Genomic DNA, 122,400 nt, shown 5'->3' on the forward strand with positions numbered 1-122,400 from the left:
CATGAGAAAGCCTGAGAGGCCGCCTTGCTTTTCCTCCGCCTCTTTTTCCTCACTAAGTTGTTTGTTGAAACTAGAGGCGGGTGGGGGCGGGGAGGGCGTCGAGGGTGAGAGAGGAGGGGGTTGTGTTCCTGCTAATATCTGGCGTCTCTGGTCTCAGACTCCAGGGTTTCCTCCTGTGCCCCGTGAGTCATTTTTTTCCCAGCGACTGAGAATTGGGAAGTCCCTCCTTAGGTCTAACTTCAGTCTCTGTTGCTGCTCCTTTCTACTTGCCAACGCTTGTGAACTGCCTTCAAGGAATATGAAAAGTGAACCCTTTTACAGACCTTCAGAGAATTGCCAGCTTCCAGAATCTTAGAAGGGTGGAGCAGGAAGCACTTTTAGGAATTATCTGGTAACTTGATTCTAGTTTTAGGAAGGCAGCTGTCCTGTAGTGGTTAGACATGTGGGCTGAAGCGAGACTCTCTGCCCTCAAGTCGTGGTCATACTACTTCCCAGCTGGACAAATTGCTTGAACTATTTGTGCTCCGATTTGTTCACTTGTGAGAATCAGATTGTGACAGATACTTAATGGTAAAATTTGTACGAATTACATGAAAGAATATATTTACAGGGTTTAGGACAGCACCGGGCACGTGGTAAGACTGCGCCCCACCCCCAACTTTGCACCCGCGATAAAGCCTGTGGTTCAGGTGGTCCAGGGTCCTGCTCACCTTCACAGAGCTAATTATCAGAGAGCCTTGATGAGAACCCTTGTCTCTACATTCCCAAGCTGATGTTCTTTATTGGTCCTGCTGTTCACCCCACCTGTCTGGGCCCCTACCTCAGCACCCTGAACTTGACTCAGTTTTGAGGCTGCTGTGTGATCTTTGTTCTTTGGAAGAAGAACTCTCAAAAGCACGTGTTCTGCGTTAGGACACAGGATTCCTGGGACTTGGAAGTGGGTTGCATGTGAGGACATTGATCTGTCCACCTTGACCTATGGTTCTTTCTGCGCTCGTCTGAATCCCTCTGGACTTCACTTTGTTCCCTCCAAACCGTGGACTTGGGAGTAGGGAGGGGACAGCGTGTAGCCAGAGCAGCGGTACTGTCTACATGACTCTTACATTCCAGTGCTTGCACAGTGCCCACCTGCTCCCCCCATTTCCAACCAAATAGACAAGAAATATCTCATGAGTAATCATAAATGTCTAATTCTTTACTTTCCCGCCTAAGCTTTGGGGGGAGGGGGGAAAGGGGTGCAGATCTCTGGGTCTTTGCCCTTGCTGGCTGGGTGGGAGGCGGTCTGTGGCCTCCCCGTCCCTCTGACACCTTCAGTCCTCAACAAGGAAACACAGAGAACCAGCGTCACCTGGTGGCCACAGGTGCTTTCTTTAAGTTCACACGGGTGCTGACTAGGGTGACAGGATGTTGTTGGTCGTGCTAGAGGAAGGGAACATGGTCTCCCCTCAGCTGGACCCCTGAGCCCTGTTAACTAGAGTCTCTGTTCTGCTCTCATAACTCAGGATGACAAGAACAAGTCAGGGGGAAGTGAGGGAGGACTTCAGTTGATTTAGGTCTGACTGGTGTCACTGCTAGGGCAGCCGGAACCCCTCTCTGCCATTGCCTCAGCTAAGCTCAGTTCATGTCCACGGAGCAGGGGATCATCTCCCATGACCATTCTCTTCGGCTAGGGCAAGGGCCAGGGGGTTGGACTCACAGGAGTGTGGCTATCAAAGCTGGATTACAGGGTGCCTGGGTGGCTCAGTCGGTTGAGCTTCCGACCTCGGCTCAGGTCATGATCTCCCGGAATGTGAGTTCGAGCCCCGCGTCGGGCTCCGTGCTGACAGCTGAGAGCCTGGTGGCTGCTTCAGATTCTGTGTCTCCCTCTCTCTCCACCCCTCCCCCACGCATGCTCTGTCTCTCTCTGTCTCAAAAATAAATAAACATTAAAAAAAAAAAAGCTGGATTACAAAACTTTTCTGAGCTAAATAAACCTGTCTGCGGGGATTAGGGGACTGGGGGCGCCGATCCTGGCAGTAGTAGTTAGGGGCAGGAGCCATTTCTGGGAAGTTAAATGAAAAGACAGGTGGATCCTCTGAAACCAACTCACATGTTTTATGCCCGTAAACCCCTCAGCTGAAGGCTGTGTCCTAGGCCCTCTGCTTCCCAACCTTGCCGTGAGCTAGGTTACCCAAACCCTCAACTGTTAGGTTCCAGCTGCACACCGGTCCTGGCCTATTATTCCCCAAAGACCACATCTGAGCCCTAGAAGGATAGAATTCATTTATTAATAATTAATAATGCATCTTGGGCAGCCTCGAGCTGAAGCATCGATCAAGGGATGGAGAAGCCTGGTTTGGGGATGGGGGGAAGTTGTCTGTGAAAATGCCCACAGGCCTTCCTTTCGTCTGCTCCCCTACCAGCTGGCCACTTTAGCTCTGTTCTGGAGGAGACAGTGCTGGATCCTGGTGACTGGGGAACACAGTTCTAACGGAGCCTACGGAAACTCTGGGGCCCTCGTCTCAGGATGGAGCCGTAGGCTTGGCGGAACTGACGGTTCATGGCTGCATAGAGCACAGGGTTGATGCAACCGTTGAGCCAGGTGAGGTTGGCAGCGAGCATGTGGACAACCCGAGGAGCGCGGACCCTGGCATCCAGGATGTTGAGCAGCAAGAAGGGGATGTAGCTCAGAGCGAAGCAGAGGAACACAGCGAAACACATTCGGGTCACCTTCCCAAACTCTGATGGAGAGTCCTGAGTTCTTTGGGCTCTTTTGGTCGGCCTGCTCTTGGCAGGTGCTTCTGGATGGCTTTTCTCTGCCGCCTGCTGACCTGCCTCCCTGCTGGGATGGTCCTCCACCTCTGATGAGTCCCCTTCCAGGGTCTGGGTGGTGGCAGCACTGACCGGCTCAGACGAAATCCCCTCGCTGGGCCTTCCTGATGCCCGCCCGCTGTCCAGCTCCTGGAAACGACCAGGTGTGGCCTCATCTGTCCCAGCCACATGGTTGGAGTGGATACTTGACTGCTTATACTGATCCAGCGCCTGTGCTGCTCGCTTCACTTGCCGGTGGATGAGCCAGTAGAAGATGCCGACGCTGCTGAGCCCCAGCACAAAGTAGATGCCCATGAGGATGGTGGTGTAGGGCCGGCCTCGGATGCGGTCAAAGCTGCAGGTGCAGACTACAGGCACCAAGATGTAGATGCGCCAGAGAGGGGCGAAGCTGGCCACGCCTACCACCCAGGTACTCACCAGTGCCAGCACCATCCCCTTGGCACTGAAAACTCGGGGAAAGAGCTTAGGGTGGGCAATGAGGAGGTAGCGTGCCAGGGCAATAAGGCAGAGGGTCAGGATGGAGACGGAGTTGGATGCAAAGAGGAGGAGTCCAAAGACCCTGCAGAAGGTGGCGCCGGTGCGCCAGTGCAGGTGGAGGTAGGTGTCCACAGAGAAGGGCTGGAGAAGGGTGCAGTACAACAGATCGGCCACGGTGAGGTTGGCGATGAGCAGGTTGAAGCGGGTGCGGAGCTTGGGCTGGATGGCCAAGGCCAGCAGGGTGAGGACGTTGCCCACGGTGCCGGTGACAGCTACCACCACCCCCCAGCTAACTGCAACATAACGATAGCCCAGTACGGACTCATGGTAGCAGGAGAAGTTGGCTTCGGAGGCGTTCCACATGATGGAGGCTGAAGAGGAGAGTGCGAGGGAAAGAAGGAGTCAGTACCTCGCCTTGAACTTAGGTCTCTTGGACGGCTCTGGGGCCCCGGACACCTGAGCTTTTTCACAGGCTTGCCAGCCTCCTGAGCCATTCCCAGGTCTCTTCATCCCCAACCTTTCCTGAGATCCCCAATCCCCCTCCTTCGGGTCTCTCGGTCCTCTCCCATTCTCAAAGATTTCCCCCAAATTCTTCTCTAAATATCTTTCGGTGTCCACCCACTCCAAACTCCAGGCCTCTTCAATGTCCATCCAGATGTTCTCAGTAACCTCAGTGCCCTCTGACTTTTTAATCTTTTCTCTTTCCCCTAAGACCACCCAGGAATTCCCTACCTCTATTCAGGATGCTACTGGTCCCCTCTGCCCTTGTCTGCTACACACACGCAGGTCTCAGGTCTTTTGTTGTTTCGTTTTGTTTTTTTCATCACCCGGGAGATGAGGAGACAGAGAGAGTAAAAGTACACCCACCACAAAAGTGCTCACCTGAGTCTCCCAGCCTTCAATTCTCACTCCAGTGGAAGAAGTCCAACTCACTTGAGTAGTCTTTTCTGGTGGGCGGTCAGGCTCCAGGACATGGTCGTGTGTCTCCTATTAATAAACTAGACTGAACGGATAAGAAACTCCCCAGTTTCTCAACCTCAGCCACTTCCTCCCTTCTCTTCAGTCCTCATTTTGCTTCGGCTAGTGCAATCTGGGCTTCTCTGGTGAAAATCCCCTGCTACTTACATCAAAGCTGTTTCGCTCCTTGCTAAAGACGAAGGTGTTTCTCTCCCCTCTTTGCATAGCAGGACACCTACAAGCTCATGGCCAAGAATTGTCTGGACAGGGAGACAGGCCATCAGAAGGCCTGGGCCACTTCTCTAGGGGCCAAAGAGCAGACCAAGTTCCAGGAGCAATTCTGGACGCCCCGGAAGCCTTGGGTTTGTCAGGAAGGAGCACTGCCTTTCTTCTCTCCAGGACTCAGAGACGGTTCAAATCAGGGGGTCCCATGTGATACCCTAACACATCTGATAAAAGGAGCCAGGTGAAAAAAGGTGAGAAAAGAAGTATCCGGGATTCTGGCTTCATTCCCCACAGGAGCACAGGCCGCCGTTCAATCGTTCATTCATTCATCTGTTCACTCAACAAACACGTGCTGAGGGCCTACTATGCACAAGACTCCGAGATAGACTCTAGGGATACAAGAAGTTGTGACACATGGGCTTGCACATAGTCTAGCAAGGGACACAGATATATAGATATATAAATGCTTAATTGATTCTCTAAGATAGGGGTCAGCAAACTTTGGCTTATGGACCAAATCTGGGCTGCCATCAGTTTTGTTTTTGTTTTTAAACGTTCATTTATTTTTGAGACAGAGAGAGACAGCATGAGTGGGGGAGGGTCAGAGAGAGAGAGGGAGACACAGAATCCGAAACAGGCTCCAGGCTCTGAACTGTCAGCACAGAGCCCGACGTGGGGCTCGAACTCATGGACGATGAGATCATGACCTGAGCCGAAGTCGGACGTTTAACCGACTGAGCCACCTGGGCGCCCCTGTTTTTGTTTTTTTAAGTAAGCTCTATGCCCAGTGTGGGGCTTGAATTCATGACCCCTGAGATCAAGAGTGGCATGTTCTTCTGACTAAGCCAGCCTGGCGCCCCCACATCTGTTTTTTTTTTTTTTTTAATGTTTGTTTATTTACTTATTTTTTTATTTTATTAAAAAAATTTTCTTACATTTATTTATCTCTGGGAGACAGAGAACAAGTGGGGGAGGGGCAGAGACAGAAGGAGACACAGAAACCGAAGCAGGCTCCAGGCTCTGAGCTGTCAGCACAGAGCCCGACGCGGGACTCAAACTCACAAGCCGTGAGATCATGACCTGAGCCGAAGCCGGATGCTTAACTGACTGGGCCACCCAGGCTCCCCAGTTTACTTATTTTTGAGAGAGAGAGACAGAGAGAGCGCCAGCATGGGGAGAGGCAGAAAAAGAGGGAGAGAGAGAGAATCCCAAGCAGGCTCCCTGCTGTCCGTGCAGACAGGGCTCAATCCCATGGACTGTGAGATCATGACCTGAACCGAAATCAAGACTGACTTGAGCTACCCAGGCACGCTGCCCGCCCCACCACCATCTGTTTTTGTAGGGGCCATGAGCCAAGAATGTTTTTTTCCCCCACTTTCAAATGGTTCCATTTTAAATGGTTGTATAAGTACCTACATAATACCCTCCCTCAGTTTTGCCTCTTGGCCTGCACAACCTATAATATTTACTGTCTGGCCACTTAAGAAAAAGTTTACCAACCCTTACTCTAAAGGGTAGCAGCGACTTAAAGGAGCGAAATCGCCAAGGACAAGGTCAGGAAAGGGTTCACAGAGAGATAGCTGAGCTGGGTTTTGAATAATGAACAGTTTTTTGGAGGGAGGTAAGTAGAAGGACATTCGGGGGTGGGGCGCCTGGGTGGCTCAGTCGGTTGAGCGTCCGACTTCAGCTCAGGTCACGATCTTGCGGTCCGTGAGTTCGAGCCCCGCGTCAGGCTCTGGGCTGATGGCTCGGAGCCTGGAGCCTGTTTCCGATTCTGTGTCTCCCTCTCTCTCTGCCCCTCCCCCGTTCATGCTCTGTCTCTCTCTGTCTCAAAAATAAATAAACGTCAAAAAAAAATTAAAAAAAAAAAAGAAGGACATTCGGGGCAAAGGGAACAGGATGAATAGAGTCGCAGAGGTTTAGGTAGAGGTGAACAAATACTGGGAAGTAGGGAGCAACAGAGAAGATCCTGGACGAGTGAGCAGGACGGGGGTGGAGGAAGTCCTTGTGCATCGTGTGAGGAGCTGGGGTTGTATCCTGGAGGCCATAGGGAGGTTTGCACTCAAGAAGCTGTGAGTAAGGAGTGAAAGCGTGCAGGCCAGCAGTGAGAGAGACCAGTAAAGAGGCACCAGTTCAGACAAGAGCGAGGCAGAGCCTGAGCTGGGGCCAGGGCTAGCTTCAAAGACATGCCACATATGTGATCACACGGGGCCCTGCACTTACAAGAGGCTGGGGTTGGCTTAACACTCCACACTGTCTTAAGATCCATTTTGAACAAGAAGTCCTGCTTTTTCCTCTTGCACTGGGACCACGAGCTACGTAGCCAGTCCTGGTTAGGGCAGTGGCTGTGGGTATACAGAACAATGATCAGGATCCATGGGTCAGTAAGAGGTCAAATTAACCCGGTAAGAGGATTTATTTAGTGCTTTAGTGGATGAAGGGTTAGGAAGAGGGAAGACTAGGCTGATTCCCAGTTTTCCCAGTGGCTGGGGATGCTTTGCATCAGGAAGATAGGGAATAAATAGGCAGAGCAGCAGGCTTAGGGAACGGGGTGAATCATGAATTCAGTTTTATTTATTTATTTATTTATTTTTTTTTTCAACGTTTATTTATTTTTGGGACAGAGAGAGACAGAGCATGAACGGGGGAGGGGCAGACAGAGAGGGAGACACAGAATCGGAAACAGGCTCCAGGCTCTGAGCCATCAGCCCAGAGCCCGACGCGGGGCTCGAACTCATGGACCGCGAGATCGTGACCTGGCTGAAGTCGGACGCTTAACTGACTGCGCCACCCAGGCGCCCCATGAATTCAGTTTTAAACCAGGCTAGAGGTATGTATCTCAGCCCTCCTCACTCTAGTCTCTTCTAGCCTCCATCTCTATCCCCACGTGTGATCCAGCCCCTGCTTTTCTCCACCCTCTCTCTTATAGGACCACTCTTGCCTCTTGGACTTGGACTTCTGGATCTCCAGTCTCTGCTTTTTTTTTTTTTTTTTTTTTTTAAGCTAGATGGCCTGAAAAAACAAAACACAAAAACCTAACCATCCTAAACTTGTTGGATTCCATTTCTAAACCCACAGTGAACTCCCACCCCCAACTTCATAGCTGACAAACCCAGGAGGCCCCTATTTCCCTTTCCTTCTCTGTCTCTTTTTTTAATATTTTTAAGTCTGTTTACTTATTTATTTTTTAAAAATTTTTGTCCACTTATTTTGAGAGAGAGAGAGAGAGAGAGAGAGGGAATGAGCAGGGGAGGGGCAGAGGGAGAGAGAGAATCCCTAGCAGGATCCATGCACAGTGCCCAATGCAGGGCTCTATCTCACAGACCCTGAGATCATGACCAGAGCCGAAATCAAGAGTCAGATGCGTGCTTGGGGTGCCTGGGTGGCTCAACAGGTTAAGCATCTGACTTCAACTCAGGTCGACTTAGGCTCAGGTCATGATCTCACAGTTTGTGAGTTGGAGCCCCACATCCGGCTCTCTGCTGTCAGCACAGAGCCTGCTATGGCTCCTGTGCACCCGCCGCCCCCCACCCTATCCCTGCTGGTTCTCTAAATAAATAAATAAACTTAAAAATTTTTTTTAAAAGAGTTGGATGCTGAACTGACTGAGCCACCCAGGTGCCCCTATTTATTTATTTATTTATTTATTTATTTTGAGAAAGAGAGAGAGTGTGGGGGAAGGGCAGAGAGAGAGAGAGAGAGAGAGGGAATCCCAAGCCAGCTCCAAGGAAAGGAGAAATCGAGACCTGAGCTACAAGTGGGACACTTAACTGACGGAGCCCCTCCCTTTCCTTCCTCTTTAACAATCTTTATTTCACCTTCCCTCCCCCTTTCCTCTGAAAAACTGAAGTGGGTGAAGGGGGGAAGTGAGCAAAGGAGATGCAATTCAGGGGGACCCTTGGGAAGATGCTGGGCTCTGGTCTGGCCTTTCTTTCTTTCTTTCTTGCCACCCAGCAGGGCTAGAGGGAAGGGGTTACAGAGTCAGAACTGTTCTTGGGAGTGTGACTGAGCTGAATTCTGGAGATAATAAAGAACATCTTCCCCCACATCATGTGCCAGGCTGCTGAACAGAGTGCACGTCTCTGTCCCACAGACCTGTAGGGACCCAGAGGAGAAGGTGTTCTAGCATACCTGCATATCTGTAAATGGCATAGCCTCAGTTCTTTAGTCTTGGAACATGAAGTCTCAATGAACTTTTAAGAGACCCAAAGCTGTTCATTTTGCATATGGGGAAACTGAGGTCCAGAGAGGGGAAGGACTAACTCAAGGTCACTATATGGGGCCCAGCAGTGCCTAGAGCTCAGATGCCTAGTCCCTGTCCCAGCGTCTTGCCATGCCTTGCGTGTTCCTGGCGTGGGCTTCCCATCAGAGGCACAAAAGCCCGGATTCTTTCCTTTGAGGCTGGATCTAGACTTGTTTTCCAGAATCTCGAGACACATGTGCCACAGGAGCGTCTTAGCCTAGGGGAGACTCCGTTTCCATGTCGTTGGCGCCGCCTGGTGGTGGAGTCGTGGGGAATTCTCAACTGCCGCGGCTACAGTCCGGCTACAGTCTTGAGACCTGGACTGGAAATGATTCCCCAGGGCCGAAGTTTACATTAGATCTAGGCGGGAGTGGGGGTGAGTGATATTGGGAACTTCTGCTCGCCTTGCACAGGCTTTGGATCTTGCCTTCTCCCACCCCCGTCTTTCCGGACCCCTCCTTCAGGCCCCCTTTCCCGTGTACCCTTTACCCTTCACCATGCAGACAGATCTCCGGTTGAATAGCTCCCATATAGGCGGGCAAAGATTGAGAGTCTGAGTCTGGGGGACGGAGGGCAACGAATCCAGACTTTATTGTCGGGGAGAAGGAAAAGGGAAGACGTGGGTGGGGGGCCGGGGTTGCTACATTGTCAAGCAGAAAGAGTTGATGGGGACGGGAAGGCCAGTGGGGGCCCGTCCCTCTCCCGTGTCGGCTGCTAGAAGGGCTGACGATACGGAAACCACAGAGGGGTGGGGTGGGGGGAGGGAGGTCACGCCCCCGCCCGAGTTGTGCAGTGGAGGTGTCTGGTGGGAGGGACAGCCATGAGGTCTAGGAGCTGGGACGGGGAAGGCTACAGACTCAGCGAATCCTGCGGAAAGGGGAGGGGCGGGGGCGAGGCTTCTATTGCTTTTTGCTCACAGTTTTGCGGAAGGCGAGGCGGGGGTGGGCTCGGACTGGACACCCCTTGCCCCCCTCGGTACCCCTTGGGCGATGGGTGCTGGTGAAAAGAATGGAATCCAGACTGGGGAGGAAGAAGGTGAGGGAAGGGTCTGTAGGGGCATCTACTTGGTCCCACCCAAGTGCCAGAGATGCCCCCAAGTGCTGCCCCCTAAGATGGGCCCAGCTAGACCTGGGGCTGGGGCATGGTGCGGGGCGGGCACAGTGAGGCTGCAGGCGGTAAAACCAAAGTGCTTCTGAGGGACCCAGGATCCCGCCTGCTCCCCTCCCCCTGCGGAGGATGGGGGTGTTCACGGAAGCGCTTCAGTTTGGGGGCAGGGGCCGGAGTCCCAGAGTCCGCTTATTGCCAAGAAAAATCCATTTCTGCCCCCCGGACTCCGACCATGGCTTGTGAACCCCGTTTTGTGCTAGGTTTGGGGGGGAAGGGCTGAATGGACATGGCTTTTGGGAGGGGGGGTGTCTCCAAGGGGGCTCGGGGGTGAGACGGCCCCCCCTTTTCTAGGGGAGAGGGAAGGGCAGGGGGCGGGGTTCCCTGAGATCTGGGGTGTTCCCCCCCTTCTGAAGCCCCCCTCCCCCGCTACCCCTCCCCTTTCCTGGAACCCCGTACCTCGGGGTGGGGGGGAAGGAGAGAGAGAGATCATTCAGGGAGTGCCGGGAGTAGGGGCAGGCTTGGAGCCCGGAGGCCTGGGTCCCGGCTGGAGGTGGGGGGGGAGGTGTTGAATGGGAGGGGGTTCGGGGTTCAGGTCAGTAGGGGGAGAAGAGGATGGGTCCGTGCGCAGTTCGGATGGGCCCGGGTGCCGGGTGGAGCAGGGGGTGGGTGATCGGCGGTCCCTGGAGAAGAGGTGCGGCTGGGGCCGGGCGCAGGGACAGCGGGGAGCCTGCTGCCGCTGCCATCACCGCAGCCACCGCTAGGGGGCTGGGTAGCAGGCCTCCCGCCAGGGACTTGGGCAGCTCCTTGGAGAAAGTCAGAGTGCCCTGCAGCGGGGAGAGGGGCGGGGAAAGAGAGACCGAGGAGTCATTCTGCGGCCCGCAAACCCCACCCCTCCCCGTACCGGCCCGCGTCCCCTTCTCCTCCCAGCTCCGGTCCCCCAATTGCCGAATTCTCCAGCGCCCAGGCCTCACCGCCAGCTCCCCCGCGCCTCTAGGTTTCTTGTGACGGCTCAGCAGCGGGTTGGGCTTCCCGGCCACGCCGTCTCGGTGCCGCCGGCTGGAAATGTGCTGCGGGGTGGGGGTGGGGGTGGGGGTGGGGGTGGGTAGGGAGGGGCAGTGGGTAAGGGGCTGTGAGCCACCCGTAAAGGAGTAACCGACGAGCCGGTAGGCACACCCAAAACACCTGGCCCCGCCCCTTCTGTGGTCCCAAGGAAAGGACCTGAGAGAAGCGCCCTCACCCAAGCTCCCTGTTTGTGAGTAGAGCTCCCTAGAATTCCCAGGAAAGACCTTGGACCCACCTGTTTCAGTTGGACCTCCGAGTTGACCTTGACATTGCAGATCTCACAGTGGAAGGTTCGGTCCTGGGCAGGGGCCTCTGGTTCCCCAGGAGTGGGGGGCCCCAGACGAGGGTAAGCTTTGATGGGGCCCAGCCCACTTCTGGCCTCCAGAATTGTCTTGTGCTTAGTACCTGGGGCCCACAGAGGGCAGAAGGTAAGGGGTGGAGGAAGACTTCTCCAGGCCTCCTCGGCAGCAAATACCCACCTTCCCAATTAAAATAGGGGGAAGCATCAAGTGTGGGGGTTTTCCAATCCCCTTGGGACACCCCCAAACACAGGGTAGGTCAGGGGAGAGTCACAGGTCGAGGAGTTAAGCAGAGGGGGGACTGAAGAAGTAAGTGGGAGATGATTAGGGAGGGAGATAGGCTGGTAAGTCTTGGAGGGGCCCGGATGTTGGAAGCCAGGGGCATTAGAGGTGGGGAGCAGGAGTGGGCTGAGGATAGGGGAATAAGGGTCGGGGTGGGAGAGTCCTTACCTTTGTTATGAGCCTCAAGCTGGGACAGGGAGTTCACTGCCACCTTGCACAGGGCACAGTAGAGCAGCCGCTTGGCCTTTTCCTCCTCTTCCTTGCTGCCTCCAGGCAGGGAAGCTGGGGCTGGAGTGCCCCCTTCGCCCTTGGTTGTACCCTGACCAGTCTCCGGAATGCTGGGAGGGGATGGGGAGCCAGGCTGTTTCTCTGGGGATCCTGGGGCTGGACCCAGTCCATTCTCCATGGAGACTGTTGTGGGGGGAGAAACATAGGGGTCACCTCAGATGGTTTTTGGAGGAGATTCTTTATGTGGAGGAAACCCACCCCCATTTCCTGGAGGGCAAGGGCCCAGGAGTCCCCACCCTGTGACAACATGCATGCTCTCATGCCCTGGGCCCGAGCCAGATGTGGTCTAGCTGCTGCAGGCTGGGTGTGAGGCTCCAGTGCCTGGCCCATTCTCAAGAAGCTGGGAATGGTTGAGGGGTCCAGCCGCAGTGGCTTCCCCTTCAGGTTGAAGCTGGCAGCCAGCCTAGCCCTGGGGAGAGGCATGGAACAAGGATTCACCCCTCAGTGCCTGCCAGCCAGCCTGGGCTTCCTGCCTGGCCAGCCCCTTCCCAGAGTCCTGCCCAGTCCCCAGGGAGGCATGCCAGAGAGCTCTAGGAGGGGGCAGAGGCAGCGTGAGGAGAGGTCGAGAGAGACAGTCGCAGACACGGCAAAAGGGAAACAGAAACAGCAGAACTGGAGAGGGAACAGGGATGCAGTCTGCTCTATAATTCATGGCTTGATTAAAGATGCACAGGCCCCAGGCCTCAGCGCTGGGTTCTGGCCTCTGTACAGGGGAAACTCTAGCACTCCCATTCTTGCTCCAGCAGCCGATCCAGTTTCCGGGTTGTGAGACCGCAGGCAGTGGGGGTGGGGCACTGGCAGAAAGGGACCTCCTGACCCCTGCACGTGTCCCTTTGCTTGTCCATCCTGTGATCTTTCCCTTTATTTCTCTTACTCGTTTGACATCTTTGACCTCCATTCCGATCCAGATAGCACACCCACGTCTCAAACTGGACAGGGCTTCGTGGTTTACAAAAGTAGGGCAGGTATCATTATCTCCTTAGAGATATCCTGTCGGAACTAACTAAATGAGGTAATATGCATAAAGCACCCAGAACATGAAATGTTATCTACCACCACCACTATCAGCGTCATCCCCATTTTGCAGAGATGTTGCCAAGTTAAAAAAAGGTGACCAGGCTAAGAGCAGCCAGAGCACAATTAGAACTCAGCTCACCTGCCTGCCCTATCTGTGCATCCCTGAGGGATGTATGTGTGTGTGTGTGTGTGCGCGCGCGCGTTGACAGTGGGATCCTGGTTCCCAAGCTGCTGATGTGGATGCCTGGTTCTCATTCTACTTGGGGTGGGGCCGAAAGGACAGGCAAGGATAAGGAGGAAATGGGGATGTTCAGTCTTTCTGGAGTTGATCATGACTGATATCTGATGTGGCAATCCCAGCATGAGGGGGGCTCATATCCTCCTGTCTTGATATTCCTTCCTTCCAATTTCTTGGCTGGGAGTAGGACTGAAGATGGCCACCAGCCATGAGGGAGAAAGTCTCAGAGTTGCTTTTTGTAAACCTGGGAAAGACCTCCAAGATCTTAAGGTCTCACTCCCAGGACGCAGACTGGGCCAGAGAGGTCAAAAGATCAACCAAGATCATCCGGGGTGTTGCTTGAGTGTCCTGAGCTCTCAGTCTCCCCAAGGGGAAGCCCAGTGGGCAGGCCCTCAGATATCCTGATTCCCTCCCTGTCCCTCTCCCCAAGATGAAGAGGCCTCTCCCTAGATTTGATGGTTCCCTTTTTCTTGAGGAAGTTTGCCAGGTGGCCTCACCCTAGCCCCTCTCTGAGTCACTGGGCGGTGGGGAGGACAGACAGTGGGGACTCTGTTGAGAGGAGCTGGGGCGGGAGTACGGGTGACAGGATGGAAATTTTGTATCACTGTGTTTGGCTCCAGGACTCACCTTGGGTAGGGGTGGGGGGGTGGGGGTTGAGGAAGAGAGAGATGAGAGCAGAGAATTCTGGGAAGCGGGCAAAGAACAGAGACGAGAGCAGCTGAATAATGTCGGGGTATTCAGACACACCTGGACGGGGGGCTACGCCATCCCCATTTGGGGGGGTGCTGCCTGGGGGAGCTGGGTCTCCAGGTTCCCGGACGCCAGGCTCCCTGCCTCGGGTCTTGGCAGCCTCGATGCCTTTGACTCTTCGGGCGTGGCGATTACCCTTGTAGTGTGCCTCAGCCTGGCTCTTTAGGGATGAAAGAAAAAAAGGGAATCTGAGATCACCTTTCATCCGACCATGCTCCCCACAGAGTTCCTTCAGGTCCTCGGGGTGGTCTCAGGAGGCTGCAGTGAATCTCTTACTATACCAGTGGGATGTAAAGCCATGCCGAGGAGCCCTGGTTTTTCCTGGGGCTCAGACTAGCTTCTCAACCTTGAGTCGCTGGGAACCTGGATCCTCACCTAGCCCAGACTCCACCCTACCACCACACCCAGGGCCTGGCTGCTGACTCAGGCTTCTCACCTAGTTCTGGGTGAGGGAGGGTTACCCCAACCTATAATAGAATTCTAAATGGGAGGGGACCAGCAATCCAGCCAGCTAGCAGTCTCTTGGCCCCCTGGCCTTCTATGCGTGTGTCGTGTCTCCCGGCCTCTGGATCCAGGCTGCACTGCTTCTACACTCAGGCTAAGAGTCCCAAGAGCCCTGAGGCCTGGGCCCTACCCTGACTACTCCCCCCTGGTTCTCATTTTTCCTGAAGCCTCTGTGGACACCCTGGAGGACCCTGGCCCCAAGCCCAGCTCTGGAGATAGAGACAGCAGCAGAGACAGCTGTCAAAACAGAGCCACTTGGTGGGGGAGGGAAGTGGAGGGCTGCCTACTATTGGCCCCCTGCCCCTCTAGTCCTCCACCCTCCACCAGGGAGTGGAGCCAGGGTTGGGAGAGGGGATGCCTGGGGTTGAGGTAACCGAGAGGCCTAAAGCTGGGTTGGTCCTGGTTCCACCCCCACCCCCACGTGCACCTCCTGCCTAGAACATACAGTTCTGGTGCCACAAGGTCACCCAGACAGGGATAGAGTAGAAATAAAAAGTATGGATAGGTAGGGAAAGAAAATTGATACCCCAGGGGTGAGGCAGTGGTGTGCGGAGCCTGGCAGCATGGTGGGTGTGTGTGCGCGCGCGCGTGTGGACTGGGTAGAGAAACAGAACGTGCTTTATTTCCCCCTACTCAGCAGAATGAGGCTCTGCTGTTTTTCTCCAAAAGCTCTCAGAACCTGCACCCCACAAAGTCTCCTCTAGACCCACACAGAAGTCCCGAGGGAGCCTCACAAGGAGGACAGGACAGCTGGGAGGCGGGATACCTAGGTTCTGCGTTTTGGGTGGCTTCTCTCCATGGAAAGTCCCCCACGGGAAAGGACAGACAGAGGAGGAAGCCAGGTTAGAGTGAAGTGGGTGGACCAGGGGAGGAGTTTAGCAGAGGCCCCGGAGGGCACAGGCTCTGCAGGGGAGTCAATGACCTAACTCAGCCCAGTGCCCAAGGACCAGTGGGCCAGAGGCCACTCTTGCACCCAGACATGATGGCCACCTGTGTTCTAGGAAATTCTGAGCCAGGGATGCCTCAGTCCCCAAGGGAGGGAAGGGTCAACCTGAGAGGACTGGCCGACTTCACGTTGAAATTACAGCCACCGCTTGTCCCTCTCAAATGCCTTCCATCCGCCCCTGCCCCTCCTACAGTGTCCCCATTCCCTGCTCTTCCCGATATCCCCTTTATCTCTGCCCCCTGCCCGAGCTCCTCTGCCCTCTGCTCTCCCGAGATCTCCAGGCTACTGCTGCCCCACCCATTTGGAGCAGCAAGGCTTCTTACCTGCGAATTGAAGCGGATCTGACAGACATTACAGGAAATGATGGGCCGCTTGGTCTTGAGCAAGGGTCCCCCAAAAGTGTGGGAGAGCACAGCCTTCTGCACAGGGTCCATCTGCGGAGGCAGGCTGGGGTGAGCCAGGAACCCCAGCACAAGCTTATGTCCATCATCCCCCACATTGGATGCAGCTGGGTTGAACCAAAGGGCTCAGAGCCTCGTCCCTACCCCTCAGTTTGCCTGAGGGTTCTGAGCCTCAGTCCCCTGATCCCCTCCAAGCCCAATCCTCACCCTACTAGAAGGACCTTGAGAGGCCAACTGGCCCAGTGCCCCCATCTGACAGAATAGAAGTGGTTGGCCCAAGGTCACACGACCAGTTAATAGCAAAACTGGTACTCGAACTTGGGCTGCTGTCTCAGTTCATCATACCATGAAGATCCAACTCTGCCTTTTTGATGTACAGCTCGGCCAACCCACCAAAGGCCCACTGATGGGAAGTCCCAAAGCACCCTAAATCCTATGGCCTTCAGCTGAGGCCTCTGAACTCTTTGGACCCACTCCGGGGCAAGATGTCTACCAAGCCAAGCTTTTGGTCCCAGGGGACAGACATTCCCAGCTTCCCATCTCTGGGCCCCAGGTTGCCCTAACATACTCCCTAGATCTCTTTAAGGCAGCAGGTCTAAAGGGAGTAAAAGAACTCAGGAGAGAGTACATGGCTGTAGTGAATAATGGGGGTTGGGGAGGGGGGCAGGACCTAAGAAGCTGGGCTGGCCTGAGGCAGTGGAGAGATCTTCTGAACTCTTCCTCCCTTGATCACAGGGCTTCTGGGGCAGAGCTGTGGGGCTGGGCGTGATTAGGAACAGTCTTGCCCCCACCCTGGGTCAGCAGATGTCTTTGCAGTCTCCTGCCAAGAGTTCACATGAGGAAGGGAGAGGATGGGAGTTTCTCTCTGAGGCCTTCAGCTATCAAGGGATGAAGCCAGGGGCCTAGAGGCATGAAAACTGCCTCCCTGCACAGTCCTCCTCCCTTCTGGCCCCCTAGGCAGCCAGGGAGAGGCGAGACTGGAATGCACCCGAGGCTGAAGAGGATTGGGTGATGGCTGGGACCTCTCATAAAAACAGAACGAAATTAGAACTGAAGCCTGGTCTTCCCGGTGGAAGGATCAAGTGAAAAATAGTTTCTGGGACCCGAGGGGTCCTTAGCTCCTCAGCTGCGGCCCTCCCCTATGCTCAGGTCTTCATGGTTCCCAGTAAGACACTGGTGAGAGACAGGCATGTGAAGCAGGGAGAAGAAGGTGGCTGGAATCTGGAAAGTCCACAGATCCTGGCTCTCCCCAGTAGTCTCACTGGCTGGTTGGAAGGGGGCTTTAGCACCCCTGTGACATGGGCTGCCTCATTTGGTAGATGTAGAGGCGGGAGCCATGATCAAGTTCAGATGACTCGTCTGGCTGACAAGTGTCCATCTCTTGGCCTGCCCTTGGCTGGAAGCAGCCCCTTTCAGTAGCTCACTTTTCACCTCCTGGAAGCCCAGGTCCTATTCAAAGAAAAGCCAAACAGGGGAAGAAGGGGTGTGACTGCGGGTGTCTGGGCAGGCTGTGATCAATCTGTGCATGGGTGGAGTGTGAAGGAGTGTCATGTGCTGTGTGCACATCATTTATGTATCAACATTTCTGTGTCGGGGGCTTTGCCGATGCCATGAATGGTCAGGTTGTGCAATCTTCAGCTGTGTGTTTATCTGTGTGAATGTATGATGTGTTTGGCAGAAATAAAGACAGACCAAGTTGGAGACAGGCTTTAATCAGAAAGGGGAGACAGATGCCTGCTCTCAGCTCCCAGTCTCCAGGTGTCAGTCCTCCCTATGCAGACACCCCTCTCCCCCTGCCCCAGGGTTCTCCTCAGCCCCTGGACTTCCTCATATGCTGGGTGGGGAATGGAATTCAGCCCAAACAGAAACCCAATCTAGGCCAGGAAACCTAAGTCGATGACAGCACTAGGGAGAGAGGAGTGGGATGGAGAGGGGACAGCAGAGGCCAGGGTTCTGTCTCTGCCCCACCCATCACCCCAGCCTGCTTCCCACAGTGCCCTGAGGACGACCTGTGGGCTGACCATGCCTACATACATCCCAGGAGAATGGTCCCTGCCCCACCTGGGTCCCTCTTCCAGAGTGAAAGCCTTTTCTCTTGCATACACTCCTCCTCAGGTTTAAGTCCATAAACACCAACCAGGGGTTGGGGAGTGGTGAGAAAGAGGGTATCAACCCAGTGTGCCATGGGTCCTTCCCACCCTCTCCTCCAGGAACTGAGGAGACACCAGGCTGAAGGTGAGGGCTCCTGGGCCCAATCCCTGTGCAGGTGGAACGTGAGCCACTGAAGTGCCGCTCCAGGCCAAGGTCAAGAGGCCCTGGTGACCTAGATGAGGGCTCTCTGGGGAGGGGTGGAGGCCAACATCTCCCACAGCCCATCCCACTCCAGAGCCCCTACCCTAGGATTTTGGCCTAGACACTGCCTGGAAAGGGCCACAAAACATTCCTCTCCCACCTGCCCTCCAACAGCAGACATGAAGGGGAATCGCTCCCTAAAGCTGGGGCAAAATGAATCAGGAAGGGCAAGGGGGAGGGAAGGGAGGAAACCAGATCAGGAACAGGAGAGGGGGCCATGATTATATTTCCTTCCATTGCCCTTTATCTGATGGAAACCGCTGCCCCATGTTTGACCATCCCACTTCCCCATCCTCCCCCCCACCCCCAAATAAAGGTGAAAAGAGAAGGAGGGTGCAATCTCGGGGATGGGAAGACCAGAGGGACAGGAAGGATTGAAATAGGAAAGAGAGTGAGCTAGGGGGTGTCTAAAGAGCAGGTGGAAGCTGGTGGGGGAGGGATGCTGGGAAAAGGAAAGATGCCGGGATGGGATAAGAAGGATCTAAGCGGCGTGGTAATTTGAGGGTACATGTAAGACCTGATGGGAAGTCTGAAGATTTGGGGGACTCCAAGGATCTGAGAAGCAGAGGTGGGGGTATCCAGTATGGTGGCAGTAGTCTGGGGGTGCCAGCTGGGATCCAGAGATTGGCAGGGACCGCGCCAGTTATGGGGGATGGGCCAAATAACCCGAGGACCGGGCGAAAGGAGAGGTAGCCCGCCCGCCAGGGGCGGGCGGGGATAGGGTGGGGGGGGCGCTGCGGCAGCGGCGGGAGCCAGGGAGAGAGGAGGGGCCGGGTGGCTTACCCTGCGGGACCCCGGGGGCCGCGACTCCATGGCCCGGGGTGGCGGACCCGGGCGGGGCACCCGAGCCTGGCCGGGCCGGGCAGGCCGGGGACGCGGCGCTCGTTGCCCGGGTGGCTCGGGGCTGTGCGGCCGGGCCGGCCCGAGAAGGGGAGGCGGTGCCGGCCGGGACCGGAGCCCGCCCCGGAGGCGGGGCCGAGGGCGGGCCGCGGACGGGGGCGGGGCTAGGGAGCCTGAGCAGGAGGAAGGGGGGCTAGGGTGAAAAGAGGAGAGGAGAGGGTGTCCGTATCCGGATACTCGTTCCAGGGTGGTAGACCTTGTCCTGGTGAGGGGCTGCTCGGTCCGGCGATCGGGCATTGACCAGGTGACCTCGGCTTCCTCCACTGAGGATCCTTGCTGGGTCCCTTGTCCCCACCAATCCTAATGGACGGCTCTATTTCTCTAGCTCGGACATTTCTCCTTTCTTCCATCCCTTCCACCCTGGCCCTCGCTCCCTTGTTGACAACCCCTTTTCCGAGCCCCCAGACTCGTGTTCCCTCTGCACACGGCCCCTGTGCCCTTTTTACATGTCACTTCCCTTACTAGGGATGGGAAATCGAGCCCAGGTACCTAGGTGTCAGGCACTGCTCTCTCAGTGATTCCTCTGAAAGGTGGAGCTGGGAGGCGCCCAGAGCAGAAGCGACCTCATACTGGGGACAACGTCCCTAACCTCTTCTTCCTATCTCCTCCCCTCGCCCGCCACCTGCTGGACAGCTAGGTTCCCAAAGAGCTTATGTTTCGTGCACTTGCTGCCCTCTGGCGGTCAAGTAGGAGCAGCACTGGGGGCCCAGGGGCAGGAGGGCAGAGCCGCTCCCTCCCCCAGACACCTCCTCATCTTCTCCGAATAGGTCTTAGGATTCCCGCTCTATCATCCATCTCTGGTTCTCACCCTCTCCCATTCCGTCTAGGACAGAGAGATGAGTGAAGCAGCGGACTGAGTGTAGAGAGAGGCTGTCTTTGGGAGACAATGAGAGACGTCCAAGGGCAGAGGAAAGCATAATACAGGGAAGGGTCTAAGGGGTAGGAACTGCCCCAGTAGGAGAGAGATCTGGAGGTATTGTATTAGTCCAGAATCCATTAGCCATGAATAATACCACCACCACCACCACCACCACCTAATGTTGACTGAGCCCTTGGAATGTGCCAGCCTCTGTACTGAGCTCTTTGCATGGATTATCTAATTTAATCTTCACAACCACTATTCAGAATAAGTACTATTATTATCTTCATTTTATAGACGAGGGAACTGAGGTTTAGAGAGGTTAAATAATTTGCCCAAGGTCATAAGCTAGTAAGTGGCTGAACTGGGATTTGAATTTAAACCTGGGCAGCCTGACTCCAAAGCCATGTACTTAACTGCTGCACAGTACTGCCAAAGGTCTGTCTGCAGCTTTTCTGCAGTCCTCACTCCCCTGCAGAATTTGACACTATTGATGCAGCCCGCCACACTCTCTCCCTTGGCTTCTCCAACTCTACAGGCACCAGGCTGCGTCCCTACCCCCCTCCAGTGGCTCCCCCACATCCTTTGCTGGAGCCTCCTCCTATTCCTACTACCTAATTCTGCTTATTCCAAAAGGCTGAGTCTTGGCCTTTCTCTCTCTGGTCCTCTCTTAAATAAAAATAATAGCAATGACATAATAATAATCATAGCCGCCAGCACCAGACATCCACTTTGTGCTAGCTATTCTGATTATGTAATACGATTCTCCCAACAGCCTTGTGAGTCGGTCCTATTACTATCTGGTAAAATTCGGGTTTAGAGTAGTGAAGCCATTTGCCTAAGGTCACACAGCCAGTGCTCTCGGAATGTCAATTCAAATCCTGCCAGTCCGATGCCAGAGCTGGTGCTGCTCAACACCCTGCCGCACTCTCCGAGCTTATCAGGGCTCATGGCTTTAAATAGCTAGTCCTCACTAGAGGCAGTCGAGCCATGAACCCTGGGGGAGTGAGAAACCCTGAACTACCCATGCGAATTGCCTGGCTTTGTGACCTTGGGCAAGTCACTTAACCTCTCTAGGTCTGTGTTTCCTCATCTATAAAATGGGGGAAATGATGAGAGACCTAAGGGCAAGCGTCAATGAGGTGTGTAGATGGGGGAAGTATTCCCAGCACCTTCTGCTCCAGTCGAACTGAATCAATTGGACCCCCTCAAGTGCTCTTTTCTAGCTCTTATTCATGCTATTTGCTTCAGTCTGGAATGTTCTCTAAGGCCCCTTTTAAAATCCTACTAATAATTCTTCAAAGCCCAAATCCTATGTCACCTGCTCCGCGTTGAATCCCTTTTTCCTCTGTTCTCCTTTTCCTGCTCAGCTCTGGTTGGTCCCTTAGGCACCACCTCATTCAGCAAGTCTTTCCTGACACCCCTTTGGACTCCCATACAAGCTAAATGCCTCTGACGCAGCTCTTTTCACCCTACAGGGTAACTGTTAACTTGTTATCTTTCCTACTAAACATGAGCTCCCCAGGAGCACAGGCTGAGTCCTGTGTCCCTGACACCTGGTACAGTGCCCAGCACATAGTAGGTGCTCAAAAAATTTTTTCGTTCACTTGAACCATCATTGGTTTCTCTGTCACAATATTTATAACTCTGCCTCTGTTTTGCGTTCTAGATTGCTGCATACATTTCTATATTTCTCCCCTGAATAGAAGCTCCTTCCAGACTGGACCGTATCAGCAGTGCCCGGGGGGCTCAGTCGGTTAAGCATCGGATTCTTGGTTTCAGCTCAGCTCACGATCTCGCGGGTTCGTGAATTTGAGCCCCGCATCGGGCTCTCCAGCTGTGAGCACAGAGCCCACTTGGGATCCTCTATTCCCCTCTGTCTCTGCCCCTCCTCTGCTTGTGCTCTCTCTCTCTCTCTCTCAAAAGTAAACATTAAAAAAAAAAAAACCCAAAAACCCACAAACTCTTAAAATTGAACTGTATTGTGTTTACCCTCACGTCTCCATTTTATCTAAAACAGTGCCTTGCTTATAGTCAGTACTCCATTTTCTCATCTGTAAAATGGATTAAACAATAGCTACCCTATAGGGTTGCTATAAAGACTAAGATATGAAGGATACTTTGTAAACTCCAGAGTGTAGTGCAGATGTTGGTTTGGATTCTTTGGGAGGAGTTTGGAGGAAGCAGCTGTGGTATAAAGAGAACTCCATTTGGAGTCAGATGCTACGGGTTCAAATCATACCTTAGGCACATACTATGTCAACGTAGATAAGTTACTAATCCCTCCCGAGCGAAACAGGAATAACAACGTCTCCTTTGTTGGGTTGAGGTGAAGACGAAATGAGATCAGGTACAGAAATATCTATGGCAGTGCCTGCTGCATGGTTGATACTCAGTACACGTTTGCAGCTGAATATGGTTTGATGGTGGGTTATTTGCGTGGACTAAAGCCGACTTCCCCTGAACCTTTAGCTCTAGCCCACTTTCTAGGACCCAAATTCCAACTGCCTGCTGGACGTTTTTGGCTCAATGTCCCACTGGTTCACCAACTCGCCATGTCCTAAAGTGAGCTTCACAGCTTCACCCCAGACCAGCTTCTTCCTCTAAACCCCTGCCTCTGTCGAGGTGACTTCTCCCTCCTAGCCACAGACGTTTGAATCTTGGAGTCAGCCTTGACTCATCCTCTCTCTTCTCCCCTACCCCCAAATATCAGTTGGTCACCATGGCCTGGGAATATTTCCTTGGAAACAAACCCCTTGCCCTTCCCCCTTCCTATATACTCACACTGCCACTACCACTGGCCCGGTGTGGCCTTCCAGGCTGCCCTTCAGGCCCACCTTGGTGGGACAGCCTCCTCCAGCCTCTGCTCCCTTTCATCCAGCTGTCCCAATCACCTTCCTCAAACACTGCTCTGACAAAGTCATTTTGCTGCTTAACAATGGATAATGGCTCCCTATTTCATACTGTGTTAAATCTAGACAACTTTGCCAGGCCTCTAAGCCCTACCCCACTGATCCTCCCCACCCAACTGTGGGTTCCAGAGAGCTAGAATTTACAAACAGGCAGGCTTGTGACCCTGCTTATCCCTTCCTTCTGGATTCGGCACCTGTCACCCCTCCCACCTCCCTGCAGTCACTATCACCCATCTGGGTCTCATTGCTTCTCTAGATGGTGGACTCAGTGAGATGATTCATATAAAACATGTAGCACAGGGTCTGGCTCAGCAAATAGGAGCTATTATTGTTATTGTTGCTAATAGTATACCAGATAGCCAACAACGCTTGTAACTGACTAGAGACTAGAAGTCCGGGGAGATGGGGTCCTAAGGAAAGATAAGGAAGTAGATAGGAGAAGCAGGGAGGGGTGAGTCAGAGTGAAGGAAGGAGCTGGGGTCTCAGGAGGGTAGGGTGGGCAGGCAGGCTGCTACTCACAGTGTTGTAGTTGCCGAAGAGGCCCAGGGTGGGGGCTGGCTCCAGTGGGAAGGGCAGGATCTGCTTGAGGTCCAGTGGGGGCTGCATGATGGGGGGCTGCCGAAGCAGAGGGAGGGGCCCTGCCCGGCTCAGGCTGCCTGAAGGGCAGAGAAAACATTACGTGGGGCAGGAAGATTGAAGCTTGGGAGCCCCACCCAAACCTGTCTGTCCCACTCCCCGGCTGGGGCCCCCACACTCAGAAGTGTGACCCCCATGCGCACACACACTTCCCCTGCTTGCTAGCTCCGGAGCAATGGAGCACGGTGCCCTGTGGGCCCAGGGGAGAGTGCAGACCAGCCCTTCCCTTCTGGGTGGTTTTCACTTCCCCCTTCTCCAGCCTCCCTCCCCCAAGACCTTTAGGCATTTTACAAACCCAGGAAGAGGACAGACCTTCTCTGCTGGATCAGCAGGACTCAGGGAGCCCCCCCCCCCCCCCCCCCCCGGCTCTGGCCACTCCCTTCTTCTGGTTTTGTTTTTCCCCAAGGAATCCCAAAGGCGAGGTCTCACGCCAGGGGGGACAGGGTCAGGTGGGTGATTCCTCCCACTGCCCAGAGGGGAATGTTGAGGTCTCGATTTGGAAGAGGGCCGCTGAGTCTCTCGGGCTGCCCAAAGAACTGTGATCTGTCCTGGCTGTTCTTAGTTAATTGTTGACATCTCTGGGGGTAGGTGATGAGTGAGTGGCGTTTGCCCTGGGAGGTGGACTGCCTGGGCCCATTCTCAGAGCCCCTTCTCCCAACCTTCCTGTCTCCCCCCCAACCCCCCTTGTCTCCCTGAGAGTGTTCAGCTCCAGCACCGCGGGAGGAACCGCCACCCGGGCCTCTGGAAGGGGAATGCCTGGGTCTGACCCCAAGGGGAAATGAAAGTCCAGGCCAGCCACTCCACTACCCACCCTCCCCTGAAACTTTTTCTCCTCCCCTCAGAGCCATGGGAAGAACCTTGCCAGGCTCCAGTGGGAGGAGGCCAAAGGCCCTGAGGACCCCTCTGGGCTTCCGCTAGCCCAGCTCCCTTCTGTGACCTCGCTGTCCACCAGTCAGGGAATCCTGGCTGCCCTTCCCTGCTCTAACAACCCCCTGCCAGCAACAGGGGTTCCCAGGAACAAAGGCAAAGCCAGGAGGCTGCAAGTTTGGCCCCGTCCTCCCTTGACCTTACTGGGGCAGAGGCTACCCCAGGATCCTTCCCTGCTCCCTCCACAGAGACTGCCCCTTTGCATACCTTCAGTTTCTGGTGCCTGCTGCCCCCAGGCAGTGGCCTGGCCCCGGCCCCCCAGGGGCCTGGGCCTGACAGCGTCCCCTTCCCTTGGTTCTGCCCCCTGCCCCCTCCCTTGCCAGCCCCCTCCCCCCCAAGTCCAGTCAGTAGAATCAGCCAATCAGAGTCCTGGAAAAGTGGGGCAGAGGGGAGGGCGGGGGAGCAGGGATTAGGGAATCGGAGGCGAGAGGGAGGGGGTGGGGAGGGCTCAGGCACAGCTGGGGGCAGGGAGCTGGTCCAGAAAGGTCTGGAGGGGTCTGGCTCTTCTGCCAGGGTGGGTGGCCAGGGTCCCTGAGGTCAAGCTTGGGCTCTAGAGGGCTAAGGGTTTGAAGGAAAGGGCAGGATGCTTGGCTTTGGCTCTTGGGCAGCTGGAGGTCTGTACACCCTGTGTCCATTCCCTCCTCTGCCATCTCAGAGTTAAGATGGGGTAGGGGGAGAGCAGAGAGAGAGAGAGAGAGAAGAGACAGACAAAAGTGAGTGAGAGAGAATGGGGAAAAAATGACAGAAGCCGGAGTAAGTGATTGAGAAAAGGGACAGAGATACTGAGAGAGAAAAGAATAGTGAACAATGGAGAGATGGAAGGCAGTGAAATGAGAGAGAAAAAAAGAGACTGCAGAAAAGCTGGACACAGGGCTAGACCCCAGGGTGGAAAGACTGACAGAGAGCAGAGAGCAAGGAAGGGAGCGAGAAGAGAGGGACAGATGGTCTGAGGGGCAGTTTGACCACCTCCCCTTCCTGGTCTGTCCCCTCAGGGCTCCTCCCCCCATGCACAACACCCCCCCTCCACCCCAAGCCTGGCACACCAGACCAGGGCAGCCTTAACGAGCCCCGGGCAGCATCAGGAATGGTGAGAGAAACCTGAGCGCTCCCAGAGTCCCCGGCACCCAGCACCCACCCCTAGCAGCTGGTTTGGGGCTGGCACTTGCCCCGCCCCAGAGCAGCCCAGCTCCTTGACCCTTTTCCCAGCTCTAGATTCTCTTAAGCCCCCATTCCCTCAAGCCCCCATCTCAGAAGAGACAGATGAGTTCTGGAAAAGAGAATAGAAGAAAATACGTATTGTGGAGCCGCTATGTGCCAGGTAATGAGTTCTGAGTATTATCACATTTAATCTCTGAGGCAGCTATGATTCTATGGGGGTAGCTGATACTATTTTTCCTGCTTGACGTGCGTGGAAACTGAGGCTCAGAGGAGTTAAAAACTTTGGCTCATGTCACATAGCCTGTAAGTATCAGAGCTGGGAGCTAAATCAAGATCTGCTGCAAATTCTTTCACTGCTACATAACCCCCGAGGACTCTAGTGTCACTCAGAAGGGATGGAGGTCCCAGCACAGACTTCCATCTTGTTCAAGGAGAGGAAGGTCCCTGCATCTTCCTGGGGTTGGAGGAAAACAAACAGCAGTGATTCAGTGCCCTATGGCCAGCAACTCCTCTCCTCCAGGACAAGAACCCAGGAGGGAAAGGGGTGGGGGGGAAGGGGGAGGGAGGATGGAGTGAGGCAAGGAAGCAAGGTGGGTAACTGGACATTCGTGTGTCTCCCCATTTTTGGGTCTACTGAGCTATGAGACGAGGAGAGGGGCAGATGGCAGCTCACGGGCCGAGTGGGCAGAAGCAGAGCTCTCTCGTTTCAGATGAGCCCAAGCCTCAGTCCCCTCTCCCTTTTTCTGACAATACTAATAGTTGCCACTTGTTTTTTTAACGTTTATTTTTGAGAGACAGAGAGAGACAGAGCGTGAGCGGGGGAGGGGCAGAGAGAGAGGGAGACACAGAATTCGAAGCAGGTTCCAGGCTCTGAGCTGTCAGCACAGAGCCCACGAACCGCCAGATTATGACCTGAGCCAAAGTCGGACGCTTACCCGACTGAGCCACCCGGGCGCTCCATAATAGTTGCCACTTTTTGAAGGCTCTTTACGTGCCAGTCACTGGACACACACCGTCTCCCTGAGGTTGTCTCCACTGCTCAGAAGCTGGGGAACTAGCTCCTTCGGCAAACGAGAACAATAGTACTGCCTCAAGGAGTTGTTGAGAGGATTGAATCTATGTAAATTGCTGGCATGCCACAAAGGGAGCTAAATAAATGTTTGTTAAATGAATGAGTCCTCCTCTTATCAATGAGGACAATCAGCTTTGAGAGGGGGAATTACTTGACCAAGGTCACACAGCTAGTGAGGGATGCGAACCTGTCTGTCTGGCTCCAGAGACAGGGTTTTCAAGCACTACACTTTTGTAGGTAGACTAGGGATGGGGTATTGGAGGGAAAGGCAGGTACATAGTAAGGTCTGGGGAAGCAGGAAATCCAGGGCTTCTGACATCTGACTAGGTGAGGTCTTCAGGCAGGTTTGGGAGGGTAGGAGATCGAACTGGAGTGCGTGCATGTGTGTGTGTGTGTGTGTGTGTGTGTGTACACATGCATGCACGTGTTCTTGCATGGCACACAAGTCAGGCAGGGCAGGGAGGAGCTGGGGCCTGGCTGGGGCAGGCCACTCCAGAGGGAAGCTCATTAGAGTAATTACCTCCAGCAGATAGAGCCCCACCCAGCTCTGTGGGGGAATTGCCAAATGCTTTATTAAAGACAGTTCCCAATGCACTTTAGAGGGGATGAACTCTCAGACCCTTGGATGGATGTCCATCTGTCTCTTTCTAGGTCCTACCTAGCCCTAGGCCCTTTGATCCCGCTCACACCGAGCCACAACCAAGCCACATCCAACTCCTGCCATCCCACTGAAGTCTGGTCTTTTTCTTCCTCCCTTTCCCAGAAATTTTGGCCAGGTCAGAGTCTCAGCCCCTTGGCTGTCTTAGGTCAGGTCTGGGGCCTCGAGCCCTTGTAGTAAAGAAGGGGAGTGTCTGCCTTGAGCTAGCTCAGGGAGGGGTCCTGTCTGGTAAGAACAGGAGCCAGGAGAGGTGTTAGGGTAGGGCTGTGGGTTAGTGCTGGTCTTGGAGGTTGGGCCAGGATGAGAGTGAGACGAGATATATGGTTGGCGTTAGGGGTGCAAGTTGTATTAGGGCCCTAACCCCAGGTGGTGAAAAGCCTGGATCAGCACTGGGTTAAGATGGGGGAATTAGACTCTGGAGCCAAGGGAGGAACTGGATTGGAGACTGGACCGGGATCTCATCTCTAATCCATCTCTTTTTCTCTTCAGGCCTTTTGGCCTCTTCTCCCTCCCCAGCAGTGCCTGAAACTGGGGAATGAGGGAAGAGCCTTGAACTCCTGCGTCTTGGGTTCTTGACCAAATCCCATGTTTCTGTTCCTTTCTGCCTTGATTTCCCTCATCTGGACAGGAGGCAGGTTGAGGGCTGGAAAGGCTTTGAAGTCAAAGATTAAAGGAACAAGGGGATGATTATGAACAACTACTTAAAACATCATCCTTAATAACCCCAGGGTGGATGTAGGCGGGGGCGGGGCCTAAAGGGAGGAGGTGGCCAGGAAGGGAAGAGAGGGAAGATCCCTGGGAAATCTTCCCAACCTGACAGGACAGGGCCTTCTTCGATGCCCCCTCTCCCCATGGGACCCAGTTGGAGAGGACAGTAAGAAAGGCCCAGAACAAGGAAGGGAGCCCAGAACCACCATCTGCTTAAACCTGGGCCCACAGTCTAGATCTTAAGCAGGTAGGCCGGGCCCCACCTGCTGGTCAGGGCCACCACGTACATGGACTCAATGGGCCTCAGTATTTGGAAGCTGAAAGCCTACAATGGCATGGCCCGGAGTGGGGGGGTGGGGGGAGGGGGGTGGGCAAGGCCTGAGCCCTGGCTGGCAGTTTCCTCCCTCTCTCCTTTCCTCACAGAGGGCTAACATGCGTGTGGGCCAGCAGGCTTCCCGCCCCTCTGTAGGTGGGCACAAGGAGGGAGTTAACTACAGTGTCCTGTCTCACATCGGGCAGATGTGGTGGGGGTCCAGTTGGCAGACCCAGGCATTTTTCCTGTGGTGGGGTCTTGGTCAGGCTTGAGCAGGTCTTGGAGGTCGTCTTTAGAGCCCACTGGCCAGGGGAAGTGTGGCTCACACTGGTTTATTCCGGAAAAGCACGATGCTCCCTCTGGGGCCCGTGCCCAGGGTGGAGCCTGCGTCCAGGGTGGGGCCAACATGCAGGGATTGCACACGTTGGAAGAATGTGGGGCCTGTGCTTTGGGGACCTGAGTCCCAGATGTGATGGTGAGGGTCACTTTAGGCTGGGGATAGTCTTCATAGTTGGGTGGGGAGTCTCTTCTTTGCTGGAGATACTCATGGGAAGGAGGCAGGCACCAGTCATTCACGCCTCTGTTCCCTCATTCACTGAATAGGTATAGTGGAGTGTTAGGTGGAGCGGGCAGACGTAACATGGTGAAGGAGTGAGGAGGTACAGGAGGAGGAGAGAAAGAGAGAGAGGAAGGAGGGCAGAAGGGGAGAAAGACCACTAGTGGGAAGTCAACAGGGATCAGACGAAAGAAGGGAAGCCAAAGAGCAAACTGCAGAGGGACCCAGCAGAGGCCGGGCAAGCCCTCCATTGGGAGGCAGGGAGACCACAGGTGTCTGGGCCCGGTTGTGGGGGGGCATCTCCCACCATAAACAGGGCCCAGGAACCGGCCCAACCAGGGCAGAGGTCAGAGGTCAGAGGACACAGCAGGCCGGCCTACTATTGTGGAGGCAGGGGCCTGGAGCCCCTGGAGCTGAGGAGGAGTCCAGACGCACAGCTAGTCCCTCTCCTCCCCCACCCAGGGGCTCCCTCGCGATGTAGGTCATGAGGATGGGGTGGCTGTGGCTGAAGGGTTGTCAGAGTCCCGCGGGGGCTCCCCTCCCCCATCCTTACTCTCTCCATTGCCCCTTGTCTCCTGGCGCCCCTGGCCCAAGGCAGGGGTGGGGGTGGGGGAAGAAGGAAGAAGAAGGAAGCTGGGAAGGAAGGGCCCAGGCAGCCAGAGCAAGGAGAGAGCGGGGCAGGTCCCGGCGTGTTGGGGCAGGATGGCTGCGGAGACAGGATCCGAGCCGCAGGGGCCCTGGGAAGGACAGTTTCCCACCCCTGCTTCTACCCAGCCCCCTTATCTCCAGCCCTCAGGTTCCCACCTCCCACCACACACACCTCGAAGCTACACCCACCATCTTCTCCCCGCCCGCCCCCCACTTCCTCCTTTCCCTCTTATCCTGGGCCCAGAAGGATGTCGGAGTGTCTGAGCTAAGGGTGGGGGAGGGAGAGTGTGTGCGGGGACGGGTCAGAACCTTTCCCTCAACTCCACTAGGCCAGGACCAGCCCTCTCCCCCAGCCTCTCGTAGACCGTCATATAATATTCATGAGCCTCATGAATACGCAATATCCTCATTATGGGGCGGGGGTCTCACTCGGCTCTGCTCTCTCCTTCACCACTCCCTAAATTACCCGGGGAGACGGCAGCGTGGGGAAGAGGGGAAGAGGGGACCCCCAGATGTGGAGCCAGATGAAGGGGGAGGGGGAGCCGGTCGCTGACGGGCGGCCGCAGTCACCGCGGTGCCGGGAGGTTGGGGGGGTGACCTACTGAGAGGGACCCAGGAGCCCGGAGCCCAGAGCCGCAGAGCCCACTCACCGAGGATCATGCTGGGGACCCAGGCGCCCGGGGTTCCGCGTCGCTCTGTCCCGGGGGCCGTTCTGGCCGGGCTGGGGGTACAGGGGGAGGAGTCGGGGGAGGAGCGGAGGCCGGCCCAGGCGGAGCGGGGGCGGAGCCCGCAGCAGGTGAAGACGGGAGGAGGGGGAACCCGGGCACCCTGGGCTCCATGAGGGGGCGTCTTGACGGTTCCTCGCCCCTTCCTCTCCTACTGGCTGCCCCTGGGTCTCCTGGATTTACCGTGTCACTGCAGCCAGGGCCGGGGGAACAAGACATCTACAAGACGGTGTGAGGTGACGGAGGAAGCTGGGAACTAAGATGCCTGGGTTCCTGGGAAGGGCTGAGTCTGAGGGCAGGAAGTCTGGTCGTGGGCTGATATAGGGTGGGGGATGCCTCAGTCCTCTGGGGAGGGATGGAGCCTGGGATGGGTGTGACACCTGGGTCCTCTCCGGAGTGACAGGCTGGGCAGGGTCGGGGTGGGGGGAGTGCAGAGAATGTTAAGGTCCTTTGTTTCTTTGACTTTGGAGCAGGATGCCTGGGGGCTGGGTTTCAGGGGTGAAATGTGGGGCTGAAGATGGGTCCCAGGTTGATCTCTGGCTGGGGTTCAAATGCCTAGGTCCTCAGGGAAGGTCTGCATGAAGAGAGTTGCAATCAATGCACTCAAAGAGGTGGAAAAAGAAGCTTGCCACTGAGATGATTTATTAGGGCAATCAGAAGATGATAGAGGATCCAGAATTGAGGCTCAACCCTGTAGAGAGGACCTGAATTGGGGTGGGGATGGGAGCACCCATCAGGCATCAGGGTCTGAACCCAGGGCATTCACCAAGGTGAGTGTGGATTGTAGAGGACTAGTGTGTGTGGTGAGGTGGAGGGGAGGATAGGGACGAATGTATGGGCTAGGGAGTGTCGGGGGGGAGTACAGGACACTGGATGTATTTTAAGGACCAACAGGGGACTCGATTAGAGGTGGGCAACTGGGACCCCAGCATGAGGCTGGAGTCTGGGAGTCTGTGAAGTGTCTGGAGAAGATGCAGCTGCCACAGCCTGGACCTGTCTGTACCTGCCCCTAGAGGGAGGGCGGCAGGAGGACTTCCCAGAATGCCACACGGCCAGCTTCAGGCCAGCCCCCGCGCCAGAGGGAAAGGAGGTGTAACTGGGAAGTAGAACGCTTGGGATATAAGGAGGGTGGAGGCAGGGAGGAAGAGGTTGGTAGAAGGGTGTTGAGACTGGAGTCTTGGAACAGTCAGGGAAGGGGACTGGGGACTGGCATTCCTGAGTTCAGCAGGGAAGTTGGGACTAGATGGCTAATTAAGGTACAAGAACTTCAAATTCCTGATTCTGAGCTTCAGCAGTCTCTTGCCTTTACCCCACTGATCTGGTTTGACAGAAAGATGTTCCAGCTCAAGGGCAAGAGAATGCTGGGGATTCCAGTGCCTTGATCTTGTTCTGATCCAGAGGCCCAGAGATTTCAGGGGACGGTGGCCTTGCTGCCCAACTGTGGCCTTGGGGGAGAATGTAGGGTCTCTGAGCCAATCAGAGGAGGTCTTGTTACTCCAGCTCCAACCTGCCACCATGTTGTTCAACTCTAGAGTCACAAAGCCTGCTTCTCCCCAGGCCCTGTTATCTAGCCTCCCCCCACCCCACCCCTCACACCTTTCCTTTTCTCTTCCCACTCTTTCTCCTCCTTGGTGAACTCAGAAAAAAACAGAGTCAGCATAAGGTGTGGTTGATTGGTGATACAGACCCCTTTGCCCTCTGATTTGTCCACCATCCCACGCTGTCTCCAGGGACTCTGAGTTAGGGAGGTCACAGAAGAGACCTCTCAGAAGAGGGGTTGCTTAGCTTACCAAGGTGAGGCAGCTGGCTGGAGGGCGGGGTGACCTTGCAGGCAGCTGGGGGTGGGGGCAGTGTGTGGGGTGAATTCATTATTGATGAGCCCTGCACCCCGGGCTACTAATGAGCCCAGGCTGGTTGCTCTAATTGATGTCAAGAAACTTGAGACCCCCAGATCAGCTTCCCGCCTGCCAGCTGCCTCTCCTGAGTCCCCTCCCCCTCCCTGTACCCCCAGCTGCTGTTCCCTTCCCAGGGCCTCCTTTCCATCGACACACAAACAGATAAGGATAGGGCTCAGGCCTCCTAGCCCCCTACCCTCATGTCCCTCTGGATCACTCAAGTCTCAGGATGAGAGGCAGACATTCTCTGGAAGGGCTGGGAGCTTTGGAAGGGAAACAGACCAGAGCCTGAGAATTACAGTTCAGGGGCAGAAAGCCTGGTGCTAGATTACAACTGCGGCATTTCTGAGCCCAAGGAATTCCTTCCTTACGTCGTCGTGCACCCTCACGAGAGACCTTGTCACTCTCTGAGACTCAAAGGTACAGGCACTACACAGACACACCCATGACCCAGCTGAGTGGTCACAGTGCACTTCCCCTCCTCGTTTCCTCCTGCTGATGGTGTAAGAAGTCTCAGATCTGCCCCCTGGAATTTGGATGATGCCAATCCCAGCCCTCCGCCAAGAAGGGGAGTATGAGATTTCCTTCCTTGAGAATTCCCAGTGTCTTGTTATGCTTCAGCTGCAATCCTTGGAAATACTGGGTAGCTCTTGGCCTCACTAGGTCTCTTCCTCCTTATCAGTCCCTCTTCATTTATGGGTTCTGGGAAGAAGTTCTAGGGTACAGAATTATCAAGAAGTCACGGATTGGAGTGTGCAGCAGCCTTGGTCTCCCAGGAGAGATATTTTTAAGGTGACGTAGGCACTGCTAGGCAGGAGTCTAAGTTAAAAAGAATAACCCCGGCGATGGGGAAAGAGAACGAGATGGACTTCACGCACTCTCCATCCCCCAAATTCCCACAAATTTGTGGCTATGCTGCCCTCTGGTGGCTGAAGTCTGGTCTAGCATGACATGGACATCTGCCTCCGACAATCCATTAGAATTTCTTCACCCCTCTCCTTCCTCTTGTGGCACATTAGGACAGGCCTTGAAAAGACAGAGGACCCCGAGGGGCTCCCTTACTTTGATTTCTCTTCAAAGACCTAAACCCTGTTGGTTAAGAATGAGGGCTTTCACAGTCAGACAAGGCTAAATTCGACTATGCTCTCGCCCTCACTGGGTGACCTTGGGAAAGTTATATAACCTCTCTGGACCTCAATTTTCCCTCATGTAAATGGGGTTAATTGTACCCACTTCACAGGATTATGGATAGAGAAACGAAATGAGATAAGGTATGCAAACTATTTAACACCCTCTCTACCTACCAGTATACAATAAGCAGTGATAGCAAAACAAAACAGAACAAAAACCTAACTGGCTTTCTTCTGATTTAGTTTTGTGGCTTTTTCTCTCAAGCCATTTCGTTATTCTGATTTAGGGAAGCCCAGGTGAGCATTCTGGACCATCGTCCTCCACCTTCAACTTGGACCTCCCCCTTTGCACTCTTCCCTAATGCTCAAACCCAAAAAGAAGGAATTCTTTCCCTTCTCTCTGGGAGGTGCTGGGAACCAGATCTGGTGGAGCTGGGTGATGGGCAGAGGAGTCAAGTCCTCCATTCACCCCTTCCATCATCACATCATCTCTTTCACCTGAGAGAAGGGAACCCAAAAAGTAGTTCTATAGTTCCTGGGGGTCATACTCCTGGCTCCCAGTGGAAAGAAGCTGTGAAAAACAGACATTTCCTATCCACTGAGCCATCTGGTTCCAGGATGGGCTTGGAAAGAGTGGGGTAGGACACAAATTCCGGCTCTGGTCAGTGGGGGCACCGGGCCGGGTTTATTGCACTTGCAACAGAGTTTAAATAAGTCCCGGATGTCCGGAGCTGAGGTGAGGGGGGGTTGGGCAGGGAGAGAAGGGGCAGCGTCAGTGCAGCTGGTGGGCAGAACCCAAATCCTGCAGGCCCAGGACAGTGGGCTCCCCTTTTTCTGGGGGACTGGGAGGGCCTGCGTCTGGCCAGGCTGAGGTTCCAGATCTGTTGCCATCATGGCCCCTTCAGGGTCCTGGGCAATTCCTGACTTCTTCTGAGTCAGAGGTGGATTGGGCCTCCAGGCCCAGGTCTGGAACAGGCTCAAATGTAGTCCTGGATCGGCTTGGTTAGGTTACCAATGTCTGAGTCTGAGTCCCAGATCAACCCCAGGCCCCAGGTTCGATCTGGCCCCATTAAAGTTCTGAGTCCCCTTGGAGCTGGTTCTGAGCCAGCATCGATCCTCGTTTGGGATCTGTCCTGAGCTGGGCCTGGGGCACCATCCACGGTTAGTGTTTCCTTGTTGGCCCACCAGGGTGGGGGCTGTCCAGAGCTTCCAGGTCTCACTCCCCAGGTTCCAGGTTCTTAGCTGGGGGGCTTCCTGTGGATCTCTGGCAAGGCTGAGAATAGATCTTTGCAGGCTGGAGCTGGACAGTAAGTCCTGGTGGCACATCTGGCCCAGATAACTGGGACTGGATTCCCCAGGTCTGGTTCCAAGTTGTTTTCAGGAAACTCTCTCCAAAATGCAAAGGCTGCAGGGAGGCTGGGGCCTCTATCCCTGGATCTGAGTTCCCCTCTCCATGAGGAGGGCATGTGTAAACGAGGGTCCTTCACAGTGCATGGGGGGAGGGGATCCCCAGCTCCTCACCTCCCGGCTCTGGCCCTTCAAGTATGTCTCTGGGCTGGGGAGAGGAGCTTCTCCCTGGCCCTCAGCACCTTCAGGAAGCGCCCAGCCCCCTCCCTGTCAGTAGACTGAGGGTGGGGGGACTGGGCCTTGAGGCTTGGGAGTCTGGGACTGGGAGGAGTCAGGCATCAGAGGTGGCTGGTGGCTTGAGTTGAGCTTTTTCCATGGCGGTGCCGTATGGGAGGGAGCGTTTGAAGAATCCGAGCTAATGAGAGGGGGGAAGAAGGGAGAGTTTAGATATTCTGGCTTCCATTTCTCCCCAGATCTTATCCTAAGCAGAAATGAAGATCATTCTAGTGCTTCTAATCTCCCCATCTTGGGAAAGTGGCCTAAATTCCTGGCTGTTAAGACTCCCTCTCCAGGGGTGCCTGGGTGGCTCAGTCAGTTAAGTGTCCGACTTTTTTTTTTTTTTTAGTTTGAGAGAGAGAGAGAGAGGTCACAAGTGAGCAAGGGGCAAAGAAAGAGAGAAGCAGGGCTCACGGGGGCTCGAGCTCACCCGATGTGGGACTGGAACTCATGAACTGTGAAATCACGACGTGAGCCGAAGTTGGATGCTTAACGACCGAGCCACCCAGGTACCCCAAGTGTCCAACTCTTGATTTTGGCTCAGGTCATGATCTCACAGTTTGTGAGTTCGAGCCCCGCACTGGATTCCATGCTGACAGTGTGTACGGCTTGGGATTCTCTCTCTTCTTCTCTCTGCCCCTCCCCCATGCGCGTGTGCACTCTCTCCCTCTCTCTTTCTCAAAATAAATAAATAAGTAAACACTAAGAAAAAAAACAAAGACTATCTCTCCAGTAGGTCCAATGGGCCAGGAGGGCTAATGCTGGGAGTGCTTTTGGTATACGGGGTTCATTCATCAGTGCTGTGAAATTGCCCCCAGTTAGGCCAGGGCTGGCGAATAGTTTTGAATTCAAGATCCAAGTCTGACTGCTTAATAGTAGCTGCCTCTTGAGAAGGATTCTGAGGCCACTTCTAGGGTATAGTCAAGTGGTGATGGCTGCCATTAGTTTTTGTAGGAAGTGATATCACAAATGCCACATATTTGCCACTTGTGAGTAACATTGCTTTTTTAAGTCTAGGCAAGCTTAGCAGCTTGGGTCAAGAGACTCTTTCTGAGCTAGGGGTTTAGAAGGGAAGGATCCGACAGGCAGGCTCAGGATGGCATGCCTGTGGCCAGGGCAGAGGTAGGGGCACGTGGCTGGAGAACTGGTCTGGAGATAGATGCTTGGGACTACGTTGGGTTAAGGGCAGAACCTGACGAGAGGGCGGCCAAGTCACGGGTAGGATGCGGCTGACCTTGTAGAGGATGTAGATGAGCAGACCTAGGAGCAGGAGGCCAATGAGGATGGCTAGGATAATGATCCACAGTGGGACACCGTGGCTGCCTTCTGCCTTGGTCCACTGCACAGCCGTGGCCACCTAGGGAGCAAGTCAGGAGAGGTCACTGAAAAGTCCTTAGTTCTCCCCACCCTACGCTTGGCTGCCACTTGCCATCGGACCAAGACCCACCTCTCACCTCCCATGTTGGGCTAACACAATTCTGGACGTTATAAAGTTTAAATTCCTCAAAGGTGCGTCATTGTCTCTTACTTTTGGGTCTTCACCCCTGCTGACTCCCCCTCCCCAGAGAATATACCTTTCCTGACTAATTAGCTTGGTAGTTCCTGTTTATTCTTCAGGTCTCGGCTGAAACATCGCTTCCTCCAGGAAGCCTTTCCTGACCCTGCAAGACTGCGTTTCACTGTCCCCGTGATGTGTTCCCTTAAATATCCTGGCATTTGTCACACTGTGTTCTCATTGCCCACTCGACTGTGAACTCCAGGAGTGAAGATACTCTGTCCATCTTGCTAATCGTTATATCTCCAGGATCCAGCCCAGGCTCTGGCACCTAGTAACGCTCAATAAACATATTTTACAATAACGAGGCCAGCCCCCACCCACGTCCCTGTTCTAGTGCCAGGCCCAGTACTCCAAGCCCTAGTGTCCTTGGCCCAGACCTCTGGCCCAGGTTCACCTGAAGTTCCTTTCGGGGAAGCTGCTGAGGCAGGATTCGGTAAGGCATCTTCAGGGCTTCATACACGGCTTCACACTGCAGGCTGAAGGGCTGGTGCTCCCGCTGTGGGTGGGGACAAGGTGTTCGGGGAAGCCCCCCTTAGGATCTAGAGGACACAGGGGCTTCCCCATGATCTGGCTCAGGTTGTGATCTTTCCTATTTTGGACCCATTCTCTCCTGAATATCTGTGTTCCTTATATGAGATAACAGATGTGTAATTAAATAGGTGTAACTAAATAATGTATAATTAGATGATGGCATGTTCAATAAAAAGGTTTTTTGAGGGGCGCCTGGGTGGCTCAGTCGGTTGAGGGTCCGGCTTTGGCTCAGGTCATGATCTCACAGTTTGTGGGTTTGAGCCCTGCTTTGGGCTCTGTGCTGACAGCTCAGAGCTTGGAGCCTGTTTTGGATTCTGTGTCTCCCTCTCTCTCTGCTCCTCCCCCGCTCATGCTCTGTCTCTTTCTCTGTCTCGCTCTCAAAAATAAATAAACATTAAAAAAAATATATATATATTTTAAAGTTTTTTGAATCATTGATGGGGTTAAACAGCCAGGACACTCCCACAGCGTTTGCTCAGTAAATAACTGCTCTTTACTATTCCTATATCTGCTTGCCTCTCCACTATGGATTCATCTTCCATCCCTGTTGTTTTTATCATTCTCTGCATGCTGTTCTCTCTCCAGTTCTCCCTCCTCTGAATGGGCCCGGAGAGGGAAGCTGTCACTCCCAGTGTGGCCACCAGGTGGCACAAAGGACACACAGCCCAGTCTAAAGGAGGGTGAGGGATGGGAGTGGGAGTGCTTGGGTCCCATTCACCAAATGAGTTGGCTTAAGCACTAGGGAAAGGGAGGGGAAGATCAGGAGGCTCTGAAGGTCAAGGGTCAGAGCTGAGGTAAGGCTCCCTCACTTGCAGGAAGGTCTTGGCCCACACTCGAAAATGCAGTTGCAGACTTCGGCTCTCTTGCCGGTGTAGTGGCCCGAGCTCACAACGCAGCCTAAAACATTCTGCCTCGGGGCATTTCTGGGAAGAAAGGAGAGGCTTGAATGTGGAGTTCTGTCCTTCTGGTGGCTCTGAGAACCCAAGTCCCAGTGTGACTTACCAGGATCTGAGGTCCTGAGGAGGCAGGGCTCCGGCCTGGAGCTTCCCGTCTCTGTAGCAGGTGGTGCTGGGAACCCTCAGGATCCAACTGGAAGAAGAAAGAGACCATTAGGGACCACTCTTGCCCCATCACAGTGTTGAAGTCAGCCAGCACCTGGGTTCCAGAGCAGCTTCAACCTATGTTTTTTTTCAACCTGTTCTTTTCATCCATCCAGTGACCATCTCCTATGGCAAGGCAGCAAGCTCGGTGTTGAAATACAGACACGAACTAAACTTGGTCCTTGGAGTTTACAAGATGTGTAAGTAAATAGTTAGGTTCCCATCCCTGCCTCAGGGCCTTTGCACTGGCTGTTCTCTGCTTGGAATGCTCTTTCCTGAGTCTTCACAAGCAGGTTCATCCTTGTCTTTGAGGCCTCAGTTCAACTGTTACCTTCTCAAGAGATTTTCCCTGATGACTTCATTAAAAGACTGTGGTCCCCTGGCCTTTCCATGTTAACATTGCATGTCGATTACTTTTCAGTACTTGTTAATCTTTCCCTTTTTAATGTGATGTAATATAATGTAAATGTAATTTTTTAAAATGTTTACTCATTTTTGAAAGAGAGTGTTAGCTGTGGAGGGGCAGAGAGATGGGGGTGGGGGGCATAGAGAGCCCAATGTGAGGCTTGAACTCACGAACCCTGATATCATGGCCTGAGCTGAAGTCGGGTGCTCAACTGACTGAGCCACCCAGGCGCCCCTCCCTTTTTCATTTTATTTATTTATTTATTTATTTATTTATTTATTTATTTATTTCATTTTAATTGTCTATTACCTTCTACTAAAATGTTAGCTCCATGAGAGTGGGGGCCTTGTTAGTTTTGTTTGGTGAGATATTTCCTGAGCCTATAACAGTGTTCAGTGTAGACACTCATTTAATTAAATGTTGCCAATGGGTAAACAAACTTTAAACCAGGCATTAGGGCCCAGGGAAACAGGTCTGAAGGGGCCTTCCCAGAGAAGGTGGGACAGAGATGGGCCCTAGAGGTATGCCAGGGCCGGAAGGAAGGGAAGGATATTCTAGGCTGTGTATAAAATGGTCTTTTTCCCTCCCACAGCCTTGAGGTGTCTGTGGCCCTTCTGCCCCTTGTTCAGTGACCTCAGTCCTAAGCTTCAGGCACATCCTGGTTCTTCCAAGCCTCCAGGGACCTTCTTCAACCCTCCCAGCCTTGGTCCCTCTCCCCATGCCAGTCTCCAGGCCTCTCACCTCCAGGCCCTGTGAGTTGGGGGGGTGACTGGTGGTGCAGTTACCAAGTCCTGTAACCCTGGTCATGTAGAGAAGTTGCTGACCTTCCAGAGCCTGGGGACAGCTGAGTTCCAGCACACCCCGGCTAATGGAGCTGGGGCCCAAGTTGATGAGCTGAGGAGAGGAGAACACAATCATTCTGAGAAGGAAGGGAAGGCTTCTGCCCTATTGAGACCCTGGGTCACTATGGCCCGCCTTCCCCTCCTGCATGTCTCCCACCTCGGAAGTGAAGGAGGAGATCAACAGGTAGAGACAAAATCCTCTACAGCCAACACTCTTGGAGATGGATCCGTCCTTCCCTTCCAAGTCACTTAACTGGCTGGTCTCTCCTCTGGCTTTCCCTCACAAGGACCCTGTCCAGGCCTTTGCCTCCCCCTCCCTCCTCTCTTCTTTTCAGTCCCTCTCTCTAGTCCCAGCCATCAGTCACTTACAGTGAGTGGCTCCCCTTTCCCTGTCATTCATTCTGGTCCCACCCCTCCACTCCCAGCAGCCTGCCGAGAACCAGCCCAGTGCCTCCCCGCCCCCGCCTTGACCGTCCCTCACCTCATAGACGTGGTGGACAGCAGGACCCACATCTCCCTCCTCCTGAGGCTGGTCTCGGGGATGCCAGTCGCTCACTGGGAATAGCACTGCCTCGGGTTTGGAGACACTAAAGAGGAGGGTGGTTTAGAGGACAGTGGAAGGGATCCCATATGCACCCTTTCCTAGAAGTATCTCCCCTCCCAGAAAGGCCCCATTTTTGCCCCGGGGAATTTACCCGTTAAGGGAGACCTGGGCCTGAGCCTCCACTGAGAGCCTGAAGGAAACCACTTCGCTTTGGGAGTTGTTGAGATTCTTGCTGTGGGATGGAGGAGAGACTGAGGCAGTGCTGGAGCCCAGCTAAGGAGAATGCCCCCTGCACCAGGCCCCGCCCCCTGCACCAGGCCCCGCCCCACGGGCCCCACTGGTTCCCTACCTGAGAATCTGGAAGTCAAACTGGATGGTTTTCTTTGTGTCCCGGAGATGAGGGACTGTGAACCGCAGCCCCCCCCAGATCTGCGGGACAAGGAGGGAGGACAAAGGAGCCTGTCAGACTGGGCATTTGCCTCACCCCAGTTCCAGCCCCCTTCCCTATTCCACAGCTGTGCTCTGGAAAGGCTGGTCACTGTTTTCTCAGATCCTCACTCCTGTGCCAGACTTACACTGGCTCCTGCCTTCATGGGGTTTCCCAGGTCACACACCAGCAGGCGGCTCTGGTTCACGGCAAAGTAGTCACAGCTCAGGCTGGAGAAGTTCTGGAGGTGGGTGGGGTGGGTATAGGTAAAGCTTTGGTGCCCCTCTGACGGGGTCTCCTCCCAAACCCTGCCTCAGAATCCCCTCTCACCCCTGGGTTTCTGACGAGTCCTGAGTACTCAGCCTCTGGAGGGGCTGTGACCCGAAGCTCGGCCTCATAGGCGCCGCCCTCACCCACGTTCTGGGCGTGGAAAGTTAGGTTCAGGGAGTTCTTGTCACCCAGGTACACGTGGTTCTGCTCCCTGGAGGGGGAACACCGGGTAAAGGACACTGGGAAGTTAATCCCCAAATCAGGACAATGAACCATAACAAGAATAAAATAATAATAATAACAGATACCATTTACTGCGTTCCAACTCTACGGCCAGAAGTAGGCCAGATGTTTTATGTAGATTATTTCATTTAGTCCTTCCAAAAAGGCAGAGAAACGGATGCTATTATTCCCACTATACAGATGAAGAAGCTGAAGCTCAGAGAAGTTGAGTGACTTCCTAAGGTCACACAGCTTGCTAGTATGTCCCTATTCTACCTTTGCAGGTGCCAAGTGCTTCCAAACGCCACATGTTCTGCTATGCGACCTTGGCATCTTGGAATCCCCCAGCTTGCTGTTGGCCTTCACTTACCCAAACACTTCCAGCTGTAGGTCTGGCACACAGATATTGTCTTCTCCACAGTCCAGCAAGATCTGAGCCTGGGGAGCAGGTTAGCCTTGAGAGGCGGACTTTAGACCTCCTCCTGGGCTGAAGGCTCCCCGCTCCAGGGCACTGCCCCCAGGTGCCCAGGCCTCTCTCCTCCCGGGTCTCATCGCTCCCCCATCTCCTCACCTTGTCCTCGATGCGGCTCTTGCTCTGGTAATGTAAGACTGGCCGGAGGCCATGGCTGTCCACAGGGGCTTGGGGGTCCAGGGAGAAGTTAAGGGCGATATGAATCGGGGAGAGCTTGTCTCGGAATTCTGACTCATTCTGGGGGTGGGGAAGAGGGTTTGCTGTGTCAGGGGGCATTGGGGACTTGGTGGCCCTGCTGCTCAGCCTCTCACATGTCTCTTGGCCCATGCAGGGCCCTCAAGAATCCAGGTGCCCAAACTTGACCATCCACTTTGTTTCTGAGGCCCTGACAGCCTGCTTCCCAGTTCCTCTGACAGAAGGGCCCCCTTCCTTGCCCCCAAAGTCCTAAGTCTCTCACTGGACTCTCCTAATCTCTCTCTCTCTCTCTTTTTTTTTTTTCTAAGAGGGGCCCCAGTTCTCTGTGACGCCCTCCCCAGGCCAGTCTGTTCTCCGCCCTTGGGCCATACCCTGAGGTAGATCTTCATCTCTCTGCAGTCCTCCCGTGCCCCGTTCTGGATGAGTAGGGTCTGGGTCAGGGTCGCCTGTCTGGAGGCCAGGAACAGTGCCCGCCGTACTCCCCCCTTCTGCTTCTGCCAGTCCAACTGGAGTTCTACTGTGAAGCCTGCAGCCAGGAACATATGTTCAGGAGAATCTGTCTTTCCCTCCTAACCTATTCAGAGAGAAGGGAGGTGCCAAGGTCCCCTCCCCCTCCTCCCCACCCCCTTTCCCAAGGCCTAAGAGATTAGACAGTCTCTCTCACCAATGGAGTCAGGAACATGTTTTCCAGAAGCATTGAGGCAGAAGCTAAGGTTGATGCTGGAGGAAGACCAAGAGGAAAGCTGGTGAATGGGCACCCTAGCCCCCGGCTCCCCCCCGCAGAAAGACCCAGACTGGGGCACCTCCTTTCGTCCCCTACCACAGACGTGGTTTCTCTGCCCACTCCCAGGCCCAGACTGAGGTATTCCAGACTCAGTCTCTGTAATCTCCTGGGCCCCTGCTCACCAAGCCACAGGGTTCCCCTCCAAGCTGCAGCTACGCTCCTCTGGGTTGAACATGGCAGGGAAGATGGTGAGGGAGGCACTGGTAGAGACGATGGGGCGACCCCTGCCAAGAGTGGATATGGGGTCAAGAGAACTAAGACTTCTCTGGAACCCTGGGCACAGGAAGCTGATGCCCAAGCCCCGGGAAGCCAGTGGCCTTTGTACACTTTCCCAGCCTTAGCCCATCTGAGACGTTCCCCAGTTCCCACTTCTCCCCCTGGAATTCATACCTGTACACCACAGCCTTGTCCACACCAAAGGACCCCACGATCAGATCTGCAAGAAGTCCAGAAACTACCCCTTACAGCGAGCCCCACATTAAGGTCCTCCTTTACTAACCCTCTCTAGTGTCATTGCTCAAAGGAGGCCGAGGCTAGGGGACAGCACCACCTGGTGGCGTTATCCTAGAACTGCACCCAGGAGCTTAGGAAAATGCAGAAGTGGGGGGAAGGGTCCGGGACCAGGAGAGTTCTCAGGTGAGAGGGGCCTGGGACACTACTCACCAGGGTATCCGTTGCCATCCAGGTCTCGGCCTCCTCGAAGGGCAGAGCCAAAGAAGTTTGGCGTGTGGCCGGCTGCCCACAGGGGCAGCAGAACCTGGGAAGGCTTAGAGCCTAGCCCCGCTGGGCCCCCAGGGAATATAAACACCACTCCCTGCTGGGTGTCTCCACCAAAGGGAGCTCCAATCGCTACATCTGCAAGACACAGAACACACACTAGTTTGGAGGCCAGGAATCCAAGAATCCAAATCTCTACCGCCAGATCCCAGAACCCAGGAGTGTGTTTTGTTTTGTTTTTGTTTTTTTTCCAATCTGTCATTCCCAGTTTTCCAGTCTCTTCAAGCCCCAAGACCCAGACAGTGGGGTTAAAGTCAACACACCTCCTAGGGAAGTCACTGGGGGGTCTGGGTATCTTAGCTGACAGCCGCCCTCTCCCCAAATCCCTTCTGACTCAGGCTCCAGACTCCTCCTCAGCTCCTGGGGCCTCTGGCGCTTACCATTGTAGCCATCCTGGTCCAGGTCCCCCAGGGGTGTCAAGGAGCTGCCAAATCGGCCAAACTCATCATGGCCAGTGAGGGTGAGGGTGGGGGTGGGCTCCATGCCAGCCGGGTTCTGCAGGTAGATGTAGACCCTGCCCACTTCCTGAGGCCGCCCATCAGCTGTCCGTTCCATGAGCAGAGGCGCCCCCACCAGCAAGTCGTCCAGCCTGAGGGAAGGGGAAAAGCTAGGCACCCTGATACCCTGCCTTGCCACCTCCCCAGTCCCAGTGCCAGGACATCCTAGGCCTCCTGGATCCCAGGCTCTTGCCCACCCGAGTGAGAAGACTTGAGATCTTGTGGTCTTTTAGCTCTCAGCTCTCTCCTTGCTCCTGAGCAAGGGGATGACAGCACAGGAGGAGAACCCAGAGCAAAAGCCTGGAGAAAAACTCTCCTTGGATTTTTCTGTCCTATCCCCCGCTCTTTGGTCTTGGATCTGGGAAGGGCATCGTAGTGTGCCCTCTTCCCACTACTCACCCGTCCCCGTTGACGTCTGTGGCAGCCACTGCATAGCCGAAGTAGGACGCCATCTGGGGTGGGGGTGGACACAGAGGCAGCACTGGGTCAGAAGTAGGAGGTCACTCAACAGGATCAGCAGGGACTGTGGCTGGGGAGGTCAGAGACTCCAGGGAGCCTGGGCTCACTGGCTTACGCCTGGGACTTGGTTGGCAGAGGGCCAGGCTGGGTTGTGTGTGGGGGCTGTCCTCACCTGTTCCCCTGAGAAGTTGTAGAGGGATCGGATGTCTGAGCCATTGAGGATGGTGACCTGGGGATGATGAGATATACCCATTGGTCCCGGACTCCCAGACCATCCCACGGATAGAGAACAAACAGGTACAGCATATTCAGGGGGAAGGCATTTGCTGGAGACACAGACCGCTTGTTTGTTAATTCCCTCCTGACTTTGCTCTCACACCCCCATCTCTGTGCCAGGAAGCTCCACCACAAGGCACCCTCACTATTTTTCTCCATCACTTATCAACTACTGACAGAGGTTACGTTTGTCTGTCTGTTGTCCATCTCTACCCACTAGAATAGAAGACCAGCGGGGGCAGGAGTTTGGTTTTGTCCTTTGCTTTCTCCCCAGAGCCTGAAGTCGTGCTTGGTGAGCAGCAGACACTAATTATTAGTTGAACGACTGAATGCACCCTGAGACCTCAGGCGTCCCTCATCCTTCAGGCCTCCCAAACCACAAACAGCTCATGTCTCCCTTTGGTCCCCCCTCAGTGACTGGCCCCACTAGTCCCCTGGTCGCTTGGCTCCTTGCCCCCTTCCCCACTCTCGCTGCTCCTACTCTGGGGTGAGTCCTCTCCCAGACTGCTGGACGGCCCCCCGGCTCTCTCCCTGCCTCCATCACCCTACCCCGACTGCCTCAGTCGGACTGATGGTCCCAGAGCAGATCCAGGAGGGGGCACTTCTGGCTTGGAAACCCAGAGTGATTCCCTGCAGCCGCTGCCCAAATTCTCAACTTCTCGACTGGTCCTCTGATGGATGCCCTGGGGAATCTGGCCCCAACTAATCTGTTTTTCCTCAACCTTTCCTTATTCCCTTCATGCTCAGTCAGCCCACGAGTCTGCTACAATGGCCTGACTTTTTTCCTTTTCTGCCATGCTCCTGTCTAGGATGCCCTCTTGCCACATCTCCACAGATCCTTCATAGAACCTTCTCTGATCCTTTGCCACTACGTGGATGGAACTAGAGGGTGTTATGTGAAGGGAAATTAGTCAGAGAAAGACAAATATCATACGACTTCACTTATATGGGGGACCAAACAGATGAACACAAAGGAACGAAAGCAAAAATAATATAAAGACAGGGAGGGGGACAAAAGAGACTCTTAAATATGGAGAACCAACAGAGCGTTCCTGGAGGGTTTGTGGGAGGGGGGATGGGCTAAATGGGCAAGGGGCATTAAGGAATCCACTCCTGAAATCATTGTTGCACTAGATGCTAACTAATTTGGATGTACCTTAAAAAGGAAAAGTAAAGAAAAAAAAAAAAAGAACCTTCTCCGATCCATTCCTGCCCTAGAAAAGTAGGTTATTCCTTCCTCTTAACTGCTATATCCTCTTAACTGCTTTTCTGAAACTTCTCATCGTGCAGAAAGAACGCTGACTTTGGACCAAGACGGATCTAGTTTTAAATCTCTCTCCAGCCCCTTACTAACTGGGTGATCTTAAACCACTTACTTGGTCTCAGAGCCTCAGCTTTCTCACGTGGAAAAGGTGTATGGTATTATCTACCCCCAGAAGCTTGTTGTGAAGAATACACATCATGAGAAGACAGAGCCTGACGCAGCGGCGAGCTTGTGTAATAGTAGATACACCTCGGATTATAATTGTATGTGTGTCTTATCTTACATACTTGATTAGAAGCAGCTTACGAGATGGGGTACGGTGTCTTATTCATCTTCTTATCTTTGACCTGGCCTTCATAAATGTTGTTAATTGAATGAACTCCTATGGCCGTCTTATCTGTGTCCTTTCTAGAGCGCTTGTCACGGTCTAATAATAACAGCTACCAATTGTACACCGCCTCATAGTTCACTAAGAACTTTCACAGGCGTTATCTCATTTCATCCTTACAAGAGCCTCGTGAGGTCAGAACTATTATTATCCCATTCTACAGAGAAGAATGAGGCTCAGAGAGGCTAAGTAGGTCTGGGGATTTTGTGGAATGCAGCGGGGGGTATATGAATAAATAACAGAATGACTCATTCAGAGTAAACGCCAGTACTTGAACCCAGGTCTGCCTCCAGAGCCCGTGTTCTGATCCACTTTTTGAACCCTCACAAACTGCCGTGCATGGTTCTTTGTGATTAACCAGGGGAGGGGAAGGGGAGAGAGGGAGGGAAGGTCAAGTTGGGTCTTACATAACCATAAGTGAGGTTCCCTTTGGGCACGCCAGCGACAAAGTCTGCAAAAGAAGAGAAAGTTGTGGGCTAAGGGAGGGGAAAGGGAAATCTGACCAGCAGGGTGTCTGGGTTCCTGTGGCCCTAGGTCCTGGGTCTCCATTCGTCCCCTCCCTTGGCCCCCGCCTGGAGACACACTCACCTTCTGTGTCATCACCACTGAATTCACCCACAGCCACAGAGTATCCTGGGGGACAGGATGGGTGGATATTAGTATTCCTGAGGGGACCCCTCTGCTGTGGCCCATCCTTCAGTTCCTTCCCCAACCCTACTGGGCCTTCCTACACAGCCTGCACACAAGTAGGGCAGGGGGACAAAGGATGCCCGAATGGAAGAAGAGAGGTGGGGGGGGGTGCAGGGGTTGGGACAAGACGACTGGAGGTTCTTCCCCCCTATTTCCTCCCCGGGGCTCGCTCACCCAGGTAGCTGTCATCGTAGATGGAACTGGCCTGGCGGGTCTGCAGCTGCCCCTGAACCAGGTTGATCAGGTACTCGGGGTAATAGGATTCGGCAATCTGTTCTTGGGTGGCCGACAGGATCTGGCCTGGGGAAGGGGGTGAGGAGCTGGACGGATGGAGGAGGAGGGTGGCAGGGAGGGGGGCGCTGGGAGCTGATTGGGTGGGATTGCAGAAGTCTGGTTCCAGGAAGGGAAGCTTGTGGAGGGTGGTGGAAAAGGGTACAGAAGTCTCAAGGAAGGGAGAGGAGAATCTGGGCAGGGAGGGAAGAGGGAAGGACGGTGACCTCAGACTGGAAGAGGGATGAGAGGCTGTGTGCCAGGGGACTAAGGGACAGCAGAGGAAGGACTTACCTTGCCAGAAGTAGCTCCCTGGTCCACCCAGGACCACGCGCCCAGTCTGTGGAGGGAAGGAGAGGAGTCCACATCTGGTCCTGACCCTCCTGGGGCACCACCCACAGCTGCTTCTCTCCCAGCCCACACTCTTACCTTGGTGAACTCAGCACTGAAGCCCCCTTGGCAGTAACCCTGTCCTGCGGCCCAGCTGAAATCTGTGAGGGGAGAAGGTGGTGGGAAGGAGCCCGGCACAGACGGGTCACACAGGAAAGGAGAGAGAGCTGAACCAGAGGAAGGATCTCCCTGGACCAGACAGTGATCAGAAAGGCTAAGCGGGTTGGGGAATCACAGGGAGGAGGCAGACACAGGGCACATGCCCCTCCTTGCCCTACCTGAGCGGCAAGGTGCATACTCCAGAATTCGGGTGAAATTGTCCGTGGAGAGGTAGCAGGTGCCCACGGGATCATTCAGCGGCTCCTTCTCTGTGCGCCAGCTATATAGAGGAGCACAGGCCTGGCGGGGCCCAGGAGGAGAGGCTTCAGGTGAGTCCAACAGGGCCTCCCCCACTCCCTCAGGCCTCTGCTCCATTCCCCTGGTCACACCACACCACACCACACCACTTAGAGCCACTGTCAGCCTGCTGGGCCCTCACCAAAATGGAGGAGCCGTGGGCTCGAACCGTCGCTCCAAACCACTGCAAGGACTTGTACTCCACAGGCTCCTCTCCCTCTGGGCTGGGCAGTAATGACTCCAGGAGTCGAGAGCCTTGGAGAAGTGAGAAAAGGGAGTCATGCCGGGCTGTGGATGGCTGAGCCCTAGAGCGGCCCCCACTCTCAGTCTGGGGGTGCCCGGGCACTTGCAAGCCCTGAGCTCCATGACTCACTGGGAGGAGTGGGGAGGGGGTTTCAGAGTCTGCTTTGTGTAGCCTGACTCACCCCTTCCCTGACACGTGTGCATCCACGGGTGTGCACACAGAACCTAGCGTTTCTAGAGTTGCTGTCCCCTGGTGCCCCTGCCTCCTCACCCAGCTGGGACAGGGACGCTTGAAGTGATGTGGGGCCACGGGGGTGGTAAGTAAGAATGGCTGTTTCCCGAGAGGGCAGTCCTCTGGCTATGCTTCTTTGTACCTGGGTCGGTGTCTCTAACAGCACCTTGTCCCATCCCTTCTTTTCTGGCTCTTTCTCACAATTCTGGATCTCTGTTACCTTATGTCTCTCTCCCAGCATCTGTCTATCTCTTCAAGCCCTATCTCTGCTCTCTATAGTACGGTTTTTTTCTTTCCTTTGATTCTCATCTGTCTTTCAGATTTAAAAACAAAAGTGGCGGGGCGGGCAGGGAGCCTGGGTGGCTCAGTCGGTTGAATGGTGGAGTGCATCTGACTCTTGATAACGGTTTGGGTCACGATCACACAGTTCATGGGATCGAGTCCTGCATTGGGCTCTGGGCTGTCAGCAGAGAATGCTTGCGATCCTCTCTCTCCCTCTCTCTGCCCCTACCCTGCTCTCTCTGTCTCTGTCTCTCTCTCTCAAAAGAAATAAATAACTAAACTTAAAAAAAAAAAAAATGAATGTGTTTCATGATCTTATCCCTGTCCCTGCCATCGTCTCCGTGTTTTTATCTCTCCTCTTTTTGTCCCTTTACCCCAGTCTTTATCTCTGGAGCCAGACTGTTCAAGTTCATGCCCTGGCTCCACTATTTACTAGCTGACTTTGGACAAGGGACTTAACCTCCATTTTGTCATCTATAAAATGGGGCTAATACCTCACATGGTACTGAAAGGATTAAGTGAATTAAGTGAGTTAAGATATGCCGGGCGCTCAGGACTGACCCTGGCACAGAGCAAGTGCTCTTGAAGCGTTCGTTAGCTGTTATTGTTTATCTTTCCATCTGTCTCCCTCCCAGCCATCTCTGCATCTACTCTGGGCCTTGAGCTCCCTGAGGGCAGTGGTTTCATCATGTTTCAGTCCCCTGCAGCACCAGCACGGTGCCTGGCGTGCACTGTCACTTAGTCAGTGCTTAGTTAAACGGACTGAAAAGTCTGTGTGACTCTCCCTGTCTTTGTGTTACTGCCCTGGCCTCCCAGAGTTGTGGGTGATTCAGGGGAAATGAGAGCCACATGTTTCTGAATCATGCCCGCCCTCCTTGGGCTGGGCTGGACTGGGAACATGGTGTGAGTGCCACGGGAGTCGCTGCACGGCTTCTACACTGAGCCGGAGCAGCAGAGCCTGGAGGGAACGTGGCCGTGGAACTGGACAGGCTCCACCCCTCCCTCAAGGCACCCTTCGGCCCGCCCCCAAGCCGCAGTACCACCCCCAGTCCCTTCCTGAGCTTCCCCGCCTACCAAGGAGGTTACCTTTACTGTCAAATTCAATGGGGGTGCAGTGTACCGGGCTGGTGCCCCAGGGACAGAGGTAGACGGCACCACCCTGCAGCACTCCCGGCTGGCTGGTGTTGGCCTTGGGAGCTCCCACCAGCACGCTGACCCTGTGGGGGCGAAAGGAGAGGCGGTTCAGAGTGACTCCTTCTCCAGTCCCCCCAGGCCTCTGGGCCAGGGGCTGGCCGGGGGTGGGGTAGATGCCCCCTGGGTTGTATTTATATCTCAGAAGATGCCACAGATGCCAGAGGCACAGGCTGGAGTCAGGCGGTCCCCATGTGGCGCTGTCACTAACACAACAACCACCCCCCTCCACCACCTTCCCTTGTTATTAAAGAGAGGAGGAAGCGGAGTCAGTTCTGAGAAAGGAATAGGGGCACCAGAGGGCCCGAACCCCATCTTCTCCATCTCCACTCTGGACCTGCCGGCATCGGATATGCAGCCCCTGGAGCTCCAGGGTCCTCTCATCCTCTCACCTAGCCTCTACCCTCTCGTCCCAAGCCAAAGTCCTTCTCTGGGCCAAGACCCAGGCATCGGGCTGCCCAGCCCTGGGGTGTGTAGGAGGAAAATGTGAGTCTTGGGAATCAGTCAGTAGAAGTGGAGAGTGGAGCTTGGAGGATGGTGAAGACAGATTCCCCTGGGCTCTGGGGTAGAGCTCCCCATCTTGGCTGGGTTTCTGTTCAGCCCCTGACCCCCTTTCCCGCACACTATCCCTAGGAATCTGAATTCAAATCTTGCTCTCCTGGGGTGTTAGCTCTGAACACGGTGCTTCGAGACGATGAGGAGAAAGTTGCCTTTGCTGGGAGTCCTATGTAACGGGGTGGTCAGAGTTAAGGTCCTGGGCAATCTTCTCACCTTCGACTCTGCCTCTATCATTGTCTTTGAGGTCCCTTGTCTCCAAGGTCTCCATGCAGCCATCAGCCCTCTTGATTTTCTCCTCCAGGGTCTCCCACAAGGACTGCATCTAGCAGCTGGGGGCAACTGGACCTGGCCCCTGGGCCGGTGTCCCTGCCAGTCTGGCCTCTACTCTCCTCCCATACCTGCCTCAGACACTGCTTCTCAATCTCTCTGTCCCTCTGCCCTTATGATTACTTGCTTTCCTCGTTTTGGTTTTTTAATCCTCTCTCTTGATCTCAAATCTTGTGTTCTTCATCTCTACTGTTTCTGGCCCCCTTCAGCTTTCAACATTCCCGGTGTCATCCCTTCCCTGATATTTGGGTATGTTCCCTAGCTTTTCTTACCAAGAAAGAGCCCGAGTGGGTTAGTATGGTAGAGGTCCCAAAAGCTAGGGGTGTCTTCCAAGAGGACCAGGAAGGGCAGGGGTGAGTGGGGTGGGGTTCAAGAGGAATAATGGATGGAAGCAACGAGGGGGCAGGACCATGGTACTGAAGGGGGAAGTGAGGAGTGGGCAGGGAGGAAGGGAGGATGAGAACAGAGGAGGGAGAAGGCAGGGTCCAGAGGAACAAGAGGGGGGCCAGAGAGGAGAGTTCCTGGAGTGAAGGGGGGTGGGGTGCGAGCCCTGGTTACCCTGGGGACAGGAAATGTTTACTGCCTGTGGCTTCCTGTCTGTTTCCAACCTCTCACTTCTCCGTTTGTCTCCCACCCGCAGGGCCCCACCCCTCTCACTCAGGCATTACATCCAGTTGAGGGGGGTGGGAGCTGGCAACTTGGAAGGCAGGGACCCAGTCAGCTGCCAGGCCCACAGCTTGGTGGCAGGCAGAGCGTGAGTGCATTGTCCTGGGGCTGGGTGAGGAGAGAGGGGTGCAAGCCTCTCTTAGTAGGGGCAGCCCCAGAGAATAGCTATGATACAGGAGGCAGTGAAAAGAGCACTGGACCATGAGTCAGGAGTTCTGGGTCAGGCACCAGCTCAGTGTGGACTTGGGCAATACCCTTTCCCTTCTCTCTCCGGGTGAAGAGGTTGAACAGGTTGTCTTGAAGTCTCTTGGAGCTCCAGCACTCCCTTTCCAGGAGAACACAGGGCTGCAGCCAAAGGACCCTGCTCCCACTCCCAGTTTTCCCACTCCCCTTGCTCTTGGGGAGCAGCTGAGCCTGAGTGCTCCTGGGCTGGCTTGTGGAAGAAGCTTGGAGCCTGACAGGGTTAGAAGGCGAGAAAGACCTTACAAAGCCTGGGAAGCCCACAGGCTCGTGAGCCAGGGGTGTGTACACTGTAGTTGTGGGAGGGTTCAGGAGATGTGGTGTGCAGGCAAGGGACACAGACTCAGATGCCCGTCCCCACCCCATGACTTATACCTGCGGGTGCAGTGGCCCTTCCATCCCAATAAACAGTGCCCTCTCCCACGTGCCAAGCAAAGTGCCTGGTGTCAGAGTAGGCACGTCACCGAGCTTATCGCTGTTCTCCCTCTCCTAGTTCTTGCTTCCTAAATCTGGCAACAGTTGGGCCCTCTTAGGGGTCCAGGAAGGTAACAGCGGAGCGTCCTTGCGCTATTTTCAATATTTCAGAAAGCCTCACGGAAATCATGCATTTACCTGATAAGGTGGCTGGGCTAATTAAAACCTCAAGGGTATCTGCTTTGGGCTATAATTATATCAACTGATGTAGGGAAGCTGGTTATATCTCAAATTGGTTGAAAGCTCTGATTGGCGGCTACAGATGTCTTCTTGTTCTAACTTCTAGTTGATAAAAAAAAAAAAAAAAGACAACAGGGAAAAGGAATTAATTATTCCTTATTAAATGCAGTTTGGCAGATAAACTCTTCCAAAATGCCGAGTTCAAGGGAAGAAATCATTGCCATCATTTCTTTTGAAACCTCAGATCCCTGAAATTCTAGAGTTGGTTCTCGGAGACACGGACCACCACAGCTGCAAGGCACCAGAGAGAGCATCCACTGGGTTGAAGACTTCCTTGCAGATGCCTTCCTTGCAGACTTCCTGCCACATGACATTTGAGGAGGCCAGTTTGGTCCTGACAGTCCTCCCCATCTTGTTTTAGAGCAACCTCTTTTTCCTGTTTTATACAGAATGCCCTGGAAAGATATTGTTTGATTTTAAACAAAAATACAGAAAAAACTTGTTGTGGTTTTGTTTGTTTGTTTGTTTGTTTTTTGAGAGAGAGAGAGAGAGAGCGAGCGAGCACACTCAAACAGGGGTGGGGAAGAGGGTGAGGGAGAGAATCTTAAGCAGTTTCCAGACCCAGCACGGAGCCCGATGTGGAGCTCAATCTCACCAACTGTGAGATCATGACCTGGGCCAAAATCAAGAGTCGGACGCTTAACCGACTGAGCCACCCAAGTGCCCCCAAGAAGAAACTTTAATTACAAGATTGCTGACCTAGTCCCATGTTCTCATTTTACCAAGGAAGTTAGGGAACATGGCCAAGGTCACTCGGAATCCTTCCTGACATAAGAACCAGAAGCCACGAATCCTCATTCCTAGGCCAAGGTTCTGGTCTACCCTGTTGCCAATTTACCCCCTTCTCTCCCCTCTACTATCTCCCCAGCCAGGCTTCTGATTAACCAAGTTCCTGTTCAATACATGGTTACTGTTTGACTCTGTTGGCCTGGCAAGATTGGGGGCGGGGAGTGTCAATTGGATCAGGGCCCAGCTCCTGTAGGTCCTATAGCAGCCCTGGCCAGGCCCCAGGAGGACATCTACATCCCCCAGTGTGTTCTCAAGAGATATGTCCGGCTGCTTGGTGAGGAAGAGTTGTGGCAGTACCAGAAGAGAAAGAGAGCTGGGTTAAGGCTGAGCATCTTTCCAGCTGGTGACCTGGGCCAAGTCACTTCTTCTTTCTAAGCTTTGGATTCACTCCCTATAAAATGATGGATTGCCCTTGAATGGTCCCTAAGCCAATTTCTATAATTCCGGAAGCATCGGCTTTATATGTGCATATAAAATGGGGTAATAGTGTTTCCTCTAAGGCAAAGATTTTTGTAGCCATCCGGTGGAAAAATTGATATGACAGTGTTAAGGAATGTGAGGGACCATTATTACGACCACTACTATAAACAAATACTAGAAGCAAGTAAGAGATTGGGGGCGGGGGGGAAAGTTAGACAAAGAACTAGGTGATATCCAAGGAGGAGAAAACCAGAAAACAGAAAGCGACCCTGTAAAAATCATGCCTCCCGTGTACTGATCACCTTCTATGGACCAGGTGCCTTTTGTATATATTGTCTCATTTAGTTCTCAGAACAGGTTCATAAATTAGGTGTCTGATTCTCGTGAAAACACTTCGAAACAAACACAGAGCTTAAGTAACTCGCCCTAGGCCACACAAAGAACAAGTGGTGGGGCCAGGACGCACGCCCAGCTCTGCCTGACTTAAAGCTTGGCCCTTTCCTGCCACATAAACCTCTCTTGTGCTCACCCTGCCCTTTGATGCTGTTTCAGGGTTCCTGTGAGAGGGGTTGTAGGGGGAACAAGAACACTGAGGCCCTCCGTCTCCAGGATGATGGCCCCAGGTGGGGGCTGTGTTTGTCACCACTGGGCAGGAAGGGGTTGCAGGCCCAGCTGTGGAGGGAGGAAGGTCACTGGGGAGGTGGATTGTTCAGAGCCCTATTCTAAGGGTGTATTGTAAGAGAAAATGAGAGGGGAGGAGTGCAAGCTGGACACCTGGGTTCTCTTGGGAAGAGAGATGAGCAGGAGGGGATGGGGGAGGATGAGAAAGCGGGGTCCCGGTTTGGAAGACTGCTTTAGGGCCTGTAGGATCAGGCCAGGGGCCAGACAGACACCTAGGGAATGGGAGTGTGGGAAAGTCCAGATGTTTTAAAGGAGTGTTGGAAAAGGGAGATGACACTTTAGCTAGGTGGGGGTGGGGTACGAGCGAGGTTAAGAGCCAGACAACTGGATTTACCCTGATATGGGGGAGGATCCCATCCCCTCCCTGCCGGGTCTTCTCTATTCCATTAGGGTTGTGGTAAGCAGTTTGAGGGGGCCTGGGGGAGGCCAGGCCTGGCAGAGACTCCAGGCCAGGGTGATGCAATGGGGTTTGGGCAGGAGGCCAGGGGGGGTGGGGTGGGGGTTGGGTGGGGACCTTGAATAGCGCAGAACCAACAGCTGGGGCCTAATCATCTTTCTTTTTTCCCATCCCCACATTCGTTCTCCAGACAAAGAAGAAATTTGTGTGCCCCCCCCCCATTGAAATAGCTAGATTAACCCCTTTCCTCCAAAAATTAAAGAAAACGCATAGAGATCAGTTAACTGTATCCTATATAAAAACAGCTCACCTCTGACAGAACTTCTATCAAACCCTGAGACATTGGGGTTGGGGTGGTGGTGGCCGGGACCAGTGGAAAGCTCAGAGCCCAGAGACGGAGAAGAAGGAGGATTTCCCAGTTAGTGTGGAGGATCAGGAATCTGGCACCTGGGAGTCCCTGGCCGGGCCCAGGGGCAGCTAGCTACCTTCTCCTCTTCCTTCCCAACCCCCCACATTTAAACAAACACTCCTGTTCCCATGTTGCCTCAGCTCTAACTCCGGTTTCCCTAAGTCTATGGGCTCCCCACTTTCCAGGCGGTCAGGTCCGGTCTGCTTGTCACCCTGCTGAGCTGGGAATGAGGACCCTCCTTTGAGACTTCTCCAGTCCTTGATGTCCTATGTTATGACGCTCTGGGGCCCAGCGAGCCCGCGTCTCCCCAGCTTCCGACCCCAGCCCTGGAGTCCGGTCTCAGTCCAGCTCCAGACTACAGGCTACAGGAAATCGGCATTTCTCTTCCTCCCAAGAGCTAGAGGAAGAGGGAAACCGCCCACCCCCCTTCACGCGCGCACACACACCCCTCCCGACACATCCGAGCACCCGCCCTTGGCCGAGCCCGCCACAGCGCCGGCGCCCCCAGTGCCCGGGTCCCGGGACTCTCCTCAAGTTCCCGGGTCCCCTCGTCTGAACGGAGATTGGGGGTGGTGGGCGGAGTAGGAGCCCGAGGAGAAAGGGGAGGGAGCCGCCATCCCCCTCCCGGGTCTTTCCTAGTCTGAGCGGAGGGGGAGGGGAGGATGGGGCTGGTCCCCATTTAACCTCCGGACCCCCTCAGTCTCAGACTCCCCTCTTACTACACACAGTTCATTCTACCACGACCCGTCCTCCCTCCGCACAATGGCCCTCAGGAGTCCCGAGGTCCCGCAGGGCTCCAAAAAGCCCTTCCCGGCCTCCGCGCCCCCTCTCCGCCCTCATCCGCCCCGGGTCCCCGCAGCTCACAGATCTCAGCCAGAGACCCGCTGCTCTCCATTCGTGCGTCCTCCTTTTCCTTGGCCCCGAGACCCTTGCCCAGACCTCTCCAGCTTCCAGTTTCGTGTCTTCTCCCCACCCCACACATGTCTCCCCACTGATCTCAAACTCCAGGCGCCCAGCTCCACGCCGGCCACTGTCCCCTCCCTACTCCCGCGCGGGCCCCCAACTCTGGCGCGGGCCCCCAACTCCAGCCCTAGTCCTTCCAAACTCCGCCTCTCAGACTCAAGCCTTGGTCCCCTCCAGACTCCAGCCGCGCCCCCAGTCTCCAGCCCCCCACCCTCCCAGCCCCCATCCCGCCACTAACCCTCCTCACTCACCCGTCCGTCCCCGGCCGGTAAAACTCCACCGAGAAGCCGAAGAAGGAGCCCGGGGGCCCAGCGAGCACAGCTGGGGCCTCCGCGTCTAAATTGAAGCCCCCGACCCTGGGTGGCGGCGGCAGCAGCAGCAGCAGCAGCGGCGGCAGCAGCAGCAGCAGCGGGGGTCGGCGCCGGGGGCCCCAGCGCAGTTGCACGGCGTGGAGAGGGAACCCTGGTGCCCGTCTCCCCATAGCGCCCGCTCTTCCCTGTCCTGGGGCCACCGACCCGGAGCCGCTTCCTAAACCTCCCAGAGGCGAATGACTCAACGCGGGGAGGAGTTTGCCAAACTCCCGGCTGAGCCCTCCCCCCGCCGGCCGGGGGGGCGAGAGGGGGGGCATTCCTGGGTCCTTGGAACGCTGAGCCCGCGCCCCCCACCCCGAAGGGGCGTGGGGGGGGGCCGCACCTCTCCACTCCCCTTTCCTTAGCCCCAGCTGGAGGCCGGTTGTCTGGACTGGGTCAGACTGGGCGGGTTTGGGTTTCCCCCCTCCTTCTCTCTGCTTTCCCCTCCTTCCTCCCCCCTCCTTTCCAGATGTACAACGTAAACGCTCGGAAAAGGAGTCGGAAAAAGGGAGCGGAGAATTTCCTAATGAGGAAAGGAATCACCTCTAAAGGGAGGAGGGAGCCTGTATATGTGTGTGTGGGGGTCTCCCTCATTCCTTCAGGGAGGAGACTTTGGGGTCTAAAGAGACAGGAGACACCTCTGGCATCTGGCCAACTGGGATTCCCCTTGCCTTCCCGGGCCACTGGGTGCCTGGGTTCTTGCCAGCTGGATTTGAGACTCAGGAGTTGAGGTACAGAGTGCTCCCGGGCAGCCTGATCTGATGGGGGACCTACCGGGGCTCCTCGAGTACTGATGCCCCCTCACCCCCTCCTCCAAGCTGCTAGAATTGAAAACCCAGGAGTTGGGGATCATTCACCAGGAAGATTCTACTTCAGGTCACCCCCTTCTTGGTTGTAGGGTATGGAAACCTCTTTTGAGACCCTCCCCAGAAACTGGCAGTTGACCAAGAGCCTGGGAGTGGTTGGGAGGGGGGGTGCTTTGGGCCCCTCAGTGACTTCTTGACCAAACCGGCCTGAAGAATTGTAGAATGGGGTGGGGTGGTTGGTGGTGGTGGTAGCGTCTTGCAAACGCACCCAACCTTTAGGTTCTGGAAGCTGGAACCCAGAACCCGTTATCCCCGGATCCCCTGTGAATATAGAGGAAGAGACTCTTTCTCAAGGGAAGGCAGTGACCCCCTGCCCACCCCTTCCCCCAGCCCTGGCTCTGTGTGATGAGATCACCTTTCAGGATTCTAGTCTTTATCTTAGTCTGGGGGAGGGGGACCAAGGGGCCTTGATTTTCTCCTAAACTTTCCTTCCCCGCCCCCTTCCTGCCTTTTTCCTCCAGGACTTCTCCCCTTCCAGAATAATAATCCCCCAAATCAAACCCTGCCTCTTCTCTTCCCCAGGCCCCTGACCCACTCTGGCCTGGGGGACTCAGAATGAAAGTACCCAGAGTCAATGCTTTTTCCTTCCACACGAGTCTCCTCCTCATTCTGCTACTCTACTTCCTGTCCCAAATCACCCAGCTGTTTTTTTAAAAGCCCCTCTCCAGAGCCAGCTGCAGCCCAAGGGAGAGGCCAGCTGGTCCGACTGTGGGGTGATGCCGGCCCCCATCCCACCCTCACATCTTCAGGTCCTGACCCTTTGTTAGGCGAGGAACCCAAGGAATCTCTGTGTCAGAATCTTAAGCCCACCACTGCTGCAAAGGTAACCTCTAGGTGAAAACTGCCCAAGCCAAGGGCTGAGAACCCCCTTTGGGAAGAGAGGAACTGCAGCCTGACTGCTGTATAATCCAGCAAAGCACAAATGTATGAACCCAGCTCTCTCGTGTTTTTTTTTTTTTTTTTTTTTTCCAGCCCAGGCACCAACTCTTTAGATTTTTCCCAGGATTTGGGAGCTTGGGGTGGGGGCGGGGAGGGGAATAGGGAGGGAGGTGTGTGACTCAGCTCCTCCCAGGAGCCCTGGTGGGGGACAGGGGACATAGTGTCCTGCCCCAGTCCTCCTCCCCACTCCACACCCCCAGCCTTGGCCAACTCAAACAGGCCCCCTCCCTGTCCATTCCTGGCTCCTGTTTATACCGGGAGCCCCTTAGTCATTCTCTGGCTGGCTTTTCTACTCTCCCCAATATCCCTCCTCTCTTGGCTCTCTCTGCCCTTATAAGTCCTCTCCCAGTGGCCCCAACACCTCCTGCCTTTCCTCTCACCATGCCTGCCTTTGCCTGGCTCTGCTTTCCTCTGCTTCCGGGTCAGGCCTGGCTTAGGGTTCCCTTCTAGTTGGAACGGCTTCAGCACAGCCCTCCAGGTCTGGAAGCTGGCCTAAAAAGGTCAGCCAGGAGGGGGTCAACCTAGAGGTTATCAGCCCAACTCTCTTTCAGAAGAGGAAATGGGTGGCGACAGATGAAGTGACTTGTCCAAGGTCACGCGGCTAGCAAGTTAGTGGTGAGTCTAGAACTTAAGTGTTTTGACTCAACCCAATGCCCTCTCTTCTTAGGCAGCTGACCTCTAAACGTTCTGTCTCCTCTCCGCTTTCTCTCTTTTGTGTATGTCTCATCTTGTCTCTGGCCCAGCCTGTGTATCTTCAAGTGTCTCTGTTTTCTCTCTCAGATCTGACCTCTCTGGTACCCTCTGTCCCATCATCGCTCCGTAGGAATGATTTGCTGTGATGACGGACACTTATTAATCACAGTCTGCTTGACGGAGGGGCAGAAGGGGTGAAGGGCAAGGGCAGGACACTCACCAGGCTCCTGCTGTCACCAGCCTGCCTGCCTGAAGGCTGGAGCCTGAGAACCAGAAGAGTAAATTTGCAGAGGTGGTCAGGGTAGTGGTGCAAGTTCTAAAGCCAGGAGCCATGCTTAGTTTCAGTGGGATGGGAGAGGGCTGGGGAGTATTGATAAAGGTTTATTTAGCATGTGCTCTGTGCCTGGTCCTGGGCTTGACCTTTAACTTGTCTTTATCCTACTTAATTCTTCCTAACTCTTCAACATTGAATGTATTATGATCCTCATTTTATTGTCAAGAAACTGAGGCCCATGGAGTGAAGTGACTAAGCCAAGATCAACAGAAAGAAAGGGGCAGAAGTAGAATTCAAATTCAATCCCAACTGATTCCAAGGTCGTTGCTTTTCCCACTGTACTGTCAGTTTAGCGCTCTAAACTGGGCTGGTTTCTGTGGGGGAAGATTCTGGAGCAGGGATCTTTAAGCTAGGGTCACTGTCCCCAGGGTGTGGTAGGGGGAAGATGGGGTACACAATCCATGAATCCTCTGAAACTGGATGGAAGTATGCATGTGATTTCTCTGGGGTGAGACTCAGTTGTTTCTTTTAGATTCTCAAATGCCTGGAAATTCTGAGAACACTGAGGCCGGGTGTCCTGATTTCAAGGAGTAGATTCAAGCCTTGTTGGGTCTGTACGAAGCCCGTTTGGGTGGTTTGGGCTGAGTGAGGTCTTCGTGAAATAAAACTTCCTCACTGGTATGTGGTATATCACACACAAATGGGTTGTAGGTACCCCAAGACAGATACCGATCCTCTCAACCCTTGTAGCCTAGAGAGACCCGGGACTGCCAGAAACCCCCGGCTGGTGGCTCTCACTTACCCTGGTGGACTGTGCAAATATCATGTTCTCGAGGTCGCTTGATACAAACAAGAATTGGAAGAGTTTGCTGGACAAAAGGGGCCAGGCCAGAGGAGTTGGGTGGTTTATGACTCCTGGCTTTGGCCTGGGGGTCCCGCTCCTTCTGCCCTATGGTGGGGTGATGAGTGGGAGTCATTCTCAGAGAGGGATGGAAGGAGAGATACTTAGGAAGTTTATGGAGCTGCAGGGGGCTCTCTGGAAGGAGAGTGGAAGCCCAGTTATCTCAGGAGTCTGAGTCCAGAGCCTGCTAACACCGAGGCACTGCTCTGAGCTTGTGTATTTAAGAGAGAGCAATTGGAAAGGACGGGAGCAGGCCATGTGAACCCTTGGGCTCTGTCACTGCCCTGACTCAGGTCTCAGTCTAGGGGAACTGATGGCTCCATCATCTGTGAGTCACCACCCACCACCCCCACTCCCTGTCTGGTGGGGAGAACCCCCTCCCCCATGTCCTAGACCTAAAATAAACCCAGACTACCCGCCCCTTTCCACCCCCACTTTGCTCAGAGCACGGGAGGGGTAGATGAGAGATGTTTGCTAGAGTGACAAGACCAGTCCTGGGAGATAAGATGCTTGAGTTCTCTTGGTGCTCCAGGGCTCTGAACCTAGGGCTTGAGACTGTGACCAGATATCAGTTTGGTAGGAACCAAACTGGGAAATTTCCCAAGCTGGGCTAGGTTAGGGAGAGACAGAGGGACAGGAATTAGGGGGAAGGGCATTGATGGGAGAGGAGCAGGGCTGAGGAGACACTGGGGCAAAAAATATAAGATCCGGGAGTACAAAACAAGCAGATCAATGGGAAGGAATTTCCCCCACCCCAGCTGGAGTCTTCTTTTCCAAACCCTCTTCGGTTTTCTATTCTTTTTTTTTTTTTTCCTGGAACAGAATTCTACAGAAAATGTAACAACCCCAGATAGGAAGTTAAAAGGGAAATACGATTCTCTGGGGTGTCCTAAACGTTGACCTCATTTTATTTGCTCACCCACCCCACCCCCATTACTTTCCATCTTTTTTCTCTTCCTTGCTGCCCTGTACTTACCTCTGGACAGGAAAGGAGTGCCTGAAGCTTCTGTGCTTAAGGGCCTGGGGGCTGGAGGAGAGATCCATCCGGGGTGGGAGCTGTGGGCGGGAGCAGCAGTTTCCTGGGATGGCCTTCCCAGATGTAAGCACATCTGGAGCCCATCAGGGAGGGACCTGGAACACCAGGATTCCCAATACACATCCGATCGGGGCTGTGAGGGGCTGAAGACGAGCCAGGCGGTCCCTCCCACCTCCATAAGTTTGCCTGCCATTTCCAGCCCTTTCCTGGGAAGGATTACCAATCCCAGACAGGAAGTTAGGGCATTGGAAGGGGCTGGGAGCCGGGCAAGGGACTCCTGGGATTTGCACCTCAAACCCGGACATACTGTTTCATTAACTTCAGCTCTTTCTGGCTACATAGACATGACAACATCCTTGATCAGGCAGGCATCAGGATGTGTGTGTGTGTGTGTGTGTGTGTGTGTGTGTGTGTACAGCACAGGTATGCCATGTGTCCTTAACAAAATAATAAAGTTATGGTGGCATGAGGTTGGGGTTGGGGGCCAGCATGTGCCCCCTGCTTGCTTCTCATGAAAGGACAGAAGTCTTCCTCCCCATGAGTCTCTGGACCTTTTGCACTCCTCACCTCTCCACCCCTAAACAAACACACACACTCCTTCCTTGGCTGCAAATTCCTCTCCGTCCATCGTCACCTTGTAATGAACACATTTGTTTTCCAGGGATCACGTACAGGGCTAAGAATAGGTCTATCCCTTGCCCTTCCTTTCAGAGAGATCTAACCTGTTGGGGTGCTGAATTTGGGGGTAAATGGGGCGCACAATGACCCCTGCAAGGGGGTCCAGGTGTCGCCAGCAGCCAGCCCCGAAGGGTAAAACAGAAAGTCTCTGGGGCTGAGACTCAGGAACTCACTGCTATGGAGCACTCCTGGGGGGGGGGGGTGCGGGCAGAGCCCTCTCCCTTTCTGCTACAGCTATAGCTTGATGGGGAACTTCTGCAAACCTTAAAAGATTCTTAGCCAACTTCTGGACTCCAAGGCTGTGGTTTGCTGAGTTGAGATAATAATATAATAGAAGGTAGTGTTGTACACAGTTAACAAGCGCAAACATATATCAGGCTTCCTGCCTTACCTGCTGCAAGGGTTGAATGGGCTATGCCCTTTGAGCCTCTGTCCCTTCTCACCTCTGACCTCAACCTTTGATTGGACTTCAAAGCCCCAGGGGAGAAGCCAAGGGGAGGAGTTCCCTGACCTGTTGGCATAGATCCCTTTCAATAGCTATCCAGCAGCTCAGAGGCTGGGCACCCAACACCTCCTGGCCAAAGTCTCTGATCTAGCCTTGGCTAGGGGGTCCCAGCTGACAGAACTGTGGGGTTAGGAGGTTGGGGTTAGGGCTCATGTCCTCAGGTCTCTAAGATAGAGGTGTGTGTGTGTGTGTGTGTGTGTGTGTGTGTGTGTGAGAGATAGAAACTGATCTGGGAAGAAGGGAAATGGGGTTTGGTAGAGAGCTGAGTGACTGGGGAGGAAAGATTGGAATGGAGCTCAAAGCTTTCACCTTGGGGAGATCAGCCCTTTCTTCAGACCACACCCTCACACCCAGCCAGCCACGGCTGGCTGGCCACACCCCCACAGCTGGCTGGGAAGAGATCACAACCCTACCCCCCCCCCCACAAGCCAATTGGTTACAGATGTGCCACAAAAGGGGGGTGGTGGTGTTGGAAGGAGGTTGGGTGGATGGAGGTGCAGGGAGGGAAGGAGGGGAGACTCATGGAAGGGAGAGAGGGAGAAGTTGTGGTCAAGGGGAGGAAGACTGGAAGAGTTGGAAGGAAAGAGCTGGAGAGGGAGAGGGGAAAGGGGAAAGAAGGGTCTCCTTCCCCCTGCAATTTTCCCCACTTGCTGCAGGCAAATTAATCTCCTTAAACCAAAGCTCTGATGATGTTGCTTCCCAGCTCAAAACCTTCCACGGCTCCACTCTTTTAACCAGTAAAGATGTGTCTACTCTAAAGTGCTGAGAACCAGGCAAGGCACATAGGAAGTGTGGTTGACCCAAGTCCGCCTACATTTTGAGTGCTAACTATGTACAAAGTTGAGTGGGCCATGCTCGGGGGAATAATAAAGGAGAAGAAGGAGGAGGGAGAATCAGACTATGATGGAGAATAAAATAGGAGCAAAGGGGTAGACAGAGAGGGGCCATGGAAAGAGAAAAGGCAGAGCGACTGGACAGCAGAGCCAGTGAAACAGAAGGGGTGGAGGCAGCGAGAAGGAGGGTCCTGGAAAGATGGTAGGAGGAAAGGGGAAAGGGCCAGGAAGGCAAGAAGTAGGGGGAAGAGGGAGGCTGTGGAGGGAGGGAGGAGGCATGGCAAGTGGGAGATGATAGAACTGGGGGACCATCCCTTCCTCCTGCTGGGGCAGGAACTCTGCTGGCCACCAAGAGGCACTTTGGAGTGGGCAGGAAGCCTGCAGGCTGCCTGGTCTGCTCCTCACCTGCTCCCCATTTAGGACCTAGCTTTGTCTGTTTCTTGCCATTTTGGGGTCCTTGAATTGACTATTCTTTCTCTGGTTCCCTGTCCTCCTCATCCCCACCCCTTGGGTACCAATTTCTGAAGTTGGCTTCCTCTGAACTCATCACACCACAGGCTGGTCTCCTGCATTCCTCTTCTATGGGTTTCTTTCCATGAAGTGTGTGGGCAGGGGTGAAACAGACCCGGAGGTGCTTCCAGCTCTTGTCTGCTCTCCACTCAGTGTCTCTCCTTCTCTGATAAATCCGTCCCAGGCTGAGACATTTGTGTCAGAGGTCCCTCTGGCTCCTTTCCTGCTCCTGAATCCCTGGGGTGGTGTTTGGGGGTGGGAGGAGGGGTAAGGTCCGAGGTGGAAACTCTGACGCTGAATGCAGGCCCCCAGCCCCACTCAGACTGGCTGAGCTCATCTCTCCAAGCAACCGCAGCTGGACATTTTCCATGTGATCACCTCAGGGATGGGGGCTGGGTTCCAGAAACCCAGACAGAGCTGACTGAGTTTCACAACCAGCAGGCTGGGGGATGGATCACCCTCAGGTGCTCCACCTTACCTCTGCTGTGCTCTGTAGGGAAAGCCATGGAGAAGCAAGGCCAGAGGAGAAATAGGCCTGGAGAAGAGTCAACGCTGGGATAGATCTTGGGCCCAAGTTGGCCCAGTTTCCATATCCCTGCGTGGATGTTCACCGTTTGTGCTGGCTGGGCTGGGAAAAGATCCTGTGTGATGTGAATGTTTATGTGAGGTGAGAATCTGTGTGTGTGTGCGTGTGTGTGTGTGTGTGTGTGGTCTGAACACCTGCAATGTGTCCGTGTACGCACATACATGGGTGGGGGGCATCTCTGTCCTGAGTGGTCAACAGGCCACAGTTGGGGTGTGATCTCTTGTCAGTGCAGGGGGAGGTGAGAGAGCTGCCTGAGGGATGAGAGCTGCCTGTTTTCCCCACCGCCCCACCCCTTCTCTAGCCAGTGGCCTTCTCTTACAACCACAGATAACCGGAAGGACAGAGAAAGCAAGCCATAAAACAGAAGGAGGAATGGGTCACTTTCTTCCTCAGTGGAAAAAATTGGGGCAAGGGGCTTCGGGGACTGGCTGACGTGGGGCTGATTGGCCAGGAGTGGATGCAGGTTGCTGCGAGAGTAGCCCCTGGCCTCCTGCCACAAAGGCTGCGGAGCTGGAAGCGGTAGATGGTGTCCAGCGTGGGTCTCCGCACCCTTTTCCCCCATCTCCCCCAGGCCCCGAGATGTTGGGACACTCTGGAAGAGGTGGGTGGGGGGTGTTCGGTGGGGAGGTAGAAAAGAGAGTGGTCAGGAAGCACTTGGCTGTTTGTTCCCTCTCTTTCCTGACTCCTTTGTGGCGGCAGACGGGCTTCCTTCCTCCCTAAGCCACCTTGGCTCCGAGCTCATTTCCGCTTTTATGCCCTTAGCGAAGCTCTCAGGCTGGCACAGTGGAGTTTTTCCAAGCTGAGTGTTCTGGGAACGGGGACCCCTAGAGGAGTGGGAATAGGGGCCGAGGAATGCAAATGAGATGCCAGTCCGGCCCTCTCATAACACGTTTCAAGGTCAGTAGCCCCACTTGAATGAACTGTGGGAGGGGATCATTGGCCAGAAGATGGGAAGCCCCTGCACCAAGCAGGGACCCAGGTATTTGGTTACCTGGGGCCTGCCCCTCCTGCAACTTGGGATGTGGAGACAGCAGGGCTGAAGAGACACCCCCACCCCCCCCCCCCCCTGCAGCCTAGCTTCCTTCTCTGTATCCCTACTTGGCTGTCCTTGCCTCGGTCTGCCCTGCCCCACCTCCCACCTCCATCCACTGCCCTACAAGTCAAGGAATGTAAGTTTCCTCTCTCACTCTCTCATTGATTAGTCATGGGCACCCCGATCCCCACGGGAACTGTTACTCACCCTTGGGCCCCCCCTCACTGGCAGTGGTCTCCCCAGAACTGGCTGAATTCCTGTAGGAGGAGCTCACAGTATTGGACATGGAGGGGAGGTAGTGAGGGTTGTGGGTGGTGGGCAATGTCCTAGAGACAGCCAAAGCAGGAGGCCCTCCGTCTCCCCAACACACGCATGCGGGGAGGTCCTCCTCCTGGCTCTGGCCACTTTAATGGTCGCGGAGGTTTAGGCAGAAGGGGTAGAACTGGGGTAGGGTCTGTGTGCTGTGACTGTGTGGAGAAGGGCCCAAAGCAACTGGGCATCTAGTCCCTTCACTGGTGCTGGCCAGGACAGAGCCTGGGGCCCGCTCTTTGGATTTGGCTGAGTGCCCAGGCCTGGCCTCTGTCTCCCAGAATTAGACAGGGGCCTTCCCAATAAGGAGCCTCCCAACTCTGGGTCTATTCCCTTGCTGCCCCCACTCCCTCTCCCCTCTAATAGCTCCTCTGCCCTAAAATGGCCACGTTTTTTCCCTCCTTTCCTCCTTCCCTCCCCCATATCCAGTTTTGGGCCCCAGGGGAGGGAAGGGGGCTTGGTAAGCATTAAGGACTGCCCAGGGGCCATATGGACTGGTTTGAAGGAGGGTAATGGGATCTCAGGAAAAGAGGGGAATCAGGCCATATGACCCAGGTATATGTAGGGGTGGGAGTAGAGGCAGGGTTTCCTAGGGTTACTGCCTTTTCCTATAATAATAGCGTATGCTACTGTTATATATACTATATACGATTATACATATTATAATACACACTATGTACTATACTATGAGAGCTTTACACATAGTAACTCATTTACTTGGCACTGTCACTGTATGAGGGAGCTACTGTTGAACCTGTTAAGATGAGGGAACTAAGTCACAGAGAGTTTAAGTAACTAGTCCAGGGTAAGTGGAAGAGCTGAGATTCAAACCCAAGCGATCTGGCTTCACTTTAGGAGAAACTGACCCACTGGCTTTGTGGAATACTTGGGCCTCACTGGCCGAGGCATAAGGAATGCCCAAGTGACTTATAGGGTGATGCTCACAGAAGCTGCCAGTTAAATGTGACCCATTAAGGACCCTTGGGTATTAGCATGGGTACAGACTAAACACTCCCAGAGAGTCATTGGTCCGTTGAAAAAAAACAAAAACAAAACCCAACAAGCGTATTGTTGAGTGACACGCAAGTGATATGCAGGTTAGGACAGAAGCCAAATAAATGTGACTGGAGGGCTGGGGTGGGGGTGGAGGGTTGTGGGGATGCTCGAAGGGGCCCCAAATAAGATCTAGGGCTAAGAGGGAAGAATGAAGAAGAAACCACAGGTGTGTGTGGAGGGACTTCCTTGAGCCCTTTTCTGGCCTTTGCTTTGTTCTAGGCATTAAAAAATAGTGACTTATTCTACCTACTGAGGTGGAGAAAGGAAGAGGAGAATGAGAATTCTTCTAGCTCTGACAGCAGGCAGGGACCCTCTGGGATGGATCCAGGTATTTGACCTGGAAGTTCCTGTTTGAGCAAGACTCTGCTCTTCTCTGGTTCTCAGTTTTTTCTTTCTTAAACCAAGGAATTGAACTAGACGGTCCCTGAAGTTCCATCTCCAACACATTCAGATGCCTAATTAAGAACCCAGTGGGGGAGGGGCGCCTGGGTGGCTCAGTCGGTTAAGCGTCAGACTTCAGCTCAGGTCATGATCTCACGGTCGGTCCATGAGTTCGAGCCCCGCGTCGGGCTCTGGGCTGTCAGTTCAGAGCCTGGAGCCTGCTTCGGATTCTGTGTCTCCTTCTCTCTCTGTCCCCCCTCTTTCTGCCCCTCCTCCACTCACACTCTGTCTCTCTATCAAAAAATGAATAAACGTTAAAAAAAAAAAAAAGAACTCAGTGGGGGAAAACCAGCGTGGGGGTTGGAGTCCTTGTGTGTGTGTGTGTGTGTGTGTGGTGGAGGGGGGGGCAGGACTAAACAAACACTTGGTAACTAGGATGAGCTCAGGGCTCTGAGGGAGAGACTCTGCAGGGGGTGACGGGAAGGAAACCAGGCCAGGCCAGGCCAGACCCCAGAAAAGTGAATGGAGTATGGACTCATTCATTCACTCTTTCATTCATTTAACCATGTACCTTCAGAAATTAAAACTTAGGAATCTGAGCTTCCCATCCAAGGAGGCTCTAATGAGGCTAGGAGCTCTAGATGTCTAGAAGGGGCAAACTTTCAGGTTCCTCCCCAATTTTTGAGGTATTATGGGAAAAATTAGCTAAGTACCAGGTACAGATCTGAGCATTATGCATATATTACCTCATTTAACCTCAAAACAATCTGATGAGGCAGCTGTTTCTATCTTTCAAATAATTTCCCTATTTAATCTTGCCAACAACCCTCTAAAGTTAACAAAGCCATCTGACTGATGAGGAATCTGAAAAAGCAGGAAAAGGCAAAATTAGATTTCTTTTTTTTAAAAAAAACATTATTTATTTTTAAATATTTATTTATTTAGAGAGAGAGTACAGATGAGCAGGGGAGGGGCAGAGAGTGAGCGAGAGGGAATTCCAAGTAGGTTCCACGCTGTCAGCACAGAGCCCCACGTGGGGCTTGATCCCACGAACTGTGAGATGAAATCAAGAGTCGGACACTCAACTGACTGAGCCACCCAGGCGCCCCCCAAATTAGATTGCTATTAGACGTTTCTAAGTGGTAAAGGTGGGAGGCCCTGGAAGGAGTTGTGGGGATTCTCACTTCCTGTGAAGATCTTTTCTGCTCTGGGTTTCAGGATTGATTTAGCTGAAGGACAGAGGGGTGTAATTTGGAGCCCTTGACAGACAGGGAATGAATATGCACATTAAGGTGCCTGACAAGTTACCGGTTATGGCACCTTGATACCTTTGCCTTTCGAGATAGAATAGAGTTGGGGAATTACTTTAAATTGGCCACAGGAGACTGGGAGGCCAGAGGCTGAATTCTGAGTGAACTAGCTGGCCTTTGTTTCACCAACTAACTACTGGCTCAACAGCAGGATAGAAGGGAATTAGATATACAGAGGGACTTCCCTATTGTTTGGGTTGATAGGGGAATCTTGCCTCCTGTGGGCGATTGTAAAGTTAATAGATTGTTCCATCACCGGTCAGCAGGAGGTGGGGGTGTGAGTGGTAGCCGGCGGTGGAAGGGGGGGATGGTAGTGGAGGTGGAGGCTCCCCCGGATGACCTCTGACCTGTTCGAAGAGCCTGAGATTTCTGAGGGGGAGGAGGAGGAGGAAATTTACCAAAAGGGCACTTTGAGGGGAGGAGGGTCCACGTGTTGGGCTCCAGCCTGGGGTGAAGTCAGAGACATAAATCACACCTCCCAACTGCCCGTTTCCGCTTTGAGCTCGGTTCCCAGCCAAAAGCCGGGCTATCCTGCCAGAGGAGTGAGTGTGGAGACGGGGGAGGGACCAAGGAGCTGGAAGCCAGTGGTTGGGAATGGGAATCAGCTGGGAATGAGCATCTGGTCTCATCAGAGTCATGAAATGGGCTCAGGGTGAGGGCTGGTAGGGCCGGGAGCCTGGAGATCTTCACAAAACTGCGCTCTGGTAGATCTCGCTCTCATTCTACTTGGGACACACCCACCGCCCCACCCAGTCTGCTGAATTCTCCTTTCCCACAAACCGCACCAATGTGACATGCCTCGAGGCTCAGACCCCTACAGAGACACACCCCCACTCTTTTCCCATCCAGCTGTTGCTCACTTTTGCCAGAAAACCCCCGATCTTCCTCCGATGACCCGCCCTGAGAAAGGAGGGCAGCCTGAGGGAGATAAGTGTATCCTGGATCTTCATTAAAGGTCTAGAACCATCCTCCTCTAGTGATCCAAAAGCCTGAGCTATGTCATTTTTTCCTCACAGGGGACGGGTCTGGCGGCTTTTCCCTCTCACTTTAGGAGAACCCTGGGGTTGGCTCTCCTCTTGGTGTGCAATGCCTCCTCGCCAGGAGGTAGAGCGGGAGGCCTGACACTCAGTGTGCCTGTTGGGTGAGGTAGATGTTTGAGGGCAGGAAGTTGAGAAAGCAACTGAGACAATGGCGTTTTTTCCGCTGGCCGCTGGCCGGAGTCCAGGTTGCCGGGTCCTGTCTGACCCTAGCAGCGCCTCCTACTTCTTCCTTTGGTCAGCTTCCCACTCAGGGCTCATTTGTGGGGAGAGATAGGAGAGGCAGTGCTCCAGTGGAGGGAAGGCCTCTTCCCCCTTTTCCAGGTGACTGTTCTGGATTGACCAGAGATTTGGGGGGCACAAGTAACCTGGTCCAGCCTGGGACCGTGCCATCCGTGCCTGGTGTTCTCTTCCATGTAAAGGAGTTTGCCGTGACCTCTCTAAGGTATAGCTAGAAGTACATCTAAGGGGAGCAATTATGCTTCATTTTGGGCTACGTTTGCCCCATTCTTTTCTCTAAATTATCTGTTTGCATCCCCATTAGACTGGAAGCTTTACTGGAACAAGGACTGTGTGTCTGTCCATTGATTTGGCCCTCAGACTAGCATTAGGAAAATAATATATATATCTATATAGATATAGATATAGATATTTAATTTTTTATTGTTTATTTATTTTTGAGAGAGTGAGAGAGAGTATGAGCATGAGAGAGGGAGACACCAAATCTGAAACAGGCCAGGCTCCAAGCTGTCAGCACAGAGTCCAATGCAAGGCTCAAACCCACGAACCGTGAGATCATGACCTGAGCTGAAGTCGGATGCTTAACTGACTGCGCCGCCCAGGCGCCCCAATATATATTTCTTGATATGCAAAGTGATAACATGATGATACAGGAGGAGGAGAGGGAGATCTTGGGAATGCTGGAATATATGTTTTCCTAGAAAAGGGGAGGGAGTTGGGCCACAGCTACCAGGGCCACTTAAATGGGGATAAATTGATATTGAAGCCTCCTTCCACCCCTACCTGTTTGGATCAGAAAAAGCCTCTTCCCGATACAACCTCTAAGTCAGTCCCTTGAGGCTCAATGATTCGGTATTGTTTTACTAATGTGCTGAATTTATCTTTAGTTTTCTCCTGTGATTCCAACATCTGGAAGGCACTCATCAAGGCCTGCACAAACTTCCCCAACTTCTTCTAACTCTCAGTCATGCTCCTCTCTTCTGAATTCTTGCGCTCATAGTCTGGACTACACAGTCTAGCATTTAATTATACAGGGTATTTATAAAGTCCTTGTGAATACATTTAGAAAGTGAGTACGTTTGGATGTATATATGATAGAAGCAACGGTAAATATTTTATGAAAGCATATTCCATATAATTTTTAATGCTAACGTTTGCTTTTTGTTAATATGCTTTTAATCTGTACAGAAAAGGCATATGTTATACTGGAAAGATAACCTGGGTTCGAATGCTGCCTCCCTCACAACAAGTTACTTGACATTCCTGGGTCTCAGTACCTTCATCTGTAAAGCAGAAGTCATACCTTCCTTGACTTGTTGGGAGAATTAAAGGAGCATGGTGCATGTACCATCACCTGCTGCAGTGCGTGACTGCAAATATTAAAACCTCATCCAATCTGGCTGATGAATCTGAAATCTATTCAAAGTCTGATATGCTCTTTGAATGAAATGGGATGTATTTTATTGGTCAGTTCTCAGCACAGACATTACTTCCTCCTTAATCCTCTCCCAGTTCCCTAGACTTCTAGTCATTACACTGTATCTTCTTGTTTGTCTTGCCCATTGTGAGAAATAAGCCCACTGACCCAATCAAAGGAGGGACGCGGAGACTTGGAGCACAGTGAAGCCAGGCTTTCGTCAACGTTCCTGCAAAAGCAGGTGTCTGATGGACAGGCATGCTCGGCCAGTCACAGCAGACAATTTATCTCCTAGTATGCAAGTCCCGCCCCTGGTTCCTCATTGGCTGAGTACTACAGAAGTTACAACCTTACCCGGGTGTCGCCTATGCCCATATAAGGCGTAGTAGTAAGGTAAAAAATAGTCTGATGAGGGGACCCTGGGTGGCTCAGTCGGTTAAGCATATGACTTCAGCTCTGGTCATGATCTCGTGGATTGTGAGTTCAAGCCCCGCGTCGGGCTCTGTGCTGACAGCTCAGGGCCTGGAGCCTGCTTCAGATTCTCTGTCTCTCCATCTCTCCATCTCTCCATCTCTCGGCCCTTCCCCCTGCTCGTGCTCTTTGTCTCTATCTCTCAATAACAGATAAACGTTAAAAACAAACAAAGAAAGTAGTCTGATGGGAGCAAATGTACATTTCCTGAGGTGACACAGTCTTTCAGTCCTTCCTCCCTCTGGTCTTTGACACATGCTCATTGCAAAGCCCACGAAAATAAGCCTCTGAAACGGAGAGGGTAAGAAGAACCAGGAAGTGAAGTGTTGAAGGGATTGGGACTCCATTATGGGGGGGGGGGGTTCATATATATTTCCAACAGGTTGTAAACCTTCTGTTAACTAGACAGCACAGCTTTTATTTGGTATTTCTGAAAATGAATCAATCCTGTTTTTTCTTTTTTTTTTTTTTTTAATTTTTTTTTTCAACGTTTATTTATTTTTGGGACAGAGAGAGACAGAGCATGAACGGGGGAGGGCAGAGAGAGAGGGAGACACAGAATCCGAAACAGGCTCCAGGCTCTGAGCCATCAGCCCAGAGCCGACGCGGGGCTCGAACTCACGGACCGCGAGATCGTGACCTGGCTGAAGTTGGACGCTTAACCGACTGCGCCACCCAGGCGCCCCAATCCTGTTTTTTCTCACACCCACTAAACTCAGTTCTGTGAGGTAAGGGTCTTGTTTACTTCAGTTTTTCCATTGTCTAGCACATTGCCCAGTTCAGTAAATATTATTTGAATAAATTAAACCTTTTTGCAAAAGCAATGGTGGGGTGCCTGGCTGGTTCAGTCAGTAGAGCATGTGACACTTGATCTCAGGGGTATGAGTTCGAGTCCCATGTTGGGGGTAGAGTTAACTTAAACAACAACAACAACAACAACAACAACGGTAGGGGTGCCTGGGTGGCTCAGTCGGTTAAGTATCTGACTTCAGCCCAGGTCATGATCTTGTGGTTAGTGAGTTCAAGCCCCACATCAGGCTCTGTGCTGACAGCTCAGAGCCTGGAGCCTGCTTTGGATTCTGTGTCTCCCTCTCTCTCTGCCCCTCCCCTGCTTGCACTCTGTCTCTCTCTCAGGAAATGAATAAACATAAAAAGAAATTTTAAAAACCCAAAAAAGCAAAGGTAAACATAACAGTGATATTACAAAATTAATTTCTGAACTGTATGACAATTTTTAATTAAAAAATTAAAACAAAAAATTTATGTTTATTTATTTATTTAAAAAAAAATTTTTTTTATGTTTATTTATTTTTGAGACAGAGAGAGACAGAGCTTGAACGGGGGAGGGTCAGAGAGAGGGAGACACAGAATCTGAAACAGGCTCCAGGCTCTGAGCTGTCAGCACAGAGCCCGACGCGGGGCTCGAACTCACGGACCGCAAGATCATGACCTGAGCCGAAGTCGGACGCTCAACCGACAGAGCCACCCAGGCACCCCAATTTATGTTTATTTTTGAGAGTTAGAGAGACACAGAGCTTGAGCACAGGAGGGGCCGAAAGAGAGGGAGACACAGAATCTGAGGCAGGCTCCAGGTTCTGAGCTGTTAGCACAGAGCCCCATGTAGGGCTTGAACTCACAAATTGTGAGATCATGACCGAAGCCAAAGTCAGACGCTTAACCGGCTGAGCCACCCAGGTGCCATGACAAATAATTTTTTTAACAAGATAATCTTCTAGCAAGATAGCACTTCTTGCTATCGTGCTTTTGATATACATCCAATTCTTGAAATGTATCTGGAGATGTGATCTAACAGCTTGTTAAAATTGTTCACTTGAAGCTGTCCCCACAGAACCAGATTTGCAGGTATGGCAGAGACCACTGTCTCCCAACGTCCAGTTTCTTCTTCTTCTTTTTTTTTTAGTAACACGACCCTTCCACTCTGCTATCCACACTGAAGTTTAGCAGGATACATGGCTGTTGGCTAGATACTACTCTGCCCAGCCTTTCTTTCTTTCCTTTAAAATAAATTTCTTTGAAAGTTTATTTATTTATTTTGAGAGAGGGAGGAAAAGAGAGAGAATCCCAAGCAGGCTCCGCACTGTCACTGCAGAGGCGGACGTGAGGCTTGAATCCATGAACCATGAGACCATGACCTGAGCTGAAATCAACAGTCAGACACTTAACCATCTGAGCTGTCCAGGTGCCACCCCCTCCCCCCAAGCCTTTCTTATAGTAGGAGTGGCCACATAACCAAGTTCTGGTAAATGGAATGTGAGTGAACCAATGCGTGTAACTTCTGGGTCATATTCTTAAAAAGGAAAGCTGATTGCCCTTGGCTTCCTCTTTCTTCCTTTTGCTTGCTGGGACATCGTGACAAACTAAGTAGCCACCTTCCACCAAGCCATACAAGACTTCTCCACTAGTCAAGGACTACTTACCCATCTCCTTCTGGTTTATTTCTTTTTTGAACCACTCTGTGGGTCTCTTTGTTACAGCAGCATGGCCTATGTTTTTTGAAAAAAGATTAAGAGCACCATGAAATCATGAAATCTCAGCCTACTTTGAAGAATATTTTTAAGGAGTTCAAAAATCAAATTGAACCAGTTTCAATGAAAATAGAATCTGCTGAGGTCTAATTTTCTTTTTCTTTTCTTTTCTTTTCTTTTCTTTTCTTTTCTTTTCTTTTCTTTTCTTTTCTTTTCTTTTCTTTCTTTCTTTCTTTCTTTCTTTCTGGGCAATGGCAAAGGGTCTAGTTTCTTTTAATGGCATTTTGTGAAAAACTATGGAATGTGATCTATCGTGAGCATACTCAAATTTCTTGCAGGCGGGGGCACCTGGGTGGCTCTGGGTGGTTAAGCGTCTGACTTCAGCTCAGGTCACAATCTCATGGTTCATGAGTTAGAGCCCCGTGTCCGGCTCTGTGCTGACAGCTCAGAGCCTGGAGCCTGCTTCAGATTCTGTGTCTCCCTCTCTCTGCCCTCCCCCCACTCATACTCTGTCTCTCTGCCCATCTCTCAAAAAGAAGTAAACATTAAAAAAAAATTTCTTGTAGGCGTTTAAACATCCAACCTCTTCTATTTAGCATAATGTATTATTTATGATAACCTTGAAATCCTCGATGGATTATGGGGTAGCTAGCCTCCAAGATAGCTCAATGATCCTCATCTCATGGTATTCATGCCCTTTCTGTGTTCCCTTCCTACATGGCTTCCTACAATACAATACTGTGGAAGCGACATATGTGACTTTCAAGGCTGAGTCATAAACAGACATTGCAGCTTCTACCTTGGTGTGCCTCTTGGATCACTTGCTTTGAGGGAAGGCAGCTGGCATGTCATGGTGACACTCAAGCAGCTCTATGGCAGGACCCATGTGGTGAGGAACTAGGGCCCTCCACCAAGAGCCAGCACCGACTTGCCAGAATTTGAGTTTGTGCACGAGTCACCTTGCAGTACAAGGTGACCAACCCTAGCCGAGCTTTCAGAAAACTGCAGCCCCCATTGACATCTTAACTACAACCTTGTGAGAGACCTTCGGCTCAGAACCACCTAGCTAAGCTGCTTCTGAGTTCTTGACCCACAGGAACTGTGTGAGAGAATAAATGTTTACTGTTGTTTTAAGTCGCTACATTTGGGGGCGGTTCGTTGTGCATCAATAGGTACCGAATGCAGATTAGACATTCCTTGAAAGTAGGATTCATGAGTTCTACCTATTTTACTTCAAGTTACTGCATCACCTCCCCTCCTACTTCCGCCTTGGAGATGAGAGCATACTGAAATATCTGGCAAAATATGGGAGGTGAAATGACATTCCCCTTGAAATTCAGTATGACACATCTGAATGAGGAAAACCAAGATGTCAATCGGTCCATTCTGACCGTTTTTTTATTTCTGAGGGTATTTACGAGTCCCCAGGGTGGAGGTGAGGATAAAGGAGTAGAACTCAGGTCTCAGGATGAGTATTGTTATTTGTCATTCTGGAATCCCCCAGAATTCTCCGTTCTCAGTTCGGGAGTGGAATATGTTCTTAGGCCTGGGTATATAGGGAAGCTTTGGTAAATGGGGAGTTTCCAGTATCCTATGGAAACTTCCAGTACCCAGAGGATATTGGAAACTCACCTGGACAAAGGAAGTGAGATAGTGCCTGGGGCGGGGGAAGGTGAAGTGTTGGCTCTCTTCACAGGATCACTTCAGGCACAAGTCCTTGCCCAGGGACCAGGTGAACATTGCACAGGCAGCCAGAACCAATGGCCAGCCCACTGTGAATCTGCATCAGCAGGAAGGAGCTTGAGTGAGGAGGGGCAGCTCTGTAGGCAATGGAGCAGAGATCAGAGACAGACTTGCACTGGGCCCAGACTCAGTATGTAGCAATACAGTTGTCCCTTCTTATCTGCAGGGGATATCTCCCTGGATACCTGAAACTTAGACGGTACTGAACCCTATACCTATTTTGTTTTTTCCTATACACACATACCTATGATAACATTTAATTTATAAATTAGGCACAGTAAGAGATTAACAAGAGCAGTAAGACAATCATAATGACATATTGTGACGAAAGTTATAAATGTGATTTCTTTCTCAAAATATCTCTGTGCTGTACTCCTCCTTCTTCTTACGATGATCATATGAGATAATGCCTCCGTGATGAGATACAGAGAGGTGAATGACATCGGTTACTACTGACCTTCTGACATCTTGTCTGAGGCTCCTCTGCTTCTGGACCGCGGCTGACCGCAAGTAACTCAAACTGTAGAAAGTGAAACTGCAGACGGTGGGGGAGGAATGCTGCACAAAGGATATTACCTAGATGAGCATCACTTTATTTTTGACACAATAGTTTTAGATTCTTTGAGTTACAAGGTTGACTAGGGCCTCCAGCCTTCTCAGTACACAGAAGACTAGGAGGTCTGTGGACTTCACATCCCTGTGGCGGTGGACGTCCAGTGTGGGAACAGAGGTAGCACGAGTAGGGACACTAGGAACTCAGAACTTTCACTTCCCCTCCCCGCCCCCCCAGTACATGGTTCCCTTAGTTTAGACACAGCTTATGCCTGGGGTCACACAGGGTTCTGTGGGTGCTATATGGGTCACCCTCAACAAGGGAAAGTCAATCACTGCTCAAAACTAAATAGCAGATATTAGAGGAGGAAGATATTCTAGATACTGTCTAGTCCAATGTCCTCATTTTACAGATAAGGAAACCAAGGCCCAGAGAAATGAAGTAACTTGCCCAAGGTCATACAGCTAACGTGGGATAGAATCCAAGTATCTTTATCCCAAGTTAGTTCTTTCCACCATGCCATGTTTGCCTTCCACTCTACGAATTCCCGTGTATCCCACTCCCATTTATCCTAACACTCAACCTCAAGTTCTGGATTATATTCAGAAGGTCCATTTCTAGACTTTTCTTTTCCAATGGAAGGGCAAAGATGAAGAGCTTCTGCTATGGTTTTCAGATAGAATGCTACCCCCTTTGCCTGCCTCCCTTTCTCCTGTCGCTCTCAGTGACGAACTGAATCTATTTCTCCATACGCAGGAGATTCTCGCAGAAGTTCTGGGCTCCATTCAGTCTGTGGCAGGGGAAGCGGATGGGCACAATGCCCTGGGATGCCCTCCAGTTTGGCAGGCTGATCGTATCCAACTGATGGTCATGGCCTGGTGCCCACTGGTAGGGAGGGTGCCCACCCATGCCTTTACTTGGTGCCTGGCATATCCACAGATGCCACATGGCTGGCGGGATACCTATGCTGCATCTTGTCTGATTTGCTGGTCCTGGTTTGTGTCACTTTTAGATTTGTGTATATATATGGCAGAATTTTAAAAGCATGGTCTCTCCATGGGTTTAAGATGCTGGCATTTCTAGACCGGCAGGCAGGACACCTCACTGCCAACCCAGGATCTGTGTTACACAGCCCAGACCTGGACGTCAGGAAACTCCTTCAAATGTCTCTGTGATCCCCTTCTTCCCATCCTTCTGCCACCTTAGAGTTCTTTGTATCCCTCCTTCCCAGCCTCGTATCAGAAGCTGAGAGGTCCTAGTGTGAGGTCAAAGTCTCCAAGAAAGGGAAGGAAGAAAATAGGGTGTAATAGGTTTAGGTAAGTGGGGACTGGGAAGCAACAAAGGTACCTTGCTTATTCTCTCTCTCAGGCTTCAGAAGACTCTGGAAGCTGCTTATTGCCCAGTATTTTCCACTGCAACCCCAGACAGACTTAGACTGCATCTCTACCTGCTGGACACCAAGGAGATCGACAACCCTGCTTTTAGCTTTCTCTGGGGAATATGGACAGTAAAACTTCACTAATACTCCATCTTTATTCCAAGGTTAAATTCTTCCTTCTCAATCTGTTGAAGCCACATTTTTCTCTCTTAGAAACTGCCTTTTCAGAAGGCTGGACTCCAGGCAGAGCTGGGTACAATTTCCTCCATATGCTATTCTTTCCCTCTCCAAAAGTCTCTAAGAGGCTGGATAAAGGGCCTCACCTCCTTGCATCAGTTGCCCTAGGTGTGGGGGTGGTTGAAATCTATGCCCTTCTTCACACCTGTTAACTATGTCCACAAACAGAAAGCAGCAGGTAGGTGGGGTGATACTTAGGCATAGATCACAGGGTCCCTGTTCACCTTAGGGGCAGGGAGAAAAAAAGATAGATAAAGAATTGCCCTTGTCTCTATGTCCCCCACCTGACAGAGAGATATGGGAGATCTGGGGGGTGGGGTGTCCTCTCTACTGCTCTCCTCATACTCATGGCTGTTCTCTTCCCATGCCCACTAGCAAAGACAACTCCCTTAGGACCTACCAGCGATCATTCAATCATTTCATGGTGGAAACCATGAAAGTCATTTCAGAAGTGAAGGTCATTTATAAGGAGTGACAGCTCTCAAATGAATCTTTTATTGGTGAAATGGGACAGTGTCAATAAATACCCTTAAAATTGAGTAGGACACACAATAGCGTCAATCCATGGAGGGTACAGGGCTAGGGAAACAAATGACACCAGATCCAGAAATCTACTCTCCTTTCCCCGACTACATTGTGATCTACCAAGGTTAAGAAAAAACAGTCATTTCTTTTTTATTGTTTTGGATGCCTGACCTTGACTGAAAGGATGCCCTCTGTCTTTCAAATTTTTGTTAAAAATTTTTTTAATACTTATTTATTTTTGAGAGAGAGAGAGAGAGAGAGAAAGAGAGAGAGAGATACAGACCACAAGAAGGGGAGGGGCAGAAGAGAGGGAGACACAGAATTCACAGCAGGCTCTAAGCTCTGAGCTATCAGCACAGAGCCCACCGCGGGTCTTGAACCCACAGACTACAAGATCATGACCTGAGGCAAAGTTGGATGCTCAACCGATTGAACCACCCAGGTGCCCCTCAAATTTTTGTTTTAAAAATTGGAAATCAAGGAGTAAAGACAACGTATGGGGATGATCTTGTGCTGTGTGAACATCATGTCATCTGTGTATTAAATATCCTCAGTTTATTCACTACAGTGCTTATAGTTAACACTATTAAAAACTTTAGTGCATTTCCCCCCATTTATACCTTTAAAAAAATGTTTATTTACTTTGAGAGAGAAAGACAGAGAACTCAGGGGAGGGGCAGGGAGAGAAGACAGAATCCCAAGTTGACAGTGCACAGCCTGACGCGGGGCTTGATCTTAGCAACAGTGAGATCATGACCTGAGCCGAGATCAAGAGTCCAATGCTTAACCCACTGAGCCACCCAGGTGTCCCTCCCATTTATGCCTTTAAGTGATCTTATGATTCAGGTACCGTTCCTTTATTATCTCATATTCTTAATAGTTACTATACTATACTCTTTACTTTGTGATTAGTGTGTACAGTTTTAAGGATCCATGAAGGACCTAGGTCCTTAAAAACTCAAATAGTGTGAATATCTTCCTTGTGAATTCCTAAAAAGCCTTTATTCAAAGTAACATGTACTTTTAGAAACCTTACTGTACAGGAGAATGACGTGAGGTGTATTGTGAAAAACAGATTCCTGTGTGCTGCTTCCAGATATTCTGATTTAGTAAGTCTGGACCAAAGCCCAGGCATCTGCATTTTAAAATAAGCACCCAAGTAATTATGATGTAGGTGATATTTGGATTACGCTTTGAGAAACAGCGCCTTTGACTATAAAAGGCCCGAGGACAGGACTGTAACTATAACAAATCTTCATGTGTACGTCCCATTTAATTTGCTGCATGTAGCAATAGATACGGCATCGGAGTTTGGATCATCCTTGGCTAAGGACTAAACTCTGCTCATTCACTGTCATGTCATTTATCTTCTGCACTGAGGACAGGCAGCCCTGGGCCTGCCCGTCCGTTAGAGGCCCTTGGAAAAGAGGCTGTGTGTTACATGTTGAGTGGCTTTCTCTTTTGCTTATCCAAAATATGTCTGTGCAAAGTTTTGGTAAAGGCTGTACACTCTGACATACTGGCCCCGGTGATTCTGCAGCCTTCACCGGAGGGGCCTGAGGAGAAGCTGTCATTTTTTTCTCTACGTTTTGAAATGCACAGCTCAGGGGGCGGGGTGAAGGGTGGAGAGCCCGGGGACTAAACTGGAGTTGGTAAACACGCGTGAAGCAAGCTAAGAAAGCATATTAGCAGGGGAGGAATGACACGGGCTGCACGCGGAGCCTGGAACAACACAGATTTCTCTGAAAAAAGACAGCACCAGTCGCCGCCGGTGTCTATTTTGAAGGAAATAACAACTAAAAACAGTACCGACCCTTGGCTAACATCTGAAGGTTTGTCTGGAAATTGTGTTCTGAAAAGAAGTTTGCATCAGAGAAGCAAGAGAATGAAGGGCAAGTCTTGAAGGAAAAAGAAAAAATAGGCCAAAAAAATCCAGCAAGCACCTCAAATAGCCCAAAGGAGGTTGCAGGGACACGGGGAAAGCTCTATTTAATCTCTTGCCTAGCTAACACAGCCTGGAGGCAGCTTTTAATGCACTTTTTTTTTTTTTTTTTTTTTTTTTTTTTTTTTTTTTTTTTATAACAAGCCTCGTTTTTGAGGTTGTGATGAGCCTTTCTAGCTCCCGGAATCAGTGATGATTCTTTAAAGAATTTCTTTTCCCCTTGACACCTGGGGACAGATTAACCAAAACCCCAGACTGGAAAGTAGGGAACTCCAAAGTTGCTCTGGTGTGCTTTTAAAACACTCTATGTGACTCGGCATGGTGAAGCAAAACCCCATCACTTTCTACGTTACTTTCTGCTTCTCTCACCTCATCTAGATGGCCTCAGAGAATATTTTAAGGTTGACAGGAAACTTTTACAGAATGGTCAAAAAGTAAAGAAAGCCCTAAAAATGGTTGTATAATCTTCCTCTTAAAAAAAAAAAAAACACAACACTAATGTGTTTTGGGGGCGCCTGGGTGGCTCCGTCGGTTGAACGTCCGACTCTTGATTTTGGCTCAGGTCATGATCCCAGGGTTGTGGGGTAGAGCCCTGCGCTAGGCTCTGTGCAGAGTGGAGTCTGTGGAGGTTCTCTCTACTCCTGCCCCCCTCTGCCCCCCACGCCTGCACTCTCTCTCTAAAATAAATAAAAAATGTTTTTCAATTGAATAACTAAGAAAACAGAATTGTAGGGTTGGATTGAACCTCGGAGGTTATCTAAGTTCAGTCTCACTTTATGAAGACAGTTATGAGGCACAGAAAAGTTGAAGGTTTCCAAGGTCGCGGGGCTGGTCTTAGATTGAAGGTATGTTTGTACGGACTCTCAGTTCAATGTCACTTCTGTCAACTGCTTTCATAACCACTTTTCTCGAGTAGTTTTTGCCTGCCCTTGTCCACTTAGTACTCACGTACTGTAGCAACAATTTTTTTTTTTTTTTTTTTAGCAGGGGGGCAGGTTGCCATATGGTACTTTTTTCTTTGAACTTTGAAAGTAACCAATTTCCTCATGAAAAAAAAAGAGTGACCTAATCTTATTGTAAAACAAATATTCAAAAACCTCAACAGGCCCTAGAGTAAACTCTCAGTGCTTCAGGTGCTGACTATCTAGTTTCCTTTTTCCTTCCTCTGCTGACCATGCATTTGGATGTTTACATTGGTCAGTAGCTCTGTAAAACTCCGATACTATATATGTTGTAGGACTGTTTGTGGCAGCTTCCTGATCCCTGGATTGCAGCTACGGCGCTATGTTCTCAAACTCAGTATTTCAGTGGCCATCGGAGACTGCAGCTCCCCAGGTGGGTTAGTTCAGTAGTGTTCTGGGAATCGTTCCTAGAGGCCCTGCCATAGTCTGCTTCTCCAGCTATTCAAGTGATTTTGTAAGCACTTAATGCTCTGCATTAAGCTCCTTTTTCCTTAAGAATATTGAGATACTGTGAGTTTCTGTTTCCTGTTCTAAACCTTGCCTGATGCAGGCATTTAGAAGATAATTATAACGCAACTCAATAAATGCTATTAAAAATAGTGTGAACAGGGGCGCCTGGGTGTCTCAGTCAGTTAAAAGTGTCTGACTTCGGCTCAGGTCATGATCTCACGGTTCGTGGGTTCAGGCCCCGTGTTGGGCTTTGTGCTGACAGCTCAGAGCCTGGAGCCTGCTTCCGATTCTGTGTCTCCCTCTCTCTCTGCCCCTTGCCCACTCACACACCCTGTCTCTCTCTCTCAGAAAGTAAATAAACATTAAAAATATAGTGTGAACAGAGGACAGTAGGAGCCTAGATCAGAGAGGCTGGAATAGTTATCCAAGGAGATAACATTTGAGTTGGAACTTGAAGGTGGAAGATGCTAAGCAGAAAAGTGTTGGCACAGGGAGGAAATGAATGCATTTTAGGAAACAAGATGCACCAAGGTACAGTCACTAAACAGCACAGTGTTGGAGAGATGGTGAGTTCACTATAGTTTGACTATGAGCAAGGTGGGGAGACAACAGGGCTGGAGCAAGAATAAAACACAGTGGGATTAAGAATACTGCCTTTAGGGGCACCTGGGTGGCTCAGTTGGTTAAGCATCCAGCTCGGATCAGGTCAAGATCTCGCGGTTGGTGAGTTCGAGCCCCACATCGGGCTCTGTGCTGACAGCTCGGAGCCTGGAGTCTGCTTCAGATTCTGTCTCCATCTCTCTCTGCCCCTCCCCTGCTCACGCTCTGTCTCTCTGTCTCTCTCTTTCCCTCAAATATAAATAAACTTAAAAAAAAAAAAGAGTACTGCCTTTAGGGGGCGCCTGGGTGGTTCAGTCAGTTGAGCATCTGACTTCAGCTCAGGTCATGATATCACAGTTGGTGGGTTCGAGCCCCGCATTGGGCTTTGTGCTGACAGCTCGGAGCCTGGAGCCTGCTTCGGATTCTGTGGCTCTCTCTCTCTCTCTCTGCCTCTCCCCCGCTCACACTCTGTCTCTCTCTCAAAAATAACAAACATTGAAAAAAAAAAAAAAAAGAGAATACTGCCTTTAGGGGTCTCAGACCTAACTCCAATTCTTGTTCCTCCATACAGTAATTAAGTAACTCTGGTCAAATCTTGTATATTCTATAATCCACAGTTTCCTCATCTACCAAATGGGGACCTAATAATATCTACTTCATGGGCTTATGTGGAATTAATTGGAATTAATTAATTAAAAATTAATTTTTTAAGTGTTTATTTACTTTTGAGAGAGATAGAGAGACACAGCTCGAGCAGGGGAGGGGCAGAGAGAGAGGGAGACACAGAATCCGAAGCAGGCTCCAGGTTCTGAGCTGTCAGCACAGAGCCCAACTCGGCACTTGAACTCATGAACCGTGAGATCGTGACCTGAGCCGAAGTAGGATGCTCAACCGACTGAGACACCCAGGCGCCCCACATACAATGTGCTTTTGTACAGTGCTTGGCACATCAAGTGCTCAAAAAGCCTCTGCAACTATTATTAGGTAAATTGGGAAAGAATTACTAGATAAAAAAAAAATTTTTTTAATGTTTATTTAGAGAGAGAGAGAGAAAGAGAGAGAGAGAATGGGGGAGAGGCAGAGCGAGAGAGGGAGAGAATCCTGGGCAGGCTCTGCACTGTCAGCACTGGGCCCAACTCAGGGCTTGAATCCATGAACTGTGTGATCAGGGCCTGAGCTGAAACCACAAGTTGGACGCTTCACCTGCTGACCACCCACCCAGAAGCCCTAGGTGTGTGTGTTTTTTTAAAAGAACAAATGTAACCTTAGCATTTTTGGAGCTTAAAGGCTACTTATTTATTTATAAAAAAAATTTTTTTTTCAATGTTTATTTTTGACAGAGAGAGAGCATGAGCGGGGAAGGGGCAGAGAGAGAGGAAGACACAGAATCCCAAGCAGGCTCCAGGCTCCGAGCTGTCAGCACTGAACCCAAGACCGCAGGGCTTGAACACACAGACCACGAGATCATGACCTGAGCCGAAGTTGGATGCTCAACCGACTGAGCCACCCAGGCGCCCCAAAGGCTATTTACTAACGAAAAGTATAACACATAAAAAGAGTTTAAGAGAAATAAAATTAAGGTAAAGAGAAAAGAGCAAATAACTTCTGGAAGACAGTGGAGGATAGAAGTGGGTGTGACAGCCAGCCTCCAAGATAGCCCCCGGTGATCCTTGTGCTCCTGCTCCTGTAAAACCCCCTGCCACAGCTCAGCTGTGTAACCAAAAGCATACTGTGGAAATGATACTGTGTAACTCTTGGTAGGTCATAAAATAATTTACGGTTTCCAACTTGCTCTTAACTTACTCTCTCTGAAGGGAGGCAGCTGACATGTTGTGAAGACACTCAGATTTCTGCCAACAACCAACACTGATCTGCCAAGCGAGTAAGTGAGCCACCTTAGAAGCAAAACCTCCAACCTCGGTCAAGTGTACAGGAAACTGCAGCACGGGCTGACATCTTGACTGCAATCACATAAAAGACCCCATACCAGGATCACCCGCCTAAGTCACTCCTTACCCATAGAAACTGTGAAGGTAATAGATGTTTATTATAGGTTTATCCACTAAGCTTTGGGGAAATGTTATGCACCAACAGATAACTAATACACTGGGATACACAGCAGGTAGCAAGGGTGAGGTTAGCCTTGGAGAGGAAGCATACCCCTGAGATAAAGGCAAAGTGGATGCTCTAAGAGTTTAGTCTGGGGATGGGAAAAAGAGGAAGCTAAGTTTGATGACCACTATTTTCTCTAGAGAGTAAGAGGCAAAGCCATCTGCTGAAAGTAAGGATGGGAAATAGGGACTATAAAGTTGAGAACAATAGGGGCGCCTGGGTGACTCAGTTAAGTGTCCAACATCGGCTCAGGTCATGATCTCACAGTTTGTGGGTTTGAGTCCCGCATCAGGCTCTGTGCTGACAGCTTATAGCTTGGTGCTTGCTTCGGATTGTGTCTCTCTCTCTCTCTCTGTCCCTCCCCTGCTTGCACTCTGTCTCTCTCTCAAAAATAAATAAAACATTAAAAAAATTAAAAAAAGATAAAGTTGAGAACAATAAAAAGGGTGCAGTGGTCACCAGGTAAATTTGAAAAAGCCAAACAAGAATGAATACCTGAGTTAAGAAATCATACATCTGCAGTGGAGTCAGTTGGCATATTTAGGTGATTTTCTACCACCATGCTCAAGAACCCAGAAGAAATAGGGTGTAAGAGATAGTGGGTTCCACTTGACTTGGGAATTGGTGACGCAGAGACAGTAAAAAAGCAATGCAGTCAAGAGAATTCAGGGTGATGATTTAGGCCACCGGAGTGACTATGAAGTCCAAGGTGACAGACATGGAAATGAGTTCAAAAGGAAACTCACAGCCTGGGAGAGTGAGAGGTTGGGTGCAAATTACCATTTAGGGAAACAGGAAGGGTCTAGAAGCCAAAAGCAGTAAATTAGAAATCAGAAGTCCCAGGTTATGGTCACAGCTCAGTACTAATAAGCCATGGATCCTTGGCAAAGATAGTCTTCTGGGCCTCTTTTTCCTCCACCCTGGGTTAAAGTATGTAAAATGTCAAGAACAGTGGTTTGCCTACAGTAAGCACTCTGCAACTATGTAATACTTGTTCCTCATGTTTTAACGTTATATAGTATTTATTCATTTTGTTTTTTAAAATATTTATTTTTGAGAGACAGAGTGGAAGTAGGGGAGGGGCAGAGAGAGAGGGAGACATAGAATCTGAAGCAGGTTCCAGGCTCTGAGCTGTCAGCACAGAGCCGGATGTGGGGCTCGAACCCACAAACCATGAGATCATGACCTGAGCCGAGGTCGGACGCTTAACTGACTGAGCCACCCAGTCTCTGTGCTGACAGCTCATAGCCTGGTGCTATGTTATATAGTATTTAATGCCTAGTTATATAGTATTTAATACACACATACGAAGCATCAGATAAACACCAGGAAACCTACCACGCAACTTATTGAATAGAATAATATACTGTGTTTTTCCCTAATCCCATCCCCGAAGCTTCTCCACTGGAGATAACCACTGTCTTGAAGTTTGTGTTTATCATTCCCTGTGTCTGTCTGTCTGTCTATCTATCCATCTAAGAGAGAGCGTAAGTGGAGAAGCATGGCATAGGGGAGAAAGAGAGAATCTTAAGCAGGCTCCACGCTCAGCACAGAGCCCGACACGGGGCTTGATCCCACAACCCTGGGATCATGACCAGAGTCGAAATCAAAAGTCAGACTCTCAACTTACTAAGCCACCACCCAGGAACCTCCCCCCCCCCCCCCCCCCCCTTTTTTTTTCAAATGTTCCACATTTGTACAGCACCTATTTCTTCATATGTAAGATAAAGCTTTGCTCTTAAACTCCCCTTCCAGCTCCAAGGCTATGAGATATGATTGGGTGGGCATCAAAGTTACACACCTAGCAGAACCATATGTTTTTCAAGGGCTTTATAAAGCTACAACACTGACTCTTCTGTTGACATCTCCAATTCCACAAAAGGATATCTCAATGGAGCTTCTAATTTCAAAATCAAAACTTCCCATCACTTTTAATTTGTACCTTTGCTAGAAAGTTCTCCTCTACAGAAAACCAACACAAGGAGCAAATAATCTGTCATCTTGTCCAATGAAAACCTAGAACCCAAGCCTGAGAATGAACTAGAAAGCAGACTTCATTTTAATGACAAGCATTTTATTTTTTTTAACGTTATTTTTGAGACAGAGAGAGACAGCATGAACGGGGGAGGGTCAGAGAGGGAGGGAGACACAGAATCCGAAGCAGGCTCCAGGCTCCGAGCTGTCAGCACAGAGCCTGATGTGGGGCCCAGACCCACGGACTGTGAGATCATGACCTGAGCCGAAGTCAGGCGCTCAACTGACTGCGCCACCCAGGCGCCCCTCAATGACAAGCATTTTAATAAAAACGAAGAGGCATGGTTGGGTTAATATGAAATATTTCATACAACCTGGATTTACATCCTCCATAAAAATGTGTAGGTCTTCTTGTCTTCATGTTTCTTCAAAGGCTCTTCCACTATTTTAGTTTTTATATAAAACAGTCTTTAAGGTAAACACAAATGCAAATCTGCTGACCATATGGTTGTTCTCCAGGGGTACTGTCTGGCCTAGGATGCTATTTTTCCTAGCTATAGACAATCTTAACTTTTAGATCTGTCTCACCAGTTACCAAGTTTATGAGTTAAGCGAGTTGGACCAGGCAGTGGAACTGCTGTGTAAAGGGCAAATGTCCTGTTCATACAAAGGTCTGCATTGGTCAGACCTCAGTACAGCTATTATAGAAAGTCACCTGAGACTGTTGGTACTGGGGTAGCAGGTTAATAGTGTCCTCAGTGGCTTCTGAAGAGGCCAGGACTGTAAAGTAGGATGTGAATATGTTCTGGACCTTAATCGTACCAGGAAGACAGTGATCAAAAGAATGAGTGGTCACTACAGTATTTTTCTCATAGAATTTTGGTGGTTTTCCTTATGCTACCCACTGAGTTGGCACAAAAAAACGTGTATTTTAAAAAAATTTTTTGTAATGTTTATTTTTTATATTTTTGAGACAGACAGACTGTGAGTGGGGGAGGGGCAGAGAAAGAGGGAGACACAGAATCTGAAGCAGGCTCCCAACGCAGGGCCTGAACTCCCGAACTGTGAGATCATGACCTGGGCCGAAGTCGGACAGTTAACCGACTGAGCCATCCAGGCACCCCGGAAAATGCGTATTTTCTTAAAGGTCTCCTTTCCGAGGCCAGTCCTGCTTCAATCATTTAAAATATAGTATACAAATCACCTTGATTTTTATAACCTCTTTAAAAATGGTAATATAAACACAATGTTATTTCCTCAGTGTCTGCCTACTTTAAAGCTTAAAACGAACTGGGAAAAGTAACACTAAAGGACTCCAAGAATGCCAGTATAGGTATATACATTTTGTCTAAGAGATTAACGAGGAAAAGGTACTACCATGCATTACTTGAAATTAAATCCAGATATCCTCCTTGTTTAGCTCGGGTAAAGCTACCAGGAGAGCTCAGAATCATTTTTACCTCCATGTGTTTATCCCTGGTAAGAACATTTGCAAATCACAATGGCACTTCTAGAACCCCTACAGCAAAAGGCAATCTTCCAAAAAGCAAATCCTCTCCTTGGGGTAGAGTATGGAAGCCTTGGATAAGATTGAAATGCGGGCCTCAAAGGCTCTCTGGGCTAAGCTTGTGAAATACCTCTGCATTTAACCTGTAACACTTGACTTTAACTGAAATTAAGGCAGAATATTCAGCTGCTTACCTGTCCATACTCCAAAGGGAAGTCATCCTCTGAAAAAGAGGATCTCACAGAGAAGTTTCTCCTTCCCAATTCTGACAGATGTATAGACTTAGTCACTTCTTTATTCTAGTTTTTGGGAATTTCCAAAAATCTCCAGTAAACTAAATCCAGACTAGTGAATTCTAGGCCCAATAAACATCCCAAGTAGTCCCTGAAAGCTCCTGGACCGGACAAATTGGCTGCTTTAATCATTAGTTTACTAAAGAAACAGCAGGCTTGTTTATTTTGTGAGCTAATGAAATTAACACAGGTAGGCATTCTCCTACAGTGAGTGGTACTCACACTCGAAAAGGTCAGATGTTTTGTGACTTTGTGATTTCTGATTCTTTTGTTGAGTTGTATTCAAGCAGTTAATTCTTTGCAATGAGACTCACACCCCTGCTTGTTCTTCCTAAACTGGTTAGGTGTTCTGGATTACAACTACAGAATAGACAGTTTTGTTGTTATCACCCAAACAAATGAAATCAACAGGGATTTGTAATTTTCCAGTAAGACGAGTACTTTTAAAACGTTAGGTTGATCTACAAATAACCAGATTTAGTGGCATAATGGGTGTTTTCCCCCCCTCCATACATTATCACCATCTCCAGAGGAAAAGGTTTAGTTATTCACTTAAGATCACACAGCTAGAAGCAGAAATACCTTGTACTGGGGCTTATCTTGAACCTGTTTTTAGAGACGGCAACTAAATAAACTGCTCTGCTTCATTAGGAGAGAATCCAATGGAAAACTCATGAAAGGAGGCATTCCATAAAAGCCCACTCTCCCTTATCTGTTACCCACAAACAATGCTAGACAGATCATTTTTGAAATTATTTGTAAGTATGCTTCATCCAAATCCTTATCTATACCACATCCTATATCCCTCTCCATGCAGACTTCAAACCAAACCAAACCTGAAAAAGCCAACCAATCAACAAAAACAAAAAACCAAAAACGCACAGATAATCCAAATAAACAAACAAAAAAACTGGTCTGGGGAAATCATGAGGTTTCCTCTTGAGGGCCAACCAGATGCTAGGACAGCACGAGCTTTGGGTGTTTCAGAAATTGAACTTACTCTACACAAATCCCAGGGTAGTCGGCAGGGCCATCACAAATTTAAGCTTTGAAGCTTAATCAAATTTCACACACAGGTGGAAAGCCTATCTCTTCCCCACACATACATTGTTCCTCTCCATTCCAATCTTCACTCCTACATAATCTACACCTGGTTTGACACCGAGTACAATTTCCAGCTGGAATGTGGGAGAGATGAAAAGAAACCTACCCTAGGTTGGAAATATTCAGAGAGCAAGATGTTCTAAGATTTTAACCAAGAATGGGGTATTTTGCTATATAAATGCTATCAACATCTTGAGGACTCTGGATAAAAAGATGCACTGATCAAAAAAGGCCCATTCCTATAAATTCTAAAAAGAAGCTGGCCGATGTGTGTCAGAGAACATAAATACAGTTATTTTTTTTTTTCAACCCAAGTTTCTTGCCTGCTTTAGCTGGATCCTTTAAGATAACTTTAAATAATTATGTTTCATTAATGTGGAACAGGATGTGATTTCTGATCTTGGGGCTGCAGGTACTTAATGAAACTATCAAGCTATCTATGTTGATGCTTTATTTGAAGCAGTTCTTCTGAGTTTGAGAGTTCTTTCCTGCATCAAATGAATGAGACTCAAAGCAGGGAGGAAAAAAGAAAAAGGTACTTGTCAGTTTGAAAGTCACAGTTTATCTTTCTATAATTAGATTAGGAGAAAAAAAAAATGAAGAACCCATTGGCAGCAGGAAGAAGCAAGAGTCTTCTAGGGTCTGGCATCTGCAAGGAAATGAGAGAAAAAGAAGAGATCTTAGTTCCTGTCAGTGATAAAAACACCAACTACATCTGACAACAGGCCACACAACCTGATTAAAATCTCTTGGTCAGCTGGAAGAATCTGCTATTGTTAATGGCAGAACACCAAGTACCTTCTGACCCTTAACTTTTCAGTTCCACTAAGCACACAGAAACTTGTTAATTAAATTAAAAACATTCTACACAGAGATCGATGTACACTCCTTGTGTCAACAGTCTCATGAGTGAGAAGAAAATCAGAATTGACTATCCATACAATTGACTCCTCGAGACAATTCTGGATTAATTTCAACTAACATATTGATCTTTTTCTCTTCTCACATACTCTATCTACTCATTAGTTCAGTAATATTTTTTGAGCTGTTTACAATGCACATTAGGGGAACAAAAATTAATATGATATCACCTGCTTCGAGACACTTACCTAGTAAAAAGATTTGTTGATAAAAACACAATGAGATAAAAGCATAGTAAATGCAAGGTGAACCGACCCTTTTTATGTATATGTATTCAAAAAAATCTCCACCCATACTTAAGTTCCTTAAGGGAGAAAGTCCTATCTTCTATCTCTTTTTTTATCTTTCCAAAGAAGCTACAGCATTCTACAACAGGCATTCAAAATATGATGCTTTATTTTTTATTAAGAGAATAAAAAGGTCTGTGGCTGTTTAAGGATTCTTACCTAAACTAGGATAATTTTTTTCCCTTGGTTCCTCAGAGGTTATATAGAAAAATACATTTTCAGCATGTAAGGGGTTTAACAGCAAAGAGTTAAGTTCCAAAGGAGAGGAACATCTAGTATTCAGTGTTAGAGACAGGAGCTTCTCCTAGGCTTTCATCTTAGAGTAACTTTTTTTTTTTTTTTTTTTTTTTTTGGTAATCTCTACACCCAATGTGGGGCTCGAACTCGCAACTCCAAGATCAAGAGTTGCATGCTCTTCTGAGTCAGCCAGTCGCCCCTAGACCATTTTTATTAGGTAGCTATCCAGTGGAGATGAGCACCAAGCATCTTGGGAGGCATGTCAGAGAAGGCTTCAAAGTTCGCCATTCATCCAGGTCAGTGTGTGCTTTCCTGACACACCCCAGTGCTGCTGTAGCACTTTCTCTTCTGGGGCCAAATCTAATTTTCTGGTTTCCAGATGTATTTAACCATGTGACATCAGAACCTACCAAGAAAAATGGATAGTACCTAGAAGCAACTTGTAAATATTATTGTCCGTGGCTAAGGGTGTTTGCTTTTAGGATCTCTTTTCTGCTTCTCACTAGAAGAAACATCAGTTTTGGTACAACATGAACCCTAACTCCCAGGAGATCCACCTGCTTCACTGTCCAGAGGAAGCGAATGAACTGGAAGGCATCAGGCCAATTACTCATTAAGTAAATATTCACAGAGAGCCTACTATCTGCATGACAGTGGGGATATCATCTCCTCCCTAGACTAATAATATTCCTTTTGCCAGGAGCAAGACGGCAGGGCAACCTCAACCAAAATAGCGTTTGAAGCATCAAATTTGGCTCTGCCATAGGTGCACAGGGTTACCTCAAGGAAAGGCTTTCTCTGTAAAAAGATTTTGCTCCCTTCATATAGATTTTGTGAGATTCTACTAAATCAGGTATTCAGATAAGATCGACAGTGCAAGACTCTTAGAGACCCCAAACTTTTAAGTGCTCATTAAAAGGAGTGAATTTTTTGATGAGTGTTAAACTGTACAGCACAGGGAAAAATTGCAGAGCAGTGAAGCACAGCTGTCTGATTAATCTCAAGCCCATTAAAAAGGCATGATAGATCTAGAATGCAACTTTGATAAAAAAAAAAAAAGAAGAAAAGAAAAAGGAAAAAGGCAATGTGTATTAACGTTAGGGAAAGCAACTTGGCATGTTAACAGAATTCTAATTTAACCAGTAAATGCCTATTCATTAGCGTGTAAAGCTATAATAGAAGCTATATACTTAAAAAACAGAGGCACACACAAAGCTTTAATTTGGTACCATAATCTGAAAGAAAATTGGACCCAAATTGCTTTATGTCCAGTTAAATCTTGCTACCATCTGAAGAGATAGTGAAATAAAACTGAAACACTTACTTGATGAGATATTCAGTTACTGTGCATTTCCATCTATGGAGTAGAAATATTTCAAAATAAATACACCATGACAATTGAAACTCACTCCATTCCCTATTCTTACTAAACACAAATGACTTATTCCTGGGGTAGACTGAATTACAGTATAAAAGTAGAAGAATTCAAAATTAGTGATTGGGTTCTACTCAAACGCATGGAAAAAGAATAGTTCATTCATTACCTATCAAGCCTTCAGGCACATGATTTGGTGATCTCATTTTTTTTTGGAAACGGAAGTATCCAAAGGGAAATGTTTTAAAGGGAATCTTTTAGCCACCTACAAAATTAGCTCAAACAGCAGCAGAGACTGAAATCAAGGGAATGTGCATTTGGGAGCAACATTAGGAAAGTACGTATTAAATAAAAATGACAGTATCTTGGGTGTGGGAATTTATTGGGGTGATATGATATGAATTCAGTACCTATTTACCCAGAACGGCCTCTGATGCCTAGGGAAGACATCGGAATACTATTCTTAATGCCAGTTCTTCTGACTTATTACTTTCATTTTCTCTCTTTCATTTCCTTTTAGGTCTCTGCAATCCATTTCGAATCCCAGTTTCCTATTGATATTATGCCTTGAATGTCAGGGATGACTTCCTCCTAGGCAAAATTAATAGCTTTTTTATTGGTCCCCAAATTTGCCCATGGTATTTGATGTCAGTGGTCACCCCAACTTGAGCACATTCTTTTGGTTTCTGCGATCCTGTACTTTCCTGTTATTAACCAGGGCCAGGGCTAGGGTGAAGAAAGCGAAGTGCTCAGAATGTAAAATTCAAGGAGGCACTCACTCTCAGGGTCATGCGAGTGTAATGTGTTCACACTGAACATGTTTTTGGCTAGTCAAGACCAACTGTATTTAGCACAATGAAAAGAATAAAAGCATTTTGCCTTTATTTCACTTACTGTTTTTCCATGGCAGAACATACGGCAGAGACTTGGGAACACGCATGCCTGAAGCCAGGTTACTCTTATGTTCCATAACTATGTTGCTTGCAGGGCTGCAAAAAGAAAGACAAATTTGCCTATGCCCGCCTATCTGTATTCTCCAGGCAGGCACACACAAGACCATCAAAAATGTGTTTTTTGTAATTTGGGGGAAAACAGCAAACTACATTCTGAAATGTAAACACATTTCCATCAAAACATTCTTGCAATTAGAATGATTACTACTTCTCTGAAAAGCTCACTGTTCTGTAAAAGCATTAAGATGGGTCTGACCATTTTCATTTTCCAGAAATTGAGATAAACAGCAATGCCATCTACTGTTCGCTTGTGTGACAGGCTCATCAACTCACTCAACAAATATGAGCGATAAAATGCCAAGACAACCAAACCAAAGGCAACACATCTCATAGGACGGAGGGAAAATTAAAACTGTACTATTAAAATTCATCTTCAAGTTCTTCTATTTTAGTGCACACACACAATAAGGTACACATGCAATTGTTAACTTATCTTAGGAGCTAAGAAATAAAAATTGATAAGCATTCTATTTGGGGAAAAATGAAGTCTAGAATCTCATTCCTTCATTTTCTAATCCATAAATATTTTCATTTCTGAATATTTGCAATTTGGTCTTGAAGATGAAGTAGTAATGACAAATCTTTTTTTTTTTAAAGTTTATTTGGGGGGAGAGAGGGAGGGAGGGGGGAAGAGGGAGGGAGGAGGGAGGGGGGAGGGAGGGAGGGAGGGAGGGAGGAAGAGAGAGGGAGAGAATATGAGAATGAATGAGTGAATATGCAGAAATGAGCAGGGGAGACAGAACCCCAAGCAGGCTCCACTCCCTGATCTCATGAACCACGAAATCACGACCACAACCTGAGCTGAAATGTAGAGTTGGGATGCTCAACAGACTGAACCACCCAGGCTCCCCGGTAATGAGAAATCTTATAGATTTAGATACAAATCAGTGGAAAGAAGAGATGCATTTTCTTCCCTACCCAAAGATACTCTGGCTTATCCAGTTTCAAGTCACAAACTTTTAAGATTATTTTTCCTTAGACACTAGCTACCCAGAGTAAAACTGATCCATGTGGTGTAGCTGGAGAATTTTTTTCAAAGTGTGTAAATACTGTGAACCTAGCAAAAAAACCAAACAGACACAAGAATGTCTCGTACCACTGTCTCCCTTGCTAGGCTGTAAGCTAGTATTTTTGTGTTCCCATAGTGATTAACACAAAGCATGTGACTTTTTTATGAACTGAGGAATAAAAAAGGAAAATAACTCGTCAAAACCACATCTAGACTACATTACCACCAAGTAACACCATTAAGGAATGAGATCAAATCAGGCTTTGGTGGCTTCCTTTGGTAACAGAGCACTTGGATTTTGGGAGGCAGTGCTGGGAATGAGACCATTTCATTTACCTGTTGTTGCCACAGTAGTTGGCTGTGCCCCAGACAAATGGGGTGCTGGTCTGTTCCCACAGATCTGCCAAAGAAAGCAAAACACAGTTTGTGGTGCTGTAGTTTATGCTAGTTGAATCTGTAAGGTGGGAAATAATACACCTAAGTTTAGAGAAGCAAGTAAAAATTGATCAAGTACCTTCCCTGACACAGTAGCAGAAATTTAATTGAAGGATATAAACAGAGCAACATAAATAATAATAAACGTGCCCAGTAACAACCAAACACAGATGGTACAACACAATTTATGGAAAAAAACAGATGTAAAGAAGTGCTTCTTCCAATCAAGAGGGATAGGCCGTTCCACGTGTCTGCACAGTGATACAAATGTGCTCGTTCTGGGGCCCAATAAAAATAATAAGGCATTCTGCACAACATGGTGTGCTCATAAAAAAGGAAAATCTTCCTTCTGTCTAAAGCAAATGACTTGAGAATTTAGACACTGTGAAGAAAAAGACATAGAAACACTTCACCTTTATCCCAGTCTTCATCGCAAGGAGGGCACTGCCAGGTGCTCTCGGCCAGAGTCTCTTGTCCAAGGTTCCTGGTTTGGTTGACTGCAAGATAATAAAGACTCTGCTGTAAGAAGGGGACATCGCCAATTATGTTAAAAGGGGTCAATGGCCTAAAAGGTTGCAGGGTAGCCTAACAGGTTTTTGTTTCTGAAAAATGGATGCTACAAAAGCTAAACAGAGAGGTCTTATCCCTTTGCTGACAGAAGAAAGAGAAGCAGGAACAAAGACATTTATCATATTTACGGCAATAAAATGATTCTTATTTTTAGATGAATTATTGGTAAAATGGATCAGGCTGTTCAGAAGGGAAAGCAGTCTGACAAACACAACCTGACAACCTGTTACTGATGAGATAAAAAACTCAAAGGCAGAAAGGTATTATTCTTCTGAAATGATGAAAGTCAAAAATCAAGGTGACAACATAGCACGATACATAGCTAGGGCTAACCTCTAGCACTGGAACATTTTAGCTAGTCTTACCAACATCCTGCTCAATACAACTTTTATCGTCACAGCTTGAGATATGGTGGCTGATTTCGGCCCGAGGAACCTGGTGGCGAGCATTGAAGGGACAAGTAGCCAATTTGTTTGCGACATCAGGATGATTCTGCAGAACACAAATTAAGGGGTCTCTCAAAATAAGGTGGTTTATTCTATAAACGACTCCACTAATATCTCTCAATAAACTTGTGGCTTAACTATGGGAGGCAAACTCATGGTAGAAAAGTGAGAGGGAATTATTTATCACTCACACAGACTGTACAGGTGACCTCAAGATCATCAAAACATAAGCTTCTTTGTTAGGATCACAGAGACTGACAACACAGATACTGGGTCAAAAGTGGCTTATACGGAAGGACATGGTGAATTTCGGATTGGGTATTTGAGCCATCTTTCTCAGGGTCACAAGACTCTGGCAGCACAGCCTATAACGGTGGAGCTCTCTGGATGTCTTTGAAGGGTGATATTCAGGAAACGGTAACACGGAAACACGCTCTTGGTCTGCATTGCAGTAGCGCCCCTATTATTGCAATGCAATAGTGCTGGAAAATAGCTGTTGGAAGGGAGCCGCAGAAGCAGCAAAGCAATGGCTTTTCAGATTAACACAGGAACGCTTATTTAAAGTAACGATCCCTGAAATGAGGCTGTGAACAATTTGACCTTTATTTTGGTTATTGTACTGAGGAAAAGTCCAAATGAGGGTCTGTTCTGCTGACCAAGTTTCTTATTTTAAAAAACAAAACAACACAGTATTTAACATCACCCAAATCCTGTAGCAAGTATATCAGCAGTTAAGAAATTCATTTATTATTAGAAGCAAAACACGTATCACAAATGATACTCAAAAATGTAAAAATAATGTGAAGGGGGAGGACACTAGAGAAAAACAGAGGATGAAGAAAATTGTGAGGAATTTGCGAGCATTCCAATGCAAAGATTTTTGTGGTGAAAGATTAAGAGCATCACAAGAAGAGAGTTAAAGACAGCGTCTTTTTATCGCTTGGCTTCCTGTCCCAACCTTTACCCTTGGGGCATGTTTGAGAGCCTAGGGAAGGAAGTCATTGTGGTATCTGCTGGTCCAGATTATCCAGGTTCAACTTTAAGGGATCCTTGCTCTAGAGATTCAAAAGGGGTGGAGAAATGATCACCAATGGCATTACAACCATGTCTCCAAGATTACAAGAGAAACACCCTTTAAAGGATGTTAATGCATACATGAATTGTATGCAGTTTGGATTAAATACCAAAAATGTTGTCCAAGCAAAAATCCTTGCAGACCTTTGCCCTCTGTATGACATCTGTATTCTAAAAATCCTTTCTAAGTGCCTCAATTAGTATACCAGCATTAAAGTAGTTTACATCAGCTAAGACCAGAGAAAAAACTCAGATAACTCCCCCCCCCCCCCCCCCCCCCCCCCCCCCCGCCAACTCCAAAGACGCTTACTGTTTAAACTTGGAGAAATGATTATTTTTAGGAATCTTTTCTTAGGCTAACCTCTAGCTGTTCAACTTCTCTAACATTGCTAAACACACAGACAAACAAAAAAAATAAAAAATAAGTGTATTATGGCACTCAATCCTTATCAGGACAACGAACACATCAAATTTACAAGCGAAGAGGGATTTCTCGTTGCTAGCAAAAATTAGTGTTTCCTCTGTTTTACAAAGAGTGAAAAGAGCATATAAAGGGTGTTTTGTCACTAGTTAAGGGGGAAAAAAATGAAAACGAGAAAAAATTTATGTACTCAAGAAATAAATTCCTTTCTATAAATGTTGGTAGTTAGAGTCCTAAAACAATTCCGGCATTAAGTTAAAACACTTTTGTTAAAATTATACGGTTATTTACAAAATCTGGTCTCTTAAAAGAACTCAGGAGGTCATTACAAGGCAAATAACGCAAACAATATCTTACCTTTCTGCACTTGATAAGATGATAAGGAAACCTGCAGGCCCTGATCTGGTGGTTTTTATCATAGGGGCATTGTAATAGCTTTTCAGGGTCCAGGGAATCGACTAAAAGAGAGAAAGGTAGGATAAACATAAACCCAACCAGCCTTTGTACAACTCCAGTATTCCAGACACACTGGATTTTTCAACAGAATCTTTAACAATAGAACAAGACAGTCTAATGACAACTTGGCATTTTAAAAAAAGGGTGACTAAACATTTAAACATGAAAATGTAACTCTGAGAAGATAAAACTGTATTACCACCAAATCTTGGGAAGTCTAGCAAAACAAGCTATCATGGGATAGCTTGATAGGATATTGATAAGATAGGATCTTATTAGTTCATATTTGGTTGTACATAAATTTGTTTTATACGAAGAGTAACAATGAAAACAACAATAATGTTAAATGAAATGACAGCCTCTTCTCCCTTCTAGATGTGCTAATTCAGGGTCATTCTTACCTCTAGCTAGCCAAACCAAAGCCTCCCAACCAGTATGCTAAAGGTCAGAATGGATGGTGTGCCAATATATTGATGGGGGATTCCTCTGCACGTGTGCCCTCTATCCCCCATCAGTCAGTTCTAGGGCAAATTGAGGGTAGTTAATACCCTTTGCCAGCATTCCTGCCTATTTACTAGTATGCCAGGTCGTGAAAATAGTTCAGAAGCACTGCTCTAGATCTAGATTTCTTTTTCGTTTTGACTACTATTAAGTAGTTCCTGATCTTGGTTGCTGCAGACACCTCTCAAATGAAAACAATACCTTTATCAGACAGGTGGTTTTACCTTTTTATTTATTTTATTTTTTTTATTTATCTTGAGAGAGAGAGAGAATATGCCTGTATGTGTGCGCACATGTGCGGGAGAAGACAGAGAGGGAAAGAGAACCCCAAGCAGGCTTTGGGTTGTCAGTGAGGACCCAACGCAGTGTGAGATCATGACCTGAGCCAAAACCAAGGGTTGGACATTCAAACAACTGAGCCACCCAGGCGTCCTGGTGGTTTTACTTTTCATAGTTTGGAACACAGGTGAGGAAAAACCAGAATTCTCTAATCTAGTGATTATCAAGTTAGATAAAAAAAAAAATAAGCTACAAAAACAGAACTTCCTAAGTTTAAGACAACTGCAGACATATGTGAAAGAAACCCCCTAACCTAGATCATGCTATTTAAAACTACCCTTAGAAGACTATACATTTGGGGTGCCTGGGTGGCACAGTCAGTTAACCATCTGACTTCAGCTCAGGTCATGATCTTGCGGTTCGTGATTCGAGCCCCACGTTGGGCTCTGTGCTGACAGCTGAGAACCTGAGGCCTGCTTCGGATTCTGTGTCTCCCTCTCTCTTTACCCTTTGCCCGCTCGCGCGCGCGCGCACACACACACACACACACACACACACACCCCCTCTCTCTCACTCTCTCAAAAATAAATAAACTTTTTTTTTTAAAAGAAGAGTATACTTTCAGGAATTACCTCTATAGTTACGAAAGAAGTTTCTCTAAATGGATAATGCTACCTGTAGACTTCACATGATGCCCAAGCTGAGCCCCAAATTCTAACAAGCTTGGTTAAAAAAGGAAAATTAAATGGCTAAGCACATTCTGAGTATATTATGAGGACAAGAGGCAACCTAATAAAATGCTGTTGCCATCACTGAAGGCAATGATAAAAGTGAAATCATGTAAACAATTCACATTTGATAAGCAGCTTATAAACCAGGAGACTGCTCTGAAAATCAGAGGTCAGTGGGGAATTGAAACAGGCAGTTTCACTGGAAGAGTGGTAAACATGGAATAGACTGCTAGCCATGATCATGATGCAAATGAGCCAGAAAGGTGACTTGAAGGACCGAAAGAATAGGCAGGAAAAGTATTAGAGGACGGGCAGGCTTGTTACGCCAACCGGGCTCATCCTGACCAGCAATCTTTTCATATTTCTGAAGCTTCAAGACACCCAGGGAGAGTTTACAGATAGAATTCTTATTAGTTTCTCTTCATTTAATCCATTCCATCATGAGCACATGTCGGGCCATGTCAGCAGCTGACTGACTGGACACACCTTATGACTCGTACACATTATACTGCCCGTACAGTGCCATGCATCAGAGCTGATAATGATGGCTTCCTACCATTAACGCTTTACTTCCTGGCCTCTGGTAACTTAGGTCAGCTCTCAACTGGTTTCTAGATTTGAAAAATTTTATTTTACTTCTAAGTAAAAAAATTTTCATGGTGATAAACAGATACACAGCATAAAATTTGCCATCTTAACCATTTGTAAGTCTATAGTCCGGTAGTGTTAGGTATATTCACATTGTTGTGCAACCAGTTTCCAGAATTTTTTGCCTAGCAGAACTGAAACGCTATACCCATCAAGCAATTCGGAACCAAAATGCTATCCCCATCAAGCAACAATTCCCCATTCTCTCCTCTCCCCAATCCCTAGCAACCAGTAATCCTGCTTCTTGTTTATATGAGTTTGACTATTCTAGATACTTTATATAAGTAAAAGCATAGGGTATCCTTGTTTAAAATTTTTTATTAAAAAAATCTTTTTTAATGTTTTAATTTATTTTTGAGGGACAGAGCGTGAGCAGGGGAGGGGCAGAGAGAGGGGAAGACACAGAATCTGAAGCAGGCTCCAGGCTCTGAGCTGTCAGCAGAGAGCCCTATGCGGGGCCCAAACCCATGAACAGGGAGATCATGACCTGAGCCGAAGTCAGACATTTAACAGACTGAGCCATCCAGTCGCCCCTAGGGTAGTCTTTTTTTGACAGGCTTATTTCATTTGGCATAATGTCCTCAAGGTTCATCCATATAGTAGTATGTGACAGGATTTCCTGCACCTATTTTGCTATTTGCTTTTTTTTTTTAAGTTTTTATTTACATTTTTAAATAATCTCTACCCCCAATGTGGGGCTTGAACTCACAACCCTGAGATCAAGAGTTGCATGCTCTTCCAACTGAGCCAGCCAGATGCTCTGACCCCCTGCCCCCTTTTATTTTAAACTTAATATATCCTGGAGCTCCTTCTATGTCAGTGCATACAAGGAATATTCAAACAAACAAACAAACAAACAAACAAAAAACAACCAAACCGTAACAGGAATATTTTAGTGTTGCATATGGATGTGCCATAGATTTTTAATCAGTTTTTATACGGATGGACATTTAGGTTGTTTCCAGTTTTTTGTTATTATATATAATGTTGTGACTAACAATCTGGTATACACTTCTTTGTGTACCGTATGAGCATTTCTCTTGGACAGATACCTAAGAGTGCGGCATTGAGATGCAGGTGTATTTAAAGTCATAAATACCTGTAATAAATACTATCAAACTGCTCAGCAAAAACTCTGTCTGGCTTTTTGGGAATATAACTTAATTTGGAAAACAGAGTACGCCCTGTAGATAAGCTGCCTCTAAAAGCACAGACTCAGATGTTCCTTACCCTTGGGTAGGGCCTGGAACCCACGGTGAGAAAAAATGGAGGAAACTTCATAGAAATCAGGACTAGACCCAACAAAAGTATCAATAGCTAAGAGGTACAGCTCCCAAGCAGAAATTGGAAATCTTCTGGAATCTATCAAATTAATTTTTTTAAGTTTATTTATTTTTGAGAGAGAAAGAGCATGTGTGTGCACGCGTGAGCGCGCGTGCTCGCATGTAAGTGGGGAAGGGGCAGAGAGAATCTCAGGCAGGCTCTGTACCCTCAGCATCAGCAAAGGGCTTGATCCCAGGAACAATGAGGTCATGACCTGAGACAAACTAAGAGTCAGACATTTAACCAACTGAGCCACCCGGGGGCCCCACAATCTATCAGATTAAGGTTAAAATTTAAGGTTGGGAAGGTCAAGTATATTCTAAAGCAGACCTTCTCAAACTTTAACATAATCCCTAGGCGTTAAATCACTTGGGGACTGTATTAAAATGCAGATTCTGATTCAGTAGGTCTGGGATGGTGTCCTGACACTGTGCATTTCTAACACACTCCCAAGTGATATTTTTCTAAGCAAAATAGAAACATGCGGCTGAAAAAAGTAAAGAATGAGAGACATAAAGGGGAGTTGTTGCTTTCTAATTTAATAGAGTAGTAAGCTTCCAAGAACAAATAAATATTTATCTGCCTATCTCACATGGAATTCCAGGCTTAAATTATAATATTTTAAGAAAAATTAAGGGAGTAGGGGAGGGAGCCCTACGGAAGACCAAAGAGAATCAGCTTTCTAGATCAGGGATTCTCAAAGTGTGGTCCTCTGACAAGCAGCCTCACCTGAAATCATGTCAGAATTGCAAATTCTTGGGTCCCAGACCTTCTGAATGAGAAATTGTGGGATTGAGTCCAGCAATCTGAGTTTTAACAAGCTCCCTGGGTGATTCTGCTGCATGCTCAAAAGTCTGAAAACCTCTGATGTAGATATTTAATAAAGACCATTTCCATGTAGTTTCTATAGATCGGTAATAAAGATTCTACTGGACTCTTCCTTGAAGGTAAAATGGAACGAAAATATCCTTTCGTTGGAACTTACTCTAAAGACATTCTGAACGAGACAGCAAAGTAAGAAACAAAGCAGGCCCCGCTGACAAGTTTCATCCATTCACTGATGCAGAGGTTCTTTAAACTTGGTTAGGACCTAGAAACCATACTGCCTTATGGTATCAAGTATGGCATGACACATGAAAAACATAGGACTCTGTCCCTTACTACGCGACCTTGGGAAAGTCAGTTAACCCGGGTTCTATTTTCTCGTAGGTAAAATCTGAACGTTAAATGAAATGATTTTTCAGGTTTCTTTTGTTTTTACGTTTGTATGATTCTAGGTGCTCACTCCCTTTTGACTTCTTGGGCCATCTAAGGTGCCTGGGTCACTTAAGAATTAAGAATTCTTCCTAGGATGTCTTTAAATCCTAAAAATTCAACGTACGTCAACATCATTATGTACACAATATTATTCCTCAAAATAGAAAGAAAACAGGGGTTACTAGCCCCTTGTACTTAATAGGAGCAACTGAAGTCCTGAGAAATTAAAATGCTTCATTTAATAAAAATATAGTTTAACACAGCTGTCCCAACTGTAGCCTTTTCAAAGCTTGATAAATTTCAAGTGTCTTATTTCAACTTTGGGTATTTCTCTACTACCTACCACATAGACATCTTCAGCAGTTTAGGGAGAAATGTGAATTCTTCCCAACACACTAAAAGTCTTGTCAGACATAAAACTATATGTAAAGAATTTAACTTATTTTCTAAAAGCAACAAGAAGTACATACTGTAAGTTTCTTCCATGTTGGAAATGAAGGAGCTGAATCCAAGTGCTGAGGGGGGAAAAAAAAAGCAGTGGTTCAGGTAACCAGAAATAAAAATGTACCAAAGGAAGTCCCAAAAAGCGGAGTCGAACTGGAATTGAAGCTACCCAAGTTCAATATAAGAAAGCCTGACTGTCCTGTTCCCCCAAATATTTACCCTCCTTTAAAGCATTCTTTACTACTTTGAAGTATTTTAACATGCTTGCCTAACACACGCTCTTGGAATAAATTCTAGGGCTCACAAACAGTTAAGAAAAACCAAATATGACTACTAATTTAAACTGTATTCAGGTGATAAGGCAGTCTACTTTAAGTACACACTTAATGGATCCAATAAGCCCAGAGCCATTCTAGCTTATTATTTCTGTGACTTTTCCTAAGCACGACTGCGAAGTACCACACTTATTCCAGTGATGTTTCACCTCCCTTCCCCCCTGCCAATCTCCTATGCTAAAATGGATACACTTGGTTAAGTGCCTCCAGTTAGAACTCATTCCCTGTACCACGGAGGGAAAACTTTTGAATGTTAGGACGTAAGGACTGTTCATTTGATGGATAACACAGTAACAAAAGTACAACTCTCCACCAGAAATGTAGACGATTAAAGGATAGGAAATAGTTCTGTAGTTTGGATCCTCTTCTACCGAAGATCTCCCCCTATTTAGCATTGTGATTAAACAAACATCATTATGGGGAAGAACTAAATTTATATAAAGCCATTCTCATAGGAAACTCCTCAAAATTGGCTAGATTTACGGCTATTGTCTCTAGAGCAAGCTCTGCTTTGGCCCTTCATACAATTCTACACCCCTTCCCCCCATTCTATGACATAAGCAGCCTTGGAATCTATGATAGGAAACACAAGTGATCAGCTGGAACTCTAGTTTATAAATTTGCTGTGGAGCCCATTTCTTAATGACAACTGTTAGTGAAAGTGTTGTAAAAAATATTTTTCATATCTGGATTAAGAAATCCCGATCTGCCTTTTGACAAGTTTTACTTATACGTACTTTACACTTTTTCGATAAAAAATAAGAGGTTTGGAAGGAAGAACCAAGTATTAGGTTCCTTGATTTTTAAGCCACCGTAAACTTTGGGGGCAGAACGCCTAATTACAGTAGACTAAGGGCCCTGGAATCCATAGCTTCATCATTCAGCCGTGTCCACTGAAGTATCTTCCGTAACGAACTGTTAACAGGCGATTCTTTACCTTTTCCCTAGTACTAGACCGCGGTGAAATGGACAAATTACGTGAAGCAGTCAAGTCTGGGGGGCTGGATGTAGTCTGAAGCAACCGGTTAAACTCTTAACAGAGACGGGGTCTCAGTAAAACTATCGTTTTTCTTTCTTTAAACGAAACAATCAGAGTAGATTTAAGCAAGGAGACTAAACTCGAGAAGGGGGGGGGGGGAAGGTGGTTAACTTAAAAAAATGGAGACAAAAGAGGTAGAGGCCCTCGGGGTGCGCAGTCACAACAGCAGCGCCGGGAACCCACAGTCCCAAGGCTACGGGAGGAAAAAGGAAGATATTAGAGGGCGAATGTGTCCCAGCACACTAAAGGGGAGGTGTTCGGCGGCCCCAAGCCAGACGGGCCTCGCCTTCCCTACCTGGTCGAGACACGCTCTCCCCACAGTGGCTTTCTCCCCACCTCCGCGCCCCAGCAACGCTCGTTTCCGGCCCCTGACGTTGGAGGGTGGGGCCCCCACTTCCTGTGACGCTGGCCTCTGCTCCGCGGGAGCGTGGGCTGCGTGGACCCTCCTTTCCCTCGCCGTGGGCCCCGCCTTGGCCCCTTCCTGCTCTTCAGGTTCCCCCGCCTCGCGCCATTCTCTTTTTTTAGCCCATCCTCCTGGGGGTCTCCGGAACTGTAGTGGCCTTGCGTGGGTGGAACCCGCCCTGCCTTCCTCTGGGTTCGTGGCGGCCATCTTAGGAAGGCGAATGTGCGCTCGAAGCGGGAATGAGACTGGTTAGGGCCGGCTGCTGGTGGGAAGGAAGCCTTGTTGGTGTAAGTTATCCAGGTAGAAGTGTAATTTGGATTTTGCGGGGCGGGAAGAGGGAAATCGTAAAGGAGACAAGCCTACAGAAGAGCCTAAACAAACAAAACACCAAAGACAGGAATCTAGTTGTTTTTGTTTAGCAAGCGTTGTAGAATCTTAAAATTCAGAAGTCAATAATAGTAGGTAAGAATGCTTGGGAGGGAGGATGACCTCGTTGGGTTAAAGGGAGTTTTAGAGTTGAGGGGAGAGCTCAATGAAAAGAGTTGGAGAGGTGAAGGGAGCCAGAAAGCTATAACTCGATAATGGAAACCCAAACATAGATTTGTTAGCCCTGTTGTGGAAACTGTGATACACACACACACACACATGCACGCACGCAGTACTTGTCCCTGAAGTGCTTAGGAAAACAGGCCTAGAGTGGATGAAAGGCAAAATAGCAGTATAACAGATGTCAAAAATATGGTCAGGACTGGAAATTTACATTAGGAAGAAATCAGTGAGGCCCAAAGTGAGCTGGGAAGGCTTTATGGAAAAAAGGGACTTGTAGTCTTTGAAGGTTAGACAGGAAAAAAGGAAGATGTTGACATCTGTTATGGTAGATCTGGTGATACTATTTTTCAAAACCAAGAAGTAAAAATATGATATGACAAAAATTTTTGTACTGTCCAAAGTATAGGAGGCAGTATGAGAGATCAGTCTGAGTACTGAAATATTGGGATTTTTGAAACATATCAGTGACTAATAGAGCCTAAATGTGACTTAGGAGAACTTATCCTGATAGCATGAACTGAATGTGGCTTCAGTGAAAAGGATCACAGATGGGACATTTTATTTTTCCGAGAATACTCCGTAAACATAATTTGTTACCTGTTGTTGGTTTTTTTTTTTTTTTTTTTTTTTAAGATTATCAGCTCTTGGACTTAGGGGTGTGCATCACAGTCTTTGGCTCATATTAAGACCCTAAAAAGAAATGTGTTGTTAGGCACCCTGCCCAAGCCATTCTTGTAGGCTAGTGATTTTTAATCTTGTCTGTACATTCCAATCATCTGGGGAGCCCAAGTTCCCCTTCCAGACCAGTTAATCAGAAAGGGCTGGGCATAGTTATTTTTAAAAAGCTACCCAGATGATTCTAATGTGCAGTCAAGGCTGGGAACCACTGACCTAGGCACTGTTTTGCATTTAGGAAAGCTATTCTTTCACCTGAGTGGCCTGGATAATTCCTGTGAAGGAGGAGCAAGCTGTTAAAGTGCTTCTTGAAAGATAATAGCTAAGAATGAAAGCTTCACTGCAAGCCTAGCACAAAGGATTTTAGAGAAAGCTGCTGTTTCGGCAAATCGGTTTCAGATTGTTACGAATATCTTAAGGTAACCTTTCTGAAATTCTAAACCTCTTAATTTATCACATCATTCATGCAGATTGGTGGGGCCAATGTGATTTGAAGTGAAATGTGATTTTTCAGGCTTCAAATTACAGTAAGCTGGTAAAATTGTTGACATTGTTACTGTGACCCATAAGTACTTTTCAGATAGCTGCAGACTGAAATTTCTGAGGAAGAGCTAGGGCTTGAGAGGACGGAAGGGGTGGGTGGGTTCCAAACCAGAATCCAAAGTCAGGCTTCACTGCGTTCAGTAATGCGTCAGGGTGACAGTATCCTCAGCTGAGAAAGCTGTTCCATTTAGCAGGAGTGAACAAGCCCACCAACTTGTAAACAAACTCCCCCCCCACCCCCAACTTTCAGTGGAGGTTTTAAAATAAAAATGCGCCACACATCTATTCTTTCTGTTCTTAAATGCTTTGTTCATTCATCTCCAACCTAGAAAGTTCCTGTTTTATCTAAGATCCCTGCTGAGTTGTCTTTCAGACTGGCTTTTCAGCCAGGTTGAATATATTTGAAAAGGGAAAAAAACAAACCAAGGCATTTACACAGGGTTAGTCTAGGAGCTAGAAGCTAGCTAGGATTAATACCATAAACCGAATCTGATCCTGGCTGGTTCTCTCTGATGATAGGCTAGCATTTGTCCTTAAATTATAGATTATGTATATTAAATTTTTTGAAAAGTTTATTTATTTTGAGAGAGAGAGCATGTGTGTGCGCTCATGCTTGGGATGGGAGGAGGGCAGAGAGAGAGGGAGAGAATCCCCAGCAGGCTTTGCACCGTGAGCGAGGAGCTGGACATGGAACTCCCAACTCACGAACCGTGAGATCATGACCTGAGCCGAAATCAAGAGTCTGGTGCTTAACTGACTGAGCCACCCAGATGCGCCTATAGATTATATTTTTGAACTAATAATTATAAGGTAAAAACAAACACTCTGGACTAATGACTATAAAGACAGATCTGTACCTTAGTGATTAAAAAAACAAATCTTTGTTAGAAAATTAGTTTTCTCAGCTTTTAGGATGGTAGGAACTCCAGTAGTCCTTGAGATTCTTTGGGAGTTTCAGTGTTTGAGATAGCCCAATAAAACTGAAACTTTAGCCCACCGGAAGACTAAAATATTAAATTTCTTTGTTTCTGGCTTGAGTGCTGTCAACAAAATCCTGATTCTCTTATCTAATTATAGATGCCGGTCAGTAGTTAAGTGCATAATTAAAAATAGGAAAATTATTGGGGCACCTGGGTGGCTCAGTTGGTTGAGCATCCGACTTCTGCTCAGGTCATGATCTTGCGGTTCGTGAGTTTGAGCCCCACGTCGGGCTCTGTGCTGACAGCTCAGAGCCTGGAGCCTGCTTCGGACTCTGTGTCTCCCTCTCTCTCTGCTCCTCCCCTGCTCATGCTCTGTCTCTCTCTCTCCTTCAAAAATAAATTAAAAAAATAGGAAAACTATTCAATAAATACAGTTGCAAAATATTCCAAAATGAGAGAGCTAGGGGATCATAATGGATGTTCTTACTGATGAGGATAGATTGGGAAGTATTGCTGTAGAGGAGGGTGAAAAGTTGGGCCTGGTTACAATTTTTCAGGGAAAGTAGCAGGGAGAAGTGCTGCCAGCAGGGGGCCAAAGAAAATAAATTTATGTTTAAAGAAGAGTCCCTAGTGGGAGTTTGGATTGAATAATAACCAATATTAAGCTCAAGAAACACAGGATAATAAAGGGTGAATAAAAATAGTGATTTTTAGAGGTCCCTGGGTGGCTCAGTTGGTTAAGCGTCTGACTTTGGCTCTGGTCATGATCTCACAGCTTGTAGGTTCAAGCCCCACATCGGGCTCTGTGCTGACAGTTCAGAACCCAGAGCCTGCTTCGAATTCTGTGTCTCTGTCTCTCTCTGCCCCTCCCCGGCTTGTACTCGGGCTCTTTCTCAAAAATAAACAAACATTAAAAAAAAATAGCGATTTTTGAAAAATTTGTACTTTAATTCTGTGGCTTAATATATAAATGTCATATACCTATGTAATCCACATTGCCTATAACAGTTACCAGTGGGCTTGAGAAATCTCTTCTCTGTGTTTTCCGTGACTTCCAGCTAGTTCTTTTTCCAGGAGTCAGCAACAAATAGCTCCTCACACTGTTTCTGATGCTGGCAGCTAAGATGTAAATTGTAAGTCAAAGTTTGCAAACCATTGTGAGTATCACTTGGCTTATGAACAAATCGGTGAGGAAATGGAACTGCTTAAAAGAAGTTTGTTGAAAAGGTGGTAGAATGGCAGAATTATATTAAAGACATTTTACCCACTAAAAATTACATAAAGGACTAATCTTGCACTGAACAGTTCTAAAATTCTACTGTCATTCTGATCTGTTATTTTTAAAAACGTCAAATGTTTTATGAGGACTTTAAGATACAAAACAGATGAACATATGGGAAGGGAAGCAAAAATAATATAAGAACAGGGAGGGGACAAAACAGAAGAGACTCTTAAATATAGAGAACAAACAGAGCGTTGCTGGAGGGGTTGTGGGAGGAGGGATGGGCTAAGTGGGTAAGGGGCATTAAGGAATCCACTCCTGAAATCACTGTTGCACCATATGCTAACTAACTTGGATGTAAATTAAAAAGTAAATAAATTATTAATAAAACAAAAAATAAGATAAAAATAAAAATGTCACCCAAGGGTCATTTTTTTCTCTGAAACCTAATGTTTGCCTGGGATTAAGTTCTTATGTTTTCTTATAACCTCCTTCCACCCTCCTTCCTTCCTAGCACTTAAACTGTGTATTAGATCAGTGGTTCTCAAAGTGTGGTCCCAAATTGCAGCATCAGTATCACTTAGGAACTTGAGAAAATGTCAGTTCTTAGGACTTACTACAGACGTACTGAATCAGAAGCTCGGGTGAGATGTCCTTTCATCTGTGTTTTAGCAAGGCCTTCGTGTGATTTTGATACCCACGAAAGTTGGAGAACCATTGCCTTATACTCTTACTGTCAGCATTGTTCCTTTATAATGGACCACGCCACTGTAGTTCTTAACATAGTGTGGCAAGCACAGTAGATACTTGATTATTTTAGAGCACAGGTGTATTTTGTCAGGAGCTGTTAGGACAACTGTGAGACATCATCTACCTTGTAAGAAAACGTGGGAAGAAGAGACTAAAATATTGGAGATTTGTCCTTTTCTCGTTTTATACCACAGTTGCTTGGGAAGCCTGCACAGAAAGGTCAAGAAGTATGTACCAACAATAAGATAAAGCTGGGGAACCAATGAGCTATAGTTTGGTACCTTATGACATGAGTAATGGGCCTTAGCAATTGTTTCCCCATCATACTGTGAATGTAAGAGTAGAAATCCTAAACGTGATTGTAGGGAAGAAACTTCATAGCTAGGAAGGCTTGTTAGCATTACATAAATACAATTTAAATTGCCTTGTTAGGACTTTTTGGTGAAAATGAGTGATTCTGGTTACCAAGGTTTTTGAAAGATTGATTTATTCAGTATAAATATTTAATCCAGGGCACTGAGTCTTCTTTATACCCCATGTCTATATAGATTCTTCATGTTCAGCAACTTTGATTTTTCTTTTTTTTTGTAGGCACAGAACTGTTACATAGTCAAGATCATGTCTCTCCTAAAGCACCTTATAGTAAAATAATAATAAATCAGAATGAAGGGACATTAAATGGAGACATACACCACCTGTTATGGGAGTATGGGGGAATAGTTAAGACTTTGGGGATCTAGGCAGGCTTTGAGGCAGTTACTTTGAAACTTTGCTTTTTTTTTCCTTTTAAGTATTTTTCCATAAGTTTGTTTACTTTCAAAGCTTTGACCAAATGTTACATCAAAGGCCAAAAAAAAAAAATATTTTAGTTTCTATTGTGCCTTCCTCCAATGAACTCAAAACTTCTCAAAGTGAGATTTGAGTAGATCTGACGTCTATATTTTGAATGGCAGCTGCCTAATTAATGATGTTTTATCCCTTAAGGCTAGGGTGGCCAACGTGTTGTTGCTGTTGTTATCCTAGGATAATTATTGTTCCCCCCCTTCATGCTCAAGAGTATCCTGGTTTGAAGGAAAAATTATGTGGTCACACCAATCAATTAAGACTACATGGCTTTTTAGGGGACGATACCATATACCTAAAATATGATAAAGGAAGACATCTTTGTCTTTTGGGCTATTTTTCCTAGGAAACATTTTCTTAAAGTTTTTTTCAAAGGTTTATTTATTTATTTATTTTTTTAACGTTTATTTATTTTTGAGACAGAGAGAGACAGAGCATGAATGGGGGAGGGTCAGAGAGAGGGAGACACAGAATCTGAAACAGGCTCCAGGCTCTGAGCTGTCAGCACAGAGCCCGACATGGGGCTCGAACTGACAGACTGCGAGATCATGACCTGAGCCGAAGTCGGTCGCCCAACCGACTGAGCCACCCAGGCGCCCCGAAGGTTTATTTATTTTTGAGAGAAAGAGAGAGAGATAGAGACTGTGAGCTGGGGAGGGGCAGAGAGAGAGGGAGACCCAGAATCTGAAGCAGCCTCCAGGCTCTGAGCTGTCAGCACAGAGTCCAATATGGGGTTTGAACTCACAAACCGTGGGATCATGACCTGAGCTGAAGTTGGATGCTTAACCAACTGAGCCACCCAGGTGCTCCACCTAGGAAACATTTTAATTTTCATATAGTTTGGTGTTAATATACCAAAGTGTAATTTAAAAAATTCAAAATCTGTGTAAGGCCTTAGATGAAAATCTTGTTTATATTATGTAAATACAAGGGAGCAAGTCAGTAGCCCTCCTTTGTACAAAGTATACTAGAATGTGCTAGATTCTATAGGTATCTGGTTATTCTCCCTTCTATTTTCTGCTTTAAAGGGGAGAAAAAGATCATCTGAAAATGATCTAGAAAGTATTTAGGTAGGAATAAGTCTCATAGGGTCAGAAAATATCCATTTGATTACAATTTCTACTTTTAATTGTAAGTCTAACTATACCTGAACTAATCAGTAAACTAGCAAAAAACTGAAGTCATTATTTAAAAAAATTTTTTTAATGTTTATTCATTTTTGAGAGAGAAAGAGAGAGCACAAGCCAGGGAGGGGCAGAGAGCGAGGGAGACACAGGATCCAAAGCAGGCTCCAGGCTCTGAGCTGTCAGCACAGAGCCCTATGCGGGGCTGGAACCCATGAACCAAGTGATCATGACCCGAGCTGAAGTCAGACGTTTAACAGACTGAGCCACCCAGGTGTCCCTGAAGTCATTTTAAAATTAGCTAGCTGCAAAAAACAAAAAACAAAAAACAGAAACAACAGCTTAAAAGGAAGAAATTTTGGCCTGTTACAAATTGGGGCTTGATTCAGTTTAAGCACCAAGTATGTGAATATCTCCTAGATGCATAGCACCAGGCTAGTGATATATGGTATAGCAAATACAAAGCAGCATGTGATTCTGACTTCTCTTGTGAAGATTTGTGGTATGGTTGAGGTTGGACACCTGGTAAGTTTAAATGTGGTGAGGCATAAGAATTAGCCTTAAAAAAAAAAAAAGCTAGAAAGAGATTTCAATGGTTGAAGGGCAAGGGGTAACATTTAAAAATGAACAGAGTAGCAAAGAATAAGGTGACTTCTATGGAGTTAAGAAGGGAGATTTGGAGACATGCTCCAGACTCAGCTTCTCATAAAAACGATATCTTTTTTGTTTGTTTTGTTTTTTAAAGTAGTCTCCATGTCTAACATGGGGCTTAAACTCACAACCCTGAGATCAAGAGTCACATGCTCTACTGACTGAGTCAGATGCTCCTAAAAACTGTATCCTTTTTTTTTTTTTTACTTCTTTTTGAAGTTTTTATTTTTTTAATTTACATCTAAGTTAGCATATAGTGCAACAATGATCTCAGGAGTAGATTCCTTAATGCCCCTTACCCATTTAGCCCATCCCCTCTCCCACAACCCCTCTAGTAATCCTGTTTGTTCTCCACATTTAAGAGTCTCCTATGTTTTATCCCCTTTCCTGTTTTTATATATTTTTTGCTTCCCTTCCCTTATGTTCATCTGTTTTGTATCTTAAAGCCCTCGTATGATGAAATCATATGATACTTGTCTTTCTCTGACTGACTAATTTCGGTTAGCATAATACCCTATAGTTCTATCCACGTAGTTGCAAATGGCAAGGTTTCATTTTTTTTGATTGCCCAGTAATACTCCATTGTGTGTGTGTGTGCGTGTGCATATATATATATATGCACATATATATATATGCACACGCACACACACATACCACATCTTCTTTATCCATTCATCTATCGATGAACATTTGGGCTCTTCCATACTTTGGCTATTATTGATAGTGCTGCTGTAAACATGGGGGTGCATGTGTCCCTTAGAAATAGCACCCCTGTATCCCTTGGATAAGTACCTAGTAGTGCAATTGCTGGGTTGTAGGGTAGTTCTATTTTTAATTTTTTGAGGAACCTCCATATTGTTTTCCAGAGTGGCTGCACCAGTTTTCATTCCCCAAAACTGTATCTTTTAAACATGGAAGGTTTGTACAAAATTAATTGAAGAAGCTTGATCTGATGGTCATGTAGTACATGACTTGGAGTAGGAGAAAAATAATCGGAGGATAAAGAATCTGATTAAGGGGGCTCCTGGGTGGCTCAGTTGGTTAAGCGTCCGACTTCAGCTCAGGTCCTGATCTCATGGTTTGTGAGTTCGAGCTCCATGTCTGGCTGTGTGCTGACAGCTCAGAGTCTGGAGCCTGCTTCAGATTCTGTGTCTCTCTCTCTGCCCCTACCCTGCTCACGCTCTGTCTCTCTCTCTCTCTTAAAACTGAATAAATGGTAAAAAAAAAAAAAGAAAAACAAAAAAGGATATGATTAAGGTTACTGTATTTCCTCCACTAATAAGGGAAATAGGCAAAAAAGCCCTCTAGCCTTTTGGTTGACAAATGAGGATATGAAAACAAGGAAGACTAAAAAACCAAATGAAGCTGGTCACAGGAAGGATATTCTTTATTTAAATAAATAAAAACATATTAAGATGCCAGCAATGACTGGAGTTGTTATCTAAAACTTGACAGTTAAGATTTCCCCAAAGTTTGAAAAAGGACAATACATTTTCTGTCTGCTGGCTCTTTAATCCACAGCTTCTCCATCAGTTTTTCTGACCTATGGGTAGAAAGAGAACATTAAAGTAGTGTCATTTTTTATAGTGTTTTTATAGAAGACCTAAGCTCGATATGTGTTAGTTGCATTTCAAATAGAGTTTTAGACAGCTCTTTCTCCATACTCTGACTTAAAGCCATTGGGACTTTCCTTGCATTCTACTATTTGGTGTGGAGAAGGACTTAGAATAGAAAATATGGTTTATTTTTTTAAAGAATAAAAGTTTGTCTAAGAAACTTTGAAGATTTAGAATACGACATTAGTGATTAGTTAAAACTATGTTAATATCATAGAACTATGATATTGATAGTTTTTTTTTTGAGAGAGTGCAAGTGCAAGCATAAGTGTGAGAGGGGCAGGGCAGAGGGAAAAGGAAAGTGAGAATCTTTTTTGTTTTTTAAATGTTTATTTATTTTTGAAGGAGAGAGAGACAGAGTGTGAGTGGGGGAGGGGCAGAGAGAGAGGGAGACACAGAATCCAAAGCAGGCTCCAGGCTCTGAGCTGTCAGCACAGAGCCCATCGCGGGGAGTGAACTCACAAACTGCGAGATCATGACCTGAGCCGAAGTCGGATGCTCTACCCACTGAACCACCCAGGTGCCCTGAAAGGGAGAATCTTAAACAGGCTCCACACCCAGTGCGGAGTCCGACTTGGGGTTTGACTTCATGACCCCAAAGTCGTGACCTGAGCATAAATCAAGAGTCAGACACTTAATTGACTGAGCCACCCAGGGACCCACTAGTTTAAAAAAGTTACTCTACCTTTTCTCCAGGACTTATAGTTGTTAGGATGTTTTTCATCCATAGTCTCTTTTTTTATGTCTCTTGAGTCACTGTAGAAGATAACCAAAAAAGGAAAATTAGTTGGAGACCAGTACTGAAGATTTAGTTTAGATAACCAGTTCTAGGGGATTAAAATCACTTTATAAAAAAGGTTTATTTATTTATTTTGGGAAAGAGAAAGGGAGAGTGTGCATGAGTGGGGGAGGGGCAGAGGGAGAGAAAGAATCCCAAGCAGGCTCTGAGCTGTCAGCACAGAGCCTGGTGTGGGACTCCATCTCACAAACTGTGAGATCATGACCTGAGCCAACGTCACAAGTCAGATGCTTAACTGACTGAGCCACCCAGGTGCCCCAGAGATTAAAATTACTTTATCACAAATGGTTGATATTATTGTCAGAGTAGGAATTATTGACTTCGTGCAAGCTTCTGTTTATACAGTCCCTTTGTACTTCCCATACCCCTGTACATGTGGTGGGTAATTCCATTGATGGCTTCTCTCTCTCTCTCTTTTTATTTTTTTAATTTTTTTAATGTCTTATTTAGTTTTGAGAGACAGAGACAGAGTACATTCGAGTAGGGGAGGGGCAGAGAGAGAGGGAGACACAGAATCTGAAGCAGGCTCCAGGCTCTGAGCTATCAGCACAGAGCCTGATACGGGGCCTGAACCCATGAACCATGAGATCATGACCTGAGCTGAAGTGAGACACGTAACCAACTGAGCCACTCAGGTGCCTCTCTAACTCTTGTTTTTAAGTTTACTTATTTTATTTTTAAAAAAAAATTTTTTTTTCAACGTTTATTTATTTTTGGGACAGAGAGAGGCAGAGCATGAACGGGGGAGGGGCAGAGAGAGAGGGAGACACAGAATCGGAAACAGGCTCCAGGCTCTGAGCCATCAGCCCAGAGCCCGACGCGGGGCTCGAACTCACGGACCGCGAGATCGTGACCTGGCTGAAGTCGGACGCTTAACCGACTGCGCCATCCAGGCGCCCCTACTTATTTTATTTTGAGAGAGAGAGAGAGAGAGAGCGCGCAGGGGAGGGACAGAAAGAGAGGGAGAGAGAGAGAATCCTAAGCAGGCTCTGCACTGTCAGCACGGAGCCCAGTGTGGGGCTCAAACTCACTACCCAAGAGATCATGACCTGAGCCGAAACCAAGAGTCAGATGCTTAACCTACTGAGCCACCCAAGTGCCCTGGCTTCTCTAACTCTTAGATGTGCCCTTCAAGCTTGTTAGGTTGGGGATCCTTGTTAGGTTGGTTCATGTGTAGTATAATAATTATTTTCCCTTTACAATTTTAGGAATTGTTTTTTTTATTTTTGAAAATCTAAGATAGAATTGAGAACCTGTGTAATCAAGTCCTTAATGGATTAAAGTCCTAAGTGGAGCCTTAGGGAGGGAATGGAGGTACTCAGAGCCCATGAGTATAGGTTTTTAAACATTTATAATTGAAGTTTAGGCATCTGCCAGGTCTATGACATAGTGGCCATCTAGCTTTAAGAATTGAACTTAAAGGTATTTTTCTCTCTGTTCCAATAACTTTAAAAATTTTTTTTAGAGAGAGTATGCAAGCAAGGGAGGGAGGCAAAGGGAGAGAGAGAGAAAGAGAGGGAGAATCTTAGGTTCCATGCTCAGCACAGAGCCTAATGTGGGGCTTAATCCCATGACCCTGGGATCATTACTGAGCCAAAATCTACACGCTCAGCTGAGTGAGCTACCAGGCACCCTACTATTCCAATGACTTCTGTAAGATGATTTATCTTACCTTTCACAAACCAGCATTTTTGGAGCAAATGTCTTAAGAACAAATAAAGGAGAATGATATGTGTTATCTAGAAAGGAGGAGAGAGGATGGAGATGTGATACAAGTACTAAGCATTTTTTTTTAATTTTTAATTTTTTTAAAGTTTATTTATTTTATGAGAGAGAGGAACGCATGCTGAAGGAGCAGAGAGAGGGAGAGAGAGAGAGAGAGAGTCCCAAGCAGGCCCTGCTCCATCAGCACGGAGCCCCATGCAGGGCTCGAACCCATGAACTGTGAGACCATGACCTGAAGAGTCAGACACCCAACCAATTGAGCCACCCAGGTGCCCCAGTACTAAGCATTTTTAGATTGTTGCAGAGAAAGCTAGTTGGCAGCAGAGATTTGAATCTCTCTTCCATAGTTGTTGCTGGGAATTGCCTGTGCCGCCAGGGACAACGTTCCCACCAGTTTTACCTTAGGTGTGGCCATATGATTAGTTTTTGCCAATGGAATGTGAGTGGAAGTATTTTCTTCTGGGTCAAGCTGCTTAAGAGGCACCTGCACCTCCACTGTCTTTTTGTGGCAGTTTGGGAAGCCAAGCGTGGAAGGTTACAGTCACAGATGAAAAGAGCCTGTGGTCTCAATCCACCGTCCCCACTGAATGCTTGCATTGGGTTACACAAGGAAACTTCTGTTGTGTTAAACCAGGATATCAACACAACTTGAACTTTATCTGTTAAAGGAACTTGCATTATTCTAATACACACATACATCTTTATTTAATACTTATCTTATAAGGTAGGTGTTATACCTTTATAGGTGAGGGAGATGTGGTTGAGAAATAACTTTCCTTATGGCCACAGCATATAGTTGAACCTAGACTGACTGAAAAACTAGTGAATTCTTTATGGCATGCTACATTTTAGAGAAAGGATATCACTTGAGATGGGATAAATCCAAACCTTTTAGACTACAAGTTTCAATTTATACCAATACTTTTTTCTATGGAAAGTGACCAGATATTGGTAAGGTAAGATTCTTTAAGCTGTTATAAATGATTTTTGGTTTTAATTAGATCCCTTTTTGCTGGGTTGCTTCTCCAGATGCAGATGAAATTCCCAGATTTATTTGACTGTGTTGAAGGATTTTGTGGGAGGAGTATTAAGACTTAATTTATCCAGGACTACAGTACTTATCAGCTACGAAGGACTTAGAGTCCAAGCCTTCACTTATGGCTGTGTTCACTGTTTCACCCTTGCTCACCTATGTTCCAGACATCAGGGTCTAGAATCTGATTGGCAGTATTAGAAAGTTTTTCATTTGGCTCCAAACTCGGAGAAATAACCTTTGGAAGATTAAATGGCTCTGAAATAAAGCAGATCAGAAGTTGTAGAAGCAGAGTAGAAACTTCCTTTTGTTTTTCATTCCTCTTAGTGGGCTAAGACTTCCCTAGTTATGAAATATGGAGGGCAAGGGGCAATAGAACTTGATGCCACTCATCTATCCTCCCCCCCCCCCCCAAAAAGACTTACCATCATCTACAGCAGTTCTATTGACACAGTTAGCCTCATGTTCCTTGAGCCTTTTGACTGGGACCACATGGCAAGCATTATATTTGCAATTAGCCATCTTTTTAGCTATCTTCAGATTTTTCTAAAAGAAAAAGGCTCTTGTGAAATGGCTATTAGGTTTTGCCTGTATTCTACCCTCCATTCCTTTCAGGAAATGCTGAAGACAAACCATTTCCAACATTAAGAACTGCTAAGTGCTATGTATGGTCAGAAGCTTGTTCTTTTTTTTTTTTTTAATCTTTTAACTTTTTATATTGAGCTTATATTTCTTCCACCAGTGATTTAACATTTTTTAAAAAGTTTATTTATTTATTTGAGAGAGAGAGAGAGAGAGAGAGAGAGAGAGAGAGAGAGAGATTGAGAGAGGGAGAGAAGGAGAGAGAGAATCCCAAGCAGGCTCCACACCATCAGCACAGAGCCTGATGCAGGACTGGAACTCACAAACTGAGATCATGACCTGAGCTGAAACCAAGAGTGGGATGCTTAACTGACTGAGCCACCCAGGTATCCCAACATTTTGTATTAACCAGGAAAACGTTACCTTTCTACATGATGCCAGGTGGTACTATAACCTGCTGGCTGGCATCCTGTGGTTTGGGTCATAAGGACATATTTCTAGGACTTCTGGCTCCATGAGGCCTAAATAGTAGGAACCTTGGGTTGACAAAGAAAATATTGACATTTAAGATCAAGTAGTTTTGACATAGGCCTACTTTCTGTTCTCAAAAAAAGAGGCAAAGATATGGGTATCTCCCTATGAAAGTTTTGCATGTCTAAAGCAATAGCCTAGTCAGCTAATAGGAGAACTTCACGGCTTACATGCCTTGGAAAACTAAAAATTAACATTTATACATATATTTTAGTCTTATGGGTTCTTTTGAATAGAATTCTGTGCCCCCCAAATAGAGTATTAAACAGACAAGGCTCTTTGGAAAGCTCACAGTACTGGGGTAAGATGAAATTCAGCACCATCAGCTTGAGTGTTCAGGAAAGCAAGGCTGGGGCAGCTGGTTCCTTTACAGTTCAACATTGCTCCCTTCCTTCTCTTTGCCAAATCTGTCTAAATTAAGCCCTTTGCTAGACAAAGATGCTACTTGTCAGATCAGCATAGCCCTTTTGGGGAGAGGGGAATAGAAGAATGAACAGTACCATGTTCAAGTTCAGGCTACTTTATAATTATCTGCGAATGCCAGTCTGAAATTTTTAAAGTTGTACGTATCAGCATATGAAGACTCCTAGAAAGAACTAAGAATATACCATCTCAAATCTGCCACATTTGACTGCCAATAGGAGGCCTACTTTCCCTTATGGCTAGCTGTCTTTAGCTATCCTAAGAGACATTCACTTCAAGGACTCCCAAGTTTCCAGGCAACAGCTACAGCTGAGATTTCTGCAAAGCAGGGACAGCATAGTCTGATTGAGATGGTGGTGGTGGGGGGGGGGGGGGGGGATCAAGGCAGAGTGGCGTAAGAAGGAAGGATAGAAAAGTGCCTAGAATAGCCCATTTCAATTCTGCTTTGGATCATGCCTAGGGCATAGACAAAGGGCACAGAGCTAGACTGTTAAATGTCAGTCAGATTTTCCTGAGAGCATTTAGATGATTAAGTCCAGAGATTTACACTCAGGTGCCTTTCAGGAACGCAAGCCAGGGTGGCTCTTTCAAGCTTACACTGCATGTTAATGATAATATTAGAGCCACGAACACTTATTATAAAGTGAATTGGCTTTCTGGAAAATAACACCTGCAGTATAATCCAGTATTATACAGTTATCTTTAGATTCTTAAAGATAATAGAAGAAGAGCTTTAAAACTAAAATGTAGTCTTCAGATAACCCCAAACCCTTATTTTATCCAGCAGCCTAGAAAAGTATAAAGTTTGATCAGACTGATAAGGCTGGTCTTAACAAAGAGTGCTTCAAAAGTGGCAGCAAGAATTGGTAAGCTTGGACCATTCGTCTAATTATCGATAGCTGAATATCCCATGTTGGGAGGCCAAGACTATAATGGAGGCCATTTGATTTAATACGTATTAGACTTGGCGAGAGAGTTGTAGCCTCGAAGCTACTTTGACAATTAAATTGAATCTAGAAGCCTTTGAGACCTCTTACATTATTCTTGAAGCAGTGTCTCTCAAGAATCTGAAGGGAAGTGTGTCTGAATCTGAAGAGGGAAACAATCCTACAAGTCAGAACAAGGCAAATTTCGCAGAAGTTTGGGGTGAGGGAGAGCAAAGTACCTTTGTCAAGTGATGTAAATCAACTTTCTGTTCAAGCTACTCAATTCCTCTTCTCCCACCATATGGTCTATGGTTTCTCAAGAGGTTTGGAAGTTTTTGATGTCATAGTTAAGTCTTGAATGACTGTTTTTCAATCTTGGTTGTGCATGAAAATCACTGAGTAGTTTTAAAGTGACAGATCTTCCAGAACTAGCAGATCAGAATCTTCACACATGAGGTCTGGCTAACTGTGGCTTTAAAGAGTTCCACAGGGGATTCTGACTTGTAGCCGGGGTTACTAGGCCCTGCCCGGGGGTAATTGAAGCACCCTCAGAAGGGTTCTTCCAGTTTCCAGGAGGAACTGCTGCATGGTCTTTCCAATGACGTTTCTCTAAAGTCTACCAGTTGGAACAATTAGTCCCATCTTTAAATCTGGCCTTTTTCTTTATGCGATGCCAAATAGAATTTCACAGAAAGTGACATAAGCTCATCACATACTAAAAACACCCAAATTTTACTTTCTTTTTGGCATTCTTAATCCAGCGTACCAGGCCTTGAGCTGAATGTTTACAAACACCACTTCTACAGGTATATGAGGAATGTAACCACTTCTACAGGTATATGAGGAATCACCACAGTTTTATAGATTAGGAAACCAACTCCGTGAGTGAGAGAGATCCTGAAGTTACAAAGCTAGCACATGTTTGAATAACATTAGTATTATTTGAGGTAATACGTACAAAGCACTTAAAGTACCGGGTCCTAGTATATAACTAGGTCATCACTTCGCGTGTAGGACCTTAATACAGTTCCTTTCGGTAGGAACTGTTATCAATATCTCCATTTTGCAGGCAGGGAAACTGGATCAGAGCTGCTAAATGATAGAGTTGGGATATAGACTCAAGCTTTATGGCTCCATAACCTGGGCTCCTTGCCTCTAAATCATAAGGCTTTGTCCATTGGACTCAACTACATTCAAGCCCAAAATCTGTCCTATGCTGAAATGTAGGGTTTTCACATATACTAAATACAAGCAAATAAGTGTTTTCCAGTCTCCAGCAATCTTACAGTTCAGCTGGGGTGGCAGTAGAATATGAAACAGGCAGTCAAAGATGGGACCTAATTTAGATGTAAAATATGTGGTAGTGACCAAATACCGCAGGAGTTCAGCAAGGGCCGGACTTAGGACTCTTTGAGCCAGATCCAGAATATCGAGTAGGATTTGGGTCAGCAAGAGGAAAAGCACACATCATGAGAAAGGCAGAAATGAATGTGGCACATTCACGGTAGACTACTAGGCTAGTCCCTGCTGGGTTGGGGAGTATGTATTTGGGAGCAGGAGAAAAGATTGGCTTGGTATGGAGAGTCTTCAACAAAATTTTCAGGAGGATAACAAATGCAAGTGAAAAAGATCCAATGAAACTATACTAACCTGTAAAAAAGGCTGCGGCTATATGGCAGCTGTGCTTCCTACCTGTTGGTGCCTCAGCAACTGCTCTTAATCTCCCCCATCAAGGTGAAAGACCAGTAGAAATCCCACCAATGTCTTTAGTAGAACCTGGGTTTCTTTGAGAATAGCGGGTAATTCAAATCTTCAGGGCCAATAACACCTCATTCCAGGCCCCTAGCTTTCTAGGGATTCTATCTAGTAAATAAACTGGAAGGCAGATTCTGTTTTCCAGGAGTATAAAGTTTCCCTTAGGGATGTTTGAAATTTTGTGTGTTAAGCACTGTCATCTTGTTTCTTTAAAAGAGACAGTATCTTGAGAACAAACATATTAAGATCTGTATATAATAATGCCAATCAGCTCTCCTATCCCTCCATCCCAGGATTTATTGGAATAATGTAAGAGCCCTGGGTATGGCAAATGAGAATGATTGAAAAGTGGAAGGGGGTGCCTGGGTGGCTCTGTCGGTTAAGGGTCCGACTTTAGCTCAGGTCATGATCTTGCGGTTCATGAGTTCGAGCCCCGCATCAGGCTCTGTGCTGATGACCACTTGGGAGCGTGGAGTCTGCTTCAGATTCTGTGTCTCCCTCTCTCTCTGTCCCACCCCCACTCGCGTTCTGTCTCTCTCTCCCTCTCTCTCAAATAAATAAACGTTAAAAAATTTTTTTAAAAGAAAAGTGGAGAAAAGGTATTGGAAAGGAAGTAGATATGAAGACAACTCTGTTTAACGTAGAATTTTTCTGAGGACTTTCTGCTTTTCTCCTTGAAAGAAACATGAAAGTGAGTTGGTTTTCTTGAATTAGGGAGCTAAGGCCTGGTTAGAATGGCAAGAATTTTTTAGTGCTAAAATTTATTCAGCCTTCTAAGATTTAAAGTCTATTAATTACTTTTCCCTTGTTAATCTCAGTTAATATGGTTCTTCATGTGGCCTATTTCCCAATTTAGTCTTAAATTGGAACAAACAAAGTGAGCATCTTTACTAAGTGGTTGAGTCCAAGAGGTGGTGTTCTAGATCGGTGTTTCTCAACATGTATTTGATGGAATATTTGCACCAAATCCTCCCAAGGTACTTAGAAATGCAGATTTCTAGGCCTCACTGCAGAGTTACCAATCCTGAATCTCAGAGGATAGGGATTGATCTCAGTTTCTTTAGCACCTTTAAGAGCTATTGTACTAGATGGGGGCCTGGGTGGCTTGGTAGGTTAAGCATCCAATTCTTCATTTCAGCTCAGGTCATGATCTCACAGTTTGTGAGTTCAAGCCCCACATCGGGCTCTGCTCTGACAATGTGGAGCCTGCTTTGGATTCTCTCTCGCACTCTCTGTGCCTTCCCCACTTGTGTGACTGTTCTCTCTCTCAAAATAAATAAATAAACTTAAAAAAAAAATAAATGAACTCTTGTGCAAGAGCAGTGGTTCTCAAACTTGAGAGTACATTGGAATTACTTGGAAGGCTTATTGAAACACAGAGTGCTGGGGCACCTGGGTGGCGCAGTCGGTTAAGCGTCCGACTTCAGCCAGGTCACGATCTCGCGGTCCGGGAGTTCGAGCCCCGCGTCAGGCTCTGGGCTGATGGCTCAGAGCCTGGAGCCTGTTTCCGATTCTGTGTCTCCCTCTCTCTCTGCCCCTCCCCCGTTCATGCTCTGTCTCTCTCTGTCCCAAAAATAAATAAACGTTGAAAAAAAAATTAAAAAAAAAAAAAGAAACACAGAGTGCTGGACTCTACCCCAGAGTTTTGGATTCAGTAGGTCTGGAGTGGGTCCTGGGAATATGCATTCT

At 48.7% G+C, this 122,400-nt stretch overlaps 4 protein-coding genes and 1 pseudogene across 10 annotated transcripts; all 5 read right to left on the reverse strand.

Moving 5' to 3' along the window:
• Window positions 1-2,245: 2,245 nt before the first annotated feature.
• Window positions 2,246-4,281, reverse strand: GPR84 (G protein-coupled receptor 84). The gene is made up of 2 exons (XM_030321460.1): window positions 4,171-4,281; window positions 2,246-3,659 (listed from the first exon to the last, which is right to left on the reverse strand). The coding sequence occupies exon 2, from the start codon at window positions 3,649-3,651 to the stop codon at window positions 2,467-2,469; it is 1,185 nt and encodes a 394-aa protein (XP_030177320.1). The 5' UTR covers window positions 3,652-3,659; window positions 4,171-4,281; the 3' UTR covers window positions 2,246-2,466.
• Window positions 4,282-9,271: 4,990 nt separating this feature from the next.
• Window positions 9,272-30,210, reverse strand: ZNF385A (zinc finger protein 385A). 6 transcript variants are annotated; one of them, XM_030322815.1, is made up of 8 exons: window positions 29,957-30,210; window positions 23,150-23,282; window positions 15,530-15,640; window positions 13,754-13,916; window positions 11,632-11,874; window positions 11,118-11,287; window positions 10,792-10,887; window positions 9,272-10,644 (listed from the first exon to the last, which is right to left on the reverse strand). In XM_030322815.1, the coding sequence occupies exons 2-8, from the start codon at window positions 23,234-23,236 to the stop codon at window positions 10,414-10,416; spliced, it is 1,101 nt and encodes a 366-aa protein (XP_030178675.1). In that variant the 5' UTR covers window positions 23,237-23,282; window positions 29,957-30,210; the 3' UTR covers window positions 9,272-10,413. The 6 variants fall into 6 exon arrangements, with proteins under 6 accessions (XP_030178675.1, XP_030178671.1, XP_030178676.1 ...); XM_030322811.1 differs by having other exon boundaries at window positions 23,150-23,286; window positions 29,957-30,050; XM_030322816.1 differs by lacking the exon at window positions 29,957-30,210 and adding an exon at window positions 24,401-24,423 and having other exon boundaries at window positions 23,150-23,286.
• Window positions 30,211-33,706: 3,496 nt separating this feature from the next.
• On the reverse strand, window positions 33,707-56,149 carry ITGA5 (integrin subunit alpha 5). 2 transcript variants are annotated; one of them, XM_030322817.1, is made up of 30 exons: window positions 55,801-56,145; window positions 49,281-49,411; window positions 47,580-47,692; window positions 47,320-47,440; window positions 47,081-47,142; window positions 46,946-46,991; window positions 46,556-46,681; window positions 46,280-46,324; window positions 46,099-46,142; window positions 43,936-43,992; window positions 43,704-43,756; window positions 43,188-43,396; window positions 42,694-42,885; window positions 42,421-42,466; window positions 42,153-42,254; window positions 41,911-41,966; window positions 41,618-41,772; window positions 41,151-41,288; window positions 40,950-41,017; window positions 40,418-40,568; window positions 40,236-40,328; window positions 40,010-40,089; window positions 39,812-39,892; window positions 39,598-39,703; window positions 39,016-39,168; window positions 37,771-37,857; window positions 37,578-37,691; window positions 36,632-36,733; window positions 35,914-36,036; window positions 33,707-34,818 (listed from the first exon to the last, which is right to left on the reverse strand). In XM_030322817.1, the coding sequence occupies exons 1-30, from the start codon at window positions 56,028-56,030 to the stop codon at window positions 34,735-34,737; spliced, it is 3,168 nt and encodes a 1,055-aa protein (XP_030178677.1). In that variant the 5' UTR covers window positions 56,031-56,145; the 3' UTR covers window positions 33,707-34,734. The 2 variants fall into 2 exon arrangements, with proteins under 2 accessions (XP_030178677.1, XP_030178678.1); XM_030322818.1 differs by lacking the exon at window positions 39,812-39,892 and having other exon boundaries at window positions 55,801-56,149.
• A 35,466-nt stretch (window positions 56,150-91,615) lies between these two features.
• Window positions 91,616-103,998, reverse strand: GTSF1 (gametocyte specific factor 1). The gene is made up of 8 exons (XM_032593748.1): window positions 103,937-103,998; window positions 102,294-102,338; window positions 96,986-97,086; window positions 95,053-95,179; window positions 94,531-94,614; window positions 94,019-94,082; window positions 92,555-92,649; window positions 91,616-91,642 (listed from the first exon to the last, which is right to left on the reverse strand). Exons 2-8 carry the CDS (start codon window positions 102,307-102,309, stop codon window positions 91,626-91,628), a joined length of 504 nt encoding a protein of 167 aa, XP_032449639.1. The 5' UTR covers window positions 102,310-102,338; window positions 103,937-103,998; the 3' UTR covers window positions 91,616-91,625.
• Window positions 103,999-112,579: 8,581 nt separating this feature from the next.
• LOC115518709 lies at window positions 112,580-117,592 on the reverse strand (annotated as a pseudogene).
• Between the last annotated feature and the right edge of the window lie 4,808 nt (window positions 117,593-122,400).

The sequence above is a fragment of the Lynx canadensis genome, chromosome B4 (genome assembly GCF_007474595.2).
Source record: "Lynx canadensis isolate LIC74 chromosome B4, mLynCan4.pri.v2, whole genome shotgun sequence".
NCBI lineage: Eukaryota > Metazoa > Chordata > Mammalia > Carnivora > Felidae > Lynx > Lynx canadensis.

Coding starts and splice junctions, on each gene's coding strand:
- GPR84 (XM_030321460.1), bottom strand. CDS start 3,651: ATGTGGAACGCCTCCGAAGCCAACTTCTCCTGCTACCATGAGTCCGTA.
- ZNF385A (XM_030322811.1), bottom strand. Junction 13,917..15,529: donor AGATCCGCTTCAATTCGCAG/GTAAGAAGCCTT, acceptor TCATCCCTAAAG/AGCCAGGCTGAGGCACACTA. Junction 10,645..10,791: donor GAGGCGCGGGGGAGCTGGCG/GTGAGGCCTGGG, acceptor TCCCCGCTGCAG/GGCACTCTGACTTTCTCCAA.
- ITGA5 (XM_030322817.1), bottom strand. CDS start 56,030: ATGGGGAGACGGGCACCAGGGTTCCCTCTCCACGCCGTGCAACTGCGC. Junction 43,397..43,703: donor ACAGACGTCAACGGGGACGG/GTGAGTAGTGGG, acceptor CCCTTCCCTCAG/GCTGGACGACTTGCTGGTGG. Junction 37,692..37,770: donor CCTCAGGACCTCAGATCCTG/GTAAGTCACACT, acceptor CTTTCTTCCCAG/AAATGCCCCGAGGCAGAATG.
- GTSF1 (XM_032593748.1), bottom strand. Junction 95,180..96,985: donor ATCTTATCAAGTGCAGAAAG/GTAAGATATTGT, acceptor TGTGTTCTGCAG/AATCATCCTGATGTCGCAAA. Junction 94,083..94,530: donor CGATGAAGACTGGGATAAAG/GTGAAGTGTTTC, acceptor TTTCTTTGGCAG/ATCTGTGGGAACAGACCAGC.